The sequence below is a fragment of the Dama dama genome, chromosome X (genome assembly GCF_033118175.1).
Source record: "Dama dama isolate Ldn47 chromosome X, ASM3311817v1, whole genome shotgun sequence".
NCBI lineage: Eukaryota > Metazoa > Chordata > Mammalia > Artiodactyla > Cervidae > Dama > Dama dama.
In genome coordinates, this window is record NC_083714.1 from 130133367 (window position 1) to 130277545 (window position 144179).

Sequence of the window (144179 nt, forward strand, 5' to 3'; positions counted from 1 at the left end):
CCTGACCTGCCTCTTGAGAAACCTGTATGCAGGTCAGGAAGCAACAGTTAGAACTGGACATGGAACAACAGACTGTTTCCAAATTGGGAAAGGAGTACATCAAGGCTGTATATTGTCACCCTGCTTATTTAACTTCTATGCAGAGTACATCATGAGAAATGCTGGACTGGAGGAAGCACAAGCTGGAATCAAGATTGCTGGGAGAAATATCAATAACCTCAGATATGCAGATGACACCACCCTTGTGGCAGAAAGTGAAGAACTAAAGAGCTTCTTGATGAAAGTGAAAGAGGAGAGTGAAAAAGTTGGCTTGAAGCTCAACATTCAGAAAACTAAGATCATGGCATCCAGTCCCATCACTTCAAGGCAAATAGATGGGGAAACAGTGGAAACAGTGACAGACTTTATTTTTTTGGGCTCCAAAATCACTGCAGATGGTGACTGCTGCCATGAAATTAAAAGACTCCTTGGAAGGAAAGTTATGACCAACCTAGAGAGCATATTAAAAAGCAGAGACATTACTTTGCCAACAAAGGTCCATCTAGTCAAGGCTATGGTTTTTCCAGTGGTCATGTATGGAAGTGAGTTGGACTACAAAGAAAGCTGAGCTCCAAAGAATTGATGCTTTTGAACTGTGATGTTGGAGAAGACTCTTGAGAGTCCCTTGGACTGCAAGGAGATCCAACCAGTCCATCCTAAAGGAGATCAGTCCTGGGTGTTCATTGGAAGGACTGATGTTGAAGCTGAAACTCCAATACTTTGGCCACCTGATGCGAAGAGCTAACTTATTGGAAAAGACCCTGATGATGAGAAAGATCGAGGGCACGAGGAGAAAGGGATGACAGAGAATGAGATGGTTGGATAGCATCACCAACTCAATAGACATGGGTTTGGGTGGACTCCGGGAGTTGGTGATGGACAGGGAGGCCTGGCGTGCTGCGGTTTATGCGGTCGCAAAGAGTCGGACACGACTGAGCGACTGAACTGAACTGAATACTCCATTGTATATATGTACTGCATCTTCTTTATCCATTCCTCTGTTGATGGAAATTTAGATTGTTTCCATTTCTTGGGTATTGTTAATAGTCCTGCTATGAACATCGGGGTGCATGTATCTTTTTGAATTATAGTTTTGTCTGGGTATATTCCCAGCAGTGGGATTGCTCTGTCGAACAGTAATTCTATTTTTAGTTTTCAGAGTCACCTCCACACTGTTTTCCATAGTAGCTTCACCAACTTACATTCTCACCAACAGTGTAGGAGGGTTCCCTAAAAAGTGTTTTTTGATGTCCAGATTTTGTAGAGTGGAAACTCTCTGAGGGTTCACCTGGGGTGAAGGGTGCTAAACTAAGGGGGAATGGGATCAGGACTATGGATTTCATCTTCCTCAAGAAATTCCCTTCCTTCTCTGAGCAGCTGCCTTGCTTTCTAAGCAGTTTTGAGGACAGTGGTTCTCGCTCTTAACCACAGATTTGAATCACCTGGGGTGATTTTAAAAAGTCCAGTGTGCAGTCTGCTCTTAGACCGATGACATCAGGGTCTCTGGGGCGGGTGAGAAGGAAACCTGGTCATAAGGATTTTGTCAGTCACTCTAAGGCTGGGAACCACTGTTTTGAAGAGAAAAGGCAGATGGCTACTGTTTTCCCCTCAGCACCATGATTTGTAAATTTACCATTTTATTAAAACAGCACACATTCATTTCAAAGTTGAAGTACCATATAATCTGTGATGTTTATGATCTGAAATACATAAGGGCAAGTATCCTTGAAGGATTATTCTCTCTACGAGAAAGAAAAATGACTAGTGTGCACATACTGCAGATCAGTATATCTCCAAATTAATTTCCATTAAAAATCATTTTTCCATCTTAGGAAGATTTTCCGTAACTGACTTTTATTTCTCACATTTTGTATAAAACTTAATATTCTTTTCAAAGAGTTCCAAGTCTCTTCTTCCTTGGAGTATACACTTGCGGGTTCCCACACTGTTTACTTCTTATGGTTCTAGTGAGTACTGAATGCTTGTGACTCACTGGAATGTTTACCCTTTTAATTCTTTTTCACAGTTGGCCTCCTGGTCTCCTTCTACCTTTGATGTTAACTGGCTAACACTGCGGTTCATTTCCTGTTATTTATAATTTTGGAATTAAAAGTGTAAATGAAGTAAAAAAAATGAAAGGCCCAGGTCAGCTATCGTGTTAAGGGTCACAGCTGCAGTTCTGGAAGGTTCCAGGCGAAAAACTGGCTTGTCCTCTCTCCCTCCATTCCCCAAATGTAGGCTTCTCCTGTGGAGGCAGTTATTAGGGTTGGCCAAAGGCGCTCTCAGAAAAATGTGTTATCTTTGTGAGCAGTTAGTTTTTTCTATGCTATATTTTGTTATTTTGTTGCTTGGGAATGTATTTGATAACACTCAAGCAAATAATTTGTCCCAGTTTATTCAGCTTGTCCATCAACATCCTTTATCCCTGAGATACCAGGAATAACAAGGTGCTGTAAGTTGGCTTCTTAGTTGTGGGGGATGGGGTGAAGAGGAGGCGTTATGGGCAGTTTGTTTGCTTAGGCAGAATTTGGAGTCAGAGGTACTTGTGTTCATTGCAATTTATAACTCAGTTCAAAATTCCAAGGTCATAAACTTGAACATCCACCTCCCAGGTTGGGTGTGCACATGAAACAAGATCAATGTAAGTTCTGCTCTGTAAGTGCTGTTTTTTAAGCAGTCACCTAGTGTGCTCACTTATTAGAAAAACATTCTGGTTTTAGTATACCTTCTGTCACAAGAAAAGAATTGGACAGATCTCACATTTTACCCTACTACATGCCAGGCTTGTTTCTTGGAGGAAAAAAGAACAACATAACATGACCTGCTACCAAGCTATTTAGGACCTCGGTGGGGAGAAGACCTATCCCTGTGGGGTAGATTCAAAAATATGAGGTGTGGCTTCCCTGGTGGTCCAGTGGTTAAGACTCCGAGCTTCCACTGCAGGGGAACAGGTTCAATCCCTAATCGTGCATGCTGGAGCGGCAAAAAAAATAAAAGAGTATGAGGCAACCTATAAATGGGAGGGGACTGCACTTCATGGTGGACTGGGGTGGAGCATGAGCTGAGGGTTAAAGGGAAGGAGGAACATCTCAAACCCAGCGATGGTCTCTGGTTCCCACAGGCCTCGGCGCGTCTCATAACATCTTTTAGCAACTGCTCCCTCAAAGTGAGGAAGATGGCAGCCATCAGCTCCTGGCTTCTGCTAGGAGTTGGGGAGCCTGGGGATGCCAAGCTCCGAGCCAAGTCCTGGGGTGATGGGATCTTAGAAAGGAGCAGGGCAGGCACCCGGACTGATAATTTTGCCAGGACCCCGGGACCATGTGGGTGGAAGAGGAGTTCTGCCGATAAACAGAAGATTGGAGATGGGGAATGGGCTGAACAAAAATTAGAGCATTTGCAGGCCATGATATTTGCACATTTCTTTTTTTATTTTTTGCTTTCTAGACATAAGACTGAAAATCTGGACTGTTCCAGAAAAATACCAGAAGCCAAACGACCTTACATGTAGTCCCCCTATATTGTCTACAGGATGCTACATTAAGGTCACTGTCACACTGACACTATACAGACACTTCAAAAAATGTTCAAAATGGTACTCACCTCTCTGCCCTGCCACTCAGCACGATTTCTCTGATTTCTCACAACCCCTCATTTTTTTTTCTTCTTGCTTTTTTCCTGCTTGCAAATCATGTGATACTATTTTTAAATGCTGTCTCTTTCTCATCTTCCTTATCCTGTAGACTTTTTACCAGATCCTCTTTTGGACTTTTTGTAAAACAAAACAGTAATTGTGAAAAACTTTCTTAAAAGTTGTTAGGAGGTGGTATGCAATATATACTGAGAGAATTGGAGCTCTCACTGCTGAAGCCACCCCAGGGTTCATGCTGGGAGTCCAGATAGGAAAAGACTAGATTGTGATGATGATATGATTCTGTTTTACAAGAAGAAAGAAGTTAGGTATGAATCTAACAGCATCAGCCACAAAAGTTTCAGAAATTATCTTCCATAAAAATACATTAAAAGAAAAAATTTTTCAATCAGAATAATCCCTTCCTGAACCTTTAAATAATCATGAAGACTTACTTGAGATACTATCCCCCAAATAAGTATAAATGTGTTTCATATTTTTCTTGGTTTGTTCTCACTACTCAGATAGTAAAGGCAAAGGCTTATCTGAGTTTTGAAGACTGTTTCCTGAACAGGAAATGAAACTGCCAATGTTCCACAAAGTAGACAAAGTGCCTGATTCGGTGAAGAAATTATGCTGATTCACTAGAAGAGAATCTTCTGGTCTTAGTTATAATCAACTGAACATTTGTGTGTGAGAGTTTTTTTAAATTGCCGTAAAAAATCGAATTGCTTTACAGGCAAAGTCATGTCCTAGTGTGATTCACAATTTAAAATGTATTTTAAGGATTTCTGACTTACATGCTGATTAGGAACTGTGAATGTCACAACCATTTAACACATTGGAGTAGGATGGTTGGAGTTGGGAGTGGAAAGAGAAGTCACTGGAAAATGTCAGGAACAAAGCAATGTCAGGTCATATATACTAGTTTTCAATTTTTTGAGAGTCTACATTTTTGGGTGAACTGTTTATATTTTTGGTTTAACCCAGTTAGAAAGTTGCATAGCTTTACACATCATTAAAGGTTTGTTTTATTTTAATAACTGTTTTGTTAGCTGATTATTTAATTTACCTTGCAGTCTTCTAGATTACTTCTAAAACTACAGCTTGTCATTTTTCTAATATGTGATCTATCACTTTGCTCACCTTATACCCATCACTTCCTCTACAAGACCAAGGAGAGAAGAGACTTGCCTGGTGGTACAGTGGCTAAGACTCTGTGCTGCCAGTGCAGGGGGCCCAGGTTTGATCCCCAGTCAGGGACCTAGATCCCACATGCTGCAGCCAAAGAAATAAAATTAAAAAAAGAGTAATCGGAAAGCGGCATACTAGAATTGCCAGCTTCCTTTACCTCTAAGAGTTCCCTGTGACACATCCCAGCCAATGAAGTATAAATGGACATGATTTGAGATGGCTTTCTTATGAATTTTTTTAAAAAGCCAAGCTGTTTAAGGACAGGCTGTGTGTTTTACCATCTGCCTTCCCCCATTCCCTGTGTAGAAAGTGGACACATGGCTTGGAGGTGCCAGAAATGACATTTAAGTTGATTGCTGACAAAGAGTAGGAGCTAATTAGGGGAAGGGAAATGGAGATCTTCAAAGAAGGATGGTGCCCTGACAAGAAATAATGTAATACAGATTTTATAAAAGATTGGCTATCGGATATGATTATCTTGGAATCATTAAAAGCATGCTCAATGGATAAGGGACTATTCCAGCTCCAGTGGCAGAGTTAAGGCCTCAGCTGGGTGAATAGAAACAATAAAGAGTCAGATTTTGACTCCAGGCTAACTGAACTTTTTACAAATGGAACTTTCCAACAGTGCTTTATGCTAGCATATAGGGTAGTAATTTCCCCACCACCGGATGTGTTCAAGCAAATGCTTATCTGATGCCCACCCCGGAAGAGTAGAACTGGGGGTCCTGTGTTCACGCAGTGATCGTACTATTTCAGTTTCGTTCGAGCATTTCTGTTCTCATAAGCCTTAAAAGAATTTGGAACAACTGTTATGTACCCCTCCACATATTTTGTCTTTTAAAAATTTAACTTTCACATTTTCTCTTGCGCATTTTGAGTTGACATTTTCTATTTGTAAAATCACCAGTTAAATAGTTGCAAAGAACATAATTTTTGATGTACTGTGCATTCTGCACATACTTTAAATCTATTTTTATTGCTTTAAAATCTCGGCACAGCTCATTTAGCTCATTCAGTTAATGGAAAGTGCCTGTTGTACTCATAATGGTTCAGCTAGTCCTCATCGGCAAACCAATCAGCCACATCAAACTAACTTGTAAAGAACTGTGCAAATTATTAACCCTGTCCCTGCTCACCAATCAACGATGGGCCTGAAACGGGCATGATTCTTGGCCTTGTGAGCTTCTCTCTAATGAGAGAGCCAGATCTGAAAGAATGTCACAGATAAACAGCAAGAGTTCAGTGAGGGAGGTGTGAGTGGAATGAATACTACAAGGTGGTCTGGGAGGGCTTCCCTGAGGAAGTGACGTTTAGGCAGAAACAGCCCCAAGTCAACTGACCGCTGACACTCTAACCAGTAGTCCCTTAATTGTACACTTAGATCGCTCCCGAGAGAGACTCTTTGATTTGGCTTGCTCAGAAGCCTCCTTCTCTGTGGAGTTAGAAATAAAACCTTAGTTTATGCTCCTAAGTAAGCTGAGAAGCTGGTGAAGGGGGGCAGAATATCCCTCCCTTCCAACATGCCTCTTTGGCATGAGATTATTTTAGGTTAGTTATTTTTAAAAACGAGCAGACCCAGGAGAAACTCTGAATACCAAATAGAAATTATCCTTTTGTAAGAGACATTTACACTTAGAAATCTCCATTTGTAAGGGTGTTTCTGTCTCTGTACCAGGAAGAAGAAAATGTCTAAATCTCTAGAACCTCTATCAATAGAGAAGGCAACAACTTCAATCTGCCTTACCCTTGTTTACTGTGCTTTTCCTGGTCACCATCTGTAACCAGCTCTCCTCTCCCCCAACATCTTTCTGTGTTTATATATAATTTTATTTATTTATTTTTGGTTGTGCTGGGTCTTTGCTGCTGTGCGGACCTTTCTCTAGTTGCGGCGAGTGGAGGCCACTCTCTAGTAGAGGTGCATGGGCTTCTAGTGGCGGTGGCTTCTCTCATTGTGGAGTGCGGGCTCTAGGGCACAGGCTCAGTAGTTGTGGCACACAGGTTTAGTTGCTCTGCAGCATGTGAGATCTTTCTAGATCAGGGATTGAACCCATGCCTCCTGCATTGACAGGTGGATTCTTGACCACTGAGCTTCCCGGGAAACCCCGCCCCACCCCAACATCTTTCTTTTGGGTTTAGCTAGAGATGGTATTGAAGGTTGTGGTTTGGGCCATTTTGGAGAGTTACTTAGTTTTCCTAGGTATACAGTAGTGTACATGTATTAAACTTCTGTTTATTTATCTCTTGGTAATCTTTTATTACAGGGGAATCTCAGCCAAGAACCTAGAAAGGTAGAGAAAAAATTTCTTTTTCCTCCCTGACCCAGGCTTAATTCTCAGGAAACTCTTCCCTCTGGAACACTATACATTGCTGAATTCTTTGGTTTGGAGCCCAGAGGTTTTTACACTTTGAGGTAACACACTCTGCTAAGATTCAGTGTAGATGAGGGATACACCTTTTTGTATTCAAGTGCAAGAAAAGTGAAAGTGTTAGTCGCTTGGTCATATCCAACTCTGCGACCCTATGGACTGTAGCCCACCAGACTCCTCTGTCCGTGGGGATTCTCCAGGCAAGAATACTGGAGTGGGTTGCTATGCCCACCCCCAGAGGAATCTTCCCAACCCAGGGATCGAACCCAGGTCTCCGGCGTTGCAGGTGGATTCTTTACTGTCTGAGCTACCAGGGAAGCCAAGAAGTACAAGAAGGCTATTATAAAAGAGGAGATGCGAAAGAACCACACGAGCATGACCTTGTTACTCCAGGGGCATTGTCAAGCAGATTCTTTCCAGAAAGAGTACATATGGATTTGAGGTTTGGAAAGCAAGTTCCTAAAACTCAAGTCACCTGAAAGTTCTCATATACCTCAGTTCGGTTCAGTTGCTCAGTTGTGTCTGACTCTTTGTGACCCCATGGACTGCAGCTCACCAGCTTTCCTTGTCCTTCACCAACTCCTGGAGGTTGCTCAAACTCATGTCCATCAAGTCGGTGATGCCATCCAACCATCTCATCCCCTTTTCCTCCTGTCTTCAGTCTTTCCCAGCATCAGGGTGTTTTCCAGTCAATCAGCTCTTCACATCAGGTGGCCAAGGTATTGAAGCTTCAGCCTCAGCATCAATCCTTCCAATGAATATTCAGTATTGATTTCCTTCAGGATTGACTGGTTTGATTTCCTCGCAGTCCAAGGGACTCTCAAGAGTCTTCTCCAACACCGCAGTTCAATAGCATTAATTCTTTGATGTTCAGCCTTCTTTATGGTCCAACTCTCATGTCCATACTCGACTACTGGGAAAACCATAGTTTTGACTATATGGACCTTTGTTGGAAAAATAATGTCTCTGCTTTTTAATATCAATACCTGGCAAGTATTTCCCAGTTTGAAGGCCTTGAACTAGAAAACTCCTCTGTCCTTGGGGCAAAGTGAAAGTGAAGCCGCTCAGTCGTGTCCGACTCTTTGTGACCCCATGGACTGTAGTCTATCAGGCTTCTCTGTCCATGGGATTTTCCAGGCAGTAGTACTGGAGTGGGTTTCCATTTCCTTTTCCAGGGTATCTTCCCACCCCAGGGACTGAACCCGTGTCTCCCTCATTGTAGACAGACGCTTTACCGTCTGAACCACCAGGTAACTCCTTTTCCTAGTTTACTAATTTTTCCTAGTTTACTAGTTTTTTCAGAAACTAAAGCACAATGCGATCTTTCTGCAATAACCACTGAATAATAATCACTCTGTCCCAAAGGAACCACTGAGAAGAATGAGTTTTGAGGACACTTGGACAGATGCAGGCTGCTGCCTCAGGTGCCTCTGTTCCAGAACCCAAAGTATAATCTCTTGATATGATCTCTGATAAATCACTCTCTACAATCATTTATATAAGCCTTTGCCCCAAGAGTGGTTTACAATCATTTATATAAGCCTTTGCCCCAAGAGTGGTTTATCAGAGATCATATCAAGAGATTATACTTCAGGTTCTGGAACAGAAGCACCTGAGGCAGCAGCCTGCATCTGTCCAAGTGTCCTCAAAACTCATTCTTCTCAGTGGTTCCTTTGGGACAGAGTGATTATTATTCAGTGGTTATTGCAGAAAGATCGCATTGTGCTTTAGTTTCTGAAAAAACTAGTAAACTAGGAAAAACCAGAAACTATTCTGTTTCTCCCCTAGATGTTGGAGCCTATGAAACTTAAAGGTTTGTTTTCAAAACGAAGTCTCAAATAATTATCATTGGACCCAAAAGATTGTGTATTTTTCATTGGAAGAAAGGCATGTTCTTAAAAAACAGTGCTTTCAGTTTTGTCTTATCACTTGTTAAATTTTCACTTCTTTTCTCAATCCAAATCTCATTCTTTCCTACAAGCCATTACCAGGAAATACCTAGATTTGAAAACATACAGCTTGCTTTTTTTTTCATTGAGTTTTAGGTATAAAGAATAATAAACTTCATGAAATTCAAACGCAGGACAATGCACCCAGAAAAATACTAACACAACAACCTGGGTTGCAAAACTTGTTTAGCAAGTTTCAGGTGGAGGTTAATTAAAACCTGCTTGGAAACCTCTTAAAACACAGACAGGAATGCAAACTACACACACCACCACCTAGATTCTTCCCTCGGGAACTTCCTCTTCTCTACTTCCCTGGATTTCGGTGGGAACATTTCCTGAGAGTTCCATCTGGTCAGGTCTAGTGTCCATGACCAATAGAAATCTATTTCTCTCATCCCAGGGGAGGAGCTGCAGGACTGTGGGTAGGCAGCCCACTCCTTAGCAGTGATAACAAACAGCCACTCCTTAAGATTTTAGCTCCTCTGGGAGGTGGCGTGGTGGTAGGGTAGGGACTGAGGGATTGTAAGAATTTCCTCCAGTGTTTCATGTTTAAGTCTCCATGTTTCAAGATAGAGAGGAGTTAGTGATGTTGTTCTGGACAAGACAAGAGAGCACAGAGAGAGGTCAAACACAGTACAGGAAAAGGTAGAAATGCTGCCTGATGTATGACCTGTCTGTAAGGGAATATTGAGCTGGCCGAACATTCTAGAATATTAGTTATATATTCTTTCAGAAGTTCCTCAGGGTGACCGCTATTATTTCTTCTGTCCAGGCTTGTTTAGAGTGATTGTCAGCTAACACCCCGTTGGTGGATAAGCATCTGCGAGATGTGCAGGAAACAAGGCCGGGGTGTAATTATAACATAATGCTGTAACAACATTGCACAAGACTGCCTCAGTACTATCTGCCAGAGTACATAGCCACCCTCTCACTGACAGTCATTTGGATGGTGATTAGTGTTGGATCACGTCCTGGAATCAGGCTTGAAGCCAGAGAAACTGGAAAATGATTTTTGTTTTTCAACTCCTTGGAGGCCCGTGTGGAAAATTTAGGAGAGCAAATGTTTGTTTCTAGTAGCAGAACTTGTATATACTTTGAGGAAGAGAAAGTGAAGTGGGATGGTTCCTGAACCACTTGCCTTGCCCTGAAGCTGGTCCTCCGCAGAAAAGTCTTATTTTCTCACGGAACTGGCCAGGAAGTGTTGAGGCAGGGAGCAGTTGATGGCAATCCCACTCTCCCCCGACTCCTCCACAACTAATCTAAGCACAGGCAAGACCCTTTCCAGCTGACAAAGAAACAGTCTCCGTCCCAAAGCACCACCAGTATTAATGACTCAAGGCCACCGTGCATGGTTAAACTAGACAATGAGTTGTGGTTTGTGAGGTGTGTCTGGGGCCCGGCTGTCCAGTTCAAATCTCAACCCCATTGCCTTCTGGTTGTATAAACAGAACAAGTTGTTTCACCCCTATACCTTGCCTTCCTCATACACAAAAGGCTGGCTTTGTTTTAAGGACTAAATGACATAATCCATGTATATCATGTGGAACGTAGAAAGTGCCCTATAATTATCAGCTTGCTTTTTCCCCCCATTAAATTCTAACTCTCAACATGGATACCTGTTACAGGGAAAGCGTGACATTAGAATCGATTCTGTCTCTCAGTTTCCCCCCAGACTGGGGCTGGTTGATTCCATTTTTTTCATGAATGTTTGTTAAATGCCTATTGCATGCCATGCGTGGAATGAGAGACTCTGAAGATATAAAAATCGTGGGACATGGTCCCTGTTCCTGGGATGTTGACGGTCAAGGAGGTAGACATTTTTGGTCACACTGCTATGCCAAAAGCATAGATAAATACGTAAATCCAAGGTCAAAGAGTGTAGATCAGCTGCTTCGAGAAGGGCCAGGGATGTGAAAACACATGTTTGTGGAGGCACAGACTGGGTTAACAGCCCAGACCTGCACCCCCTGCAGTGAATGCAAATTGCTTAACCTCTCTAAACTTCCCTTTTCTCATCTTTGAAATGGGCCTGATTCATTGGTGTGCTGAAGCCTGCTCCTACTGGCTTGGGAGGGCCTCCTGTTAAACATTCAAAAATTTTGCAAGCCAGTGGTTAAAGCCCTTGGTAGCTTGAAATCAGCCTTGGTGGAAATATTTACACCCTGTTAATCAGCAAAGTCTATAGTTCAAGGCTTCTCCCTAACCCCAGCTGGCTCACTGGCGCACCACAGGAACCTATGGAGGGAAGGCAAACATGACCTTTACCCTCTTGTTGTTTTTGGCTGGGCCTGAGAATTTAATTAACATAAAACAGATCGACAGGGAAAAAAGCACACATATTGACTGAATATGTTTTACAGTGACAGGGCAGGGGAGAGCCCTCATAAGGAAATGAACACCAAAGAGGTAGCAGAACCTGAATGCTTTTCCAACAGATTGGACAAAGAGGGGTAATTGTGGAGAAGTAACTGAAATATATAGAAAGAAGGCTAACAGTGGGCCTTAACTCCCAGGTGAAGAATGTTTCTTTTCTCCTGGGACAGGAAGGCATCTTTCACTTGGGAGTGTTATCTCCTGTTTTCAGAACGAAAAAAAAAAAAGAGAGACTGGAATGCCCTTCATGCATCTGTTGTTTTTCAAGTGCCTTTAGCTCAAAATAATCCTTATGCCAAAGCAGCATGTTTTGAGGTGGCATATTCTGCCACTGTTATGAAGATGAATGAAATAACAAAACTGTGGTATCTGACACATAGTAGAGGCTCAACATGGGGTGACTCTTAAGTATTTCATGTAGAATATATTAATCATGTACATCCTGCACTTCCACAGTCATAGTCTTATTTAGTCCTCATAGCAGCTAGGAGGTAGTTTATTTTTAGTTCTGTAAATGAAATTTTTTTTATACCTACAAATGAAGAAGAGCCAGGATCAAATTTAGTTTCCTTTGCCTCCAAGTGGAGTGTTCTTTCCACCAGAACCAAACTGCCTCTGGATGGATGGTGTTGCTCTGCAAACAAGTATCATTGTTGTTGTGGATTTAGCTGTTTTGTAACCACTTTTGTTGTTTTTTGTTATTGATTCACTGGATGAAAGAAAGCAGGATAAATACCCAGGTGGAAGAAGACAGCCCTGGGCCACACAGCTGGTGGGAGGCTCCCTGAGCCAAGCTGGAGGTGAATGCCACCAGTCTGCTGTGTCCACGGCATTGTCAAGACAGAACTGTGACCACTACTCTCAGTAAATGTTGCTTCCTGGAAACCTCAGAAGCTCAGGATTACCTCACCATTGATGTCAGGAGCCTCTTGATGAAAATGAGAGAGTGAAAAAGTTGACTTAAAACTCAACATTTAGAAAACTAAGATCATGGCATCTGGTCCCATCACTTCATGGCAAATAGATGGGGAAACAATGGAAACAGTGACAGACTTTATTTTTTTGGGCTCCCAAATCACTGCAGATGGTGACTGCAGCCATGAAATTAAAAGACGCTTGCTCCCTGAAAGAAATGCTATGACCAACCTAGACAGTATATTAAAAAGCAGAGACATTACTTTGCCAACAAAGGTCCATCTAGTCAAAGCTATGGTTTTTCCAGTAGTCATGTATGGATGCAGGAGTTGGACTATAAAGAAAGTTGAGTGCCAAAGAATTGATGCTTTTGAACTGTGGTGTTGGAGAAGACTCTTGAGAGTCCCTTAGACTGCAAGAAGATCCAACCAGTCAATCCTAAAGGAAATCAGTCCTGAATATTCATTGGAAGGACTGATGCTGAAGCTGAAACTCCAATACTTTGGCTGCCTGATGTGAAGAGCCAACTCATTGGAAAAGACCCCACTCATTGGAAAAGACCCCGATGCTGAGCAAGATTGAAGGCGGGAGGAGAAGAGGATGACAGAGGATGAGATGGTTGGATGGCATCACCAATGCGATGGACATGAGTTTGAGTAGGATCCAGGACTTGATGATGGACAGGGAGGCCTGGCGTGCTACAGTCCATGGGGTTGCAGAGTCAGACACGAATGAGCAACTGAACTGAACTCAACTGAACTAATGTCAGGTCTGGGCTGAGAAATATACAAGATAAACCTGGGATATCTTAAAAGCCAGGAAGCTAACAAAGGCTTCTGGGGTCATGGGCAATGGATTCTGAGGCCAAGTTGAAGAAGCTCTCACTGGACAATTAAAGCAGTCTGAGCTTAAGTTAGAAAAATAATGTCAATGATTTAAGACACAGGAAATATTTCAAGTCCATGAGTTAATAAAGGTACTTGGGGGAAGAAAACCTAATTGGAAGATACCAGAAAGCCAATCCATTCTTTTCCAATCTAGTAAATAACAAGGATCAAACATGTATCATGCTTTCTCTGGGTGAATTGTACTTCATGGCAACAAAATACAAGAGAGGAGAAAGTTCTTTTTATAGAAGTATTTTAGCTAAGGAATGAAGAAGGAATGATAAGAATACCACATTTTGAAATTCCCAGTGAATTTTGGTATTGACATCATTGACTGCTAGCATCACAAAAAGAGATAATCAAATGTTATATGCCTCTTGATGGAAAAAAAAGCATATCATCTATGAAATATTTTTGCTGTAAATCAAGCCTAAATTTGATCACATTGGAGCTCGGTGGGTAAAGTCTTCCCTCTGATGCCATTGGCGTTTTATTTTTTAACCAATCAGAAGTAGGCAGTATTACATTATGGTCACAGCAGTGTTTCTCCAACTTGGGTAACTTGGATCCCTTTTAAAGGAAAGGATTCTTACAGAGCCCCAGTGGTGATTGAAATTATTCTTTCTTAAATATGTGTATTTTAAATTACTTTTATTGGAGTATAAATGCTTTACAATGTTGTGTTAATTTCTGCTGTACAGCAAAGTGTATCGGCTATATTATGTATGCATATATCCCATCCCTCTTGAGCCTCCCTCCTTCCAAAATTATTATATTACTTACTGTAGACCTACAGCTAGACATGGACTTTTTATGTTCTTGGCTCCTATACAGCTGTGAAACCATATACATTTTCAAGTCAAATACAAACAAAACTACCAAACAAAACTCAAGTGAGCAACACTGATTTAATATGAGGGAAGATGTTTTGCTGAAATGAAGTGACTGCTTGCAAAGGAGCATGGTATTGCTGGCAGTTTTCAGTTTCAGCACTGTATGCAGTTGGCTGACACAATTCTCTCGCCATTTTTATCTAAAAATTCTCCAGGGTCGTGAGGTGTGATGTGACTTTACTTGGTCTTTGCTTGGCAAGAGTTCACTGTTAATGATGGGGTATCAAGGCAAGCAGCATAAACACAGACAGAAGTGGTTGTCCTCACAATTGTGGCTGGATTGGTTACAAGGTGATTACCTAGCTCAGTGGCCATCAGCCCTGGCTTTACTTTGGAATGCACATTAAGAAATAATTAAATTAAGATTCTCTCAGGGTGGGGCATTAGTATTGCTTAAAAGCTTTCTAGGTGATTGTCCTGTGCACCCAGTACTGAGCACTACTGATTTCAAGGATCCAGAAAATGCTTATACACTTGGCTCTCCCTTATCTGTGAGTTCTGCATTATTGGATTCAAGTAACAGTGAATGGAAAATATTTGGAAAAAAAATTCCAGAATCCCCCTCGGATACTGAGGGCCAACTGTACTGATTATTCTTTATAATCCAAAAGAAACACCAAATTCAATCATTCTGAGAGAGAATGTGCCAGTGAACCCCCAGGGGTTTGAGAAATTTGGTTTGGAGTTTGATTCCCAGGCCTAGCTGTGTGGCCTTAGGCAACTTAACCTCTCTGAGGGTTAGTTTCTCATTATAAAAAGAAACTAATAATAGTATCTACCTCACAGGATGTTCGTATTAGATGACATCATGACTGTACAAAGCGTCAAATAGAATGCCTGGTTCCTGGTGAGTACTTACTAACGTTAGCTTTTATGAACTATTATGTTGATAACCATGTGGAAGCTACTAAAAACATTTGCTGGGTCGATGTGAGCCCCAAGAAAGAGAAGTGACAGGGTCAAGAGGGTGCTGGGAGAACCTTGCAAGGAAGTGCAGTTAGTGGCCTTTGATAGAAGAGGCAACAAAGACAATGATGGCAAGGATTGGGGTGGGGGTGGAGTGGGCTCCATAAGGGTGTGGGCCTGTCAGCCTGGGTTGTGGGTGATGGCTGACTAGGTTGAAACCTGGACCAGCAGCACAAAGAAAAGGGATGAGAATAAAACAGAGTCACCCTGACATGACCATCCTCAGAAAGACATGATGAAACAGGGAGACAAAGATGAGGCCAGTTAAGTAAACAGAATCTTGGGAGCAGACATGGCCACCTGCAGATTCTGAACAGGAGGCTGGGCCTCCCAGGGCCTGACCAGCTCCCTCAGTTGCTGCTGAGCAGCCCCTTGCCTCAAGGAGCAGAGATGTGTCATCATTCTAGGCCCTGCTGGGCACTCACAGTACTTTGTAGAGTGGGTATGAGACCTTAGGTTTCTTCCAAATTGTTGGTTGTGCATTTCTGTGAAGAAGACTCCACTTTCTTTCCCTAGAAAGGCTGCCTGGTGACATCTACACAGCTGATGATTTTGGGCTCTGGTTTGGACCATGACAGACCGTCCCTCTACTATTGACCCTATAATCAATCAGGTTGGTGGCTGGATGTCTCCTGAGCCTATGTGTGGATAAACCTAGCCACTTCCTGTTTTAGTTGTATCAAGAATTATTATTTTATTCTTTTAAGGGAGATAATAAACTTAGCAAATAAGAGTTATTTTCTTAAACTACTCAGTGAAAACCAGAAAATATTCTTATGTAAGAACTGGCAAGTTCTTAGGCCTGAAATACTATTCTCCCCAAATGATGTTAGGCATAACATATTAGCAAAACAGTAATTTTAAAGTTATCTTTACAGAAGTCTTGCTTACCTGGAGTCTCTCCCTGAACCCTGCCACTTTTTCAGATTTATCATTGTTTTTTATTCCCTTTGATTTCCCTGGAACATGCTTTCTTACTTGCCTGGTGATTTCAAGCTTTGCAGATTTGTTTTCAGTTGTTTTTAAACAGGTGTCTTTGTAACAAGAGTTGAACATTCAGTGGGCTGATGCTGTGGTATGTCAGTTTCTAAGTTTTAAACTTAAGGGACTTCTTTAAAGTGGACACGAAAACTTCATAAAAGCTTTCATGGTGACAACACTGGGCCTTTAGGGCTAAGCTCTAAGCAGGATGAGAAAACAAAGAGTTATATTGTAACTCCCTTGGTTAATCTAATTTATTCACATATTTAACAACAGTCAGCATGTAGTTGTTTTCCTCAAAGAGGCCCATTTTCCAAAACACAATTTTCAAAATGTCTTCTTTCCCCACAAAGCTCCTTGTGTTTCATTAACCCTTTTTATGCTTGCCAGCATTTATCTCCTATAGTTACTTGCCAGCCTAGCAGGACCCTGGTTGAAAATTGACTCTAATCCTGTTTTCATGACATACTCTCTAAGCTACCAATAAATCCCAAGGCTCTCCTGTTAAATACAGTACAGGACCCTACTTGTATATATGGCTGCCTTCTAATTTAGGAAGCCACAAAAGACTGAAACCAAGGGATGCAGGCCAAAATCCTTCTTTGAGTGAGAAGCCCAGTATTTATTTCCTGGAGAACACAGAAAGAAGATACTGAGTACTGCTTTTCAGTTATCTGATGAATTCTTTTGGAAAAGATTCATCTTGGAAATCAGTACAGTGATTATTAACTAACATGTTCATTATTGTGGGAATTAGTGGCTTTAGGAATTTAGGTCAGTGTCATGAGTAATAAAAAGTTCACCTATCTGTCTCCTCCTCAGCCCTCTTTGGAAGTTTAATTTTCAGTCCTGGAGAAAGGTCTTAGCTACTTCTCACCCCATCCCCAGCAGCTTTAACCACTCCTGTGGTTTCTCTGCATAGATGTCCATGGTGTTAAGATAGTTCCAGAAACTTGTCCTCCAAATAGGATGGTGATTTCCCTGACTGGTACCTGTGTCCAACTCCAGCCTGTTACTCCAGCCTTTTAGTTTACCATGTTCCTATAAAAATGTGGAATTTTCCTTCCTAACAAAATGATCTACTTTCCCTTCAGCCTAGTGTTTTGTGTGGAATGAGGTTGTTGTGAGCAAGATGTTTTTTCCTCTCAATTTCCAGTGTTTCAGAATCCCATTCCCACCTCTTTTACTGGTGTAACAAATGGGCTTTTTAACTGTAGGGCCTCAGTTTCTAAGCTTTTGAAAATTCTGTTGGGTTAAGTGTACAGTGTCATCAGTAGAAAGTCTTATTTTATATGTTGCTACATATAAAACCTTGGGATTCAACTGGCTTCTTTCTAGACATTGGGAATACAGGCACAACACAGCTCCTGACCATCAGACACTTTAGACTGGATTAAAAACTCGTTTTTAAAAATTGTAAAGTTATCCTGTTTCTTGGGCATTTTTATTTTGCACTCAACAGCAAGAAAAATGACTAAGAAATAAAGAATCAGTAGAAATGCTTAAACCAGATAATTAAATCAAAGGGTACTTTATTAAAAAAAAGAATCAAAACAGAAACTCTAAGTACCAGTGTGTACATTGTACACATTTAAATGACTCACAAGAATGAAGTTTTTTTCATAGACATTATCATACCACCTGTTGTTTATCAAAAGATGTTAAAAAAGAAATCTGACTCCAACCTGTATACAAGATTGCCATCTTAAACAGACCTTATTTCAAACATGCAACAACGCCACTGGTAATAAAGCTTTGGAATGGGTGCTCATTCTATTATTTCACTACAAAGAGGAGAGAAAGCAAGATAAGTTGAGAAGTTATTCTAAAATAGAATGGAAGCTGTCATTTTCTACACCAGCACTCCTCACTCCTCTGCTGCCATTTTTAGCAAGTACTCCTTGTCGATCTTGAAGAGTCTCCATCCCTCTTCGCTGGACAGATCAGAGGCACCTCTTCTTTTGTAGAAGTTGATGGATGGTTCATTCCACTCTGCCACCAAGAAGTGCATGCTGCTGCAGCGACACTTCATTGCAACCTGTTACATGCAAGAGGAAAATGAACTCAGTGACAGTGCACCTGCTTTCCAAGACCCAATTTCAATTCAGTCCTTCAAATAATCCAGTAACCCTTGCAAATTTGGAAACCAAACACCAAGACATACCTGGCTTAGCTTCTTCAGAATTTCTGATCCTATGCCAAAGCCTAAAAGAACGAGAAGTACCATTTTAAAAGTCATTTTGAGGACTTCAAGCCCCGATTTCTCTTTAGAGTGCCCCCACTGAACTCAACCATACCTCTATAATCGCTCATCACAAAGAAGTCCTCAAGATACAACAGTTTGCCGATCCATGGATCATAGGTAAAATAGTACATGGCAAAACCAACAATGCTGTGTCCTGTAATAGAGTATCACATGAGTTATGGATGAAAAACAATCTGTCAAAGTTGTAGGTGCAAAATCAGAAGCCTATCATAAGTTTAAAAAAAATAAACATGCATGTATTATAAAAATAAGTAGCCATTGGACCGGACTATCTTCTGACTTTTAGGCTAGTGCAATCCAGGTCACTGTTGGATGATCTCACTGTTCTTAGAACATGTTTTCACAAAAAGCACACATTAGAGCTAGCTGAAGCCCGGCTAAAACCATGGACTGGCCACTTGGCGATCTGTTGGATCTCATACTCAGGAAGTGAGAATGCTTTCATTACTTGCCAGAGTGAAAGTGCTATGGTCTTAAACACACACATTATTCACATCCTATTGATATACTGGTATGTTGACTTGGGAATAAGTTAGGTTTACACGGCAGTTCAGAATAGTTAAGTATTTGTAGTTTAGAAACTCTGCTTCCTTAAGGTCAGGACATAAGGCCAAAACAGTAAGGTTTAATTTCAGAACTTGCCTTCCAATTCACACATTTTCAATTTGCTTTCCCCAATGTTTAAGTCGGAAGAAGTAGAGGCACTCAGGTATTATGTAACATCCATACACCTCTGGAAAGTACCTCATCCCTTACGTATTTTGTTCATTTTTTTTTCTAGCAGGAGGAAATGACCTCAGAACAAAAAAAAAAACCTTAATCACCCCCCAACCCGGCCCAACAACTTCCCCCTTTGGCTTTGTCTTTGGCCATTCAACAATGACCAGGAAGAAAAACAACAACGACAACAACAAAGAAAAAAAACAAAGGAAAAAAAAGGAAAAAAGCATCCGACTTCCTCTTAATAGGTGTCTGTAATTCCAATTGGAGGCAAAAGTTTCAAATTAAACTTTCTAGCCATCTTATAGTCCTTCCCAAATAGGAAGCGAGTACATTGGAGCTTCTGATCTACCGTGTTTTAAGTGTGTGATAATAGGGCCTTACCTCATTTATCATGATCATCTACTTTATTGTGTAAAGGATCTTTTAGTTACCTCCCCGCCCATCCATGTACACGGAAGGGCCATGTACATGGCGAAGCTAGAGACTGTAACCTGAAGATTGGGACAAATTAAAGAAAAAAATGTAATTTAACACAGATACAAAAAAGGTTACGTTAGGGTCAAACAAGAACCATTTATGAAACTGAATTTACAACAAATGACTTTATACCTAACTTTTCCGGGTCTCCACCGCATTCTGATACTTACATAAACAGCTCAAACTCTTCCGGGTCTCCACAGCACTGATACTTAAAGAGCTCTTTTAACCCGCCCTATTATTAAGTGCAGCACATCTATTTTTTTTTTTTCAGTACTTTGAACACTGGCTGGCTATTATTTCTGGCCAATTTCTCAGTTAAGTAACTTCAGCCTGTGTTGTCAGTGCTTCTACAGAGCGGACTCTACGTCTTACACAACACTCGGTCTCTTCGGCTTCTAGAAGGGCAGGGCGATTACCTTCCGGAGTCAGGTGCTCCTTAGGCACTTCTGCAACTAAGCAGTGATAGAAGGGGTGCTCTCCGAAACCGTCTTCTAGCAGATCTGCAAGAAGGGGAAGCAGAGACAGTGTTGGAGTCGGTGAAAGTCGTCCCCCAGACGCTCGTCCCCCGCCCTGCCACTGATGCGTTACCTTTTTCAGTTAACATTACTTGCTCTTCCATGTATTCATATTTAGCCAATTCCTGGGTTGAGGCAGATAAGAAAAAGGAGGAGAAGCAGAAAATTAAGTGAGGCCCCGGCACGGACAGCTCGGGGGAAGGGGGTGAGCGGGGCGGGGATTCGTTCCCAGAGTTTCGTCGGGAGCGGCGCCGCCTCGCCGGGGCTGTGGGTAGACAGGCGGAGAAAAGGGGACCTGCGGGGTACAAGGACCCCAACTCCGCCTCGGGAGGAGCCCGCGCTTCCCGCTACCTTGATCAGCCGCAGGATGTCACTGCAGTCGCCAGCGGTGGCCGGGCGGATCACGAATTTAGCCATTTTCGTCTTTTGCTTTTCTTCCCTTTGCGGACCAGGCCCCTGTACTTGAACAGTAGGAGGAGGTGGTTCCTCATTCGTCTCCCGGGAGCGTCCTCTTCCCAGTCAGGATGGCACCATGACCCGGCGAACCTCGGCGAACAACGTAAGACAAGCAGCTCACTGCAACTGGAGCCGCGCGCGTTCCTGCCGCCGGGCGCTCTGCTTTTTAGCCTGATGAAGCCCCGCCCCGGGACGTGAGGCGGAGGCGCCTCGTCCAATGAGGTCGCGACCGCCCCCTCTTCCGGGCACCTCCTCCTTTTCCGGGCGCCTGTGTGAACCTGGCCCGCGCGGGCGGGGTGCTGGCGGCGAGGCGCTAGGCTGAGCTCTCTAGCGGCGCCCTCTCGTGGCACATGGTGGAGGCTTCCCGAAAGTCCGACCTCCCAGCCTAGGCGTCCCCTAAGTGACCTTTGCAAAAGGAAGAGAGAGCTTCTCCTTTGGGCCCTGGACCAACGACTTGACAGTTTCTTCTTTGGAGACACCTGGCTTTGAGCGGTGAGGGGATGAGAGGTTTAGAGTAGCGGCTCGCACAGGGTGGTCTGGGGGGCCCTGTGGGTCCCAAGATCATTTCAGAACTAGCTAGCTTCATAGTAATAATAGGGTTTCATTTGCCTTTCTTAGTTTCGCTGGAATTTTCCAGATTACTGATGTATGATGACGTCATTGCTCTCATGACTAAAGGAATGTGTGCTTGCATGTTCTTGTGTTTTCTAAAATTTCCCAAGGTAAGCTATTTGGTTTCCTCAATAATTCTTTCCCCCTCTGCTGGTAATTTTTAGAGTTAACAGAATATTTTCTTTCTTTTTTCGTTTTTATTTTTTTCTTAAAATCTCTGGCTTTCCTTTGGAAACACTTTCCTTCTGCCTGAGGTACACTCCTTCTGACTTGCATTTAGTGAGGGTCCGATCTTATAACATTTTCTGTTTTGCTTGTCTAAATATGTCTTTCAGTTATCCTAAAGTTCTTGGAGGATTTATTTCACTTTGAATGAATTTGAGGTTGGAAGTTCTTTTCTCTTAGCATATTGATGACATCTATCTTCTGGCTTCCGTTGCTGTTTAAAGTTGTTATATTCCCTCCTTGCTCATTCCCTGCGCTTCTTCTCCCCTCCTTTAAAACTTTTTATTTTGAAGTAATTACAATTTTTTTCCATTTATTTCTATTAGTTGGAGGCTAATTACTTTACAATATTGTAGTGGTTTTTGTCATACATTGACATGAATCAGCCATGGATTTACATGTATTCCCCATCCTGATCCCCCCTCCCACCTCCCTCTCTATCCCATCCCTCTGGGTCTTCGCAGTGCACCAGGCCCGAGCACTTGTCTCATGCATCCAACCTGGGCTGCTGATCTGTTTCACCATAGATAATATACATGTTTCGATGCTGTTCTCTCAAAACAACCCTCTCCTTCTCCCACAGAGTCCAAAAGTCTGTTCTGTAATTACAAATTTACAGGATGTGTGATGACATCCTTGCTTTGGTGACTAAAGGAAGGTGTGTTTGTGTATTCTCATGTTTTCTAGAATTTTCAAAGGTTAGCTTTTAGAGTTTTTCAATAATTTTTAAATGTCCTGAGAGGAAATGTTTGAGAACTGTTGGATTAGATTATAGCTCTTCCTGAATTATACCCACTGGAGCAAGTACTCCATCCTTTTGCAGATACAGGTTTTTATTTACAAACCACCTTCCCAGACAGGCCTTCTGAGGGCCCTGCTTTGACTGCCCAGCCTGGGTTCCTGACTGAGTCAGAGTGAAAGTGTAAAGGGGGCCTGCAATGTTTTCAGTCTGTAGGTTGGATTGTCACCAAGTGACCCCTCCCCCAACATTCAACATAACTGCCTCTGCTCACAATATCCTGTCGGTAGAAAAGAAAGCAAAAGTAGCTCCCCTTCCCACCCTCTGGGGATATTATGCCTAGTGAGTCATTGTGAGAGTTTATAAAATGTGTTTCTCAAACATATTTAAAAATAGCATTGATTCTCATCTGCCTAAGCCACTTTAGGTAGTGTTTCCTGACACCATTGCACTTGGGATGACCATACATAGGCCCTTCCTTCCTCTGCTTTGTTTTGTGTTGTGGGAAGACCCAGGAGAGCTTGTTACAGAATCAGTACTAACAGTAAGTTAGAATTCTGTGACTAAGCATTAATAATAACTGCCTCCTTGAAGCAAAAACAAGGCCGTTTTCAATGTGGTCTGCTTAGTCTTTTAGAATAATGGTTTTCATTAAAACACATAATATATGTTTTTCTATTTATTCTGCTTTTCTGGTTTCAGTTTCATGTTCTTATGCTTCACTTTGCCATTATGACAAGAAGAGCCCCTTCAGAAAAACAGGTGACTAGAAAAAGCTCATTGATTGTGTTTTTTACACAAGCTTAGAACCCTAAGAAATGTGAATTTTCTTTATGAATCAAGTTAGTTTCTTCATTGTCAGGAATAGACAGATGCCATGAGTGACCAACATTACCTGCTCCTGATAGTGGAATTTAAATTTAAATCTGCATAGAAAGAGGTTAACTGCCTAGCGTTTGGAAAACTTTTGTTTGGTTAATGAGTCAACAAATCAACAACTATTTATTGACTCTTATGCTAGGTACTTGGGGGTTTATAATAAAGTAGGTCTAAGTTTTGAAAGAAGCCCTCAGGGCATGCAGTTTACTTTAGAGATATATTTGTAGTTTACTATAACCGGATTTAATCTTTATCAGAAAGATAATTCCTATAACTGAAGAGGTCTGAGTAGGAGAAGAGTAGCAGGAAAGGAAATGGCCGGGGACATCATGGATGTTTTACAGTCATTGTCTCATTTGATATCAGCTGTCTTGTGAAATAGCTAATGTTAGCTCCATCTCTGCAACAGAGGAAACCAGAGGCTCAGAGGGCTACAAAACTGCCACAGCTAGGAAATGGTAGAACTAGGAAAGAAGGAATACTGTTGATTTCCATGCCAAAGTGAAGCTGTCCAATTTGCTCTATTAAACTATTATGGAAGGTGTCATAGTTTTTTTTTCTGTTTATAAAAATAATGCATATTGATTAGGAAAATTGGATAAGTGCAGAAACAGAAAAAGTTAATAATAATTCCAATTAGTAGGCTGATTTCTTTCTAGTCTTTTCTATGTACATACACGGGTAGGGCTGATAGTAAGTTGGTATGTACAATATAGTGAATTAAAATGGCCACAAATTCATTGAAGCTCCTCCCATCAAGAGGTGGAGTCTGTTTCCCCACTCCTTGAATTTGGACTGGCTTTGTGACTTGCCTTGACCAATAAAATACAGTAAAAGTGGTGGTGTACAACTTCTAAGCAAGACCTCAAGAGATCATAAAGCTTCTGCTCATGCTGTCTTGGATTGTTGCTGCTGCCATATGAGGAAACTTGAGCTAGCCTCCTTGAGGATGAAAGATCTCATGCATATGTGAGGCCAGATGCATAAGTGACACCATCTTGGACCATTTAGTCCCAGTCGAGCTGTCAAATGATTGTACTACACAAGTGATCCTAGGTAAAAGACCAGTAGAAAAACCTCCTCACTGTTCCCAGCCCATGTTATCAACTCACAAAATCATCAGTCAATAGAATGCTTGTTTTAAGCCACTACACTTCAGGATTTTTCGTTACACAGCAAAGGCTTACTGAACTCAGATGGCCATTTGGGTTGTTTACTCCTGGTTTCCATTCTGATTGGTTGCAGCAGCCATTCTGACTGGTCTGTGCTTGCTTGTATTCACTTAAAAATATTTTAAAAATAACCTGTGTGGGTTATGCCTATGTAATAAAAAGTTGGAATCATGTATCTATAATGCCTCTCCTGCTGAATAGTGTAGTAGCTTCTTATCTACTGGGCTTCTCTGGTGGCTCAGACAGTAAAAGTGTCTGCCTGCAATGCTGGAGACCTGGGTTCAATTCCTGGGTCAGAAAAATCCGCTGGAGAAGGAAATGGCAACCTACTCCAGTATTCTTGCCTGGAAAATTCCATGGACTGAGGAGCCTGGTTGGCTACAGTCCATGGGATCACAAAGAGCTGGACATGACTGAGTGACTTCACTTTCACTTTCTTATCTACTGCAGCTTTGTCCTTACACACTCCCCAACTGTGTGATTATGTCACTACATCTGTAATGAGAAAATATTAATAGTATCCTTCATATGGTAATTGTTGTGAGGATTAAGCAAGTAATACATATAAAGTACCCAGTGGGAATTCCCTGGTGGTCCAGTGGTTAGGACTCTGCACTCTCACTGCCAAGGGCCTGGCCTTCAGTCTTTGGTTGGGGGACTAAGATTCCACAAATAGTGTGGGGTGTGCCCCCCCCAATGAAAAGAAATACTCAGTATTGCACCTGGTATAATTGTTAGCATTATTACTATTAATAGTATAGAGTATTTTTCCATGTCAGTAAGTGTATTTAAATTAAATATATATAATGACTCCTTAGAGTTGCATTGTGTGCAATTTATTGTACCATTCTATTATTGAAGACTCAGGTGTTTTTCCAGTGATAAATAATACTTTGATAAACATCTTTTAATCCAACTTTTAGCCCAGCTTTCTGATTGTTTTCTTATGTAGTTTCCTAAAAGTGAAATTACTAGGTAAGCAGAGATGTAATTTTGTTGGTCTGGAGCCAGAGAAACACTCTAAAACTTCAGGTTCTCAGTACTTGAAAGTATAATTCGAGATGACTCTCTAGATATGCTCATTCTAGCTTGAATTATCTAAATTTTGGTAACATGTCTGTGTTCCACAGGTTGTAATAGATCTTTCTCAGAGGGTGTTTTTCTTGCTAACACAGGTGGGTGATAACCTGTGAGAATGATCAATGAATAAATACAACTACCTCCAAGAAAGCATCTTATTTGGGGCCAGAATTTTCTTTTTTTTCAAATTTATTTTTTATTGATGTGTAGTTGAATTACTGGCCAAGATACTTTGCTTTCTTTTCTTTACTTTTCTTTCATTTTGAGAAATTACAATTTAGGACATGGAAAGCTCTTCCATCTTTGGGAGTAAACCATGAAAAGTGTAAGACTTCTCTTTGTAAATGTAAAGTATTATATGACTTTAGGCTGCAGTTGAAAGAACCTGGTCAGTAATAAGCGAGGTATTAACCAGGCCTCTTGTTTGCAAGTGAAGTTACCCCATTCTAACTGGCTTAGGCAGAAGGAGAATTCACTGCTCATTGCAAGAAGCACAGGTATGACAGGAACCAGGACCTTGTCGTACCACCTGAAATGTATATTGAGTGAGAGAGAAGATCACAGCTTGTGATGGGCAGATATTTGTTTCCCAGAACAGCATTTCCTGCTTTTGAAAAGTTATTTCCCCCTACTCCCAGGTGGCATTAGTGGTAAACAACCATCCTCCTAGTGCAGGAGATGTAAGAGACACAGGTTCGATCCCTGGGTCCAGAAGATCCCCTGGAGAAGGAAATGGCAACCATTCTCCAGTATTCTTGCCTGGAGAATTCCATGGGCAGAGGAGCCTGGTGGGCTACAGTCCATGGTGTCTCAAAGAGTTGGACACAACTGAAGCGACTTAGTGCACACACACACACACAGCTAGATGCTTTTTCTTGGTCATGCGTGTGTGCTAACTCTTTGTGACCCTATGGACTGTAGTCTCCAGGCTCCTCCATCCATGGGATTCTCCAGGCAAGAATACTGGAGTAGGGTAGCTATTTCCTTCCCCAGGGGATCTTCCCAACCCAGGGATTGAACCCCGTCTCTTCTGTCTCCTGCAGGCAGATTCTTTACCACAAGCGTCACCTGGGAAGCCCTTTTCTTGGTCAGGGAGCTGCTAATCAGAACATGCCACTCCCTTGGTCAATATTGTGATCCAAGCCATACCAATCAGAGTCTTTTCTCATTGGCACCAAGAAAGTGCTTTCCTTTCTGTTGGCACACCTGGGAAGGTATGGAGGTATGAGACAATGACTTTGACTTGCGGGAAAGACTGACCACCTTAGGGTTTCTGGCTCTCCATAGCCACAGCTCAGATGGCCTATATCCTCTCAATCACTGCTGTTGCCTACCTCTGATGATGTCACCTCCCCCTCTCCTCAAAACCACCACTACTACACACACATGGAAGGAAGCAAGAGCCAGATGGTCAGAAAGTGTCCATTGCTTTCACCATAGAAAGAAGTGGGGCTAGGATGTTCCTTGGCCAGAGACAGAGATTGGAGGTGGTAAATGCTGTTTGGAAATATGTAGAAATAGGGGTGATTATATTTTAATTCCCAGGAATATGCCAAGCTGTGCTCATTTCTGACCTTCACCACAGGGAATATCTGTAGCAAGGCTGGGAATGAAAAGCTGTATCAGAAGACTGGAGCAGAGACATTGTCCTGCTGCAAGAAGCCATCCCAAGCTGCCCCTATCTGTTTATAAGATGGAATGTGTTTGCCATCCTAGCCTAAATCCATCCCAGGCTGTCACTCTTGCCCTCCATGGGGCTCTTGCTGAGGATCATAAAAAATTGTGCTGGAGAGAGACCACTGAGACCCTTTGGTTGAAGTTCAAGAGAGATGATCATGCCTCCTTTCTTCCTTTCTGGTGCTCCTTGTCAGGAGGCTGGAACATTGGCAATTGTGGTAAATCCACAGGGATTGCCCTCTGGAAACCAGGCATAGAGGCTGAGTGACCTTTAGGCAAAGACGTGGACATATTCCAAAGCTAAGACTGGTCTTGCTGTCCCCATGGCCTTTGCTTCCTATCTTGGACACTTTGTTTCATGGTTCCACAACAGAAAGGTAGTTATTTGAAAGCAAGTTGTGTTATACCATCGCTTTTGTGGTAGTTAGCTATTGCCACATAACACATTACCGCAAACTTGGTGGCTTAAACTACATGCATTTATCATCACGGTTTCTGTCTTTTGGAAGTTGAGGCATGGTTTAGCTGGGTCCTTTGCTCAGGGTGTCAGCCAGACTGTATTTTCATGTGGCAGCTTGGCCGAGGAAGAGTCCACTTGCAAGCTCAAAGTCATTGGCATTGGCAGAATTCATTCATTTCCTTGACCGAGGGTCTTAGCTTCTTAATGCCTGTCAATTGATGCCACTCATGATTTCTGAAAGTTGCCTGCAGTTCCTTGTAATGAGAGCTTACCCAATATGGCCATTTACTTCATCAGGCCAGCTTTTGGAGAGTGTCTAGAGCAGTCTGCTAGCAAAAGAGAGTCATTTTTTTATTGTGAAAAAAACCACAAAACGAAATTTACTGCCTTAGCCATTTTTGCGTGTATGATGCAGTAGTGTTAACTACTGATGCATAGTGTTGTGTAATAGATCCCTAGGACCTTTTTGTCTTGCAAAACTGAAACTCTGTACCTGTTGAACAACTCCCTTTCCCCTTCCTCTGTGCTGTGTGCTGTGCTTAGTCTCTCAGTCGTGTCCGATTCTTTGCAACCCCATGGACTGTAGCCCACCTGGCTCCTCTGTCCATAGGGATTCTCCAGGCAAGAATACTGGAGTGGGTTGCCATGCCCTCCTCCAGGGGATCTATCCAGCCCAGGTCTCCTGCGTTGTAGGTAGATTCTTTACTGAGTCCCCAGGGAAGCCCCCCTTCCTCTAGCCCACTGGTAACCACCATTCTACTTACTGTCTCTGAGTTTGACTACTCTAGGTTCCTCTTATAAGTGGAGTCATACCGTATCATTTTGTGACTTATCTCATTTAATATAATGTCCTCAAGGTTTATCCATGTTGTAGCCTATGACAAAATGTCCTTCTTTTCAAAGACTGAACAATATTCCATTTTATGTATATACCACATTTCTTTATCCATTCATCCATCACTGGACATTTAGGTTGCTTCCACCTTTTTGCTATTATGAGTAACGGTGTAATGAACACAGGTGTGCAAATATCTCTTCAAGATACTCTTTTCAATTATTTTGGATATGTGCCCTGAAGTAGGATTGCTGGGTTGTATGGTAGTTCTGTGTCTAATTTTTTGATTCCCATCAACGGTGCACAAGGATTACCTTTCCTCCACATCTGTACCAGCATTTGTTATTTTCTGTTTTTTTTTAAATTTATAGTGGTCATCCTAACAGGCATGAGGTGATACTTCAATGGGATTTTGATTTTCGATTCTCCTATTATTAGTTATGTTGAGTGTCTTTTCATATGCTTATTGGCCATTTGTATATCTTCTTTGGAAAAATGTCTATTCAAGTCCTTTGCCTATTTAAAAATCAGGTTATTTGTTGTTATTATTGTTGAGCTCTGGGAATTCTTTCTATATTCTGGGTGTTAACCTCTTAACAGATACGTGGTTTACAAATGTTTTCTCCCTTTTAGTAGGTTGCTTTTTTTTACTCTGTTGTTTCGTTTGATATGCAGAAGTTTTTAAACATTTTTGTTGTTGTTTTTAAGTTTGATATAGTCCCATTTGTTATTTTTTGCTTTTGTTGCCTGGCAAGAGAGAGGTTTTTGTTTGACTGATTGTTTGTTTAGTTTTGGCTGCACCAGGTCTTAGTTGTGGCATGTGGGATCTTCAGTTGCAGCAAAGACCCTGATGCTGGGAAAGATTGAGGGCAGGAGGAGAAGGGGATGACAGAGGGTGAGATGGTTGGATGGTATCACCGACTCGATGGACATGGGTTTGAGTGAACTCCGGGAGTTGGTGATGGACAGGGAGGCCTGGCGTGCTGTGGTTCATGGGGTCACAAAGAGTCGGACATGACTGAGCGACTGAACTGAACTGAACTGTGGGATCTAGTTCCCTGAGCAGGGATGGAACTCTGCATGGAGTCTTAGTCATTGAACTACTAGGGAAGGACCAAGAGAGTTTTACATAATGTAGCATAATCCTAGGAGTGACACCCTATCACCCTTACCATTTTCTGTTGGTTAAAAGCAAGTAACAGATCCTGAATGCACTCAAGCAGAGGATCACAAGAGGTGTAAATACCAGGAGGTAGATTACTGAGGGTCACCCTGGAGTCTGTCTGCATTTAAAGGGCAGTAATAGCCTGCTTCTTGTTCAGCATTTACCAAGCATTTATTAAGGTCTGTTTCCTGCCAAAAATTGTGCTTGGGAAATGCTGAAACCAATATGGTGTGGTCCTTGCCCTCCAGGGACTTACAGTTCAACCTCCCAGGCCCTTACAGTTCTAGTTATGGTTGGAAGGGATCCCGCCTTCTGGAGAAAAAGAACAGGAACAGTCAGAACCTGTGTGACCTACCTCCTCCAGGCAGGCCTGCCTCTCTCCCCTTGTGAAGTCAAATCCAAAGGGAAGACTATTGCCCATCATTCAGCTCAGGGATCAAGGCTCTAACTCTTCATAAATGACTAGGAAATCTGAAAGTGTGATTAGTCATTCCTAGGCCTCCTAAAGTATCAGCTCAGCTCTTTGAATCTGGGCATGGCGGTTTCTTAGTAAGAAGATCATAGGAAATAATTGCCTGTTAGGGCACAAAGTATAAGACACCCTCTCTTTTCCCTATGCCCCCTGGGTACACTCAATAGATTTTAAAGGTCAGAATGTAGTTTACCAATTTCTGTATCATTCATAAACTGGCAATTAAATGTTGACAGCGAATTCAGGAAAACAGAGGATACTTTAAAGAAGGAAACGCAAGGGAGTGAACTCCAGGCAAGCAGCATGTGTCCTGTGTAACAAGGGACAGACCCACGTTCTGGCCCTGCTGTGAGTGGATGTTGGGCATATTCTGCTGGAGACCACAGAAATTATTACCTGAGAATCATCGAGGAAGTGGAGGATATGGAGATGAGTCATGTCTTTTAGGGGGATGATGGAGGTAGGAGAAGGGTGCAAGAAGATCAAAAGAGGACCCTAGACCATAGAATTGGGAAAACTGTGATACATTTTAAGTTCTCCTTAAAAGATGAATTATAAGAGGGTACTATAGGAGAGGAAGAACCAAGATAGATATGCAATTAGCATTTCCTAGCACCTACTGTGAGTGATATGCCTTGTTTGGCATTTTATAGATGTGATTTCATTTAGTCTTAATTACCTTGTATTATTACTGTTTTTACATATGTTCTACTTTGTCATCTAAATTCTGATGAATTAAGAAGATATTTGGTGCCAGGACCTATTGTACAACACATGGAACTCTGCTCAGTTTTATGTGGCAACCTGGATGGGACGGGAGTTTTGGAGAATGAATGTACATGTATGGCTGAGTCCATTTGCTGTTCATCTAAAACTATCACAACATTGTTAACCGGCTATACCCCAATATAAAAGAAAGAGTTTAAAAAAATAAAGTACTTGAATAAAATAATTAAAAAAAAACTAAAATAAAAATTTCAGAACCCACCCACCCAAAATGGGCAAAGGATTTGAATAGACATTTCTCCAAAGGTGGGAAAAAAGATATTTGTTGCTCTCTTTTTTTAAGGTGATTTATACATTTCCATTCCAGAGCTTCAGGGAAAACAGGGAATAAAACCAAAAAATTTTTAAAAATAATTTAATTAATTTCTTTATTTTTGGCTGTGCTGGGTCTTTATTGCTGCATGCGGGCTTTGTTTAGTTGCAATAAGTGGGGGCTACTCTTAGTTGCTGGTGCGGCCTTCTCCTTGCAGTGGCTTCTCTTGTTGCAGGGCACAGGCTCTAGGGCATGTGGGCTTCAGTAGGTGTGGCGCACGGGCTTAGCTGCTCCGAGACATGTGGGATCTTCCTGGACCAGGGATCAAACCTGTGTCCCATACATTGGAAGGCAGCCTCTTAACCATTGGACTACCAGGGAAGTCCCTAAAATAATTTAAATAAAGCTGGCCGGAATGAATATAATCTGGGAGAATAGGTTTTTTTTTCCTTTGAAGCCCTCCTCCAACCTGTGTTGTTGAGATTTCTGTTATCATAGAAGCATAGAATGTTAGTGATTCTCTAGTCCAAATTCCTTACCTAATAGCTAAGAAACTGAAGTCCAGAGAGGGTTAAGTGCTTATCCAAGGTACTTTCCACACAGCTAAAAAGTGGCAAAGTCAGAAATAGAACAGGAGTCTCCTAACCCTTAGTCAGGAGATCTTTTACCACACCACTGTGGAATTATAGTCCTCATAGATCTTCTGGAAAAAATGGAAAATTTAAAAACAAACATTGTCTTAAGGCTGGAGCTCAGGTGAGAAATTGTAAACATTCAACACATTTTGTCCACTTCTTACAAGTTAAGTTTTACTAGCACATGCCTTGTTTTAATTATTTATTTTTTCCCAAACTTTAAACTTTTTATTTTGTATTGGTGTATAGCCAATTAGCAATGTTGTGGTATTTTCAGGTGAACAGTGAAGGGACTCAGCCATACATATACATGTATCCATTCTCCCCCCAAACTCCCCTCCCATCCAGGCTGGCACATATACAATAGGTCCGTGTTGGGTATCCATTTTGAATATAGCAGTGTGTATATGATACGACCTTCCCAATCTCCCTTACTATCCCTTCTCCCTGGCAACCATAAGCTCATTTTCTGAGTTTGTGAGTCTCTTTCTGTTTTGTAGGTAAGTTCATTTGTATCATTTCTTTTTAGATTACACATATAAGTGATGTCATACGATATTTCTCCTTCTCTGTCTGACTTACTTCACTCAGTATGACAAAGTCTAGGTCCATCCATGTTGCTGCAGATGGCACATGTCTTGTTTTAATTACAAAAAGGAATGCACACTCTTGACAGTTCCAGTCTCCCCAGTGTCTTCCTCTTTGTAAACCTTTCTCTGCCTTGTACCCATGTCCCCATCCCAAGAATGGGACTGATAAGTAAGACTCTGCAGTATGGATCAGGAGCCCCTACTGAGACAACTAGAAACAGTTAATTTGCTGGGGAGATCCCTGCCATCCTAAGAGGCTGTAGAAAGCTGCCTCCAGCCAGGCTCATTCACAGAAGAATTCCAGAGACCATAGGACTTTCTCTCATGGAAGACTCCTCTGTGAACATCTAGTCATTGAATCTGGGGCATCACAATAGCATTCTTCTTTCTGAGATGAGTGCTGACCCAGTACTTTGAAAATGGTCCACAGCTCTTCATTTATGTTCTTCTTTCATAGGTAGAATACATGCTCAATCACCTGACAGGAAGAGCAGTTTTTCTCATCCAAGCAAGTGACTTTGAGAACGCCAACCTGTTGGCGTGAAGCCAAAAGGTAGTTGACTCTGTAAGTGCTTATTGGAAGGTGGAGCTGAGTGCACTTGTGTGGCAGAAAAAGCAGGGATCTTTGAGGCCCAGCAGACATGGATGCAAATCCCAGCACTGCTGGTTACCAGCTGTGTGATTTTGGACAAGATTCTTATATCTCAGTGTACTTGTATGTCAAATGGAGTTAATAATAATTGTTTCCTCCTCCTAAGGTTGTGAATATTAAATGCTGCTGTAAAGCCCTTTGTGAAGTACTTAGAATACTGTGAAAAGAGTAGCTTTGCTGCATGTGTGGTGTGTGTAGGGTAGGGAGGGATCAGAAGAAGTGACTTCTAAATGTTTATTCCTTTCTGTCTATTTGGTAAAATAAAGACTGTTAACAATTTTTGGATGAGGAAAAATGATTGTGAATGGTCCAATGGGGAGAGAGAAAGATTTGTCCCAAGCCAATTTTTATCCTGCCTTACACAGAGATTATTCTCTTATTCCTTGACCTTTGTCATGAAGCTTCACCTTCCTCATGCATAATAAATGTGCAATGACTCTGTTAATGTTTGCCAACCTGTGAGGTCTGCTCCAATGGAATCATCACAGAAGCTGGGTAATCAGTATTGTAATGCCTATTGTATTCTGCCTGGAGTTTTTTTTTTATCTGCCTAGCCAGACATCATGTGGACAAGGTCCAATCCAGAACACAGCATCCAGGATAAATAATTTACAATCCTGTCTCTAGAAGTGGACCTCTCTCTGACCTAATTAATATTCCAACTGTAAACCACATGCAGAGATTTTTTTAAAGAGACAAACTTAGTGGAAATAGGAGAAAAGGTTGAAAAGGCATTATGCAGAACATGTTAATTCACACAACTTTTTTTCCTTCTCCTTTTTACAGGTATTTTAATGTTATACCAAATAGAAGGAAGTTATGCAGTTATAGTGCTAAGAATATGGGCAGGACAGCAGATAGAACATGTCCCATTCTTTTTTTCAGTACCTAGTCTGTGAATCCATGGTTAAAAACAAAAAGCTGTTAAAGAGCTGTGGAATGGTAGTTAAGTATTCTTCATTTATCTTCAGCAATCTATAACAATGAAGCACAATTTACACTGGATATAAAATTCTGGGTTGATGGTATTTTTCTTCCAATGCTTTAAGGATGATTGTTCCACTGTCTTTTGGTTTGCATGGTTTTTGATGAAAAACCAGAGATTAGTGTTATGATTTTCTCTGTATCACTAGTTTTGAGAAATTTGATTCTGTAGTGCCATGATTTGGTTTTCTTTGTGTTTATGCTGCTTGGTATTCACTGGAATTCTTGGATATGTTTGTTTGTAGTTTCCAACAAATTTGGAACAGTCTGGAGATTGAGTAAGTCAATAGAGGGGATAAAATAGATTCATACAAAATAATACAAGAGAAGACAGAAAAAGAGGGAAAAAAAAGAATAAAGAACAGATAGGACAAACAGAAGTGTAGAACGACTCTTGTTTCTGATATCTTATACCTGTCAGGTAACAGATCAATAAAACAAATACCCAAAGCATCTTTTATTTACCTCCATATCCAGACTTCCACAAATGGAATTCAGAAGCTTTTCTTGATGATAACATCAGCTACATTCTGATTCATTCAGTGTTGAAATCAGTTCTGTTTATCATGATGAAAGAGATTATTTTGGTTCAGAAGTGCCAGTGACCTGGCACAACTTGGAAGGATTTGAAGGAAAGAGCATGTCAGGCAGAAGAGTGTGGGAAAGGAGACGTGAGGTGCTTAGTGCTGTCACAGTTGGTGGTTGCATGATTTGTGTAGTGGTATTAAAATCAGTGAAAATAGCATAGCTTCTGAAAGTGAAATTAAAAATCAAGCGGAGATATTCAAACTGTATCCCAGGTCAGTTAATATTTGACTATAAACTGACTGAATGTATTAACATACCCAAAGTGAAAAAGGACATCTTTTAACAAACTTGATCACTGTATCAGTTAGGAACGCTTTTGACTACAGCTAACTGGCAACCCACTCCAGTATTCTTGCCTGGAGAAACCCATGGACGGAGGAGCCTGATAGGCTACAGTCCATGGGGTCGCAAGGAGTTGGACATGACTGAGTGATTTCACTTCACTTTCAACAGTTAATTAGAGTAACTTAACTTATATGCAGAGTACATCATGAGAAACGCTGGTCTGGAAGAAGCACAAGCTGGAATCAAGATTGCCGGGAGAAATATCAATAACCTCAGCTATGCAGATGACCCCACCCTTATGGCAGAAAGTGAAGAGGAACGAAAAGCCTCTTGATGAAAGTGAAAGAGGAGAGTGAAAAAGTTGGCTTAAAACTCAACATTCAGAAAACTAAGATCATGGCATCTGGTCCCATTACCTCATGGGAAATAGATGGAGAAACAGTGTCAGACTTTATTTTTGGGGGCTCCAAAATCACTGCAGATAGTGACTGCAGCCATGAAATTAAAAGACACTTACTCCTTGGAAGGAAAGTTATGAGCAACCTAGATAGCATATTAAAAAGCAGAGACATTACTTTGCCAACAAAGGTTCATCTAGTCAAGGCTATGGTTTTTCCAGTAGTCATGTATGGATGTGAGAGTTGGACTATGAAGAAAGCTGAGCACTGAAGAATTGATGCTTTTGAACTGTGGTGTTTGTGAAGACTCTTGAGAGACCCTTGGACTGCAAGGAGATCCAACCAGTCCATCCTAAAGGAGATCAGTCCTGGGTGTTCATTGGAAGGACTGATGCTGAAGCTGAAACTCCAATACTTTGACCACCTCATGCTCAGAGTTGACTCATTGGAAAAGACCGTGATGCTGGGAGGGATTGGGGGCAGGAGGAGAAGGGGATGACAGGGGATGGCATCACCGACTTGATGGACATGAGTTTGGGTTAACTCTTGGAGTTGGTGATGGACAAGGAGGCCTGGCGTGCTGCAATTCATGGGGTTGCAAAGAGTCAGACACAACTGAGTGACTGAACTGAAGTCATAAAAACTTAAAGAACAATTCAGAAGACTGGAGGTAGCCAGTCCCAGGGCTAGTTCAGCAATTAACCATGTTATAGATAACCTAGGCTTTTAAAACCCTTCCAGTCTGCCAGTTATCCTCAATTTATCTCATGAACATAAAAGGGCTGCAATAGCTCCAAGCATCATGTCCTCACATCAGCATCCTAAGCAGGGAGGATAGGTCAGGAGCAAAAATTTTTCTCCAACTGAGGCTCTGTTTTATCTAGAAAGCAGCATCTTTCCTAGAATACTCCAGAAGTCTTCCTTTAATGTCTTATTGGACAGTTGTTTTGCCCCAATTTTTTTTCATTTATTTTTATTAGTTGGAGGCTAATTACTTTACAATATTGTAGTGGTTTTTGTCATACATTGACATGAATCAGCCATGGATTTACATCCCATTTTTTTTTTCTTGCCAAAAGTTTTAAATTTGCCAAAAAGAAACCACTCATTACACAGAAAAATTTCAGTTTTTTATAGAGGATTATTTGACTTAATCTCAATATTCAATCATTAAAAGAAAAGAAACAATGGAGAGAAATAACAGCATATATATCATGAAATTGGGCCAACAACCTATACCCAAACTTGAACAGTGCAGAGAAATTCCTTGTTAACAGCAATCTGGAGTCCCATTTGGGAAAGAGTCCTGGGTGGTACATCCACCCGATGGGTGAGACTTCAAATTGCAGTTTCGGAGACTCTCACTTATAATCCCAGGCCACAAACTGATATCATCATCAGTTTGTGTGCAGACATGCAGCTCTGGTTTTCCTTTAAGGTATACAATGTTGTTTGTTTCACCTTGTGAGTTACAGGATTTCATTAGACCCTGGGGGGCTGGCCAGGCTCTCAGGGGCTTAAAAGATTCCAAGACCCACTCCTGTCTTATCTAACTTGCTGGTAACAATTGGTGTGCTTGCAGGCAGGCATGTAGTCCATGCAAGGTCAGAAGTTGGTCAGAGGCTGGCTCCCCTGCCTCTGAAGCCTGAACAAGACTACCTCCATTTAATTTCGCTATTAACAGTACTGAGTAATGGCTAACCATGGCTACAAGGGAGGCTGGGACAGTGATTATTTGGCAAAGGAAACAGATGATATGTTTGGGCAAGATGAATGGTGATCTGTTCTTTGAGGTTGGGCACATTGCTGCCGAGAACAGAATTGGAATGTTCCTAGCAAGAAATTAGAAGGAAATGGCTGTAGTGTAGGTAACTAAAGGTGTCTACCGGGATCAGTCCTAGAAGCACAGGTAAAGAATCTCAGATGCCAGAATTGAAATCTCCTGCTCTGTGCTAGAACAGGAATACCTTGATGTGGGAACTCCAGTAGCTGAATCTTGAGATTGGTTTTTGCATATTGTGGAGATGGATACTTAAGTTTCTCCTTATTCATTCATTTATTTATTTATTTTTTTAATTAATTTATTTTTTCAGTGGGTTTTGTCATACATTGATATGAATCAGCCATAGATTTACACGTATTCCCCATCCCGATCCCCCCTCCCACCTCCCTCTCCACCCGATCCCTCCGGGTCTTCCCAGTGCACCAGGCTCGAGCACTTGTCTCATGCATCCCACCTGGGCTGGTGACCTGTTTCACCATAGATAATATACATGCTGTTCTTTCGAAACATCCCACCCTCACCTTCTCCCACAGAGTTCAAAAGTCTGTTCTGTACATCTGTGTCTCTTTTTCTGTTTTGCATATAGGGTTGTCGTTACCATCTTTCTAAATTCCATATATATATGTTAGTATGCTGTAATGTTCTTTATCTTTCTGGCTTACTTCACTCTGTATAATGGGCTCCAGTTTCATCCATCTCATTAGAACTGGTTCAAATGAATTCTTTTTAATGACTGAGTAATATTCCATGGTGTATATGTACCACAGCTTCCTTATCCATTCATCTGCTGATGGGCATCTAGGTTGCTTCCATGTCCTGGCTATTATAAACAGTGCTGCGATGAACATTGGGGTGCACGTGTCTCTTTCAGATCTGGTTTCCTAAGTGTGTATGCCCAGAAGTGGGATTGCTGGGTCATATGGCAGTTCTATTTCCAGTTTTTTAAGAAATCTCCACACTGTTCTCCATAGCGGCTGTACTAGTTTGCATTCCCACCAACAGTGTAAGAGGGTTCCCTTTTCTCCACACCCTCTCCAGCATTTATTGCTTGTAGACTTTTGGATAGCAGCCATCCTGACTGGCGTGTAATGGTACCTCATTGTGGTTTTGATTTGCATTTCTCTGATAATGAGTGATGTTGAGCATCTTTTCATGTGTTTGTTAGCCATCTGTATGTCTTCTTTGGAGAAATGTGTGTTTAGTTCTTTGGCCCATTTTTTGATTGGGTCATTTATTTTTCTGGAATTGAGCTTCGAGAGTTGCTTGTATATTTTTGAGATTAATCCTTTGTCTGTTTCTTCATTTGCTATTATTTTCTCCCAATCTGAGGGCTGTCTTTTCACCTTACTTATAGTTTCCTTTGTAGTGCAAAAGCTTTTAAGTTTCATTAGGTGCCATTTGTTTAGTTTTGCTTTTATTTCCAATATTCTGGGAGGTGGGTCATAGAGGATCTTGCTGTGGTTTTCATTCATTTATTTTTTATTTATTTATTTTTTACCAGTTTTTAAATATCTTTACAAATTGGTATATAATTGGTCAGTTTGAATGCCATATGTGTGATAAAATAGATTATGAGAAATATCATATTTACAATGAAATCATTATTTTATATAACTGAATCACCTAGTAGGCTACCTCCTGCAAAAAATATGGAACACTTCACGAATTTGAGTGTCATCCTTGTGCAGGGGCCATGCTAATCTTCTCTGTATCATTCCAATTTTAGTATATGTGCTGCCGAAGCGAGCACTCATTCATTTATTTAACACATTTTTTTGTTGAATCAGGTGTTGTTATTGTCTCTGGAATTTTAGCATTGGAAAGATCAGGCAAAAATGTTTGCCTTCATGGTGCTTGAAGTGACTATTTTAGCTTAGTGCAACTGATTCCATACTCATCAGTAAATTTTCTGTTTATAACTGGGTTTCTCATGTGCCCCAGGCAGTCTTACATCTCATTATGAATTAGAAAGTTGGTATTGTTATTTCATGGTTATTTCTTGGTTAATATGAGTCCACATAAGGACATGGATTTACCTTTAGTGAAGTGACAAATCAGGTTTCTGACTTGCACATCTGAGGGCCAGTACCTAAACCATGGTAAAATCAAGAAGGCATTTCAACCTTCTTGTGAGCCATTGTGGGAGACAGCCACAGAGTTTTCTCCAGTTAATACCCCAGCAGTGCATGTTTTCCCCATTTTAATGTTTAGACTTATTCATATGTATGAAAGGGATACTTGTTGGGGTCGTTTAATGGACCGGAACCTGGTGGTCCAGAGTCGATGATAAGAAAGTGAAAGAGAGAGCCGGAGGGAGGGAGAGAGAGAGAGAGAGAGAAAGAAAGAAAGAAAGAAAAACACGGGGACCCAAGCTCTGATGGAGCGAAGGTATTTTATTAGTGGAAATGCAGGCTTATATATCTTTAGTAAGATGATTACTCAGCTATTACACAGGATGAAATTTTATCAATAGCCACAATATGGATAGTTTAATACATACAAGGTCACTGACACTGAAAAGAGTCACTGAAGGGAGTTACTGAAAGTAATCCAAGCAGATACTGTTTCTCATGACCTCAGTCCTGAGATCTGTGTGCAGCTCTACTCGTTCCCGGAATAGGAACTGATAAGGAACAGAGAATCCTTGAGAAATGGCACACAAAGGAAGAAAAATGCAACATATTGGATTCCTTAAAGTTAAACGTTCCCTGCCAGATACAGGAAGGAAATATTAAATTATAAACATTGAAATCTATCAAAAAAAGAAGTCCTAACCTTGAAACTGTGATTCATGCCATAAATTATGAACTAACTGGATTCCAATTCATCCTCAGAGGATTCAAGGTTAAAAAAATTTCCTGTTGATGAACATTTAGATTGTGTCCTCCCCCGCTCCACTGCCCTTTCCACCGATGCTCTTATGAACATTCTTGTATATGTCCTTGAGTATAGGAGCAGTAATTTATAGGGTATTTGCCTAGGACTGGAATGCTGAGTCAAAGGGTAAAATACTTGGGTTCAACTTTATGAAACAGAGCCAAATTATTCTCCAAAGTGATTTGGCCAGTTTACAACTTCTCCTAGCACTGAGTGAGAATTCCTGGCAGTCTCTGTCCTTGCCAACAGTTGGTAATTTCACTTCATGGTTTTTGCTTGTATAATGGGTATGAAATGGAATCTTATTGTGGTTTGAATTAGATTAATATGATATTGATCTTTTCATATGTTTATTGGTCATATTTTTTTCTTCTATTGCCAACCCATGATCTTTATCCATTTAAAAATTTTATTTATTTTTGGCTGTGCTGAGTCTTCATTGCTGTGCATGGGTGGGCTTGCTCTAGTTGCATTGTGTGGGGGCCACTCTTTGTTGCAGTGCATGGGCTTCTTATTGCAGTGAGTGGCTTCTCTTGTGGATCACAGGCTCTAGGTGAGTGGGCCTCAGTCATTGTGGCACGTGGGCTCAGTAGTTGTGGTGCACAGGCTTAGTTGCTCTATGGGATGTGGGATCTTCCCGGACCAGGGATTGAACCTGTGTCCCCTGCATTGGCAGGCAGATTATTTACCACTGAGCCACCAGGGAAGCCCCCATTTTTGATTGGCTTCTTTTTTTCTTATTCATTTGTAGTAACCCTTTTATATAATTTATTATTCTCTCCACTCTTCTTTCTGGTTTCTTTTTCTTGCAGACATGCATCAGGGTTTTTGTTGTTGTTGTTAATAGTGTCTCTGGTCATATGGGAGTTTTTCAATTTAAAGCAGTCAAATTTAGCAATCCATTTTGAACTAAGACTATTATTAGGTGCAAGCAAGTTTGGAATTTTTATATTTTCATGGTGATTTTTCCTGTTCACATGTTTGTGCCTCTTTATTTTTATACTGTTTTTTTAAATTTAAGTACATTTTAATGAAATAAATACAGCTAATACAGGAGGAGAAGGGGACAACAGAAGATGAGATAGTTGGATGGCATCACCGACTCAATGGGCATGAGTTTGAGCAAGCTCTGGGAGTTGGTGATGGACAGGGAACCCTGGCATGCTGCAGTCCATGGGGTCACAAAGAGTCAGACATGACTGAGTGACTGAACAACAGCAATACAACTTTGTTTTCATACATATTTACCTGATATGTTCTTTCTCCCAATTTTGACTTTTTTTAGAAATTTATTTATCTTTGGCTGTGCTGGGTCTTCACTGCTGCTTGAGCCCTCTCCAATTGCAGAGAGCAGGAGCTACTCTCCAGCTGCAGTGTGTGGGCCCCTTGCTGTGGTGGCTTCTCTTGTTGCAGAGCATGGGCTCTAGGCATGTGGGCTTCAGTAATTGTGGCTCCCAGGGTTCGAGGACAGGCTCAATAGTTGTGACTCATGGACTTAGTTGCTCTGTGGCGTGTGGGATCTTCCCAGATCAGGGATTGAACTCATATCTCCTGCATTGGCAGGCAGACTCTTTACCATTGAGCCACCAGGGAAGCCTCCAATCTTGACTTTTGACCTTATTGTATCATACCAAGAACAGGCTAGTAGGAATGGTCCATGTAAGTTATAGAAAATAAGGACCTTGCAGCCTCAGAACTGGGCTTCCCTGGTGGCTCAGTGGTAAAGAATCCGCCTGCAATGCAAGAGATGCAGGTTTGATCCCTAGGTCGGGAAGATCCCCTGGAGAAGGAAATGGCAGCCCACTCAAGTATTCTTGCCGGGAGAATCCCATGGACAGAGGAACCTGGTGGGCTGAACTCCCCTGGGGTTGAAAAAGAGTTGGACATGACTTAGCTACTAAATAGCAACAACAAAGCCCTAGTACCAGCTTGCATCTGGTTTTGAATTTCATGCTTGTTTTTGTCCCCTTATCACTTGCTGCTTCCATGGTGGATAGGACCAAGTGATAGATAAGGGTGATATGTATGTAAGGATCTAGCCAATAAATGAGACAGACTCAGATCCACCTGAAAGGATCAAATTAAATAGTAATAAGTTCTGAATCTATTTTTGCCAAAACATAGTGGAAAGAAGTAGAAATAGAGTTCCCTTATTTACTAGCCTAAGATAGAAAAAGAGTTCTAGATTAGGAAAGTTAACATTCAGATATAGAATTCTGAAAGGTCAAATTTCAAAACGTTTTGTTTACAGTATGTTGGGGAGCCATTTGACGATAACACATCAAGTTAGAACCATGTGTCATTACTTTATAATTTATGAAAGTAAAAATTAAATGTAGAATACATTTGTCCACATGCGGAAACAATGTGGACATCTCCCAGAAAGGGAGAGATAATTGGCTGAAGGCTTAGAAAGTGCTGAATATGAACATGAGAGGGGAAACTTGAGGAATATGATTTGAGGCCTTATGGTCATCTAGTTTTTTTAGGTGCCTTCTCATTTCCTGATTTGGTTCCTCTGTGCAGGATCCCCCAATTCTAGCAGCGATTGCTATTATATGTGACTGAGATCATGAGTCTACTTACCCAGATCTACTCACACCATCAGTTTTTCAGGGCAAGTCTGGGGTATAAAACTGTGCCCTCTGGTGGAGAAGGACACTACTCACTGTGCATCTAAACCCTGATTTTCCTTATCTGTAAAATGGGAATAATGGGAATACCAATTTCCTATGGTTGTTGTGAGGGCTTTTCTGGTAGCTCAGTGGTAAAGAACCTGCCTGCCAATGCAGGAGACAGAAGAGACACGGGTTCGGATTCTTGGGTTGGGAGGATCCCCTGGAGAAGGAAATGGCAACCCACTCCAGTATTCTTGCCTGGGAAATCCCATGGACAGAGGAGCCTGGCGGGCTACAGTCTATGGGGTCACAAAGAGTCAGACACGACTCAGCAACTAAACAACAACAACATGGTTTTTGTGAGGATTAAATAAGATAATCGACCAATTAGTTCTCAATAAATAACACTATATTCCCTCTTCATTCAACAAATATTTTTTATACATTTTCAACATGTTAGGCACTGAGATAAGTACTCAACACATGGTGGCTATCACTGTTGTTTTGTCATTTCATCAATCCATATTATTATATAATTACAGGGTATCCGGCACTGTGCCAGATTTAGGAGCCAGTAAATAAGACTAAACCTTCAAGACTCTAGATAAGCTTTTCTGGTTCTACTAATGAGAATCCACTTCTCTTTTGTGAGTTCTTTGGAATTCTTCAATGATATCTTCTCTTCAGTGAAAGAGATCACTGTCAGATGCTTTCCTACAATGTGCCAGGTTCTAGCTGATTATAGGACAAGAGAGGGGTATGAAGGTTGTGCAGACTTTTGCCCCACATAGGCTAATGACAGACCTTTTTCTCCTCCTTTCCTTTCATCTCCCTTTCCCTTTCCCAGAACCTAGTTTACTAGGGGAAATGTTCTGCTGAAGTACCAGGGGGAAAACAGTACTGTAACAAGAGAATAATATGGACATGAAGCAACCCAGACCCAATGTCCAATCCAGCCTTGCCACAAGAGATCAGAAGAAAGTACTCAGTTGAGTTCAGTTGCTCGGTCGTGTCCGACTCATTGCGACCCCCTGAATCGCAGCACGCCAGGCCTCCCTGTCCATCACCAACTGCTGGAGTTTACTCAAACTCATGCCCATTGAGTCGGTGATGCCATCCAGGCATCTCATCCTCTGTCTTCCCCTTCTCCTCCTGCCCCCAATCCCTCCCAGCATCACGGTCTTTTCCAATGAGTCAACTCTGAGCATGAGGTGGTCAGAGTATTGGAGTTTCAGCTTCAGCATCAGTCCTTCCAATGAACACCCAGGACTGATCTCCTTTAGGATGGACTGGTTGGATCTCCTTGCAGTCCAAGGGTCTCTCAAGAGTCTTCACAAACACCACAGTTCAAAAGCATCAATTCTTCAGTGCTCAGCTTTCTTCATAGTCCAACTCTCACATCCGTACATGACCACTGGAAAACCACAGCCTTGACTAGATGGACCTTTGTTGGCAAAGTAATGTCTCTGCTTTTTAATATGCTATCTAGGTTGGTCATAACTTTCCTTCCAAGGAGTAAGCATCTTTTAATTTCATGGCTGCAGTCACTATCTGCAGTGATTTTGGAGCCCCCAAAAATAAAGTCTGACACTGTTTCTCCATCTATTTGCCATGAAGTGATGGGACCAGATGCCATGATCTTAGTTTTCTGAATGTTGAGTTTTAAGCCAACTTTTTCACTCTCCTCTTTCACTTTCATCAAGAGGCTTTTTAGTTCCTCTTCACTTTCTGCCATAAGGGTGGTGTCATCTGCATAGCTGAGGTTATTGATATTTCTCCCGGCAATCTTGATTCCAGCTTGTGCTTCTTCCAGACCAGCGTTTCTCATGATGTACTCTGCATAGAAGTTAAATAAGCAGGGTGACAATATACAGCCTTGATGTACTCCTTTTCCCATTTGGAACCAGTCTGTTGTTCCATGTCCAGTTCTAACTGTTGCTTCCTGACCTGCATATAGGTTTCTCAAGAGGCAGGTCAGGTGGTCTGGTATTTCCATCTCTTTCAGAATTTTCCACAGTTTATTGTGATCCACACAGTCAAAGGCTTTGGCATAGTCAATAAAGCAGAAATAGATGTTTTTCTGGAACTCTCTTGCTTTTTCGATGATCCAGTGGATGTTGGCAATTTGATCTCTGGTTCCTCTGCCTTTTCTAAAACCAGCTTGAACATCTGGAAGTTCATGGTTCACGTATTGCTGAAGCCTGGCTTGGAGAATTTTGAGCATTACTTTACTAGCGTGTGAGATGAGTGCAATTGTGCAGTAGTTTGAGCATTCTTTGGCATTGCCTTTCTTTGGGATAGGAATGAAAACTGACCTTTTCCAGTCCTCTGGCCACTGCCACAGTTTTCCAAATTTGCTGGCATATTGAGTGCAGCACTGTCATAGCATCATCTTTCAGGATTTGAAATAGCTCAACTGGAATTCCATCACCTCCACTAGCTTTGTTTGTAGTGATGCTTTCTAAGGCCCACTTGACTTCATATTCCAGGATGTCTGTCTCTAGGTGAGTGATCACACCATCGTGATTATCTGGGTCATGAAGATCTTTTTTGTACAGTTCTTCTGTGTATTCTTGCCATCTCTTCTTAATATCTTCTGCTTCTGTTAGGTCCATACCATTTCTGTCCTTTATCAAACCCATCTTTGCATGAAATGTTCCCTTGGTATCTCTAATTTTCTTGAAGAGATCTCTAGTCTTTCCCATTCTGTTGTTTTCCCCTATTTCTTTGCATTGATCCCTGAGGAAGGCTTTCGTATCTCTCCTTGCTGTTCTCTGGAACTCTGCATTCATGTGGGAATATCTTTCTTTTTCTCCTTTGCTTTTCACTTCTCTTCTTTTCACAGCTATTTGTAAGGCCTCCTCAGACAGCCATTTTGCTTTTTTGCATTTCTTTTCCATGGGGATGGTCTTGATCCCTGTCTCCTGTACAATGTCACGAACCTCTGTCCATAGTTCATCAGGCACTCTGTCTATCAGATCTAGTCCCTTAAATCTATTTCTCACTTCCACTGTATAGTCATAAGGGATTTGATTTAGGTCATACCTGAATGGTCTAGTGGTTTTCCCTACTTTCTTCAATTTAAGTGTGAACTTGGCAATAAGGAGTTCATGATCTGAGCCACAGTCAGCTCCTGGTCTTGTTTTTGCTGACTGTATAGAGCTTCTCCATCTTTGGCTGCAAAGAATATAATCAATCTGATTTCAGTGTTGACCATCTGGTGATGTCCACAGGTAGTCTTCTCTTGTGTTGTTGGAAGAGGGTGTTTGCTATGACCAGTGTGTTCACTTGGCAGAACTCTATTAACCTTTGCCCTGCTTCATTCTGTACTCCAAGGCTAAATTTGCCTGTTCCTCCAGGTGTTTCTTGACTTCCTACTTTTGCATTCCAGTCCCCTATAATGAAAAGGACATCTTTTTTAGGTGTTAGTTCTAAAAGATCTTGTAGGTCTTCATAGAACCCTTCAATTTCAGCTTCTTTAGTGTTACTGGTCGGGGCATAGGCTTGCATTACCATGATATTTAATGGTTTGCCTTGGAAACGAACAGAGATCATTCTGTCATTTTTGAGATTGCATCCAAGTACTGCATTTCGGACTCTTTTCTTGACCATGATGGCTACTCCATTTCTTCTAAGGGATTCCTGCCCACAGTAGTGGATATAATGGTCATCTGAGTTAATTTCACCCATTCCAGTCCACTTTAGTTTGCTGATTCCTAGAATGTCGATGGTCACTCTTGCCATCTCCTGTTTGACCACTTCCAATTTGCCTTGATTCATGGACCTAACATTCCAGGTTCCTATGCAATATTGCTCTTTACAGCATTGGACCTTGCTTCTATCACCAGTCACATCCACAACTGGGTATTGTTTTTGCTTTGGCTCCATCCCTTCATTCTTTCTGGAGTTATTTCTCCACTCATCTCCAGTAGCATATTGGGCACCTACTGACCTGTGGAGTTCCTCTTTCAGTATCCTATCATTTTGCCTTTTCATACTAACTCAGTGAAACTAAGCCATGCTGTGTGGGGCCACCCAAGACGGACGGGTCATGGTGGAGAGGTCTGACAGAATGTGGTCCATTGGAAAAGGGAATGGCAAACCACTTCAGAAGAAAGTACCGGACTTGCCTTTTTTCCAGCCTGTGGGGAAAACCCAGCCCTTCATTCATCTTCCACTCCATAGCCATCAGCAAGGTGTTCGTCATCCAGTTCCTGGATGAGACAGGCCAGGGGTCAGAAAAGGATTAAATTTCCTTGGGCTTGAATCCTACAAGTAGGTAGAAAAGGAAAGAAAATAAAGAGTCCATTAACCATGGTTATGAAAAGTCAGACCTTTCCCACTGCCAACCTTCATGTCCTTTCAGGCATTGTAATGCTGCAAAGAGTTGCTGTCTCTTTCCCTACTAAATACCTATTTCTGTTAATTGGGCTTTCCTAGGAGGTGCCAGACCCTAGGAATAGGGCTGGGAGAGGGAGGAAAAAACAGTCCTTTATGCCAATAAGAAAAAAGTTATTTTTAATTTAAAAGTGTCTCAAAGTGGGGAATTCCCTGGTGGTCCAATGGTTAGGATCCTCTCTCTCATTGAGGAGGGCCCAATTGAGTCCCTGGTTGGGGAACTGAAATCCTACAAGGCTGTTGGCCAAAAAAAAGTCTCAAAAGGTTTAGGTTAATGCATGGATAATAAATTGGTTAAATTAAATTTAGGATTCTGGGGAGGCTAACTTTTGAGGTTGACATTTACATTGTTGGCTTCCCTGATAGCTCAGTTGGTAAAGAATCCGCCTGCACTGCAGGAGACCCTGGTTCAATTCCTGAGTCGGGAAGATCTTCTGGAGAAGGAATAGGCTACCCAATCCAGCATTCTTGGACTTCCCTTGTGGCTCAGCTGGTAAAGAATACACCTGCAATGAGGGAGACCTGGGTTCAATCCCTAGGTTGGGAAGATACCTTGGAGAGGGGAAAGGCTACCCACTCTAGTATTCTGGCCTAGAGAATTCCATGGACTGTTTAGTCCATGGGGTCGCAAAGAGCCGGACACGACTGAGTCACTTTCACTTTCCCAGGTGGCCCTAGTGGGAAGGAACCTGCCTGCCAATGCAGGAGACAGAAGAGACACAGGTTTGATCCCTGGGTTGGGAAGATCCCCTAGAGTAGAACATGGCAACCCATTCCAGTATCCTTGCCTGGAGAATCCCATGTACAGAGGAGCCTGGTGGGCTACAGTCCATGGGGTCGCACAGAGTTGTACACAACTAAAGTGACTTAGCATGCGTGCACATGGCTGTAATAAATCATCTTTTTTTTTTTTTCTACTGCAGTGGACCCAATCTCTAATTGGAGAAATTGTGAATATGGCCTGTAATGTGGACCCCTTCATTTTTATGTTATGCTCTTGTGGAAGGTTCTTTAAGCCCAGTGCAGCTGGTTTTTTAAGGCTGTATTAGGACCAAACCAGCCTTTAAAAGGTGGGAACATTGCTTACCATTCCTCTTCTCCTATTACTGCTCGAGAGCTGGTTTCCATCATTCAATCAGTTAAATCTTGACTAGATGTTGAGAGTTAACTATGTGCCCAGGTTTGAAATTTAAAAGATGACTCCTGCCTTCTAGAAGCTTGCAGTATCATTGGAGTACCACGATGGACACTTTACATAATTAAAGAAATAATACAGAGAAAAGTATAATAAGTTGCCAGATACAGACTTAGTGAAATAGAAATGTAGAGAAAGTAAATGATTACAGAGTCAGGAAATCCTCTTAGAAGAAGTAGAACTTCAGTTGGGCTCTGTGAATACAGGAAGGGAGTAAGGTACTCAGTAAAGGGAATACAGCATGAGCAGACCAGAGAAAGAAACCAGAAAGTTCAGTTTCAGTTTCCTCATCTGTGGGATGAGTCAGGAAGCCAGATATGAGCTCCTCTGCAGCACGGACTGTTGTCTTCAGTCTTGTGGCTCTATCATCAGGCCGGATTTCTCTCATAGAGTAGGCACTTGATAGATGCATCTTGACTTGAGCAAACATGACACATGGAGGAGATGGCTTGGAGATTTGTCCACCCAGGGACAAAGTCCATGTTAGCAAGCCGTGAATCTCCCTCAGCAATCTGGGGCTCAGCTCAGAACCATCCTGACTGAGACAGGCACATTACTTCTCCCTGGGTGTGGGACTAAGTCCTCTGAGAATGCAGCGAAAGGGTTATCTTGCTTGTGCAACTCACTTCCACAGAGCCCTGGTTGCCTCCAACATATGGTCGGTCGTGATGGTGACACTGCTAGGTCACTCAGGGAACTCATTGTTGGGAAATGAGCAGCTGGGCTGTGGGTACACTGATAACATTGATACCTGGCCACCCTCCGTGGGTACCTTTAATTCAAATGACGTATTTTAATTAGCCAGGTATGTGTGATAATGTGAGACAGAAAAACAACAAACATTCCCATTTAACTCCTTGGAAAACATTCTTAACCTCTTTATCAAGTTTATTTATGAAACTGGAAAATTCAATTTGGATAGTTTAGTCTCTTTTTGCCTAAGGGAAGAACTCTCAAATGTCACCTCTTCTTGTGATTCTACAGGCCACTAGCCTATGTCCTCACCAAGACTCCTCCAACTCTCCCTCCCAGCAGAATGCATTATTTATAGTGCTTCCTCTGAGATCTTATGGCACAGTATTCATTGGAGCACTTGTCACAGTGTATTTGATAACATTTCTACTTTTTGTCTTTGGGTGGTGGATTCCTGGAGGTCAGGAACTCTCTCTGTTTGATTGTCATAGCCTCAGCACCCAGCAAAACACCTGGCATATAGTAGGTGCTTAATAAATTGATTAAATTAATATTGGCTCTATTGATTACTTTTAAGGAACTTAAGATAGAATATGCTTCCTTGGTGGTTCATCAGTAAAGAACCCACCTGCAATGCAGGAAATGTGGGTTCGATTCCTGGGTTGGGAAGATCCCCTGGAGGAGGGCATGGTGACCCACTCCAGTATTCTTGCCTGGAGAATCCCATAGACAGAGGAGCCTGGTGGGCTACAGTCCATGGGGTTGCAAAGAGTTGGACATGACTGAAGTGACTTAGCAGCAGCAGCAGCAAGATAGAATTCATCAGAAAAATTCCTCCTTTTCATTATCTTTACTTTCTCTGACTGAGACTATAAGAGCCTCTTGGCCAACTAAAAACCATCTGCAGAATTGGACTGCAGGGGATTCTGAAATGAATTCTCTCCTAGAATCTCCAGGAAGGAAAACAACCCTGCCAACAGCTTGTCCACTGAGTCCTGTGTCAGACATCTGACATCCAGAACTGTAAGATAATCAATTTGTGTTATTTTAACTCACATAGTTTGTGGTAATTTGTTACAGCAGCAATACGGAACAAATATAGTGGGTGAAGAAAATACTGCCTACATCACATTGCCCAGGAACAATTCACTCTTGCTGTACCAGGAGTATTTTGCATATTCCTCCATTAGAGTTAATGTCATATTATATTGATTTGTTTCCGGTTCTCTCTCTTTTAGGCTGTATGCATTTTCTTGTGCAGGACTGTGCTTTTTTCATCTCTGTATTCTTAGTCCTTCAAATGTCATTGACTCTCTATGTGTGTCTCTGGTGACGAAGGAGGAAGAAGGGAGGCACATGGGGAGGAGACGTGATCATGGTGGCGTCAGCACGAGGGAGGGGGAAGCTCAGGAACTGGTGAAGACTGGATCTGGCTGACGTTAGTTCTCTGTGGTGTGGGCTGGCGGTGCTGGAATGCAGAGCATCTGCAGGTTCACTGCAGGCAGGAGGAGGCAGCGCCAAAAGCAGCTTGGTTTCTGTGGGTTTCTTGGTCCAGGAATGATTGATGAGCATGTCTCTTCAACAGTGAACTCCTCTCTGATTCCCTGTCACCCAATCCCTCACTCAGAGTGTTTCTCAACCCTTGTAGTCCCAGGCTGGAAACCACAGACTTCAGTTAGACTTGGAGCAACTCCAATCTCTGAAGTATTCAATTTGGGCTTCCAGAGAGTGACACTGTTTCTCTAGTTTCCCAACACTAGACTGCAGTACCTCCAGGGGCCATGAATGTGCCCTTTATGAGCAAACCCATATTCTGGCAGACTTGGTCCAAGACATTTATTTCAGTCTATTAATGCCGATTGCTCTTAGTATGTGTGTGTGTGCATGTGCATGTGCGTGTGGTTAAAATTATATACAAAATGGAGGCTGGATTTGAGAATTCCCTGAGCAGACAAAACCATTTAAGCCAGTAAGCTCAACTTAAATCTAGCTTATTTCATGAAAACAAGTGAAACTTAACCTAGATCATTTCTTGTAAATGCCTGTGACAATCATAAAAGAAACTTGAGTTATTGTCTTTAAAATGGTATGAGGTAATCACTTTTAACCAATCCCCTGCCACCTTGACCCCCCCATTGTAATAACCAGTCATTTAAGCGTTAATAACTTTCTCATTTTCACTTTATAAGCCCTGCTGTAATTTAATGCCCCCAAGCTTTGTATCCATCTTTGAATTTAGAAGCCCCCAGTCCCAAACTTTTTATTTTATTTTTAAAAATTATTGATTTATTTTTGGCCGTGCTGGGCCTTTGTTGCTGTGCAGGCTTTTCTCTAGTTGCGGGAAGTGGGGGCTACTCTCTAGTTGCGGTGTGTGGGCTTCTCATTGTGGTGGTTTCTGTTGTTGTAGAGCACGGGCTCTAGGGCACACACGCTTCAGTATTTGCAGCAAGTGGGCTCTAGGGCACAGGCTCCACAGTTGTCGAGCATGGGCTTAGTTGCTCCACAGCATGTGGAATCTGTCTGGATCAGGGATTGAACCTGTGTCCCCTGTATTGGCAAGCGGATTTTTTTTTCTTTTTTTTACAACTGAGCCACCAGGGAAGCCCCCGAACTGTTTTTATGTGCACAACAAACTCTTATTAAATACTATTTGTTGATTTGGTGGTTTTAATTATGTTACATGTGTACATGTGTGCTCAGTCATGTCTGACTCTTTGTCACCCCGTGACTGTAGCCCTCCAGGCTCCTCTGTCCATGGAATTTTCCAGGCAAGAATAGGAGTGGGTAGCTATTTTCTCCTCCAGGGAATCTTCCTGACCCAGGGATCAAACCCACATCTCCTGCATTGGCAGGTGGATTCTTTACCACAGAGCCACCAGGGAATCTTAATTGTGTTATTTCTGGATTTTTGACAGTTTCCTGGCATCAGAAGTGGGATCCAAATAAGACTTTCAACAACTCTGAAGCCAGTGAGCAACCACCTGCTGGTCCCCACAGGACCCAAGGAGTCAGTGCGTTCTCACCGACCTTGCTGCTTTCTTTGTGTGTTGAACTCGCCAACTTTATCATGCATACCTGTGTTCTGTTTGTTCTAGCTTCTTGGTAAGTCCCCCTCCTGTCTGTAAGGGGAGAAAACCTGTGATTCCCTGGAATTTAGGCAGCAGTAGGATTACTAGCACCTCATGGATTGTTTCAGGTTGTCTAAAGGCAGAGATAGATTCTATCTCGTCTAAATCTCATTCTCCTCTTTATCTTAAAGACTCCTGCTTCTTGTATGTATAACCACCATGGGCCATAATCTTGTGCCTTTCTGGCAAAATGAGTGAACTTTACAAAGAATAATTTGGAATTATCGTGGCCACTTTGGGGAAACTCTAACTTAGATAATATAGTCTACTTTAAGGGGTGCCCTTGAAAAGAGGATTACAAACTTCTCAGAGACAATGGAAAATACTCTTTGATTGGTATGCAGAAGTTTCTAAGAGACCAGCTGACTCCAAAAATAGCTTTTCTTAAAGAATTTTTATAATGTGCATGCACACACACACACACACACACACACACACACACACACACACAGTCTATAGTTAAAAAAAACTTTGGCCATCTGAACAGGTAACCTTAATTATTTAGTCTGTTGGCAAGAAATACAATTTGGATTCAGATTCTTTTGCATTTTGTATTATTATACTTGAGACATAGCTAAAATTTAAAAATGAAAACTGTAATATCTCTGTATCTGCCTACTTGTTTAGGTATATCCATATATGTATGTGTATTATGTATTTATGATTTTTTTTGGTGGTACCACTTGACTAATGGGATCTTAGTTCCCTGACCAGGGATTGAACCTGGGCCCTAAGCAGTGAAAGTGCCAAGTTCTAATCACTGAACCACCAGGGAATTCCCATGTATATATGATATTTTTAAAAGAATTCTATTTAGTTGGCATAAAGAGAAATAAGTGCTTATATAAATTAAGTATTCCTAAAACTTTTCAGAAATAGAAACTCTAACCCAATTGTTTTCAAGTTCACATGATCAGAAAAATCCTCGATGAAAAAAAGCTAGTTTAAGTTTGTTGGTTTAATAAAAACAAGCATATTTTTGGAATTGTTATTATTAAATGTTTGCTTGTCAAATAAGCTCATGCTATCTTTTTTTTTATTTTATTATTTTTATTTATTTATTTATTTATTATTATTATTTTTTTTCCAGTGGGTTTTGTCATACATTGATATGAATCAGCCATAGATTTACATGTATTCCCAATCCCGATCCCCCCTCCCACCTCCCTCTCCACCCGATTCCTCTGGGTCTTCCCAGTGCACTAGGCCGGAGCACTTGTCTCGTGCATCCCACCTGGGCTGGTGATCTGTTTCACCATAGATAGTATACATGCTGTTCTTTTGAAATATCCCACCCTCACATTCTCCCACAAAGTTCAAAAGTCTGTTCTGTATTTCTGTGTCTCTTTTTCTGTTCTGCATATAGGGTTATCGTTATCACCTTTCTAAATTCCATATACATGTGTCAGTATGCTGTAATGTTCTTTATCTTTCTGGCTTACTTCACTCTGTATAAGGGGCTCCAGCTTCATCCATCTCATTAGGACTGGTTCAAATGAATTCTTTTTAATGGCTGAGTAATATTCCATGGTGTATATGTACCACAGCTTCCTTATCCATTCATCTGCTGATGGGCATCTAGGTTGCTTCCATGTCCTGGCTATTCATGCTATCTTTATGTTACAAAATAACTTAACATGATGGCTAGCTGTTTGATGTCTAATCTAAGCATAATTGTTAAAAACAAGTAATTTAAATAAATGTAAATAAGATAAAAGTTTACACTAAGCTAAACTAAATAATTAATATTTATATCTAGTTCATTTCCAAATAAGATAGTATACTAAGACATTGATCACTGAACATAAATTTAAATTTATTTCCTTTTCTTAATTTTTACAGAGACAAAGGATATTTGAGTCTATTAATAAATATGTCTTTTGTCACATTAAAACCACATTAAAATTGTACTATGAAAAGCATATTTCTAAAAATACAAATTTACATAATTATGTTTTTATAAATTTGCTATTTTACTATGAGATGCTAAATATGTGATAAATAGCTCACTACTGCCTGCTTCCTAATTTTCCCTGGGAAGTTAAAGATTACTCATAGTTAAAATTTATAAACAATATGTAAAATTAGAGCTACAACAAACAATGAAGAATGAAGGAAAACAACTTTGTATACAAAGTAAGGGAAGAGTGCTCCTCGGCGCCTGCTTGGAGACAGCTGTCCTTTCCTCTTGGCCGTCAATCTGGGATTTAGTTTTCTCTTGGTGGTTTGCGGATGTCCGAGGAGCAGGCCAGTAGCCTTTCAGCGAAAATGGGAGACGAGGAGAAGCCGGTAGGTGCTGGTGAAGAGAAACAAAAGGAAGGAAGCAAGAAGAAGAATAAAGAAGGATCGGGGGATGGAGGTCGAGCAGAGTTGAATCCTTGGCCTGAATATATTAACACACGTCTTGAGATGTACAATAAACTAAAAGCAGAACACGATTCCATTCTGGCAGAAAAGGCAGAAAAAGATAGTAAGCCCATTAAAGTCACCCTGCCTGATGGTAAACAGGTGGATGCAGAATCCTGGAAAACTACACCATATCAAATTGCTTGTGGAATTAGTCAAGGCCTGGCCGACAACACTGTCATTGCTAAGGTGAATAAAGCCGTCTGGGACCTAGACCGTCCTCTGGAGGAAGATTGCACCTTGGAGCTGCTCAAGTTTGAGGATGAGGAAGCTCAAGCAGTGTATTGGCACTCAAGTGCTCACATAATGGGTGAAGCCATGGAAAGAGTCTATGGTGGATGTTTGTGTTATGGACCACCAATAGAAAATGGATTCTATTATGACATGTACCTTGAAGAAGGGGGTGTGTCCAGCAATGATTTCTCTTCTTTGGAGACTTTATGTAAGAAAATCATTAAAGAAAAGCAAGCTTTTGAAAGATTAGAAGTTAAGAAGGAAACTTTACTGGAAATGTTTAAGTACAACAAGTTCAAATGCAGGATTTTGAATGAAAAAGTGAATACTCCAACTACCACAGTCTATAGGTGTGGTCCCTTGATAGATCTTTGCCGGGGTCCTCATGTCAGACACACTGGCAAAATCAAGACTTTGAAAATACACAAAAATTCCTCCACCTACTGGGAAGGCAAGTCAGATATGGAGACTCTACAGAGAATTTATGGCATTTCATTTCCAGATCCTAAGATGCTGAAAGAATGGGAGAAGTTCCAAGAGGAGGCTAAAAACCGAGATCATAGGAAAATTGGAAGGGACCAAGAACTCTACTTCTTCCATGAACTCAGCCCTGGGAGTTGCTTTTTCCTGCCCAAGGGAGCCTACATTTATAACACACTTATTGAATTCATCAGGAGTGAATACAGGAAACGAGGATTCCAGGAGGTGGTCACCCCGAACATCTATAACAGCCGGCTCTGGGTGACCTCGGGCCACTGGCAGCACTACAGCGAGAACATGTTCTCCTTTGAAGTGGAAAAGGAGCTGTTTGCTCTGAAACCCATGAACTGCCCAGGACACTGCCTCATGTTTGATCATCGGCCAAGATCCTGGCGAGAGTTGCCTCTGCGAGTTGCTGATTTTGGGGTGCTTCATAGGAATGAGCTGTCAGGAGCACTCACAGGACTCACTCGGGTCCGAAGGTTCCAGCAAGATGATGCCCATATATTCTGTGCCATTGAGCAGATTGAGGATGAAATAAAAGGTTGTTTGGATTTTCTGCGCACAGTATATAGCATATTTGGATTTTCTTTTAAACTGAACCTGTCTACTCGCCCAGAAAAATTCCTTGGAGATATTGAAGTATGGAATCAAGCTGAGAAACAACTTGAGAACAGTCTGAATGAGTTTGGTGAAAAATGGGAATTAAATCCCGGAGATGGAGCTTTCTATGGTCCAAAGATTGACATTCAGATTAAAGACGCTATTGGGCGGTACCACCAGTGTGCAACAGTACAGCTGGATTTTCAGTTGCCCATTAGATTTAATCTTACTTTTGTAAGCCATGATGGGGATGATAAGAAAAGGCCAGTCATTATCCATAGAGCCATCTTGGGGTCAGTGGAAAGAATGATTGCTATCCTCACTGAAAACTATGGGGGCAAATGGCCCTTTTGGCTGTCCCCTCGTCAGGTAATGGTAGTTCCAGTGGGACCAACGTGTGATGAATATGCCCAAAAGGTACGGCAACAATTCCACGATGCTAAATTCATGGTGGACATTGATCTGGATCCAGGCTGTACATTAAACAAGAAGATCAGAAATGCACAGTTAGCACAATATAACTTCATCCTAGTTGTTGGTGAAAAAGAGAAAACCAGCGGTACTGTCAATATCCGCACCAGAGACAATAAGGTGCACGGAGAACGTACAACCTCTGAAACCATCGAGCGGCTCCAGCAGCTCAAGCATTCCCGCAGCAAACAGGCAGAAGAAGAGTTTTAAGGAAGAACTCTGCCCAGCTTGGCTCAGTAGAACAGGGTGAGCAGGTTTGCCTACCATGAACTTTGTATGATGGAAAATATCAGCTTATACTGACCTTGGAATAATTTGGCGGAGCCTTCGGAGATTACTGCAGATCAATATTTTTTAATTTAGCCTTTAGACTATTTAGACTTTAGACGTATTTGAAGAAGGTAATTAAAAGTGACCCAGTAACATGATTTTATTCATTAAATTTCTGAACACTGGAATAAAAGCATGAGGAATGTGCTAATGTAATGTGGAAGAATGTTTTTGTAAATGTAATACAGCTAAAATGTAAGTTTTTTCAGATTTGATCAATGGAAAAGATCAGAATTGGATTATGATATAAAAATAAAAACTTCTGTTCACATAAAAAAAAAAAAAAAAACAAAGTAAGGGAAGAAAATCAGATTTAAAAAATCAGTACAGGTTTATTCCATTTCCTCATAAAAACAATTCCATAAAATATTTGAATAAAAAAAAAAGAGCAAACAGTTTTCAGTAAGTGTTTGCATATTTTTTCTATATACTTTTCTTCTCCCTTCAAATTCCAAAACACAGTAGAATTGAGATATTCTGAATTTTGTCACAGTCACATAGCCTTTAATTCTGTCAACACAGCTTCTATCCATTGCCCATAAAACCCCTGAATATCTGGCATAAGGAAATTAAACTCATTATCTAAACTCGAGTATATAAGTCCCTTCCAAGTGCAAAATTGCTCATTCATTATGAGACTGGCTCTTCCATTTCCTTGCTAAGGATGTAGAGGTGTGTCCTACATCCTGAAAATAATAGACCGCGTTTGCATGGCATGGATACAAGCAATGGTTACTGCACAAGTGAATAGGACACAAAACTACCTGAGCTGGTGGCTTAGTGTGTTGCAGGGAAGAGGAGCTGGTGGCTGGTTTTTTCTTTCCCTCTAACTCTTTGACAGCCAACAGCACATGAACATTATTTGTTAAACTATTCTGCCCATGCATTTTTTTACTTTGATTCAAAGAAAGGAAAACTGACATTGCTCTCTCTCACATTGATTGGAAGAAATCAATATGATAGTGAAGATTTTGTTGATTCTAGGAGTATGAAGCATCAAAGTAACCTTTATTATGAGGCCTGAACCTGAAATTTAAAAAACTGAAGTATAGTTGATCTATAGTGGGATGTATTTTCATTTGAGGAGTATGTGAGGAATATAGGATATAGTTTTGTTAAGGAGAAAGAGTAATGTCTAAAATAAACTATTTTTTCAGAATAAAAAAGGAAAAAGAAGAAGATAAAACCTAAATGGATATAGAAAGATGCAAAAGGTTTGTGGAAAAGAAATTTTATGTTGTGAGGTTACAGCTGGCTAAATTGAATAGATTTATACAGAGATTTTTAAAATAAAAAACTAGAGTTTAATTTTCTTTCTGTTAAAATCACAAAATTTCTTAGATTATTGGTCTGTTTTAAATAAAATATTATAAAAGGTTTTTCTTTACCTTTAATGTAACCTGCCTAGGAAACAAGGGTTCTCTGTCATGGGAAATATTTCCTGTATTCCAAATTGTCTTTGTCAGATCTTTGATTAATTAGGAAAACAGAGTCTTTTCAGTTTTAAAAGCTAAGGTTTTTTTTTGTTTGTTTTGTTTTTGTTTTTTACAGCTACTTAACTTTGTATATTTGCCTTTGAAATCTTTCAGTTGTCACTTTGGTGAATGGATAACTAAGTATTATTTCATAGTGACTTATGCTTCTATTTGATAAACTATTTCTAATCTTTTGACATTTTTAACAAACTTCCCCAAATCAAAATCTGAGTGAAATCTTTTTGACTGCAAACTAACTTTGGGATTTTCCGGAGGGCCCTTAGAAGATTGCAAAAGATTTGCTCTTTCTTTTTATGAAAGAGAAATCTCAGTTTATTTAGGCTTACTTGATATAACTTCCATAGGAAACATTGTCAAATAAAAAGTAATGTTTGTCCTTCTTAGATTATATTTACATAGTATATATTATTAATATGTGTTCTAGAAATTATATAAAATTCCAAAAAATCTGATATGTCCTGGTATAATGTGATCAGTCAAAATTCTAGTTATTATTTTATAATAATGTATGCATAAAATAATAGTTTGCTTCTCAATTGCATCACTTTTTGGTGGCCTCTCACCAGATTGTAAACCATGCTTGTTTTTAAGTCTTCTGTCAGTCATAGTTATTGTTTTTCTCTTGATTCCTCTCTGAAAGTATTTATAATCAGCTACCAGCAAAAATGCTTCATCTTCAAAGAGATTCTTGGAAAAGACATTAACCAAGTACTCTAGAATACAGGTTTCTGATAACTTTAGGATAATAACACTGCACTGGATAGGAATTTCTAAGACTCTACTGGAAAACTGATTGATTCATTAAGCTACTAACCTAAGATGAAGCAAAACAAAAATTAAAAATAGGAGACTGAATGAACTGATTAAGATGATTATAATTTTTATGACTTCATTTGAAATATTGCTGGTTGTTTAATGTTTTGTTTTCTAGATTTAAGACCCTTTTTGCTCCTCTCTTTTAAGCTATTCATAACATGACAGCAATTTGATAAAGTATGCTTTTGTAAACAAAAATTGAAACACTTTTGTCTTTTTCTTTTTACCTAATCCCTCAACAATTCAGAAACTCTTATTAAAATACTCCTATTTTGGGGACTTCCCTGGTGGTCTAGTGGTTAAAGAATCTGCCTTGCAATGCAAGGGATGTGGGTTCAATCTCTGGTCAGGGAACTAAGATCCCACATGCTGCAGAGCTACTCCGGGCACTCTGGAGCCTGTGTACCACAACGAGAGAGCAAATCTGGCCCAGTGAAGATCCCACATGCTGCAACTAAGACTCGATACAGCCAATAAATAAATATTTAAAAAAAACCTCTGATTTTTCTGATTGTCTTTATATAAAGCCAATAAGAATTTGTTCTTGTAGCAGGATGTAATTAGACAAGTCCTTATCTTGGCTTCTTAGCCTAAAGAGACTTTAAAGGCCTAATCTGAAATTCCTTATTACCAGACAATTTTAAAGAACCAAAGGTGGCTCAGTAGTAAAGAATCTGCCTGCCACAAAGGAGACACAGGTTCAATCCCTGGGTCAGGAAGGTCCCTGGAGAAGGAAATGGCAACCCACTCTAGTATTTTTGCCTGGGAAATTCCAGGGACAGAGGAGCCTGGCAGGCTGAAGTCCATGGGGTTACAAAAGAGTTGGACACAACTTAGCAACTAAACAACAACAAAGTTGAGTTTGGAGCCAGTAAAGCCCCTTGGATATTACCAAGGCTTTGACTGAAATGTCATATTTGAGAATCTGCATAGAATTACATTTATGTAAATAATCAATCCAAGTTTAATGAGATGACTCTATTTAAAGTTTCCCCCCCAACCATGCAGCATGTGGGATCTTAGTTCCCCAACCAGGGATCAAACCTGTTCCCCCTGGAAGCACAGAAGTATGGAATCTTAATCACTGGACAGCCAGAGAAGTCCCAAGATGACTTATTTTATAAAGAAATTAGTTTCACTATAAATATCTTTGAAAAAAATGGAATGACTATGGAAAAAATTATTTCAGTAGAAAACTATGGTTATCATAGTATCTCTCCTATCAGGTAAGTATAGAAAAGTATGTTGTGTTCATGATCAGATTCTAGTCCTGTTAATTGTCTTTGAGGTTTTGTTATTTACTTGTAAGCTTCAGGGAAATCATTACTATAGATCACGTAAGGACAGCCTTCATGCTTGTTGCTGTATGGACCACTCAAGAAAATTCAATGGAATACCTGATGACATCAAACACAGTCTGCAAACCAGGAAAGCCGACCAACTGAAACTGCCATCCTTATTTCACCCCCTAATGATGCTTCAGATTCAAATCTAGAAATGTTCTCAACTGACTGATCCCCAAACAAACTGAATTTATAATTTGCTTGAACTAGTAACCCTTCCTTTTCATTTATTTCCATAGAAATGCCTCGTATTAAATTGCCTTATTGCTCACATCATATAGAGGCCTAACTTAGGTGGAAGTGTACCTACAGCACCACCTCCTGAGCTAAAATACAAAATACCCTCATGTTCATCCTGTCCTAAGTAATCATGAGGATATATGATTGCTAATATATCATGTTGTGCCTATGTAAAAAAAATTTAGATAGATAGATTGACTCAGAAAGCTAAAGGTTGAAGTTGGTTACAACCCATTTGAATTTAGTTGGTTAAATCTTAGCTCCTGGGAATCTCTGCCCTGGAGAATTTGAAAAATTCTTGGCTGTTATGGGTTTTAAATGCCTTTGGCAGCCTCTCATACACTAAATGATATCCATCAGGATTAGACAACTTGAAGAACTCAGTGATCTGACTTCCCAGGTCTGTGACGATGCAGCTGTTGGTAATAGCAACTACATGACTCTCTGTCCTGATGACTCAACTATTGCAAACAATGAATGTGTGATGCCTCAGCCTGGCTGCATCAACAGTGGTCACTAAGAGCAGTGCTAAACTAGTTGGTCACACTCTTAACTTGCTGAGATAAGGACCAAAAAGGGGGAACTGCTAAACATAAATACAAAATGGAGACTAGACTTGAGGATTCCCTGAGCAGACAAAACCATAGAAGCCATGGAAACAAAACTGAGTCTAGCTTTTTTCCATGAACATAAGCACAACTTAACTTAGGTTATTTCTTATAAATGCCTCTGGTCATTGTAACAAAACTGAAGTCATCTTCCTGAAAGTGGTATGAAATAATCACTTCTAAGCAGTCACTACCATCTATAACCCCAGTGTAATAACCAGTGATTGTAAATGTTAATGACTTTCTCTTTTTCACTTTCCCATGAGCTTCATATCAGTCTTTGAATTTGGAAGCTCCCAGTTTAAGAACTGTTTTTATATGCACTGCAAAGTCTTACTAAATACTGTTTTATCGATTTGGTGGTTTTAGTTGTGTTATTTTTTTTTTTAACATTTATTTATTTGGCTGCACCAGGTCTTAGTTGCAGCATGCAGGATCTTCAATCTTCCTTGTGGCATGTGAACTCTTAATTGTGGCTTGCAGGATCTAGTTCCCTGACTGGGGTTGGAACCTGGTCCCCCTGCATCGCGAGCATGCAGTCTTAGCCACAGGACCACCAGGGAAGTCCCTACATGTGCTATATTTGACAGTATCTATGTATTTATATCTATGTCTTGATCTATACCTATATCTCCTCAGAAATATATATGTATTTCCTTAGGGAATTTCTGTGGGACTTCTAGGGACAGGGTGAGGGAGATGGAGGAGCCTGAACAATACACAGGGAGTGAGTAATTGTGGGTTATAGTAGGAACTGGAGTCAAGGAAGAAATGGCCCCATTGAAGAGCCTTTGTAGGAGTAAAATAGGGATCTCTCCTCTCTCCAGGCATGGTTTTTGCATCTCCACAGATGAGGCCAAACGCAAGCCACATGTGGTGACCTGTGCAATGTGCTAATGAGTTACTTATATAAACAGACCAAAGCAGGCTAACAATCCCATAAAGATCACACATAAAGATAAACTGCTAGAATAACATCACTGTTTCTGAAGATAAAGTCAGCTAATACTAATGGCACCATCCTGTGTTTGTGTGGCCCCATCTCCAAATAGCACAAGATACACATTTATACTGGAAAAAATGTTGTGTAAATTCAAACAGCATGATTTTTAGTATCTCTAAAATATACAAATCCTCATTGTAAAGGCAGTTTTGAAAGCTTGCCAGCACTCTGAAGCATGAACTTTTGCAGAGATAGTGCAGTATGTTTACAGCTTTGTTCCCTCTATATTATGCCTCTGGTGCAGCTGTAATTGTATCGGAGGTACTTGTTGATTTTCCTTGGGCTGAGGAATGGCAGGGTTGGTGCCTCCACTGGCCTAGTTGAATGGACTGCCTTGGGGTCTGAAGGGAGTCTCTATTTCCCAGCTGGAATGGTAGCAGTTGAGGTGATGTGAAAAAATGATGCAAAGTTGGCATGCAAGAGAATGGAGATAAATAGGATGCAGAGGGAGAAATGAATGGAAGAGAACTGACTTTGTTGGAGAAAGTGGGTGAAATGGGTGGGAGGATGGGCATGACAAGGTGAAAAATGATAGAAGATTAGGTATGGGTAGGAGAGATGCCCATTGTAATTTTACCTTTTAAGTTCTATTTTATTGAAAGACATCTTTATTGAAGATGACACTCTGAAATGAAGATTTCCTAGCCTAAAGAGACCCTCTGATCCCATGTCACTAATAGTATGTCATGTTTTACATGTTTGCCATTTTTAAGCAAGAGGATACTGTTAGAGGGAAAAGAGCATTACTGAAGACATAAACCTTTCAACACTTGGATTTGATGAACAGTAGTAAAAGTGGAGCTCAGGAAAGGTAAGAAAAGTGATAAAAACTACCACTGTTTTGAAATTGCCTAGCCTGGCTTTTACTTCTGTTGGAGCTGCTGCTGCTGTCCAGTTGCTCCGTTGTGTGTGACTCGTTGTGACCCCACGGACTGTAGCCCGCCAGACTCCTCTGTCCATGGGATTTCCCAGGCAAGAATACTGCAGTGGGTGGTCATTTCCTCCTTCAAGGGATCTTCCCAACCCAGGGATTGAACCCGCATCTCCTGCTTGGCAGATGGGTTCTTTACTACTGCGCTACTTGGGAAGCCCAGGTGGAGAATAACAGGAAACAAAAATGTGGGGCAGAACATCTGTTACTTCAGTGATTCTCACCACTATACAACTGTTGCCCATTTCCTGGCCTGGTTTTGTGACCACTTTGCCTTCTATCCTTGCTACCCAAAATCTGGTATGGCATATACCAAATGTACAACCCCCCCCCCCCCCCCCGCCGCCACACACACACACACAGATGTCAGGGTTGCTGAGCTGTTTTAAGAATTTTACACAGGCTGCCAATTGAGAGAATTGTAGACATGTGGATGAATGCTGGACTGGCTGGGTTTTAACAGGGGTTCTCTGAAGTTAAAACTAAGGTAAGTGGGCTAAGCAATGATGAGATGATATTTTTGTTCTTTAAATAACATCTGCAGTGAGACATCTATGGGGTTGATTGCTCTGTACTCCTTTTCTAAGGAGAGTTTCATATCCCCATTTGAATGGCTACTTATGAAGATGGCCATATGAGAAGACTGTGATGTGTCCACGGGCCTGGGTGAGCAGATTCCTGGTGAGTCAGATGGGCCAGTCATGTGACCTTGCCCTGCTCCCACCTGGGTCCACCTCTTTCAGGACTTTTTGTACTTGGGCTACAGATTTTTGGGGTCAGTCTGCAAGCATGTGGATGTGGCTGTGATTATAAAATGTAAAATTCAGGAGCTGCTTTGACCATGTGGAGGACGCCATTATATAGGGAAAAAAGAACAAAGCCTGTGCAAAGAGTAAGGCAAAGATAAGTGATGGAGAAAAAGCATCTTCATGGCATCAAGTCACTGGGTCTAGCTGTTCCAGCCCAAAATGACACTATTTATACACTGAATCACCGATGGCTCAATGGTTAAAAAATCCATTTGCTAATGTAGGAGACTTGGGTTTGATCCCTGGGTCAGGAAGATCCCCTAGAGAAGGAAATGGCAACCCACTCCATTATTCTTGCCTGGGAAATCTCAAGAACAGAGAAGTCTGGTGGGCTGCAGTCCATGGGGTTGCAAAGAGTCAGACACAACTGAACGACTAAACAACAATACACTGATTACAGGCTGATGAGAATGTGTCTGGCTGGAAAGTGACTTGATTGCACAAAATTATAAACTATGCCTACCTATCATTATACCATCTATGTAACCTAAAAAATTCTCTTGCACTTAATTTTTCTCCTTGAACCTACTATTGCCTCAACCAAAAGTTCAAGTAAAAACCAACAAGAAAGTGTAATTCAATAAAATATTTATCGCACCATGTTAGGTATGGTAGAGTACAAAGAAGTATTGTTACCAAACCAAACCTGAGTCTGCTCACCTGACTCCTGGTAAAGCCAATCTACTGATATTGGGTTGTGGTGAAGGAAAGTATAGTGTTTATTGCAAGGTGCCCAAAGTGGTCTTTAAAGGCCATATTGTAGGTGACATTGTAGGTGCCTTATCAGTGTGTGGACATTCTTCTGATTGGTTGGCAGTGAGGTAACGGTGGTATTTTGGGAGTTAACCATCATCAGCCTTCTGGTTCCAACTGATCTGGGGTCTAAGTGCTTGTAATCAACATTCAGGTGGGGGTTTTAGTATCTGCAAAAAACAAATCAATGATATGGCTCAGGATTTTATCTATCACTCTTGTGCTATATGCTAAGTTGTTTCAGTTGTGTCTGACTCTCTGTGACCCCATGGACAGTAGCCCGGCAGGCTCCTCTGTCCATGGGATTCTCTAGGCAAGAGTACTGGAGTGGGTTGCCATGCCCTCCTCCAGGGGATCTTCCCAACCAAGGGATCGAACCCGCATCTCTTACGTCTCCTGCATTGGCAGGCGGGCTCTTTATCACTAGTACCACCTGGGAAGCCCCAATAGCTCTTGAGGAGTAACTAAAAGTCCTTGACTTTGCTTTATGGCTAAATTATCTTGTCTTGCTTGACTGTTTTCCTTTGCTTCTGTATTTTCTCACTTCTCCAATTAAATTAGCTCCATGGAACTTGGGGCAGAGCTATGAGGCTAAAGCTTTTCTACAAATGAGAGGCAGGGGACATGGTCGGGGTGGGGGTAATTGGTCCCTGGTAAGGCCCTATAGGGTCCTGCTCTGTTTCAGTAGAACTGCCACAAAGCAAAACAAAATCATCACTGGAAAGGTATGGACAATATGAACAAAAAGAAAGGCGAGATCCCCGCAGGCCCAAAGGAGAGTGGTATTTCAGGAGTTGACCATCATCTGGATGTGGGACTGATAAAAGCAGGGAAAGTTAGGTGGACAGGAAAGAGGAAGCCGAAGACCATGGTCCATCTGTAATTCATAAATTGATTTTTTTAAAGCCAGCTTAATTAAAACTAACAAATTTTTAGTAAGCATGGGGTATCAGAAAAAGCATACAATACCGACCCTGCCTTATAGGAAATTACCATCTTCAAGGACAATGCAAGACGTGCATATATTTTGGAAAGATTCCTCTCATTTCCTTCTTTTCTTTCGTCCTTTGACCGCTTTATCACGTTTGAAACGATGCAATTTGTTAACTTGCTTGATGATTATAAGGTAAGCCTCCTAAGGGCAGGGAGTATTGTCTCTTTTGCTGCATCTTCAGAATCTACAGCGTCCTGCACACTGCAAACAGCTGTATAAGATTTTGTTGAATGAACTGGAGAATCACAGCCTAGGGTAACATCGTCTTAACTTTCTGGCCTTGAATCTCTCTGGGCGGGCCAAGATCTCCCACTGTCAAACGCTAGGGGGCAGACCGAGATTAGAAAAGGAACAATTTTTTACTCCGGAGGGCAGCGTTCTCAACCTTTGCTAACGTTAGCATCACCTGGGTCGCCTTTAGACATACTGCACCAGGATGATGATGATGTTGTTCAGTCGCCAAGTCGTGTCTAACTCTACCTCTGACTAAATCAGCATCTCCAGAGGGTGGGGCCCTGAGTGGGATAACGGAGACACGCTCCAAGGACGCGGCTGAACCTAGCCTCTGCGTCATACTCCGGTGCCGCCGGGTGCATTTTATCCACAGTAGATGTGATAGGCCAGTGTCGGAGTTAGCAACACTCCCGGCGCTGCTGATTGAGCGGGAACCTGGGGGGGGGGGGATTCCAGCTTCTCGCCAATGAGTGGGGCTGCAGGCGCAGCGTGGCCCCGCCCCCGGGCAACGAGGCCCCGCCCTTGGACAGCGAGACTCCGCTCCCGGACTGCGTAGCCCCGCCCCCAGCCCCATTCCGCGGCCGTGGTACAAGGGTGTGGTCCGGGTGAGGGCCGGTCCGACGCCGGAGCGCTCTCTTCCTCTTCGCGCTTTCCATTGCTTCAACTTCTCTCCACCGACCGGTGTGTGGGGCCCGGCTCTGTGGTCACGCGTACAGCGGCGGCCAAGCGTGATGAGGCGAGCGGCGCTGCGGTAGGTAGCCGGGCGCCTGACGGGGCGCGGACCCAGGGGCGCCCCCTCCCTCTCTCGGCGGTGCTAGCGGGCCCGGGCGGAAGGAGCGGGCCGCAGCAGGCGGAACTAATGCCGGGGGCTTTTGGGCAGACAATAGGGTTGGGTAGGGAAGGGCACTAACGTACCGTGACCCCGCCGGCCTCGGGCGGGGCACCGCACCCCCCACCTGCGCGTCTCCTGGCCGGAGTTTGATGATAAAAGTGAAGCGACACTTGAAGGGAGGAAGTTGGGCGTTCCCTGACATTCCTTTCTCTTAGCTCTTCTGGGGTGTAGTGTGGAGTTAGCCTCTTGTCGGAAGGCTCGAATTTAGAAGTGCACATTACTTTTACCGCCCTCTACGCTTCTTTGCCGAGCATGTTTTAAGGTTAAGTGCTTGACAGACTTGGACTCTGACTTGAGTGTGTTGTAATGTGGGTAGAGATTGCAGGGTACCTTCCGGCCTCTCAGGACCTCAGAACTGAGTGACTAGGTCTCCTGGTGCTGATTGAACTTAACCTTTACAGAGCAGCAAGACCCATAAGGCCAGGTGGGGGAGTGGCTTTGATTGGGCCACTTGGACAAGGAGGATGCCTTTTTGTGTAAGTCATCATCCCAGCTTGTCCAGTGACGGTTTAAGACTCTAGACTCTTTTCTCTTTTGGGAACCCTCTTACACTGTTGGTGGGAATGCAAACTAGTACAGCCGCTATGGAAAACAGTGTGGAGATTTCTTAAAAAACTGGAAATAGAACTGCCATATGACCCAGCAATCCCACTTCTGGGCATACACACTGAGGAAACCAGATCTGAAAGAGACACGTGCACCCCAATGTTCATCGCAGCACTGTTTATAATAGCCAGGACATGGAAGCAACCTAGATGCCCATCAGCAGATGAATGGATACGGAAGCTGTGGTACATATACACCATGGAATATTACTCAGCCATTAAAAAGAATTCATTTGAACCAGTCCTAATGAGATGGATGAAGCTGGAGCCCCTTATACAGAGTGAAGTAAGCCAGAAAGATAAAGAACATTACAGCATACTAACACATATATATGGAATTTAGAAAGATGGTAACGATAACCCTATATGCAAAACAGAAAAAGAGACACAGAAATACAGAACAGACTTTTGAACTCTCTGGGAGAAGGCGAGGGTGGGATGTTTCGAGAGGAATCGGGTGGAGAGGGAGGTGGGAGCGGGGATTGGGATGGGGAAGACATGTAAATCCATGGCTGATTCATATCAATGTATGACAAAACCCACTGAAATGTTGTGAAGTAATTAGCCTCCAACTAATAAAAGAATTAAAAAAAAAACAACACACACACACACACACACACACACAAAAAAAAGACTCTAGACTCCAGGGCATGTCTGGCTCTGTCCCAAGCCGCCACACCGGAGCACTCCAGCTATTTCCAAGATCTTTCTGCTTGGTTGCATCCCAGGGGGCCGACCCTTGTTGGAGCTTCTGAATTCATCCTGCTACAGGTGTACCAGCCCTCCCTGGTGTGGCCCACAGTGGTTCCGAGTGACGGAGATCCCCAGCCGTTCTCTTGGGGGCCCTGAATCTCTCTCATTGTCCCTGTGGACCCTGCTGTCAGTTGAAAAAGGTTCTCTGCGTCTCTCTGTCTCTCATTTTCTCATTAACCTTGTTTTACTGCTTGAAGACAGGTTGAAAGTCATTAGGAGAAGAACCACAGTTGCCTTTAGCTTGTATTGACATGATGTGACAGGCCTTGTACAATCGCCAGGGTTTTGTCCATGTGCCTTCTCCCAGAAAGCCTGCCTTGATCTCTCCTCTCCTCCATTTCAGAAGTCCTCCTTTTTTGCTGTGAGCTCCTTGTATAGCTACCATTCCTTTCTTCTGATTCTTGTAGAACCTCAAGCAGGTACTCTGTTACTGTCTAGTGAGAGTACATAAATGAGTACAGACTGTCTGGCATGTTTAGGTTATTTGACTGGTGGGCGGTTTTTGTAGTTTCTTTTTTTCCCCTTACTGGTGGAAGAGTCACCTATATTTGTTTAGTCTCTAAACTGAGGCATTTTTCCTAAATGGAGGGCCTGTGAGTGTCATTGCCTGGTTGTGTACTGGAAACTCTTCCCAGACACCCATCCTAAGCTTGGAAGCCAGAACAGTTAAGACCTCTGTTCACACCTGCATGCGACTTTGGTGATTCCCTTCGGTAGCCATGGAGAGGTTGGGTTCCTTAGTTTACTTTCATTGGGAAGGTTCAATAACGGAGTCCTAGGGCCTGACTCTCCTAGAGGCCTCTTGACAGTTTCTGCTGTAGGCCTAGAGGTTTTGCTGTAGTTAAGACTCCAGAGGGCTTACTGGGGAGTAAACCAGTAACTGAGGTACTGAGATGTTAGGCAGTGGTTGAAGCATTCCACTACCCCCACCCCCCATCCCCGCCTTCTCAGTGTCTGGTAGATAGAGAAGTAGCCTAGGGTTATGAAAAGAGCAGCTTCCCTACATGTGTGGTGTGTGTTGGGGGTGAGGAGGGATCAGAAGAACTTGGCTCTATTCAGTGTGCTAGTTGACTGGCAGGGGAAAAGTCATCTAATTCCTTTGGGCCTTAGTTTTTCCAGGAGGTTGATCTGAATCACAATATTTTAAGTCTAGGGACCCATGGGGGTGTCAAAAGGGAGTGGTCTGTGAACCATCTGAAATAATATATACCATTGTGTGTGTCAATAAAATATATCCCCCCACCCCAGCTACTAGGCATGAGGGGCCACAGGTTTCATCAGATTATCAGTAGGGACAACATGAAATTGTAGTGAAAAGTTACAATACACTGAATATTCACAGAATAGAAATTTGTTATATGGTTACGTGATTAGTATAATCAATGAGTTTTTAAAAGAGCATTGATATTAGGCTTTCATTGTGCTACAGGGATGTATTTCCACATTTTTTATGGCAGTGTGCAAAGAGCAGGGCTGCAGAACCACAGTTTTCCAAATAATTTGACCCAAGTGTTTCTCTGTATTTATCAACTCCTTTCTTTACTATCTCCATTTGATACTCTATTCAGAGATGGTCCATTATAGTGCCTGGCTTATTCCCAAACTTCTGGTCATTTTTGACTTTTAGGGGAGACTTTGAAGAAGCATGCCTTTCTGGAATAGCTCATATTTTTTGAGGACTTGTCAGTGTACTAGGCATGTCCCTCACAGGTTAATGTGTGTTAACTTCTCTGTTTTACATATGAGGAGACTGAAGCTCAGAGAGGTTAGGTAACTTGCTCAAGGTCACTCAGCTAACAAGCAGCATGGTCAGGCTCTTAACCTCTGTGTACTACACCGCTCTTCACTCAGGCAGAATTAGATGGTTTTCCTCAGTCTGCAGAAAATGCTGCTTTTTAAGGAACAAAAAAGAATGCTTGTATAAATGTGCATTCACCCAAATATGTGAGATGAGTTGTATAGCTCCTGTTAGTTTGTGATTAGTATTTTGAAGTATTTACCCACTCAGAGTCAGATCTCATTTCTTATCTTGTGATCATCTACTGCATCTATTATTATTCCCAGTTAATGTATTGAGGGCGTGATTTTTTGCTCTTCCAGCTAATAGTGGCAATGGAAGATTTTTAGCTTTTTCCAGTGTGCTTTTTAAAACCCAATATATTCAGTTGCAGAATAGTAGTTTCTGAGATGGCAGAACGAAGGACCACATGCTCTATTTCCTTCAGTGAGGGGTTTGAACCTACAGAGAATACAGAAAGTGAAATAGTGAAAAAGTTCAGCTCATGTTCTGAGAAAATGCAAATTAGAAGGTCAAGAATAAGAAGATTGTGATATTAATCCACATATAAAAATACAGAAATGGAAAATTTATTGGGAAAAGATAAACCAAAACTGTGTAAGATAGAGTCTTGTTAGCTGTGTGATTGGAGAATAAACACAAAACCAAAAGCTGAACCCTTTAGGAAGCATTCTGGTCTTAGTGGATGAGCGGGGAGCATATCAGAGACAGTGTGATGTCTGGCTGGCTAAGGAGTTAATTTAGCCACTGAGCATGTGCTCCTTTCTGTATTCTTTGCAGTTAGAGTAGTTGACTTGGTGAAAGGACCAGGATTTGTTCTAGTAGCACATGGCTGAAAACTACATGGAGATTTTACCAGATATTTTTAGTTAGAGACCCTTTGTGAATGCTGTAATTCAGAAGAGAAATCTATAGTAGATTTGGACTCTAAAGAAAATAAGTTAGTTATTACTGAACCTGGCGTTAGTCACTTGAGCTGGAATGAATAACAATATCTGGGGTTTTGACATTTTCAATGCCTTGCCTTAGTCCACTGGGCTCTCAACAGATCAGTCTGTCAGTCCCTGATACTATATGTGTGTTATCCCTGATAGCAGAGTGTGTGGTTAGGAGTCAAAACTTATGTACTAGCCAAAATCAAGTTAAACAGCTTGTTTTGGGGGAACAGGTTAACCATATTTGGGTGAATACCTTGGATTTTAGGAAATTTCTGCCTAAGTACAATAAATACTCTCTTTGAGTAACCCTGGAAAGGGTTAATTCTGTTTTCAAAGTTGATTGACTTTTAATTGGGTTTAGTTTATTTATTGAGGAAGTATGGTATGACAATAACCAAATAAATATTCTTTGTTTACTCAGCTGTTTACCAAATAGATTCTGGGCTCCTGAAGCTAATAAGTTAGAACCCTGAAACCTGGTCGATATCTTTTATTTATTTATTTTGTAGATTGTTAACCTAATTTACTCTTACTGGAGAGATGGTTTATGGTGTAGCCTCATAAGCAAATATACATACACTTGAGAAACAAGTGCAGACACTGTAAAGACAGTATTTACTAAGAGTGTGCAATGGCAAAGTGCTCCAGAGGAGGCACAGATCTTTGGGATTGTGAGTAAAGAAGCCATGGAACCTTCTCTAAGTGTGTTTCTTCTTGTTTTTTAGGCTTTGTACCCTGAGCAAGGGGCTGCTTGCTCCCAGCAGAGGACTGACTCAAGAACCTCAGAACCTGGAGAATGTCTTCCACATCAGTGAAGGCAAGCATGTGTACTTACCCTTTAGGCCCATATAGGGAAAAAAAAAATACCCTGTTTTATTTGAGAGGCATGTAGATAGACAGTTAGGGCAAATGAGGCATAGTAAAGGTTGCTTTTTCATAAGCTTATCATTTATAAAATGACCAAGATAGCTTTGGATAGAAATCACATTCAGAACTTGACCTTTGGTTCCTGCAAGCCTTAGGGACTGAGCTTTTAGTTAAATGATTTTTATGTCCTCTGTGTAGGTACTGAAGGGAAAGGCATGGAAAAAAAGATGTAATTCATGAGCAGGAGACAGGCCCTTCAGTTGTACCAACTAAAAACTCCTAGCCTGTAGTTTTGTTAGAGATATCCTATTAATCTATGGTTAATCGAAGTTATTTTCAGTTACTAATACGATGTGGAAACTATGGATGTCTGTGTCAGTGTAGGAATAGTCATTATAATGAAAATTATGGCTTCTTTAAAGGATCCAAATATATATATGTGTATTTTATGTATATTTAAAATTTTGTGTGTATATATGTATATATATACACACACATATATATATTTAAAATTTACTTTGTTTTCTTGGCCCTCAGCACCTGCCTCTCTTTTTAAACTCATTATAAACTAATAATAATAGTTTTTATCACTGAGCATCAGTAATCTGTGTACTATTTGGGATACTTTCTGTCCATTCTTTTATTTAAAGGACTTGAGAGGAAAAAAAAGTCAGAAATAAGACTAATTTACTGATGGATATTTTTGGCACAGTACTCTATGGTTTTATTGTAATTAGAGTTTGGACCTAATTTACGGTATATAACAGTTGGGTTTTTTTGGCCATACTGTGTGGCTTGCAGGATCTTAGTCCCTGATCAGAAATTGAACTCAGGCCCCAGCAATGAAAGTACAAAGTTCTAACCACTGGGTCACCAAGGAATTTGCTATGACAGTTGTTTGATAGAAAAATCAACCACTTTTTCATGAAAAGTAAAATGCATGTTCATCTAAGCATATTTGGTTTTGATCACTTAGTTTTTGAAGGAACAAGGATTACTGTATGTAATTTTCTATAACCAGAATGTATATTTTAAAATGCTAGATAACAATGCATTAACTCAAAACATTATTTAAAATCCTATAGATTTATTTTTTAATGTTGACTAACTACTGTTTAATCTATTTCCCCTTTATCCGTATAGCATGTTCACCTATACATGTGAATCACGGTGTGTGTGTGGTAATTGGTATCAGCTCTTTTCTTAAGTGCTTAAATTTTTTTTGCACTAATTTATTCTTGCAGTTTGGGGCAATGGGCATCAACTAAACTTAAATTGCTTTCTTTGCCTTTCCTTTTTTGCTTCATTTTCCTTGCCTCAAATTTTCTAACATTTAGGGTAATGTAAATAAATGTATGAGAAATCAATTAGAGTGAGACTCAAATTTTGATATTAGTTCCACTGCCTATAAGAAGATAGGCTGGGATTCTGTTCATAATGTCTTCATCATAAAGGGACTCCTACTGATGCTGATACATGGCCTCATCTCATGAATAATCAGAGTTACCCTTTTCTGCTTATTTATAAGGAAAAAAAGTTTGGGTTTTTCCGTTCCATCTTATGGAAAACCTGATCTTTTTGGCCAGCCCAATAAGTCCCAGTGATTGACATAGAATATTCTTTTCTGCACTAAGGAAGGAGAAGGAAATGGCAACCCACTCCAGTATTCTTGCCTAGAGAATCCTGTGGACAGAGGAGCCTGGTGGGCTGCTGTCCATAGGGTTGCACAGAGTCGGACACGACTGAAGTGACTTAGCAGCAGCAGCAGCACTAAGGAAACAGTAATTGTTTCAAGTTTTGGGGACTCAGAGGCCTGATCCCTTCCCTGAGCTGTTTGTTTATGGCATTAAATGGAAATTCATGGCTCTTTGAAGATTTTGAATGCATGACTCACTTTTTGAAGTTCTGGAGCTCATTGCTGTAATCCAGTTCTCACATTCTTAGTTTCATGGAATGACCTCTTTATTTTTATTTCAGTTCGAGATAAGTTGCGGGAGATAGTAGGAGCATCCAGAAACTGGAGGTATGCACTCTGTGTTCATTCTTTCTTCTATCTATGGAGTGGTATGCCAGGCTTATTTAGGCTCAGTTGATGCTCCCATTGTAGGAATGGGGGAAACCCATTGTTAAGAAATGGATTGAGAGGTTTTTTCACTTGGGGGAGAAGATCAACATTCCAGCAATACTCATCAGTTGATGCTTTGTTGTCATAAAATCATGTAATTTACATGTACTCTACATTTTTCAAAGTGCATTCAGGTATATTACCTCACTGATTGTCAGTGAAACTTAGAACATGCTTATGACATATGTTTCTGTTCCTTTTTTGCATATGATGAGACTGAAACTCAGACATTGAACGATTGAGTACTGGGGTTTGGAACTTGACCCCAAGTTTGCTGGTTCATCTGTTTAATGAAGCATGACTCCTTTATTGCTTCTTATGAGTTCACAATTAACCAGATCTTCCATACAATCTTTATCTGTCAGTATTTCCTTGTTGTAAAATAGGGTAGTATCCCTCTTGGTGCACAGAATTTTGAGGCTAAAATGAGATAAAGAGAAAGCACAGTAATAATAATCTATTGTTGGTGTAAAAATTACCTAATGACTTCTTTTTATCTCACTGTATGAAGAATTTCAATTTACTGAAAAGTGAAAAAAATGAATACCTTTTGTTCCCACCATCTGAATTGGGAACCTAGGAACATTTTTCCAAATTTGCCAGTTTACATATACTGGATATGTAGGTTCACGACACTTCATGTTCCAGTACATCTCTAATAAATAAATATGCTTTCCTGTGTAACAAAATAAGCAGTTGTAAATCTCCAGTAAGTAAGATGTTCTCTCATGTGGTGAAATTGACAGTAATTCCCTAATAGTATATTATTCATCCATATTCAGCATTCCTCCATTGTTCCCCACATATTTTTTATAACTTTTAATAAAAATCAAGATCCATTAAACGATTGCATGCTTATGACGCTCTTGTCTCCCCTAATGTAGAATAATAATTACCCTTGCCCCCTTGCCTCCTTTTTTATCCCTATGAGTTTATTTAACTTTAAAGAGGCCAAGCCATTTGTCTTGTTGAATGTTCCATATTCTGGACTTACCTGGTTCCATTTGTAGGCTCCACCTTTCTGGCAGTTATACTTCATAAGTAAGCTTAGAAAGACAGCTTAATGAATGATACTGTGAACATTTTAGTTCCCTATTCCCTTGTGTGTCTCTTCTCTTCCACCTTAATCGTCTCTTCTTTTTCTTCCCTTTCTGTCTTCCTTTCATATTATCTTCCTCTTTACCTTTTGGTCTGCCTTCCAAACTTCTTTTGGATATACTCCATTTTTCCTCCTCTGTCTCTCTTTCCTGAAATTGAAGGCAGAGAGAGAGAGAGAGCTGGGGCACAGAAAAAACGAGACTTGTCCAGGTGAGAAATGGGAATATGGAGTTCAGTGGCCATGTTGTTCTTTAGTGCATTTACATATATATTTATATATATATTTTTTATTATGTCCATTTCTGTATTTTTAGTTTGATTTCCAAGATTCTGTTCTTTGAATACACTTTTTGATGAGGGTGAATGTATCGTTCATTTGGATATATCTGTATCACTTACAAGTGTATTTTTCTTATCTACTAGGCTGAGAAATTATAAAGACATTTTTAATTTCACTAAGTGGCAGGTGGGAAGGGAGGGAAGGAAAAGGAGATGAGGTAGGTCCAGACCTGCCCTTTCCTCCTTTCATGGTGTTTGACTGGCCTGTATAGCACTGAAGTTGTGGGAGAGCAGGTTCCTGTGTTTCATGAAGCTTGTATCCTTTCTTCTCAGAGACCATGTGCAAGCAATGGAGGAAAGAAAACTACTTCATAGTTTCCTGGCTAAGTCACAAAAAGGACTGCCTCCTAGGACCATGAAAGACAGTTACATTGAAGTTCTCTTGCCTTTGGGCAGTCAGCCTGAATTACGAGAGAAATATTTGACTGTTCAAAACACCGTAAGGTAACACAGCACTATTTTTGCTTGTGCCATTTGTTTTTATTTTATTTCCTTTCTTTGTTATAATTTTGAGATCTGTTCACTTATTTAAAATGTGTTATTATCTGTTTTTTAATATATTCAGAGAATTGTACAACCATCACCATAATACATTTTAGTAGATAATTATCACCCCATGATGTGTTATTTTTTTTAAAGGGTGATCATCATGATTTTCATTTCATCACAGTTTTCTTTATTTCACAGGTTTGGCAGGATTCTTGAGGATCTTGATAGCCTAGGAGGTACTGATATTTTAATATTTTTGAATAGGGATTTACATCAATACATTGATGCCTCTGGCTGGAAAAGGTCTTTTTATTCTTTAACTTGCACAGATGAAGATATTCTAAAAGAGCAGAAAAAGAATGGCATCTGCTAATTCTGAATTGTCATAATTATTTAGTTAAATTTTCTGAGAAGTGACAGAGTACAAGGAGTTGTTCTTCCCTGAATCATGTTGAGAGTATGTTGATAACACGATGCACATCACCCCCAAATATTTTCACATGTGTTTCCTACAAACAAGGACATTCTCCTTCATCACTACAAGATAACCCTCAAAATCAAGAAATTAACACTGACATTTAGACAGTCTAATCCTCAGACCCCATTCAACTTTGGCCAGAGTTCCTTTATAGCAGGAGGATCCACTTCTGAATCACATGTTGCATTTAGTTGTTGTGTCACAGATAGTTCGTCAGTCTTTCCCTGAATTTCATGACCTTGATACTCTTGAAGGTTATACGCCAGTTCTTTTGTGGTATTTCTTTTAATTTGGTTTTGTTTGATGCTTCCCCAAGATTAGATTTGGGACATGCATCTTTGACTGGAGTGACACAGAAGGGATGCTGTGTTTCTGTTGCATCTTAGCAGATAGTGCATAATTCTAATTTGTCCTATTCCTGAGATGTTATCTTTGATTCCTTGGTGAAGGTGGTGTCTGCCAGGTTTCTTTGCTGTAAAGTTACTCTTTTCCCCTTTTTAATTAATAAGTACCCTGTTGGGACTTGTGAAAATCCCATTCCTCATCAGACTTTTATCAATTATTTTAAACTCAGTAGGGACTCAGGGATTCCTATGTTGCTGAATGGATTAGAATGTATTTCTGTCGTCTGTTTTGATGTTCAGATTGTCCCAGGACTGTTTCTGTCCCTTCATGCTGACTTCTGTGGGTTTTTTTGTGTTTGTTTTTTCTTTCTTGGATGTGTCCCCATCATTCTCTGAGCACTTCATCACTTTTTGGCACAAGATCTTCTAGGCTCATTTCTACTTTTTGTGCTCCAGTCCTGGAATCAGCCAAATCTCTGAGGAGCCCTGGATCTTTTCAGTGGAGAAATCAAGATCTGAGTGCTAGCGTGGTCATTGTTGCTGGGGTGTCACTATTCCAATGCTCTTTTAGTATCTGAGCTGGGGAATATATGCACATACATGTTCATTTACATTTATACCTGCCTGCCAATCTATCTCTTTCCTTCTTTCCATCTGCCTATATCTCTGTTTGTCTGTCTGTTGGAACCCTGGATTCATACCGATAGTCCCAATTCTAATCTAGCCACAGGTTCATTCTTTATTCCTCCCTTTTCACATTTGTAATTCCCTTCTCCAGCTGGCTCCATTATCCAGAATATAGTTACTTATTTGATCAGTTCCCCTGTATGTAGCCAGTTTCATATGACTGCTGCCTCAAAATCCTCATGGACGCTCCCCTCACCTCGCCGGGGTGCTGCTCTGTACCAGGTCACCCCCTGCAGGTCACCCTCCTCCCTGTGCTCGGGCTGTAGCATGGTGCGCCATGGCTCTCGTTTCCTCACTGCATGTCCTCCTGACCCCACTTGGGCTTCAGCACTCGATTTGGGGCCTTTGGACTGAACTGTTGGGAAAGCATTTAAAGAAAGACTCTGTTAATCTTTAAAAGAGAGACGTCAATCCATTGTTGGGCTTACACCTAGCTACGTTTTCTTGAAATTAATAAACTTGCTTAAAAAATTCATGAGTTAGTTAATGTTAGCCGCTCAGTTGTGTCCGACTCTATGCGACACTGTGGACAGTAGCCCACCAGGCTCCTCTGTCCAGGGAATTCTCTAGGCAAGAATACTGGAGTGGGTTGCCATTTCCTTCTCCAGGGGATCTTCTGGACCCAGGAATCAAACCCGTGTCTCCTCTGTCTCCTGCATTGTAGGCGAGTTCTTTACCACTAGTACCACCTGGGAAGCCCTAAAATTTCTTACTGGCTCTTAAAAAAAGATCTCACACTCACACTCTCTCTCTCTCTCTCTCTCTCTCTCTCTCTCTCTCTCTCACACACACACTCACACACTCACACACTCACTTGACTTTGGTTTACTTCAGTTCAGTCGCTCAGTCACGTCCAGCTCTGTCGTCCTCTTCTCCTTCCGCCTTCAATCTTTCCCAGCATCGGGGTGTCTTTGTATCAGGTGGCCAAAGTATTGGAGCTTCAGTATCAGTCCTCCCAATGAATATTCAGGGTTTATTTCCTTTAGGATTGACTGGTTTGATCTTCTTGCTGTCCAAGGGACTCTCAAGAGTCTTCTCCAACACCATGGTTCAAAAGCATCAATTCTAGTGTGGGAGCTACATAAGGAACATTTCCTGGCCTGCCCTTGTGAGTTGCAGACCAGTTTGTCCTCCTGCCTTTTGGCTGTCTTCATTTGGATCTGCCATGGACTTCCTGAATTCAGTGTGTTGAAAATAGTCCACTCTGCTCTTCCTGTGTATATCCTTTTTCTCAGTGAATGGTACATCATCTTCACTCATGCAAGTTAGATACCTGAGTTAATTCAAGTCTTGTCAAACCTGCCTTCTTCTTAGCTCTTGGATCTTTTCTCTTGTCTTCATTTCTACTAATGTGCCGTAGGCCAGACACTTACAGTTTCCTTTCTGGGTACCATAAAGGTTTGTAAATGGAGTTTCTTGCCTTTCGCTCCTCATCCCCCTCCTAGTACATCCTTTAGCAGGTGCATGGATGGAAGAGTTTATTGTTACTCAACAGATACTGAGCACAGACCTGGTCCCAAGGGTTGATGATACAAATTTGAATGAATCATAGGGTAGGCAGGGATGCTATTGAAGAAGTACACTACAATTTTAAATGAGTTGATATTTGTAAGGTATACTGAGTCATGCTTGGCACCTGTACATACTTGTTAAAATATGGGAAGTACACAGATCACCACGGGGTAGTGTAGGAGCCAAGGGTATTATGGGGAAGGAGGGAGAGCTCTAAGCCAAATAATAGCTTCATGATTCTGGAAGAGTCAAGAGGAAAACAGGTAGGTGAGTCCTTGTCTTTTATTTCTCTTTTTTGAAGAAGTTTGGTGTTTTCAGACTTGTGTGTTGGGGGTCTTTTTCTGACTTAGGCACCATACCTTGGTTGAGTGATGATAAGCCACCTGGTAGACCTGGGCTTTGGGCTTCAGTTTCCTCATCAGAGCTAAAATTCAACAGACAGATTAGAGGATTTCTAGATGTCATTAATGTATCAAAATCTTTGGTTCTAGGATATGACCAGTAGTGGGATATGGGGATTTGGGTCTTCAAAACCAGATAAGACTGTTTATGAATTTCAAGGAGTGAATTGTGAACATTAAAAAATAATTTTGCTTTTTCCTTTATTTGTTTCTCTTCTCTTTTCCTACAGTTCTTATTTGCTACATGCACAACAAAATTCATTCAGCTAAGATGTCTCCTTTATCAATAGTTACAGCCCTGGTGGACAAGATTGGTAAATGATAGTATTTTCTTGACATACTTAGAATTTTTAGTAATTATGAAATATTGATATTAGAGGAAATGTTTTCCTTTTATGGAGGAATTTTTTATGTATATATGTATATGCATATGAAAATGTCAGCTATGTACCAACATGTTTTTTATAATTATCTTCGAGTGGAAGGGTTTTTCATGATTATGGTTTCACTTTTTATATTCTTTGCATTGCCTTATTTTTCAGAAAGACATACACATGTCTTCAGTATGTCAAAAAGGAATCATATTTTTAGTTTTCAAGACAAAAAAGAAATATAATGGAATTTACAAAAATTTCAAATGAAATATGTCCATTTGCAGTACAGAAAAGTTGGAGTATGGTTTGTGCTCAGGTTGATTTTCTGTTTTGTAGATATGTGTAAGAAGAGTTTGAGCCCAGAACAGGACATCAAGTTCAGTGGTCATGTTAGTTGGGTTGGGAAGACATCCATGGAAGTGAAGATGCATATGTTCCAGGTGTGTCTGTGCCCAAAGTCTGCCCCCTTTTTTCTAATACAGCCAGCTAGCCTCAGTGAAAGAAAAGCTTACTTACCTGTCTATCCATAGACAGGTATATAGTTGTATAAGTTTTCCACTTATAGAAGAGCAATTCAAGTTCACTTTAAACAGATGGTGTATTAGTATCCTCCTGAACAGAACAAAGACTGACAGATTATTTGGTGTTTATGCTTAGTGTTTATTATTTTCAAATCATATATGGCTCCACGTTAAGGTACTTGTTTCTGGTTTTACCCCAGAGAATTTCACAACAGTCTGAGTTCTGTTAAACAAATGGAATTGATTACTGTTAGTTTCTTAGGGCTGCTGTAGCAAAGTACCATGAACCAGATGGCTTAAAACAACAGAAATTAATTATTGTACAATTGCAAGGCTAGAAATCCAAAATTAAGGTCTCAGCAGGACCATGCTCCATCTAAAACCTGTATAGGAGAAGGCTTCTTTGCTTCTTTCTAGCTTCTAGTGGTTTGCTGGCTTTTTGGCATTCCTTGGCTTGTAACACTCATTGTCTTCCTTCTTCATTACATATCACTTTCCTCTTGTGTTTCTATGTCTCTTCTATTCTTATAAGGGCATCAATAATACTGGATTAAGGGCCCATCTACTCCAGTGTGACTTCATCTTACCTGATTATATCTGCAACAACCCTATGTCTAAATATAGTCACCTTCACCTGTACTGAGGGTTAGGACATCAACATATCTTATTGGGGGACACAGTTCAACCCATAACAGTCACTTAGATTACTGTAGCATCTAGGAACAGCCTCTCTGATGAGCACAAGTCAGAACAGCTATTATAAGGTAATGAAGAAGGACTTCACTGGTGGCCTAGTGGCTGAGACTCTGTGCTCCTCATGCAGGGGGCCCAGGTTTAGTCCCTTGTCAGGGGACTAGATCCTACATGCTGTAACTAAGAGTTTGAATGCTGCTAAGACTCGGCACAGCCAAATAAATTAATAAATGTTTTTTTAAAAAAGAGATGAAGGAATTTGTCAAGAAAAAGTACCTCGAAGATAATAGTACAGAAATCAAATAATTCAGAATATGTTCAAGATTTCATTGTGAAAACTTATCTAAGAACAACTTAGTTATATCAGGGTATTAGATGGATCTATCATTCATGTACATTTTTCTTCTCTGTTATGAAATTATGAAGCATTTCACCTTTTGGAAAAAGTCTGAAGGTTGCTCTGCAGTAATTAAAATTATTTTGTCAAAATCAGTTCAGTCGCTCAGTTGTGTCCGACTGTGACCCCATGGATTGCAGCACTGCAGGCCTCCCTGTCCATCACCAACTCCCAAAGCTTACTCAAACTCATGTCCATCTAGTCGGTGATGCCATCCAGCCATCTCATCCTCTGTCGTCCCCTTCTCCCACCTTCAATCTTTCCCAGCATCAGGGTTTTTTTCTAGTCTCAGTTCTTTGCATCAGATGGCCAAAGTATTGGAGTTTCAGCTTCAGCATCAGTCCTTCCAATGAATATTCAGGACTGATTTCTTTTAGAATTGACTGGTTGGATCTCCTTGCATTCCAAGAGACTCTCAAGAGTCTTCTCCAACACCACAGTTCAAAAGCATCAATTCTTCAGTGCTCAGCTTTCTCTGTAGTCCAACTCTCACATCCGTAAATGACTATAGGTAAAACCATAGCTTTGACTAGACGGACCTTTGTTGGCAAAGTAATGTCTCTACTTTTTAATATGCTGTCTAGATTGGTCATAGCTTTTCTTCCAAGGAGCAAGAGTCTTTGAATATCATGGCTGCAGTCACCATCTGCGGTGATTTTGGAGCCCAAGAAAGTAAAGTCTGTTAGTGTTTTCATTGTTTCCCCATCTATTTGCCGTGAAGTGATGGGACCAGATGCCATGATCTTAGTTTTCTGAATGTTGAGCTTTAAGCCAGCTTTTTCACTCTGCTCTTTCACTATCATCAAGAGGCTCTTTAGTTCTTTAAGGGTGGTGTCATGTGCATATCTGAGGTTATTGATATTTCTCCCAGCAATCTTGATTCCAGCTTGTGCTTCTTCCAGCCCAGCATTTCACATGATGTACTCTGCATTTAAGTTAAATAAACAAAATAGATACTTTTTAAATTTGATACTGTATGTAAACAGTTGAATTTTTTAAACTCCCTTGTTGCTGCTTTTAAATAATAATAATAATACTGCTTTTAAAACCAAACATGAAGTTGTTGGGGATAGTGCTATGATTTGTTCACTTCCTTTCTTAGTCCTAATGGTAGATTCACAGTGGATTCCTGGCATAAGACCTGCTTTCTAAGAAATCTTGGACAAATAGATTGAAAAAGAGATAACGGAATTATTAGGAAGAAAGCCAGTGAAAAATCAGTGTCAGAAATACACTTTTGTTTTAAATTTGCATTTCTCATTGGCCATTTTGATGAATAACTCATGGCTTAAGTGATCTTTTATTCCAGAGAGAGAGCTTGGCAGTAGATACCCTGCCTTTGGTTTGGCTAAAATGTAGGTTCAGATCCCAGCTCTGGAAATTCCCTGGCAGTTCAGTGGCTAAGACTCCACACTTCAACTGCAAGGGGCATGGATTCGATCCCTGTTCGGGGGACTAGGATCCCACATGCCACATGGTGTGGGTAAAAAAAAAAAATCCTAACTCTGCTGTTTGTTAGCCATGTGACTGTGGGCCGATTTCTCGCCCTCTCTGAGATGCTGTTTTGTTAACCACAGTAGCCACTAATCAAATGTTGCCAATTATGTTAATTTATCATCATTGCCATGAAGATGGTTCCAGATCTCTTCTAGGCTTGACCTTCAGACCTTCCTTTTGGGGTTCCCATAGATCTCTCTCCCATGTGTACTCTTGCTGTCTCCCAAGTCCAGTGTGTTCCAGACTGTGTCAGCTTCCTTTCCAATCCTGATTCTCCTTCGCTTTCCCCTTTCCCACCCTCCTGTTTCTCCCAGCTCCAAACCTTTATGAAAGCTTTAATTTTTCCCTGTCCCATGCAGCCTTTTGCCAAGTCTTGCAGATTCATCACCCACTGTTTCTCACCAGAGTCCTTGCTTCCCCTTCCCCCTGACCTCTGAGTTTCATTCAAGCCCTCACTGCCTCTTGTGTGAGCATCTTAGCTGTCTTTTAATTATTCTGCCTGCCTTTAGTCTCTTCTGTCTTATTTTTACACATATCTACCAGATAGATCTTCCACAGCTGATCTTCAGTCATATCACTTCCCTTCTCAGAACCCTTCAATGGCCATTATCTGTAGTTCAAAGTCTAAATTACTTTGACTAGTTAGGATCTAAAGTGTTAGTCGCTCAGTTGTGTCCAACTCTTTGTGACCCCCACAGACTGCAGCCCACCAGGCTCCTCTGTCCATGGAATTCTCCAGGCAAGAATACTGGAGTGGGCTGCCATTTCCTTCTCCAGGGGATCTTCCTGACCCAGGGATCAAACCTGGTGGGTCTCCTGCAGGCTGATTCTTTACCATCTGAGACACCAGTTAGGATGTAAGATGCTCCATAAATAGCACCAACCTACCTGGTGGCTGGTTCACACGCCTTCTTAGAGCACACCACTGGAGACCTTGAGCGTCCTAAGAGTAGAGTTGTTTGTTTTGCATCCACGATGCTTAGCACTAGTGCACATTAATTATAATAAACTGGAACATTACATAGTAGGTGAGTGGATGAGTATCCTGGTGTACATTTTCCTTTTGCTGGAATTTCTTGGGCAGTGGCTCCCCATATCCCCATTCTACCTGTGCTTCCAGGTCACTTCATGCTCCAATCTGTCCCTGATCCTTTCAGCTCATAGTACCTGTTCCTTCCCCACGTCCCTCTCTTCTGGCTCTTGCTATCTGCTCTACAGAGCTCTGTATGCACATGTTTTTTCTGTTTGACTGTGCGCATCCCCAAGGAGATCTGGGAGTGAGTCATCTAGCCCACTTCCTGATGGCCAGCATTTAACATTGACTTTGCAGTGATTTATGGGGTGTGCCATCTGTGCTTGGTATACAGCAGTGAGCAAAACAGAAAGTTCCAGTCTTTTGGAGTTCACACTAGTAGTGCTCAACAGTTAGCTGCCTCAGTTCATTCATTGACAATCACTGATCGGGTATCTGCTGTCTGCCAGTCTTTGTGCCAGTTGCTGGGATACAAATGTGAATAAAAATGGTCTTTGTCCTCAAGAAGCTTTCGGTGCAGTAGGAAGACAGACACATAAGTAAATCTTTATGGTATATTCAATTAAATGGGCTTCCCTGATAGCTCAGTGGTAAAGAATCCACCTGCAATGCAGGAGACACGGGAGATGTGGGTTCGATCCCTGGGCCGGGAAGATCCCCTGGAGGAGGAAACGGCAAATCCATTCCAGTGTTCTTGCCTGAGAAATCCCACAGATAGAGGAGCCTGGTGAGGTATAGTTCAAAGGGTCACAAAGATTGGACACGACTGAGCGACTAAGCACAAATTAAGTACTGTGCACTATTTCTCAACAGGGACACTATTAGCATTGTACGTGGGAGAATTCTTTGTTCTGCAGGACCTTCCCCTGCATTGTGAAGTGTTACCTGCGCTGCGCTGGTAATGTCCCTCAGCTCATATGGCAACCATCACCAGCCCTGCACATTTCCAGATGCCCCTAGGGGGTGATATCTTCCTAGCTTATGTTGAGAGCCACTGTCAGAAGAGGCCTTTGTTTCCACTTACGTGGCAAAAAAAGGGAGGGAATGATCAACTCTGACTGGGGAGTAGGGCTGGAACTGGGAATGGGGAGGAGTATCTTGAGGAATGCCGCCCTGGGGAAGGCATCAGGCAAAGATGTGGAGGGGAGGTGCTCAGGTGACAAAATGGGACATTCCAGGACCTCCAAGTTGTTAGCTGTGGCTAGAGAAAAAGGTGCAGGCACGAGGGGAACGTTTGATGAACAACTGGAGAGAAATCTGGGCTCTGTGGCAGAGGCTTTCCAGCAGGCTTAGAACAGATGCTGGGAGAAAGGAGGAACCCTTTGGTTTGAACAGGACAGGGACTTAGTGAGATGGGGGAGACTCTTCCCAAAATTGCAGGGGAGGGCTCATAAGGGGTTGAATGGATATTGGTCATGAGGACTAGTGATGAGGTTTGTTGAGGATGGAACCAACTGTACCCAAGGTTACGATAGGACTTGAGGATATAACTTTCCTGGAAGTACAGACTCCTAGGGGATAAAAAAATACCTTAAAATCTCGATGGACTCTGCATTGTACATATTTAACTTAATCCACAGAATTGTCACTCATCTTATCCCTTCTTGGAAGCCCCTGTGCTGGGCTAAGGAAATAGGCACATCCTAGTAGTTGGCACACTCAAGTTTCCAGAAAATTTAAATGTTTGGGTGAGCGATGGGAGGTCTGCCTGGCTGTGTGTGCCTTTGGGAGGACAGGTAGGCCTGAAGAAAGCCAGTCTTCTGCAAGATGGTTACACCTAAGTGATGGTGATGGATAAGGTCCCTCTGCGACCCTTGCCCTGGGTCCCGGTCATGCAGCTCCAAGGCCCACATAGTTCGTGCCCGTCCCAGCCCTTCTCACGCTCTGCACTGTCTGGGTTTTGGAGGTGTCTCCATTCTCTGCTAGACCACAGATTCCGTGATCTTGCTGCCACTCCCTGCCACCTGCCAGAGCCTAGTCATGTTTCTGGCATCTCAGCAGATGGCGATTAATGAATGCACTCGTCCTCTTTTGCTAATTTCAGCCTTTCTTGGAGGCTCCAGTATCTGGTAAGATTGTACTAGGTCTTCCCACTAAACGCATTTGTTACATCTGCATTTTCTTTTCTTTATTCTCTAGTTACATGACAATGAATTTTCTCCTGTTTTGGATGCGACATTTGTAATGGTGGCTCGTGATTCTGAAAATAAAGGGTAATTGCTGTTTTTTTTCCTATTTCTTTCTTCTTTTTTCCTGTCCTTTGAAAAATATAAAATATATATTTTTTCAAATATCTGGAGATATCTGAAAACTGGAGAGAAAACTTTAATAAATTTCCAGATTTATTAGATTTAATTAATAAAATTTCTAGATTTATTCTAGATCTAGTAAATTTCACTCAGTTTTGTCTGACTCTTTGCAACCCCATGGACTGTAGCCTGCTAGGCTACTCTGTCCATGTGATTCTCCAGGCAAGAATACTGGAGTGGATTGCCATTCCCTTCTCCAGAGGATCTTCTGGACCCAGGGATTGAACACGGGGCCCCTGCATTGCAGGAAGTGTCTTTACCGTCTGAGCTACAGGGAAGTCTTTAAATATATTTTTCAAATATCTGGAGATATGTGAAAACTGGAGAGAAGACTTTAATAAATTTCTAGATACCATCACCTAGACTTAAGAGTTTTGACATTTTGCCATATTTGCTTCTTTTTTAAAGGTATATTATTTTCTTTTTTTTTTTTTATTTTTTCAGTGGGTTTTGTCATACATTGACATGAATCAGCAATAGATTTACACGTATTCCCCATCCCGATCCCCCCTCCCACTTCCCTCTCCATCCGATTCCTCTGGGTCTTCCCAGTGCACCAGGCCCGAGCACTTCTCTCATGCATCCCACCTGGGCTGGTGACCTGTTTCACCATAGATATATACATATATTATTTTCTTTATCATATTTTAAAGCAATTCCAGATATAATGACATTTCACCTCTGAATACCTTAGTGTAGGCATTGCTTTAAAAATGAGGATATTTTCTTAAATAACTACATTACCACTAGCACACCTAACAAATAATAGTAAGTGCTTAATGTATTCTAATAGTTCATATTCACTTTTCCCCAATTACCTTTTTAATGATTTATATAAATCAGGATCCAAACAAGGTCCACTTACTGCATTTGATATTTATGTCTCTTAAGTCTGCTTCATTTGTTCACAGCTTTATTGAGATATAATTCACATATCATACAGTTCACTGATTAAAAGTGTACAGTTTAATGACTTTTAGTATATTCATAAAATTATGGAATCTCTTCAGCCTGTGTTAATCTGGAATGGTTGTGTGCACCCACCTGTCCTTTACCCCTTCTCATGAAGTGGGCGAAAGCCCAGATTCATTGTTCTGTACAGTGTCTCACTTTCTGGATTTGTCTCATTGCTTCTTCATGGTATTTTTTTTAACTTGTTTCACTATCCCTTGTATTTTCTGTAAATTGAAGTTAGATCTAAAAGCTTAGTTAGATTTGAATTCAGTGTATTTGGTGAGAGCACTTCCTAGGTGATGCTGTCTCTGTACTGTATTGTCAGATTTTCCCACTCATTGTAAAGGTAAGATTAGTGTGTGGGTTCAAGTAGCAACAGACTGATCTTTCCATTATGCACTTCAGTTTATCCTTTTATGATCAACAATGATCTGCAGGTGTAGTACAGTAAAAGGTGTCTCCCATGAATATCTTACAAATAGCTAGTTTCCCATCAGTCTTCCATCAGTGCTTTTAATCTCCTTTGGAGTTTAATCATTTTCATTAGAGGATATAAAATGATTCTCAAATTCTGACATTCTTTCTGTATTTGTTAGCCAGAGATCTGTAAAGAAGACTTTTCCTTTACCAGCTAGGGCAGTTTGGTTTGTCAAGGAAAGTCAGGATCAATGTTTCATTCTTTCCTTTATTTACACATTTACTAGCTAATGATGACAGTTTTTCTGCTTTTTTGCTTTTTAAGAAAGTATCACTGTGAGTTCATGGATTTTAATATAGTAAATATGTTTCAGTAAATTGCAGCCATTGTTCTTCCTGTTCCTTGGAATGAACATCTTTGGTCAGTGGGAACTCCTTTAAGCTGCCTCCTGTGATGAGCTATTTTTACATTTCCTAGTCTTTGATACAGAGAAGGCAATGGCACCCCACTCCAGTACTCTTGCCTGGAAAATCCCATGGATGGAGGAGCCTGGTAGGCTGCAGTCCATGGGGTCACGAAGAGTCGGACACGACTGAGTGACTTCACTTTCACTTTTCACTTTTATGCATTGGAGAAGGAAATGGCAACCCACTCCAGTGTTCTTGCCTGGAGAATCCCAGGGATGGGGTCGCACAGAGTCGGAAATGACTGAAGTGACTTAGCAGCAGCAGCAGCAGTCTTTGATAACTTTCTGCTCTCTGATACAATGAGAAACCTTGAACTTATCCTATACATTTCCTGCCCCAGGCCTGGTATCAGCTATTTCTCCAAGGAGTCCTCAGGTTCCTTTTAATGGGAAACTGGTAGTTAGACACCAAAATCTGGGCACTAGAACTGTATGTTTTTATTAGTTTGTCATTGTTTCTTGGCTTTTTCAGTGGACAGAGCTTGAATGTATGTTAAAAAGAAAACAAAAAAACCTCATAAATTTATACTGTCATTTCCAAGTCAAGTTTAGCTATACATACTTTAAAGCTTTATGCCTTATCTTTTCTTTCTTACATTGAATTCCTGGTTCCTAATGCCAGTTACACCCAAGGCATTCAAACTGGGAAAAACTATTATGTGTGTGGGAGTGGGGTAGGAGGGAATGTTATAGGATTGCTGTTGTACAGGATGGAGTCTGGAGGCCTATGAGAAGTCTGATTTGTTTCAGAAATTTGAGTTAGGAGTCTTCAGTGAGAAATCTCTTTTGCTGCCTGGAAAACTGACTTGGAGACCCAAGTTAAGAGCAAAAAAATCCCTTGGTGACTCTTATCTGAGTGAAGTATCCACCTGTCTTCTCTGTCTCCTCCAGCCACTTCCAGCTGACATGCTGCTCCTAGTGGCTGACCTGGGGCTTCTTTTCCAGCACTGAAGGCATTACTTAAAGTTTCTCACCCAGCTGATGCATTCTAATTTTCCAAGCTGCTATCTCAGTACTTTTGTTTCCATTTTTGTTTCATCCAACTTTTGGATTCTACCATAGTGAAGGGTTATCCTTTTTCTCTGTGTTTTAATTTGAAAAACTTGACACCTACAGGAATGTAGAAAGAATAATGTAATGAGCACCCATATACCCTTCACCTAAATTCTCAAATTAACATTTTACCACTTTTACCTTACTCTTGCCCTTTCTCAGTAAATACAAATATACACACTTTTCCTCATGTAATTGTTTCAGAGTAAAGTTGAGACTGCTTTACCCATAAATAATTCAACATGTATCGCCTAAGAATAAGGCGATTCTCCTATATAACGTCAGCAACTTTATTATATCCAGGAAATTTAACAGTTATACAATTATTGTTTCTAATATTTGATCCATATTCAAACCATGCCAGTTGTCCCTAAAATATTCTTTATAACCTTTTCTCTTGAGTCAGGGTCTGATTAAGGGCCATGTATTATATGCTGTTGGGGCTTCCCTGATGGTTCAGATGGTAAAGAATCTATCTGCAATGTGGGAGACCTGGGTTTGATCCCTGGGTTGGAAAGAGCCCCTGGAGTAGGGTATGGCAACCCAAGCTGGTATTCATGCCTGGAGAATCCCCATGGACAGAGGGACCTGGTGGGCTACAGTCCATGGGGTCACAAAGAGTCAGACACAACTGAGTGACTAAGCATACATTATATGTTATTATCATGTTTCTTTAAATAATTCCCCTTAAAACAATCCCCCTGGCACTTTCTGTCTTTTAAGACATGGACTTTTAAAAATTTTTTACTTAAGTATAGTTGATGTACAATACTGTGTTAGTTTCAGGTATACAGCAAAGCGATTCAGTTATGTATCTCTCTCTATAGATACACTTTTCCAGATTCTTTTCCCATAGAATTATAAAATATTGACTATAATTTCTTGAATTGTATACTAAGTCCTTGCTGTTTATCTATTTTACATATAGTGACGTGTGTATGTAAATCCAAAACTCCTAATTTATCTCCCCCCTTTCCCCTTTGGTAACCATAAGTTTGTGTTCTGTTTGTGAGTCTATTTCTATTTTGTAAATGAGTTTATTTGTGTCATTTTCTTAGATTCCACATACAAGGGATATAATATACTTGTCTTTGGCTTATTTCACTTAGTATGATAATCTCTAGGTCTCTCCATGTTGCTTCAGATGGCATTATTTCATTCTTTTTTATGGCTAAATAATATTTCATCCTATTGTTTTGCTCTATTTCTTTGCACATTGTCTTTATCCATTCCTCTGTTGATGGATACTTAGGTTGCTTCCATGTCTTGGTTATTGTAAATAGTGCTGCAGTGAACATTGGGGTGAATGTATCTTTTTGAATTATGGTTTTCTTTAGGTATATGCCCAGGAGTGGGATCACTGGATCATATGGTAGCTCTGTTTTTAGTTTTTTAAGGAACCTCCATACTGTTTTCCATAGTAGTTGCACCAATTTACATTCCTGCCAACAGTGTAGGAGGGTTCCCTTTTCTCCACACCCTTTCCAGCATTTACTATTTGTATACTTTTTGACGATGCCCATTCTGACCCGGGTGAGGTGATGACCTCATTGTAGTTTTGATTTGCATTTCTTTAATAATTAGCAGTGTTGAGCATCTTTTCTTGTGCCTTTTGGCCATCTGTGTGTCTTCTTTGGAGAAATGTTTATTTATATCTTCTGCCCGTGTTTTGTTAGATTGTTTGTTTTGATATTGAGCTGTATGAGCTGTTTGTATATTTTGGAGATTAATCCTTTGTCAGTTGTATCATTTGCAAATATTTTCTCCCAGTATGTAGGTTGTCTTTTCATTTTGTTTATGGTTTCCTTTGCTGTGTGAAAGCTTTTAAATTTGATTCCATTTAGTTCAGTTCAGTCACTCAGTCGTGTCCGACTCTTTGTGACCCCATGAACCACAGCATGCCAGACCTCCCTGTCCATCACCAACTCCTGGAGTTTACCCAGACTCATGTCCATTGAGTCGGTGATGCCATCTAACCGTGTCATCCTCTGTCGTCCCCTTCTCCTCCTGCCTTCAATCTTTCCCAACATCAGGGTCTTTTCAAATGAGTCAGCTTTTCGCATCAGCTGGCCAAAGTATTGGAGTTTCACCTTCAACATCAGTCCTTCCAAATGAACACCCAGGACTGATTTCCTTTAAGATGGACTGGTTGGATCTCCTTGCAGTCCAAGGGATTCTCAAGAGTCTTCTCTAACACCACCATTCAAAAGCATCAATTCTTTTGCGCTCAGCTTTCTTTATAGTCCAACTCTCACATCTGTACATGGCTACTGGAAAAACCATAGCCTTGACTAGATGGACCTTTGTTGACAAAGTAATGTCTCTGCTTTTTAATATGCTGTCTAGGTTGGTCTTAACTTCCCAAGGAGTAAGCGTCTTTTAATTTCATGGCTGCAATCACCATCTGCAGTGATTTTGGAGCCCCCAAAAATAAAGTCAGCCACTGTTTCCACTCTTTTCCCATCTATTTGCCATGAAGTGATGGGACCAGATGCCATGATCTTAGTTTTCTGAATGTTGAGCTTTAAGCCAACGTTTTCACTCTCCTCCTTCACTTTCATCAAGAGACTCTTTAGTTCTTCTTCACTTTCTGCCATAAGGGTGGTTAGGTCCCATTTGTTTCTTTTTTGTTTGTTTTTATTTCCACTACTCTAGGAGACAGATCCAAAAAGATATTGCTGCTATTTTTGTCAAAGAATATCTTGCCTATATTTTCCTCTAGGAATTCTTTAGTACTTTGCCTTACATTTAGGTCTTCAATCCATTTTGAGTTTATTTTTATGTATGATATTAGAGAATGTTCTAATTTCATTTTTTAACATGTAGCTGTCCAGTTTTCCCAGTACTACTTATTGAAGAGACTGTCTTTTCTCCATGAATGATATATTCTTGCCTCCTTTGTGGTAGATTAATTAACCATAAGTGTGTGGGTTTATTTCTGGGCTTTGTATACTGATCCATTGATCTATATGTCTGTTTTTATGCCTGTACCATATGGTTTTGATTACTGCAGCTTTGTAGTATGGTCTGAAGTTGAGGAGCCTGATTCTTCCAGCTCTGTTTTTCTTTCTCAGAATTGTTATAGTTAGTCAGAGTCTTTTGTGTTTGCATACAAGTTTAAAATATTTTTGTTCTGATTCTGTGAAAAATGTCATGGTAATTTGATAGGGATTGAATTGAATATGTTGATTGCCTTGGAAAAAACATTAACATTTTTGAAGAGTCCAGGCCAGTTGTCTTACAGAATTTTTGCAACCTGTTTTTGGCTATTTCCTCATAATTAGAGTCAGGTGAAACATTTTGACAAGTGGCCATATCCTTTTTTACAATGTGAACTGTCTACTGTGCAGATAAGTCTGTCCAGAACGCTCCCCTAACTGTTCCAGGGCTCTTATGTGAAGCTGTTAGTAGCATTATGTAAAATGAAAATCTTCAGTTTTTTTTTGGTAATGACATGTCTTAAAATTTTTTTCTTTTTTCTCTTTAGGCCAGCCTTTGTAAATCCACTCACTGTTGAAAGCCCAGAGGAAGAAGAGCTCTTTCGACAGGGAGAATGTATATTAATTTGTTCATAATAAGATATAATTTTAAAAACATATTAACTCTGTTGCAGAGGAAATTATTTAAGAGTATGTATGGACTCCTCATACCAGTCAAGTGTCCAAAGAGTCCATTCTTGGGACAATTTTATTGATCATACAATATTAAGTAATTTGTTTTCTCACCTTTGATGAAATGCGAGTTGTCTCTTAATGAAATAACTGCTGGTTGGGGCTGTAGGTCAAGGTGATTATAAGTGATCTCACACTGAGTTGATATGATTTCCATCTGAAAGCAAAAAATCACTGGAAGTTTTATGTAGCCTCAGCAGCCTTCTCTGGGATAAATGTATAATTTCCAGTCGGCCTTTCCACATCTGGAAATCCTGTGTTTATAGGGTTCTAGGCAGCCCTGGACAGGAGGCTTGTGCTGTAATGTGGCCCTTCTGATCATAGCTCCCCTGTTGCAGTGAACAAGGGGAGAAGGGTCGCCTTCAGCTCCACGTCATTACTGAAAATGGCCCCCACTGCCGAGGAGAGGACAACCATACATGAGATGTTTCTTAGCACGCTGGATCCAAAGTAAGTTAGGATGGTGAGATTCTGGGTTGGGAAAGTAGGCCTTCTCCAGAGCCACACTTGCTCGAACATATTGGGTGGTGTTTGTAAATATTTTACTTTTCTGCAGCAGAGCCATGGCATTGACAGGGTTTCCTCAATCTCCATTTGTACAGGACTATAAGTTTTCGAAGTCGAGTTTTGCCTCCTAATGCAGTGTGGATGGAGAATTCAAAACTCAAGAGCTTGGATATTTGCCACCCTCAGGTATTGGAACTTGGTGAAGAATCTTCTAAACAGGATAACTAGGACTCATGACACTCATCTAAGATTTGACCTGCTTTTCAACTGTCCTCTGTTCTATGGCATTGTTAATTCCTTATTCTGTAGATTTGTATAGTCACAAGCTTGTATTTATTAATATTTATCTTATGTCCTATAGGAGCGGAACATTTTCAATCGAATCTTTGGTGGTTTCCTTATGAGGAAAGCATATGAACTTGGATGGGCTACTGCTTGTAACTTTGGGTGAGTTAGATTTAAGGTAGTCTTGCGCTTCTCTGGTGGCTCACACGTTAAAGCGTCTGCCTGCAATGAGGGAGACCTGGGTTTGATCCCTGGGTTGGGAAGATACCCTGGAGAAGGAAATGGCAACCCACTCCAGTATTCTTGCCTGGAGAATCCCATGGACGGAGGAGCCTGGTGGGCTACAGTCCACGGGGTCGCAAAGAGTTGGACACGACTAAGCGACTTCACATTCACTTTCACTTTAACTCCTGAGAAGTCGTTTATACTACCACACTCAGGGAAACGTTTTGGACCAGTCTGAATGTGTTTGGTAGTATATGGTGTTTTTAAATAAATGCTACACTGGTTCCAGATGGGTTTGTTTTTTATTTAAATTTTTTTATTGGAATGTAATTGCTTTACAATATTGCATTGGTTTCTGCTGTACAATGACATGAATTAGCTATAAATATACATATATCCCCTCCCTCTTAAGCCTCCCACTCCACTCCCCTTCTCCCCCTCTAGGTCATCGCAGAGCACCTAGCTGAGATCCTTGTGTCATAAGCAGTTTCTTACTAGCTGTTATTTTACATGTGGTAGTGTATATATGTCAGTGCTACTCTTCCAATTCGTCCCACCCTCTCCTTCCCCCTGATCTTCATTTTAGAAGGTTCTTGCTCTGATGCTGTCAGTTAGTACATTAAAGACCTGCTGAGAAAAAGGGGTGATGACATGAAGCAGGGAAAAGATAATTTTGGCACTGATCTGGTCATAGTGTCATCTCTTACCATTCCTTACTGGTGTGATTATTTCCTTCTCCTCTAGGTTTATTCTTTGATCTTTTAAAGTTTGCTTTGGAGGATTATTAGGGAAAAACTAGAGATCATCTGAATTTTGCAGTTGACCCCAAGTATTATCTTTCCCTGATAGTGGTTCCCGACCATTTATAGTTGCCGTGGATGATATCATGTTTCAGAAACCTGTCGAGGTGGGATCGTTGCTGTTTCTTTCCGCGCAGGTAGGTGTGTGATGAGACAGGGAAATATAATCTTTTATTATTTGGGCCTAAAAGAGAGGCTTTTATATTCTAAAGCCACCATTTGTCTTATGACTGCTTTCTTCCCTCTTCCTGATGCAACTAACTATCATGTCCCTAATCACTTAGGTCTGCTTTACTCAGGGGAATTACATTCAAGTCAGAGTTCACAGTGAGGTGGCCTCTCTTCAGGATAAAGAGCACATGACCACCAATGTCTTTCATTTCACGTTCATGTCGGAAAAGGAAGTGCCCTTGGTTTTCCCTAGAACATATGGAGGTAAGTGATAATGACTGCTTGTCCCTAACAAGGGGAACTTTCAAAGATATTTTTCTCCTTTTAGATTGTTTTAAGAAGTACTCTGATGCCCATCTGCCCGAGTGCATGTCTTTAAGGGATTGTGCCTTTGAGATTCTGCAGCCCTGAAAGTCAGGGTGCCTCATGGCCCTTAGGTGGTCTTTGCTGTTCTGCCTGCCTGGCCATTGTCTGAAGGGCTGGTGCCAGTGCAAGCAGCCGCTGGTGGTTAGGACTGGTCCTGCCAAAGGGCTGGAGTTGAGGCCCACTCCCTGGGGTATGTGGCCCGTTCTCTGGCCCAGCATTGCACGCCTCATGTCAACTTTGCATTCCCATTGCTGTCCCAGGGTTCCCAGGTGGTCTTGTGTTTGTACAATAATTTTCTTAGGTTTCTCCAGGGCTCTCTCACTCTCTTGTGTTCCAGAGTCCATGTTGTATTTAGATGGGCAGCGGCATTTCAAATCTATGAGTGCACCAGTGACCTTGAAAAGGGACTACGTGGTCGAGCCCTAGGAAGACTGCGCTTGTTGAAGGCCAGCACCCCGCAGTGACACAGTGCTGGATGAAGGCCTGAGCGAGTGTATCGATTTTAGTGTTTATTCTCATCTTCCATGGAGATGAAGGATGTATTCAGCTTTTACGATGGTCAGAAAAGAGGAACGAGAAATGGCTGGGTGGGGCAGAGGGAGAAAGAATTATTGAATAATAAATACTTTTAAGAATTTAAATTGTGAAGCTACCATGTTGCCTCCTGTCTGCTTAGGAAATGAGGGCAGAATGCCTTTTTATGTGGCTGGACACATTCTTTTTTTACACATATTGCAACTGTCAAATCTACATGGTTTCCTGCCCAGGCATTTGGAGGGCATTTGTTAAACCTGACCTATACTGCAGTTCCCCTTTGTTGTTTAAATCCTGTCTACCCTATGTGATTCCTTTGTAATTTTACCTCTTTCTAGTTCCCAGCTTTTGTTGTTAGCAGAGGACAGATGTAAAGTTGAAGTGAAAGGATTCAACAAAAGACACAGCATTTGTAAGAACCTGTGGGACACTTTAGATCGGAAACCATACCAAGAGGAGGAGTTCACAGATGGTCTAGGTCAGGAGATGCAGGACCAAATGTTCCTTCTTCCACTCACCTGACAGCGCTTCAGTACACTCTGCTAGGGGCTGGGAATCTTATATCTGATGAAAAAAGAGGAACAGTAATGGTAATAACAGCTGCTTATGCTTATGGAGCACTTGCCCTGTGCTAGATCACCGACACTATGAGGTAGGCTGTGTAACTCACTCACTGGGTTCGGGCACTCAGGAATCTGAGGCCCAGAGAGGTTCATAACCTGATCAGGCTCCTTCATCTGGTCGATGGTGCTGCTGGGATTCATAACCAGGTAGTGTGGGGCTTGGTACTGCTTTCTGGGATTGTAGCAAGGGACGCTATGCCCAGTATCACAGAGCCACCTGGGAACCCAAAGGGACATATTCCCATGAATATGCAGCCAAGATCCAGTTTCTTCTTTGATGTGAAGTTGATCAAGTACAGAAGAGAGAAAAACCAGGCTGCACAGAGGGGTAAAAAGTCACTTCTGAAAAGATGTTCCCACGAAAGAAACAGTGTGGGTTCTAGAGTGGCTGTCACAAACTTGGCTATCTACCTCTGAATCGGCTGTAGTACTTAAAAAAAAATTCTATGAATGTAATGTTTATTGAAACTACAGTTACATGAATGAGTACTTCTAGCATAAATAGTCGTGGGAACAAACAGCTGCTCTGGAGGTGGGCAGTTGGACTCATGGCCCCCAGTGTGTGCCCATTGTAAGCTTGCATCTATCTTCCTTCCCCTGCCCATGGCCCCCTGAGCTGTATTATCTGTACTACCATTCTGAGTTTCACCTGGCCCTTCAGTACTGCATTTTGCAGGTCTGCCTATAACCTGGTGGGGTCCCTGAGCTGCCTGGCGGGAAGAAGGGACAGCCCTGCGGAGTTGTCTGAATGTGTTAATAAGCAGAGTTCAGTTGAGAGACCCACTGCATGCTGATATATAGATTGTACATTATGCACTTAAGCTCTTATTGCTGAAGCTTTTGCAAGAAGTTTTCTTCCTGTTGTGAGAAATGTTGCAGTTAATATCCTAAAGCTAAAACATTTAATTCTTAAGTTGTTTTCTTTGGAAAACTGTTGATAAGTGATCTGTATGTCAAAATAGTATGCACAAATACACACTGAGGAAACCAGATCTGAAAGAGACACGTGCACCCCAATGTTCATCGCAGCACTGTTTATAATAGCCAGGACATGGAAGCAAGCTAGATGCCCATCAGCAGATGAATGGATAAGGAAGCTGTGGTACATATACACCATGGAATATTACTCAGCCATTAAAAAGAACTCATTTGAACCAGTCCTAATGAGATGGATGAAGCTGGAGCCCCTTACACAGAGTGAAGTAAGCCAGAAAGATAAAGAACATTACAGCATACTAACACATATATATGGAATTTAGAAAGATGGTAACGATAACCCTATATGCAAAATGGAAAAAGAGACACAGAAATACAGAACAGACTTTTGAACTCTGTGGGAGAAGGTGAGGGTGGGATGTTTCGAAAGAACAGCATGTATATTATCTAGGGTGAAACAGATCACCAGCCCAGGTGGGATGCATGAGACAAGTGCTCGGGCCTGGTGCACTGGGAAGACCCAGAGGAATCGGGTGGAGAGGGAGGTGGGAGGGGGGATCGGGATGGGGAATACGTGTAAATCTATGGCTGATTCATATCAATGTATGACAAAACCCACTGAAATGTGAAGTAATTAGCGTCCAACTAATAAAAAAAATACAAGCCAGAAGAGTAAAAAAAAAAAAAAAAGTATGCACAAGACTTTGAATATGTATTTCAAGTAACTCTTGAGCAGTTGTATACATTCATTTAACTTATTAGCAATTTTCCTGGATTTGGCTGAATTTTAACCTTTACTTTTATTTCTCTTAAAGTTTTTTTTGATGGGGACCATTTTTAAAGTCTTTATTCAATTTGTTACAATATTGCTTCTGTTGTTTTTTATGTTTTGTTTTTTTGGCCACTTGGCATGTGGGAATCTTTGCTCCCCAACTAGGGATCAGACCTGCACCCCTGCTTTGGAAGGTGAAGTTTCAACCACTAGGCCACCAGGGAAGTCCCTATCCTTTAGTTTTAAAGACATCTTTGCCATTTCAATAGGTGAAAAATGACATTTGTTAATTGCTTTCTTTGAATTTTACTGAGATTGAACTTTTAAGTATCGCTTTTTTTTTCAGTTAAATAACTTGAGTAACTTTGGATATCAGATTTTAAGTCAAATTATGTTGTCTACAAATAACAGTTTTAATATTACAAGAGCTAGAGATTTTTATTTTTAATACAGGACTTTAAGAAGATGAGATGAAGCAAACTCTGAAGGGTGCATAGTATGTTCTCGGTGTTCAGTGTTTTGTCCCTCTTCTGTAAGGAATAGCGGACTTTCAGCCAGTACCAGCCCTGCTGCTGGTCTAGTGCAGAACTTCCTAAAATGGGTGGGACATAGTTTTATGTTGACTAGTCCATGTGGAGATATCCCCATTTTACATCAGGCATGTATTACTGTGTTCTTACTTTTTGCTCATATAGTTCTTCACTGGGAAGTCGTCAAGGATGATGTCTTTATTGTTAGTTTTCTTGAAAGAGTTCACTTCACATTAGTGTGCTCTGCACTGTGTTGTGTGTGTCCACATGAGGCTGTGGCTCCATTTCTCGTGGTAACCAGAGTGTTCTACATGGCTATGTGTTCCCTTTGCAAGGTATCTTCTGCTCTTTCTCCTCTCTGTTAATAGTCAGTAACTTGATTCCTGAAGAACTGAAGGTTGCCCTCCACCCCCACCCCAGGAAATTCACCATTTTATTTTTCATTTCTATGAGTTTGGGCAGAGTAAAAGACTTGTCATCTTTCAGTAGACACATTTGATTCTGTGGTGTGGCTGGGCTCATCTGGGAGTTTTTTCTGCTCTTTGCGGTGTTGGCTGGCATCACTCATGCAGCTATGTTCAATCAGGAGCTCATCTGGGGCTAGAACAGCTGGCCCATCAGCTGGGGCTGCTGGAATGGGTGGGGGCTAGCCAGGCCTCTCTGAGCAGGCTAGTTGAATTTCTTATATGGTGTCTTATGGGCTCCATGAGCAACCAGCCAGATTCCTAGCTCCTAACTGTGTCATCATCCTGCCTCTCAAAGTCATTTCTGTGAAGAGTGATCATGGTGTCATGGAAGTTCCCAAAGGTGAGCACTGGAAAGAAGCTACCAGTTAAATGATTGAGAGGTCGCTGGTAAGAAAAAAAATGGTTTCAAAAAGCAATGGTGTCTGGGTGGAATGAGGCTGAGTAATTCCAAGCATCCAGCTCTCTTTCCTGGGTGAAGTCCTTGAACTCTGGTGAGATGCTCTTTGATAAACATTTTATATGTTTATATTATAAACAGTACAATTTATGAGATTTTATAAAATTTCCTATTAATATTTTATTTACAAGAAACATCGGGAGGCACTGCATCAGATACCCCTTCTCTGGTAGTTTATAATACGTATTAACTTACAAAAGACTTTGAAAAGTAGGGCCATTAGAACGACTCTTTTAACTTTTTAAATCAGCTTTTGTGAAACTTATTTGATTAAGGACTTTGTTGTCGTTGTTAATACCTATGAATAAATGGAACATATTAGGTGTTTTAATAGCTTTTACAAAGCCGTGATTATACTCTCTATTTTGTAACCTGAAAAGGTGTATGTATATTGTCCAAGGGGGAAAATATTATGCCCTTTTCTGCTATGGAGAATCAATTATTAGTATTATGTTTCTTAACAAATTTATTTATTTTTATAATTTTTGTTTTTTTTAACACCAAAAACATTTTGTATTGAAAGTGAAAGTGAAGTTGCTCAGTTGTGTCTGACTCTTTGCGACCCCATAGACTGTAGTCTATCAGGCTCCTCCGTCCATGGGATTTTCCAGGCAATAGTACTGGAGTGGGTTGCCATTTCCTTCTCCAGGGTATCTTCCCGACTCAGGGATCGAACCGGGGTCTCCCTCATTTTGTATTGGGATATAGCCAATTAACAGTGTTTTGGTACTTTCGGGTGAACAGCAAAGGGACTTAGCCATACATGTACATGTATCTTAGAAACAAATTTAGAGCAGCATTTCAGATCTGACTATCACTTTCCAGTGTTGGCAGTCTTGCTTTTTTTTTTTTTATGTTTACTTATTTAATTATTTTGATCTTTGGCCTCGCCACATGACTAGCAGGATCTTAGTTCTCTAACCAGGGGTCGAATTCATGCCGTCAGCAATGAAAATGGGGAGTCCTAACCACTGGACCCCCAGGGAATCCCCAGTCTTGGTTATAAGTTTTTTATCTAGAAAGTGAAAGTCACTCAGTCATGTTTGACTCTTTGTGACCCCATGGACTATACAGTCCATGGAATTCTCTGGGCCAGAATACTGGAGTGGGTAGCCTTTCCCTTTACCAGGGGATTTTCCCAACCCAGGGGTTGAACCGAGGTCTCCCTCATTGCAGGCGGATTCTTTACCTGCTGAGCAGGAGTGTAATTTCTTGCTGTCACTGCTGATATTTTATAAAACATTAACACGTAACAGTGCATTTAACTTAAAAAATTCTGAGTAGCTCAGCTGGTAAAGAACCCTGGTTCGATTCCTGGGTTGGCAAGATCTTCTGAAGAAGGGATAGGCTACCCGCTCCAGTATTCTTGGACTTCCCAGGTGGCTCAGACAGTAAAGAATCCATCTGCAATGTGGGAAACATGGGTTTGATCCCTGGGTTGGGAAGATCCCGTGGAGGAGGGCATGACCACCCACTCCAGTATTCTTGCCTGAAGAATCCCCATGGACAGAGGAGCCTGGGAGGCTGCTGTCCATGGGGTTGCAAAGAGTCAGACACAACTGAGTGACTAAGCATACATACACACAATCTTCTAGCATTATGCCCCATTTACAGATGTGAAGAGGAAGGGAGAAGGAAATACATTAGGAAGCTGGTAAAGGTTAGTTTATAAGGTATTTGCATCCATTCTGATACAGAGAATACAAGTTTGTGTTTTTCAGTTTCTGTACAAGAGCCTCAGGTTCAGTGATGTATGCTTTAATGTGAAAACATTTGGAAATAATTACCAATTCTTTAGGGGCCTCCCCAGTGGCTGAGTGGTGAAAAAGCTGCCTGCTAAACTGGAGACATGGGTTTGATCCCTGGGTCAGGAACATCCCCTGGAGGAGGAACTAACAACCCACTCCAGTATTCTTGCCTGGGAAATCCCATGGACAGAGGAGCCTGGTGGGCTACAGTCCATGGGGTCACAAAGAGTAGGACACGACTGAGCATGCATGCACGTATTCTTTATTTGGTTATACAGAACCCCATGGCAACTTGTATTAGCATATTAATACTAATGTGCAGCGTGGCAAAATACCAGTCACAAGATGTAATCATCATAAAATAAAATTTTTATATACGGCTAATACATACTGGATTCTTAGCACTGTGCTAATGACATCAAAATGTATTTTCTCACTTAATCCTTACAATCAGCTTTTGAGGTCAACACCATTATTACCCACTTTTTCAGATGAGGAAAGCGAGACATAGAGAGGAAAGTAACTTGCCACAGCATATCTTGTAACTATATAGAGGTAGGAGTAGGTGCTATAGACCCACACTATGTCTAGAAGCTTTACCACATAACATTTTCTCAGCTAGTGTGATAAGAGTTAACTTGTGATTTATATATATGTAAATATGCATTGGAATATAATTGGGCCTCAACGATAAGAGATGAGGATGGTTGACTTATTTGGGACATTTAAAAGAAGTATTTATTTTTGGCTGTGCTAAGCAGGCTTTTCTCTAGTTGCAGCGAGCCGAGGCTACTTTCTAGTTGGAGAGCATGGGCTTCTCATTGCGGTAACTTCTCTTGCTCAGAATGGGCTCTAGGGTGTGTGGGCTTCAGTACTGGTGGTTCCTGATACTCTAGAGTACAGGCTGAGTAGCTGTGGTACACGGGCTTAGTTGCTTTGTGGCATGTGAGATCTTCCCGGATCAGCGATCGGACCCATGTCTTCTGCCTTGGAGGGTGGATTCTTTATAACTGAGCCCCTGGGCATTTAACTTGCTCTTAGAGACAAACTTTTGGTACAGTTGTGATTGACTCTCTAAAGTGACTTGTGAATGTTTTCTCTCCCTCCCTTGGCAACAAATAATGAACTATTTTAAAATAGGTAATAGTAAAGAGAGATTAAAAATAGGGATTTGGCAAGTTCAAAAACGGATTTAAGGACCCTTGAAGAGTCACTGCTTCTAGATAAAACTGTTGTATCATGGGATTGTTTTGGTCTAAGGGGATCAATCTGAGGTGGATTTGGCGTCCTTTGGTCCAGTGGGTATTTCAGGCAGGCAGTGTGTCCATACCTATGCATTCTTGCCTGTGTCTGCAACCAGCCTGTTCAGAGGATAGGGTGGATGGGTGGGGGGGTTCATCTTTCTGGGTTCTGTTTCCTTCTTCATAAAAGGGGAGGCAGTTTTCTCATCCACAGTTTCCTGATTTAGGCCTATTTTCCTCCACTTGATTTGGCTGTTGGGTTAGTGAAAAATTTGAATGCCTGTACTGCACATAATGTAAAAAATCAGGTTCCATTTAAGATGTGTAAGCTAAAAAACATGGAGCTTCAGAATAAACCAAGACCGTCTCAAAACCATTCAGTAAGCCAGAGGCATTGATAAAGTAATACCTCAGAGAAAGGATTATAGTAAATGAAAGAAAGGGTAGGATATTTTTATTTCTGTGTCATGGAAATTATGTACCTTTGATAGAGGGAATAGTATGACTAAAACAAATGAACAAAACCATAATGGAAGGAAAATCACATATGACAAAGTATTGATATGCCAGGCTTTATTGTATCCTGATTTTATTTGTATATACACACACATTTCAGTTCAGTTCAGTCATTCAGTTGTGTCCAACTCTTTGGGACCCCATGGACTGCAGCACACCAGGCTTCCCTGTCCATCACCAAGTCCTGGAACTTGCTCAAACTCATGTCCGTTGAGTCGGTGATGCCATCCAACCATCTCATCCTCTGTCGTCCCCTTCTCCTCCTGCCTTCAGTCTTTCCCAGCATCAGGGTCTTTTCCAATGAGTCAGTTCTTCACATCAGGTGACCAAAGTATTGGAGTTTCAGCTTCAGCATCAGTCTGTCCAATGAATATTCAGGACTGATTTCCTTTAGGATTGACTAGTTTGATCTACATTATATATATATGCATTTGTTAAAAAAAAAGTGACCCATTAATAGGTCATGTAATTTAGTGGGTTGTAGCCAACATTACAAAAATAAAAGAATGCGTCACACATAGTTCATGTGAAACTTGCTATATATGTGCATGGTGCACACACACACATGGTTGTGCTAGGTCACAGTATAAAATGTACTTCTACCTAGGTCATGGTCATTGATGGGAGGGGTACTCAGTACGGATTAAGATGCTTCCTTGAGTTGTACTCAGTTTTGAATTGGTCTGAATTTTAAGGTTTTTTTCCCCCATCTTTTTTCTTGTGTGTGCTAGTCACTTAGTCATGTCAGACCGTTTGCGACTCCATGGACTGTAGCCCGCCAGGCTCCTCTGTCCATAGAATTCTCCAGGCAAGAATACTGGAGTGGTTTGCCATTCCGTTTTTCCAGGGGATCTTCCTGACCCAGGGATCAAACCTTGGTCTCCTGCATTGGAGGCGGATTCTTTACCATCTGAGCCACAGGGATACTCTTTTTTTCTTAGATTGGTTAAAAAACAAAAAACAAAAATAGAGGACTTCCCTGGTGGTCCAGTGGTTCAGACTTCACACTTCCAGTGCAGGGGGTGCTTTGATCCCTGTTAGAAAACTAAGATCCCACATGCTGTGCTGCCTGGCCACGTACAAGAAAAGCGTTCCAAAAATCGTTTGGGTTAGTTGTTGCTCTGAATAGTTTATCCTGAAAGGGGGTGGGGTGGGGGTCACGGGCGGAAACCTCAGGACAGGGGACTTTTGGTGTGCTGGGCGCCATCTCGTGGCCTTTAGGTTACAGTGCAACGTAACTCCCTTTGATAGAGAACTTGCGAATCGTTTTCCTGATGTCCTGGCTGAGCTGTACAAATGGCCAGCGCTTGAAGTTAAACCCGTCTGAAGATTCAGTTCTTACCTTCGTTTATCCTTGGCCTCACACTCGACCCGTAACTCTAGCCAGTCATGAGAGAGGATGATCATGAGACCAGTCAGCGCTTAGTCTCTCGAGGTTGGGTCACATGCACTGCCTTTTTAAATAAGGACAGTATACTGGCAGTGGATTCCGCTTTCAGTGGAGGAAGAGGAAATGGGCTTATACTTTCCCTCCTCTGTGATGCCTTCTCTCATCCCTATCTTCCCTGTTGTTCATGCTGGCCTTGGAGCCAACACAAGTGTCAGCATTTTTAGTATTTATTCTGCTTTTTCACTGATTCACTGATTTATTCACTGATTGATTTTTTACATGCTTATTTGGGAAACTGGGCTTCTTGATGGAAGGGATTGTGCCGTATCTTTTTATTCGTATTACGTAGCAAAGTACCTTGCATGTATGCAGGTCATAATTTCCTTGTGAATGAATATGCATGATTTCGGTGAATTTGGATATTTGACTTGGCTTTTTAATTTGTTAATTTAAAAAATTATAAGCTTAAGCCTAATTTATAATTAAAATTTATAATTAAATTTAAAAATTATAAGCTTAAATTGTGGTGAATCTTTAAAAAGGTTTTTTAAGGAATTTACCTAAGTGTACAATATTATGCACAAATTGTGTTATTAACAGTGGAACTCTTAAAAGTTGCTTTGCAGCATTTTAAAGACAATATTCAAAAGCAAAGTTAGAAAATGTCTCATCTTTCTATAGAAAGTTGGGTACAGTATGTAACTGCAGGAAACCCACTGCCCCTTTGTAAGTTGTGGAACCTAAAATGTATGGAAATATTTGATGTTTTCAGCAAAAGAAAATATGGTCCAAATTAAAATTTCCAGAGATACGTAAAAAAAAAAAAAAGGTTGCTTTGCTATCTTGGACTAAATACATAGTAGTATACTATACTGCTATGAAAATATTTTATTTCCTTTTAAAGGCTAAGTAAAAAATTTAATGATTTTATAGAAGTGTGTATGTATATATATGCACATGTGTATGTATATGCATGTATACACACAAACATATTTATACACCCCCACCACCACTGGCATGGAGACCTTTATGGAGCTATTTGCCTGCAGTATATGTTTCTTCACGTTCATGTTAATACCTCTATTCAGATATATTTTAGTGACATAATTCATAGGTAACAAAATACAAGAATGTATTCCATAACATCACATGGGGAGGGTAAGGTACAAAAATATCATTAATAAAATAGTGGTTAATATATTTAAGAACAAAATATAGAACCTGGAAGTCTCCTGACAGATGCAAAGTTTTACTATGTTGGATTAGATGTATCCTTGGATATGGAAGAAATGATGGGAATGAGGAATGATTCCTTGCATGAGCTTCTGGGTACTAAGAAATTCCTGAAAGGGCAGGCCACCATGAGCACTTCAGAGGTCAGAACACTGGCTAGGCTCAACTGGGGAACAGCCAACAGAAGATCAGAGATTTGAGGGAGAAGCAGGGAATTACAGTTGTTATTCATAAATATATATATATATATATATATGTATATGTTGTTCATATATGTGGTATATGAAAACAGTGCAAGTGTTAATTGCTCAGTCGTGTCTGACTCGTTTGAGACCTCCACGGACTGTAGCCTGCCAGGTTCCTCTGTCCATGGGATCCTCCAGGCAAGAAGACTGGAGTGGGTAGCCATTCCCTTCTTCAGGGGATCTTCCCAAGCCAGGGATCAAACCTGGGTCTCCCGCACTGCAGGTGGAGTCTTGACCACCGCGCCACCTGGGAAGCCCTATATGACGTCTGTGCCTGCCTGTGTGCTAAGTTACTTCAGTCGTGTCTCTTTGTGACTCCATGGACTGGGGCCCACCAGGTTCCTTGGTCTGTGGGATCCTACAGGCAAGAATGCTGGAGTGGGTTGCCATGCCCTTTTCCAGGGGATCTTTCTGACTCAGGGATTGAACCTGCATCTCCTGCATTGGCAGGTGGGTTCTTTACCACTAGTGCAATCTGGGAAGCCCACATGGTGTACGTATGTATGTGTGTGTATATGTGCGTATACACATACATACACAGAAAAGACTTTGCCTAGTGTTTCATAGAAACTTTGGGCTACCTCTTGACCTATTATTTTGGATAATCTTCTACTATCGTGGCATGGTCTATCCTCCTGCCGCATAGGTAGCTAAACTATTACTGGTCTCCTTTCCTTAATCTGTTGGCAACTGTCCCTAGAGAATGGTTTCTCAGCCTTGCTACTGTTGACACCTTGGACCAGATAGTGTCCTGTGCGCTGTAGGATGCGTAGCAGCATCCTTGAGTCTACCCACTAGATGCCAGTAGCACTCTGACAGTTGACAACCAAATACATCCCCAGACATCAGTCTGCTCTGGGAGACTGTGCCCAGTTGAGAACCACTGGCTGTAGACTGTGAAGTTGCATGTTTGGGAATAGGTCTCCTGTGCTTCCCTTATTATAATAGTAAATCGTCCACCCAAGAGAAATGATGGATTGCCCTGCCTTTTCCATCTCTACACAAACTGCAGGCCCACTGACACATCTGGGCTTTGTGAACGGTGTTTAACATGTATTAGGGGTTATGTTTTCTAAAAAGTTGTGACACTTGTAAATCAACCATAGTTCAAATCACATACTTAACATATAGATCAACTCCTTATGCTAGGCAAAATATAGAAAATAATTTCCAGTTTCTATTATAGAAATTTCCATTTTCTATTAAAAAAAACAAATACAAGCAGAGAGTCAGTGTACACATATATCCTTTAGGTATAGAAACAGCTTCATTCATGTATAATTTTAATTTGAAGACCCAGATACAATATTCTTTAAATAACAATGGCCCCTAAAACTTACTCAAACTTACTATAAAAAAGTAAACAAGTGAAGAAATATAATTTTAAACTCTGCCCCTTGCTTGAGAGCTTGGAGGAACCCAAAAAAAAGCTAAAAAAAAAAAAAAGCCATTGCCATATTCAGGTGATGAAGTAGCACTGGAGTTCAGCTTTATATGTGGTCATTTGTGAATAGCTGGTTACATTATATTTAGAGATTCAACTTTTGTTAAACTATATGTCTTTTTTTGTTTTTGGCCATGCTGTGCAGCTTGCAGGATGTCAGTTTCCCAACCAGGGATAGAATTCGGGCCATTGCAGGGAAAGGCTGGAATTCTAAGCACCAGGGAACTCTCATGGTAAACTAAATACAAATATTTCTTACTTATAATTTTGGTACAAGCTGAAAATGTAAATTTAGATAAAAGAGAGAACCAAAGGGCTTTATGCTGGGTACAGAGCAGAGTCTGGGGTTCACTGTCTCTACCAGATGCAGTGGAAGCTGACTGTGCTCACAACCTGTTCTTTCCTGCTGCCCTCAGAGGTGAGCCACAGAGGAATGTAAAGAGCCCAGAAACTAGAATTAGCCTATCTGGGTTCAAAGACTGATTCTACCTTTGCAAGCTGTTTCCTCATCTATGAAATAAAGAACTCAAAAGAGTTACTGTGAGAGTTAAGTGAAAAAAAAAATGCACCTAAACTCCTAACAATGCCTGGCACATGGCATGTACTCCATAAATGTCAGTTAGTACTCTTGTTACTAGTTTGAGTCAATCTGACATTTCCTGTTTTGGAAAGATAGAGAATAATTGCCTATCTTTTGGCATCAGTGTCTAATGACACTAAGTATCTTTGGCTCCTGACATGGATTTTTGTATTATTCGAGAAACTACTACTGTAACACAGTGTGGTAATACACAGTGAGTTTTATTGAGAAGTTTCAAGCACTGTGACCTGAGGAAGTATTTTCAGTTCATTTTATCGAAATACTTCAGTTTTCCGGCTGGATCTGGGATTATCTGTTGAAGAAAAGAAGACAACGTACATCATCAGTAGTCTGATAATAGTTGCCCATCTCTTGGGTCAAGATTATTTTCCTGTACCAAATTATATACATTTAGGGAAAACTGGATTTGTCCTACCTGCTAATTTTAATCTCAGCTATTTTAGAAGGCAGGTGATCTGCTAGTGAATTAACATCTGTACTTAAACACTCCCAAACTTACTTATAACTCTTCTCTTGGCCACCAGGCTTGCATGGCATCTTCAGGTTTGATCTAATTAAATCAAACACATTAAGGGAGCATGGCTACAGATGTTAATGCATTTGTAAAATAATCTGCTAATGAAGTGATGGTATGCTACAACCTGAAAAGGGGGCAGAGAGCTCAAATGGATTTTTTGGCAGTCTAGGGTATAACCTTTTCATCTCAAACTGCAAAGTAAAAGAAACACTCTATATAGCCTCCCTAAATGAAAGAATGTGTTTCAGTCTCATTTTCCTTCATATGACAAGGAGAGAATCATTAGCTTCATTGTCAGTTAAGCCAGATTTTCTCTAAAGCTTTTAATATATACACTGAAAAATTTTTCTTGTGACCGTTCTCTTTGTCCTGAATTTATTTGAACAAGTCTCCACCGCTTCCCTCCTCCTGCTTTTTAAATGATATAATTCTCTGAATACTTGGCTTTAAAATCCAGAGCATCAAGTCCCATATTCTACTTTCCCAGTTTCAGCTACTCTCCCTACAGTCCAAAGAATGCCTGTACTTCTTTTAGGAGTTCTGCCTAGCAATGTTTACTTCATTTACAAAATCAAGGCAGGTCTGTTACAAACAGAGATTATCCTAGGGTTGGCTGCTGCTTTTTGGCCCCAGCCATCCCCTTAACAGAAAAATGAACTTGACTTACTGTTTCACTACCAGGTTTCCAACCAGCAGGGCAGACTGAAAGGAACAAAAATTGGCAAAAGACAATTTAGAAACTGTTCAATTCTCTCTAGCAACTCTCAGCTTTTCTTTTTCCAAATGATACTGAAAATAGAACCTATATTAATGAGAACATTTCTAGGCCACCTAACACTTGACTTCTGTTAGCTTACTGGCTTGCAACAAGAAATTTTAGTCCTGGAGCTTATCAGCAGATAGCTGTTTTCCAGTTTTCTCAGTCATGTTTAGTTACATTTATAACAGAAGAAATCAAACTGAGTGTTCCTTTAGTAAAGTTGGAAAGTTTGGGAATCTGGTGAATTGAAAGATCTGGGTACAGCAAAATTCCTCAAATGTACATTCCCTTAAGCTTATCTTCTGTGCCCTGCAGTATTTGGTCCTGATGCCATGGTTCACTGTTTGTTTTAGCACCCTGACCCAGGCACTAAGTTATACTTTTGAAAGGAATATATAACATATGTTCTATTTTAAGAAGAATCTGATGTTTACCATTTGGCTACTGCAAAAACTTGGAGTGAAAGGGTGAACTAATAGATTACTAGTGTGTTACTGAATAACCTCAAAGATTTCTGAATTACCTTGAAGAAAAAAACTAAATTAAATAATGTAAAACATGCAAATAAAACCTACATTACTAGATATGGCCAGATTGGTTGGCACATTTTAAGTTAATAGAAACATAATGGGAAAAATTACAGTAGCAGAAACTTTTCTCTGAGATATCCAAAAGGGCTATGAAAATAATATTTTTTCTATCCTATTCAGTAGGTAGAATATATTAGTGACATTTTGTTAAAAGCACTTTCATATTAATAATTAAAATTTGATTTGCTTAAAAGATCTAATAATTTGAAAATAATTGGAAGACTCTGGAACCATGAAAATTACTTTTAAGGTAAGAAACCATATTATGCTACTATCTCTCAAACTAAAAAATCCAAAGGCTATAACAGAAGGAAAGGGCACCTTCTCCGTGTCTGTCAGTGTACTGGAATGCCTGAACCAAACGTAGTGTCTCATCCACGGATCTACCCACGGGAAGGTCATTCAGAGTAATCTGTCTTAGGATTCCCTTGTCATCAATAATGAAGAGACCTCTGTAAAACAGAAGAATGGGAAAGATGAGGACATTTGTTCTCAGTTAAGACAAATATTAGTTACTTTGAATCCCTGTACCGCTCAAACAGAAAGATGTTATGCAGAACCAAAAACATAACTACCTACCTACTTGACTGGTATGTGCATGCACACACCCCTATACCCACTCCTATCTACTGTGTATTTTGGGATTATCACTGTTAAATAGTAGCATTAAAATTTTGTTTTTGTCTTTGAAATGTACTGTAGTATTATCAGTTGAATCTTCATGTGTACTAGATTTGGGACTGTACTATAAATGGTGAAACTGCATAGCAAAGCCTTATTCTACAATACTTAAAATTTTTTTTTTGAATGAGTAACTCAACCTCTGAACCTACTAGGGCTGTCTCCTTATACCAGATCAACTTGGTCAAACTTAGGTAAAATTGTTAATTACTATTCATATTTGTGTTCTTTCACATACTACTTTCACAATTGAAAATCCTCGTAAAAGGTGATCAAGTCTGTTTTGAAGCGAGCGAGCCTGACTGGAAATTTTGACCTTACCTCTGTAACACTCATCATAGCCATATACTCCACATAAAAACAAAAGCTGCCTGTTTTTTGGTAGCAAACTGTAGCTTTTGTTTTCTCTTTTGATTTTGTGAACTGCTTCTTTGGTAGACTATGAGACTAAGACATTTGCTGTGCTTGCTAATATTAGATAATTTACTTGGTTAATGTTCAAATAATTCTCAATTTGAAAAGTGCCTCAGTCTTTAGTGGCATATTTATTCTTTGGGAGTTAATAATAATCGCTAGGCAGAAACCATTATAGACTTGACAAGTACAAAACAAAAAGAAAATTGGCAGGGATACATTGATTCAATATGGATGAACCTTGAAAATATTACGGTAAGTGAAAAGAGGCTAGTCATAAAAGAGCAGATACTGTAGGATTCCATCTATATGAAATGTCCAGAATAGGCAACTATTAAGACATAAAGTAGATTAGTGGTTGTGTAGGGCTAGGGGAGGGGGACTGGGTGAAATGGGGAGTAACTGCTAATGGGTATGGGATTTCTTTTTGGAGCAATGAAAATGTTCTAACATGGATTGTGGTGATGGTTGTACAACTGTGAAATACTAAAAATTACTAAATTGTATGCTTTAAATGGGTGAGTTGTATGGTATGTGAATTTTATCTCAATAAAGCTGTTCTAAAAAACTGCAAGATTATAAAATACTGACACCTTTACATAAAACATTAAAAGAACTATTAGCACTAGAAAGCAAATCAATATGATTATAAGAAAATTACAAGTATTTCAAGCTGAAGCTGCCCCTGTTTCTAAGAATTCTATCAGCAGTTATTAGCTCAAGTAACTCAATGAGAGCTGTTAATAAAATATATCCTTAATTTTTCCTACTCCAGAGGCACAGGTTTGCTAAATACTATGATACTTGTATTTAGAAAAACTATTACTCGAGTCAGTTTGGAAAAGAGAAAGAAATGGACAGAAAGTTTGGGGACCTGAGTTCATGTATGGGTTCTGCAATTAACCATAAGTCACTTTGGCTAAGTTCTTGGAATGCTGAATCCGTTTTTATGTAAAATGACAGGGTTGAAGGCCTCTAGAATTTTCCAGTTCTAACAGTCTTTGACACTCACATAGTTTCAGTCAGGACTCACCAATTATTTTTAATGGTATCTACAACATTTTTGCAAGTAGAACAAATATTTCTTGATCAAACCTTGTATCTTCTAATTCCATTTCAAGTAGGATTACAAATATATTTGTATTTGTCATCATGTACAACTACTGAAAGGTACCTAAGAGTGTGGCCTGAGTCTTCCAGATATACGCCATAGTCCTTTGAGATCTGATGGTTCAAATCTGCAAGAAGTGGAATCCTTATTGACCCAAGTCCTCCTTGTCTTCGAGGAGTATTAATCCTGTTAACAGAAAATGTACCTTTCAGGGTTAAGTAAACAGCATATATTAAAATAGTCCACACTCCTTGCATATGCACACAAACATGTGCATGGCATCTCTTGTCATTGTAAATTTTGTGCAATTAGGTGGAACATCTTTTCATGATTAATGAACTAAAAATTATTTAATCATTGCTAAGAAAATAAATATAAAAAAATTTTATTTCTCCAGATTAAGGTTATCCACTTTATCATAATAATCATAGAATTCAGTGGTTTTTGCTGTGGATATTACATCTTTTAAAAAAATAATTATTTGGTACAGACCATTTTTTAAGTCTTTATTGAATTTGTTACAATATTGTTTCTGTTGTTTATGTTTTGGGTTTTTGGCTGTGAGGCATGTGGAGTCTTAGCTCCCTGATCAGCGAATGAACTGGTACCTGCTGCACTGGAAGGTGAATTCTTCACCACTGGACTGCCAGGGAAGTCCCTATATCTTTTGAATTTAACTTTTCCCAAAATTTGAAATGTTCTATAAAATCTTTAAACATTTTTACTTTACTTTCATTGAACTAGCAGCTCTCAGATAAATTTATTCCTCAACTGTCTGATAAATAACTATATTCCTGTCATGTTAAGAGTTGTCTGCCCATAATTTAAGAGTATGTTTGAAAAAAAAAAAATAAGAGTATGTCTGTTCGTTCCCTATAAATGTTAAGTTTAAGATACTGACCAGGCCAAATGGGTGAACTGTGAATCAACAGAGCAGGCTACCACTTCAGTGTTGATTGATCTGAATTCGTCAATTCTATCACCAAAGGCGATGATTTCAGTTGGACACACAAAAGTGCTGGAAAAAAAAGTCATTATTCTCAAAAAACACACATCCTTAGTTTCAAATGATTTTGTTTTTATAAACACTTTAGTATATAAAAATGTACATTAAGAACAATTTTATATATGAACCTTCTCAAGATGGAGTAGTCTAAAAAATGGTCACTGGATCAAATATCATTTAATTTAAAAATATAGAGTCCTCAATTATGTCTTGATAAACTTTATATTGGTGCATACAAACTGAATGTTACCTTGTATGTATGTGTAAGTGTACAGGGCAGCAATGAAAAATGGACTTCCTGCTGTGTGTCATGGTCAAGAAGGTTTAAAAAACATAGACTTAGGGGACAGGTTCCTACCACAGTCCAATATAGGCTTTTCGAATGTTTCAGTTGTTCGAGTGGAGGACTGCCACATGCAAGAAGATAGTTCTAATCCAGATTATGTCCTTGGAAATCTGGCCTATAAAATGAACTTTTAATATTTTCCAAAAGGTAAGAATGATTGGCCCTTGTCCTCCTTTCTGTTATCCCAAGAAATGTTACCTAGAGATATACTGTGTGTTAGTTGCTCAGTCATGTCCGACTCTTTGTGACCCCATGGATTGTAGCCCACCAGGCTCTTCTGTGTGTGGGATTCTCTAGGCAAGAATACTGGAGTGGGTTGCCACTTCCTTCTCTTACTGGACCAACATAAAAGTTTTGGCAGAAACCTGAAGGGTTACAATTCTGATTTTCTTCCTTGTAGACTGTGGCAAATGTCCCAGGATTCTTCTTTCTCTAACCAGGTCCAGTTTGGCTGGCTTTACATGCAAACAGCAGAAACTCTCTTAGCTCCTTGCTCCAGAAGACCATTGCTAACATCATGCTTTAATAAGATAGGTCTTATTCACTGGGGAGTTTTAAATAATACTGGAGGAATAGCTTATTTGTGTGCTATGTTAGGCTAATTTCAAAATTCAGGTTTAGCACCTATATATTTAATATGTGTGCTGCCTTTTGGTTTTACAGCAACATGAATTTAGAAGGCCTATCATTTTATATATATTAAAATGTCTACTTCAGGTTTCTATTAGAAGTTGAGTTATAGTACACATTTTAGTTAGTCAAGCCATAGTATAAACTGATTAGAAAGAAGGAAGTTCTTACTAATTTAAAAGATTACATATTATGCAGATTCATGGTTTGTTTCAGTCTCAATGTACACATTTTTATGAGAATTCTATTTGGATTAGAGTAGGAGTCAGCAAACTTCAGCCCACAGGCCAAAATCTAGTGTATCTTGTTTTTTTTAAATAAACTTTCAATGGCGTACAAGACCCCTTTATTATTGTCTGTGGCTATTTTATGCTATAATGGCAAAGTTGAGTAGTTGCAATGAAGATCACTTCAAGACTAAAATTTTTACTATCTGGCCCTGTACATTTGCTGCCCCCGGTCTATAGACATAAAGATATGAGCTTAAGTATATCCTCCCTACAAATTTAAAATATATTTACATAGTTCTAGATTACTCCTAATGGAGAAAGGAACTTAGTATACAGTGGCACAGACAGAATAATCTATTTACTTTTTGTAACCAAAAAACATATTCAAACAGAAAAGATCAAAGTTGGGATAACTCTCTTTGGTATCTTTTCATTTTCATGGAATTTGAAAAATTCAAAATTAAATCCTCAGTGTGACTAAAACTCCAAGAATCTTTACTTTGAGTCAACTTTCTACCTATAAAAGTGCTGTCGGAATTAAAGAGAACCCCCTCCATAATCATACTTTATGTTAACAGGCGTTATTCCTTAAACATATCCAATATTTTCAGGAAAATGTTCAAATCACAGGAAAGTAACATGCAGCAAAGAACAAAAATAATAAAACCAAAGTTAAGTGCTATCACCAGAGAAAAAGCCTTATAAATATTCACGTTAACAGAGAAACAGATTTGTGGTCTAAGTCTTGCTATTTAAATGCTTTCTAAAATATCCTCAGTTCATTTTCTTGCCTTAGTAAGTAGAGTTTAATGAATATAACTGTGGTTTTTGTCTAATGATTATGTTAACACAATCACATATATATAAGTATACAACATTGGGGTCAATGGGTTATGATTCTGAAATATATTCAAGATGTTACTTTCTTGAAAAAAAACTCATCTCAGGTTGCCCTTTATGAACAAGTGCTAAGAAATTTCTAACTATGTGATGCTCCTGAGCAAAGATGAATAATGACTGAGGTATTACTAGCTGCTATGATATGGATTACTTACAAATCAAGTGGGTAGAAGAAAAAAACCAGGTACTTCCCACGATAATCAGTTAACTTGAGCTCCTTAAATTCTCCATTTATCACAGCTGTTCCTTCCCAATAAGGTGCTGGCTTGGAAACTAAAAAAGAAAAATATATGATGTTCTTAAACGATGAGAAGGTTGGTGGGATGACAGAAGGACATCTTTAGGACATCACTAAAAACCAAGGCTTCGGAGGGAATCTTTGGACCTCTTTTAGCAGTCTGGTGATGCAGATGGACTTCTGCAGTGTTACTGAATGCGTAAAATATTTAGAATATTTAGAATTTCAAAGGACATATATTACATTGAAGTGCAATCATCAAAACTATAAAAAAAACTGGTGATATATTAATATTTGTGTTCTTTTTCTTAACACGTTAAAACTCTGAGGCTTGGCAGTGATCTAGTAACTACTCAAGATTGTGATGAGTGTAAATGATGTTTCAGGATACCTGCAGCATCCATAATAATGGTATGAAATATATGTGATTCTACTTTGGCGACAACGAGTACTGCTGAGGCTAAGGTGGTTTGCTGCTGATGTTCATAATGGAAAGAACTGCTATATTTCAGCTGGAGATTAGTGAAAATAAAGATTCTTTTTCCTATTCATGCTCACAGACCCCCTACATTCTATCCCTGCACTAAACCCTACAGGATACTTCACTATAGTTCCTCCAAGTTAATCAGCTTCCCACATCAAACAGTTAGATTTTCCATTCTCTAATGGCAGTCTTCCAGATGTATTAATTTAAGTGTTTGTCCAGTTTCTTGAATATACACGGAGGACCTGCTGCTACATTCAAGGAATAGGAAATCTGCAAATATGTCAGGACAGAAGTGTAAAATCCTAGACCATAGGATTATTTTCCAGGCTTTGAAAGAGGAGACCCTCTTGAACAAGTGACCTAATGGAAACTGAATAGTTCATGCTGCTCTCTTGTCAGTGTATGCTTGGAAGTCTAGCCAACATGCTCTGATAATAATGTACCTTGATATTCTGTTAACACATTTAGATAGCACTTAAATTTTCAGAACCATTACATACATTAATGTCAATACTTGCTTCCAAGTTTGACTAAGGTTCCTAGGAAGTAAGGGTTATAATAGAATTTATTATATTTTGTATACTAGCCAGCATTTTTGATAACTCTGAAAACAGAGAAACACTTAAGATTAATTTCTCTGTGGAGTTAATGTATAACAGGTGATTACTTATCTTGAGCCAGCAGCCTATCTCACAAAAGCATCCTGATCTGATTAGGTAAAGGCCAGGAGGGAGAATTAGATAGCAGAAGGATATGGAACTATATATGCTTTATATATATTACTTAAAAATATTACTCAAGTGTGAGGTTATAGTTGTAATAATGTGTTACAATGATAGTCCATAGTGATTTTAGCATATTGGGAAAACCAATAAAACTGAAAAATTTTGCTCTGAAAATTTTGATTTTTGGGATCTTTCTTTTTTATAGACACTGATGGAATGCTTTATTATCTTAACAAATTGGTAAAGGTTTGTTAAATGCTAACAGTGTTGGCAAGGTGGTGGAAAGGCATGCCTTCATATCCTTGACTGTACCTAGATATGGCTTTTCTTTTTCTTTTTTGGGAGGGAAATTTTGGGTTCTTGATTTACGAACTGCAGTGTTAGTTAAAAAAAAACTGTCATCAGTTTATAGAGCAAAGAGAATTCAGTTTGCTAAGATCTATAAATGGAATTCCCAAAGGAACCATTCGCATGTCAGGATGGGGAACACATGTAAACCCATGGCTGATTCATGTGAATGTATGGCAAAACCACCACAATATTGTAATTAGCCTCCAATAAAAATAAAAATAAAAAATAATGTTCTTACAAACAAAACCCCAAAATTGTCCCAAATACAAATCATATAATTAACAAAGCAAAAGGAAAGCAGTATAAAGTACATTTAAATTCCCTTTCCCCATAACCCATCTGTTTAACTACTGTTAACATTTTGATGTCCTTCCTCCTAGTCTTTTTAAACACAAATTTGGATCTTGTTGCATCCCACTTGTGAAAAAAGTAAGCATTAGATCATGAATAATTATTCATGTTACTAAAAATATCTGAAAGTATGAACTTGATAGCTCCATAATACTCTGTTTTGAGTGAAGGTCCTTGTACCTGTAATTCTAGATGAGCCTACACGTTAGAGAAATGTAGCAAATACCTAAAATTTGAAAAGGTCTGCTGGTAGAGGGAAATCTTATTACTATCATTAGGTTCCATGAGCAGACTTGGATGGCATGTTATGGGAAATATATGTAATGCCAGTAAATGCCACTTTAACTGGCTGCCATATTTCAAAATATCTTCCGAGGCAAGTAAAAGCAATGAGACTTGGAAATATGATTTTGAAAGTGTAACACACACACACAAAAAAGAAAGTGTAACACTAGCTTTTTAAAAAACAAAAACCTAAAGATAACTTGCAGTAGGAAAGAATTGCAGATGTTTAAGGAGGCAACAGTTTTTCTCATTTATCACTCCCACTCCATCCTAAGGCATATCAACATTCCATTTAACACTGGGGATTCATAACTGCGAAGCATTGCTTTTTTTCACTGAACATGGCCAAGGAACATGCTGTAACTGGACCACAAAAGCCAAATACACATCTTCAGAATGCCAGATGGTCAGTAGGAAAAGCAGGTTATTTAAAAGCAAGCAAGGGACACTCTTTATCCTTTAGTCCCTACCCACTTCTTTTTGGCTGATCTTAACATCCAGATGCAGCAGGCCACAATTTTCTCAGTATCCACTTAGTCTGACGTGTCTTTTCTGAAAGTGGCCATTAGTTGTGTACACTGGACAGAAATGCAAATAATCAAAAGCCAAACTGGCAGGACACAAATTTGCCACGAGGTTTATCATCAACCCAAATGCATTACTTCTAACCTCCTTTTCCGCATTTCCCTACAAAGAGCCTCCAAGATACACCCTGTAACAAGCTCTTCATTTCTGAGAAACACCAAGGATGCCCATTAACTCTATAGGTCTCTGGGAAGGTGGCTTTTAACAGTTTTCTTTGTAAGATGCAACAACAAAATGAAACGTTTCCTCTCCTGAGCCAAACGTTGTTTAGCTACTTTTCTGTTTATCCAAACTTTCTGTGAATCGTTATTCAACTTATCAGCGCATTATTCTCCGAAATCGTACTTGAAAACAGACGCGATGCGCTGCAGGCACTTCGCGATGTTTGAGGAAGTGTTCTAGTTTACACAACATCCTCGTCGCCTGCAAGCCCAGGACCAGGGCCACCCTCTCCCTCATCTGCGGCTTTTGGGGTAACCACTAATTCCTCCAAAATCTGATCAGTGGAACCCACCCCTTTCTTCACACCTCTGGAACCCCCTCCATCCCTCCACCCCCCAGGAGAACCAAGCTCCCCCTTCGGGACCGGAGGTAGCCCAGGAGGTGCCGCCCAAGCCAGGCCCCCGGGTAGCCACCGTAACCAGGGTACATGTGTCCCCTGGCCCTCCCCACCTCCGGGTGCCACCGGTCATCCCGCCGTGGTGGGGCACCACCTACTTTTGGCTTTGCTGAGGTGCAGGGAGTGGTCGGCGACCGAAACCCGGGACACCTCTCCCGGGTACACTTGGCCACCCGCATAGAAGTGGCACTCCTCTTCGCGGGTTCGGGGCCTCTCCTCCGCCTCCAAGCCCCGCACAGCTTCGGCCCGCAGCAAGAACAGCAGCAGAGGCAGCAGCAGGAGCTTTCGGCTCCGGCCAGGGACCAGAGTCATCGCGGGTAGCGGCGGGGGCGGCGCCTCCATGACCACGCGAGTGTAGTCGCACGTCCCTTGGCTCGAACGCTACTTCTCCCGCCGCCAGGCAGCTACAACCGCGCGCTCAACGCCCGTTCGAGCCCAAGCGCGGCCTCGCGAGACCAGCCCCGCCTCCTCACTCCCCCGCCCCTCCGCTCCCCGAGTCGCCCGCTTCCCGGGCTCTCCAGGAGCCGGCCCAGCCACGTGGTCGCTAGCCCCGCCCACTCACCCCCCTGAGTGTGTTTGCGCATGCGCCCTGGGGCGGGCCCAGGCAGGGCGCTTTGCCTAACTGAGAAGCGACAGCTGCCGTGACTGGTCTCACGCGCTCCCGCCCTCACACGTCTTCAGACATCCTTTTACGCTCGTCTCTTCCACAAAGCCTCACCACTGCACACCATTCCCCCCCGCCCCTCAAAAAGTGAAATTAACTTATCTCTGAATGGGTTGCACTTTATATTTCTAACAGGTACTGTTTTTTTCCTTGAAGTGATCTGCCAACAACGCCACGACTCCCCCCACCCCCGCCCCTAGTTGAAGCCCTTGTAAGTTTGTAAATCCTGGGAAAACTTGGAGAAGAAAGGCCTAACCATTTACTCTTCTCCAGCAGGCAAGGCAAACAGGCAGTTTGGTGACTTAAGCCTGCCTCAAACGTGTCTTATTTTTTAACTTGAAAAGTTCCCGGAAAACCAGACTTTTTTCCAGCGCAGTATAGTTCCATCGTCTGACAATTAACCCATCATTTTACAGGAGTCTTCCGCACTCTTTATGCTCCCCCCCGCCCCCCGGGGTCCCTTCTAGCCTCCTGCGAGCTCTTGTCTTCTTTCTGAATCCCACGGAAGCCATCCTACAGTTTCTCTTTCCTCTGTTAGACTGTCAGCTCCCTGGGGGTCAAAATCGATGTGGAATTCAGCTTTGTTTCCCAAGGCACCTGGCACAAGGTGAGCATTTGCCACTGTAAGCTTTTGATTTTGCGAATAACACCTAATGTTTCCAACTGCCAGTCAGTTTTAAGTTGCTTTCACATGTTATATCCTTACTCCCTGTGACAACCCTTTCCAAACTAGTTCTGTCCAGAAAGAGCAATGGGCTAGGTGCTGAAGGCCCTTGGCCCCTACAGTCTGTCAGCCCCTCGTCGCGACTCTCCACCCTCACCTGGAGGCATTTGCGCCTGCGCCCTGCGGGCAAGCCCAGTGTGCTCAGCGAACCGCACCGCGAAGCCCAACGTAGTTTATGATTTTGTGACGGCCGCGGCGGGTCTCCTGCCCTCCTAGACCACCTTCCCCTCTCCCAGCCATCCCTGTTCGCCCTCAGCAGTGTTTTAGGTGCTCCTCATCTTTCCAGGCCCATCTCTTCCACAAAGCTTTGAGGGAGACTGCGCTCCCGCCATTGCAGGTGACTGATCAGCACTGTTTTAGACCCTGTTATTCTTCCGCGCGCATCTCTCCTACGGGAGCCTCACTACCATCCGTCACCCCCTCCCCAAAGTAACCTTTCTGCCTCTGAAATTTTATGCCTTTGTGTGTGTGTGTGTGTGTGTGTGTGTGTGTGTGTGTGTGTGCGCGCGCGTGCGTGTGTGTGCGCGCGGGCGCGATGCGCTCAGTTGCACGGTCCTGTCAGACTCTTTGTGACTCTATGGACTGTCGCCTGCTAGGCTCCTCTGTCCATGGACAGAATTCTTGTCCCAGGCAAGAATATTGGAATGGGCTGCCATTTCCTCCTCTAGGGACTATTCCCGATCTAGGGATAGGACCCAGGTCTCCTGCATTGGCAGGCTGATTCTTTATCACTGAGCCAACTGGGAAGCTGATTTTATACCTCTAACAGATACTTAGGGCTTCCCTGGTGGCTCAGCTGGTATAGAATCCGCCTGCAATGTGGCAGACCTGATTTCGATCCCTGGGTTGGGAAGATCCCCTGGAGAAGGGACAGGTTACCCACTCCAGTATTCTGACCTGGAGAATTCCATGGACTGTATAGTCCATGGGGTCACAAAGAGTTGGACACTACTGAGCAACTTTCACTTCACAACAGATACTTATTCTCCTTTTCCTGCAGTGAGCTGGGTGAATTGGCACCATGACTCCAGTTGTAAGCCCTCTTAAGTCCTGAGAGAATTTGGATAAGAAAGGTCTAATCTGAAAAGCAGTATCTTGAGGTCAATTATTGTCTTTCAGTGGGAAAGAATCTCAAGCAGAAAAGTCACAGTTTGGTGATTTGAGACTGTCTCAAGGTGTGTATTACTCTTTTAAAATCAAGACTTGCTACATTCCCACAAAACCCTTTCTCCCAGGCATGGTATTGTTCCATCTTCTGACAAGTAACCCCATCACTCACCTATTAGCTAAGATGGCAGATGAGAACTGAGGGGAGACCCACAATGTGCACACCAGGAAGAGGTAAGCCACCGGTAACTTTTATGTCTCCCTTCTATTTTCCTGTGAGCTCTTGTCATCTTTCTGAATCCCACAAAAGCCATCCAGCAGTTTCTGTTTCCTCAGACTGTCAGCTCCCTGGGGTAAAAATCTACGTGGATTCCCAAGGCGCCTGGTGCAGCTGAGCATTTGCTATTGTATACACTTGATTTTGTAAATAGCTTCAAATGTTCCCGATAGCCTGCCATAGTTTAAGGTTGCTTTCACATATTGTACCCCTCCAGACAACCTTTTGATGCAAATAGGAAACAAACTCATCCCTCTCCCCAGTCCCACCCATTATATGCTCTGCTTTTTGTTTCCTGACCTGTTTCCTGTGGGCAAAGGAGGAAGTCACCTCTCTTTTGCTGAGGGTGGTAGAGGGGGTTAGTGGGGAGCATCTCCTTACCCATAATAACGTTGTCTGTCATTTCTTCACTTTGAGGTGATCTGTAGACAGGAGTAGGTGTTCTCGGACGAGGTAGCTCTCGAACCTCCAATTCATCTTCTCCTCTGGCCTCCTGTTCCACATGGAAGGGGATTGGGGCCCGGGGAGTTCGGGGCTGAGTTCCAGGGACTCGGCTCAGACCAATGCCCCGAGGTCGGCTTCGGTGTTCCATGCTGACCGTTGGACAAACAGCCACAAAGCCTTAGTGAATTCTAGGCCTTGAGCTGGCTCTCTTAAATTAGAAACTGGGAGAGAAAGCCTGGGGATAGTGTTATTTCCTGACACCTCTGTTATGGCCTGAGCCGAGGTCCCCAAGTTGGCAACAAGGGCTACCCACCAAAGGGGGCCCCAGTGAACCTCCTGCCCACTGGTGAGAGTGGCCAGGTAGGCCAGCTCCCAGCCACAAACTGTGCTCCCTCACCGGAACCCCCTGGTAGCTAACATTCTGGGTGGCGGTTGCTCTGAATCCTTCTGTCCAATGATGACCTGCCACCTGCGGGTAGACATTGTGCTGTCACAGTGGCAGTCACAGGGAGGCTTGGGGTGGGGCCCTGCCCCATGGCACTCACCATCCAACTGGCATCAGCTTCCCATGTTAACAATACAAAACTGTAAGACAGTGAGGTGGTTCTGTGTATAGAGAAACACATGGGGAGCTTAAAGACATTTGAGTGTATGGACCAAGCCCCAGAAATGATGATTTAAATCAGGGGTCCCCAACCTTGGGAATCTAATGCCTGATAATCTGAGGTGGAGCTGATGTAATAGTAATAGAAATAAAGTGAACAATAAATGTAATGTGCTTGAATCATTTTGAAACCATCTGCCAACACCTGGTTTATGGAAAAATTATCTTCCACAAAACTGGCCCCTGGTTCCAAAAAGGTTGGGGACTGCTGCTTTAAGTGATGTTGAGGGGGCTGGTTCTGAACTGTGTATGGTTTCACAAATGATGTGTCTGGTTAAGAACCACCACTGATGGCAGTTAAGAGCACACGTTGTGGACTTAGCTGTATTTAGGTTCCAATCTGAACTTTGCCACCTATTGGTCTTGTGGCCTGGGGAAGTGAACTTAACCTTGGGGAGCCTGAGTTTCATCTGTAGATGGGAGTTGTTATTACCTTCCCAGTGTTGTGATACTGAAATGATAGGAGTTTCATGATATAAGTGTAAAACCTGACTTGGAACATCAGTCAGACTTAGGGGCTCATTTCTTTCTTTCTTTTTTTGTCTCAGAAACATTTATTTATTTTTAATTGGAGGATAATTGCTTTACAATGTTGTGTTGGTTTCTGCTATACAACAGTGTGAATCAGCCATGAGTATACCTATGTCCCCTCCCTCTTGAGCGTCCCACCCCATCCCCTCATTCCACCCTTCTAGGTCATCACAGAGCACAGAGCTGAGCTCCCCATGTCACACAGCAGCTTCCTGCTATCTAGCTATCTGTTTTACACATGGTAGTGTATATATGTCAATATTACACTCTCAATTCATCCCACCCTCTCCTCCCCGCCCCCCGCCTATGTCCACAAGTTCGTTCTCTCTGTGTCTATTCCTGCACTGCAGATAGGTTCAGATAGATTCATCAATACCATTTTTCTAGATTCCATATATATGCATTACTATATGATATTTTTTTAGTGACTCACTTTTTTTTTTAGGGAAGGACTTCTAATACATACAACAGGAGGAATGCTTTATGACTTCTGAGTCAAGGTCATAAAAAGGTTAGTTTCTGCCCGTGTCTTGGGGACCTCCCCTCTCCCTCTGGGGCACCACCAGATTTGGGGGTTCACAGCCAGTCACCAGTAGCTGTGCCAGTTAGCACCGGCCCGTGAGGCTGGAGCCCCAAGGAAGTCGAGGCCTGCAGCTTTCAGAAATGAAATAAACAGGACTCTTTTCTGGAAAAAAAAAAAAAGGATAGTTTCTGTCTTGGATTTACATTCCTCAGTCTGGGGGAAAACTTACTGTCCAAAAATTTTTTTGAGATAAAATTCACTAAATACATAATTTATCCTTTAAAAATGCATAATAAATTCAGTGGTTGTTAGTTTTGTCACAGTGTTGTACGTTGTGCTCACTACTATCTAATTTGAAAACATTTCCATCACCCTTAAAAAGAAGCCTTATTCCTGTTAGTGGTTAATTTCTCGCTTCCCTCCAGGTCCTGGCTAATCTATTTTCTCTCTGTATAGGTTTGCCTATTCTGGACATTTCATATAAATGGAATCTTGCATGTGTCCTTTTGTGTCTGGCTTCTTTCATTTAAGTATGAGGGTTCATCTCTGTTGTAGCATGTATTGGTACTTCATTCCTTTTTTCTTGTGATGAAATATACATAGCATAATACTTTTTTAACCTTTTTAAGTGTATATGTAGTTCAGTTGTTGTAGCCACGCGTTCTGGGAAACAAACCCACTCAGAAGGACAATGTAGGTAGTGGAGTGCAGTTTATTATTATACCTGTGGGTCCAAGGCAGAGTCTCCTCTTAGCCAAGGACCCCGACCAGTTTTTGTGAAAACCTTATATACCCTAAGTGTATAAGGTTCCCTGAAACTAGTCTGAACAAAGGAAAAAGAAGGATACAATCAAAGTTAACCCGTAATTCATATGCCTTAAACCTAGGAAGTTAACAGTAGACAATTATCAATAGGCCTGTGGTCATACCCTAATAAGCATAATAGAATGTATGATTCTATTCAGTTACACAGATAGTTAGGATATTCTTTTAGGCTGCAGAGAGTCTAGATGCTAGTCCTGGGCCTCTTCCTTCTGGGGGCCTAGTTTTCCAGTTGGTATGTCGTTTCCATAGATACTGGGCACATAGCTCAAAGTCCACAGTCTGGCCCAAGATGGAGTCCTGCTTTCAAGACAGAGCCTGTTCTGTTTCCTCCTTCACAGTGACATTAAGTACATTTATATTGTTGTGTACTCATCACCACCACCTTCTCCAGGATTTTTCATCTTCCTGCAGTGAAACTGTACCCATTAAGCAGTAACTCCTCATTCTACCCTCCCCTCAGCTCCTGAAAACCACCATTCTCTTTTCTGTCTCTGAATGGGACTACTCTGGATACCTCATATAAGTAGAATGATACAATATTTGTCCTTTTGTATCTGGCTTCTTTCACTTCAGCTTAATAGTTTCAAGGTTCATGTGTGTTTTAACATGTATTATACTCTGTTCCTTTTTATGGCTGAATAATATTACATTGTATGGTTATACCTATTTTGTTTGCCCACTCACAAATTGATATTCAGATTGTTGATACTTTTAGACTAAAATGAATAATGATGCTATGAACATTCAGGTACAAGTTTTTATGTGAACTTATGTTTTCAGTTCTCTTGGGTATCTATCTAAGACTGGAGTTGCTGGGCTATATAACTTTATGTTTAACATTTTGAGGACCTGCCAAAGTGTTTTCCACAGCAACCATCCTATTTTACATTTACGCCTGCAGTGTATGAGGGGTCCAATTTCCCCACATCTTCTTCAACACTCTGGTTCTTTTTTGGTCATAGTCATCTTAGTCAATGTGAAGTGGTATTGTACCATGGTTTTGATTAATGATGTTGAACATCTTTTCATGTGTATCACCTTTGGAGAAATGTCTATTTAAATCTCTTGTTCATTTTATAATTGGGTTTTATTTTCTTTCTGTTGTTGAGTTGTAATGATTCTTTATATAGCCTGGATACTGAACCCTTATCAGATGTATGATTTACAAATATTTTCTCCCATTCTCTGGATTTTCTTCTCACTTACTTTATAGTGTCTTTTGATGCAAAAGCTTTTAATTTTGATGAAATCTACTTTATATTTTTTCCTTGCTTTTGTTTTGGCATCATATTTAATAAGCTGTTGCCTAATTTAAGGTCATAAAGATATAAACCCATGTTTTTTTCCTGTTTTATTATAGTTACAGCTTTTACATTTATGTATTTGATCCTCTTTGAGTTAATTTTTGTATATGGTATGAAGTAGGGATCAGGAATTCTTTTTGAGCACCCACTCTGTGCCAGACACTGTCGTTAGGAGAAAGCAGTAACAAAGGAGACATGTCCTGCTATTCAGTTTAGTTCAGTTGCTCAGTCGTGTCTGACTCTTTGCGACCTCATGGACTGCAGCATGCCAGGCTTCCCTGTCCATCACCAACTCCCAGAGCTTGTTCAAATTCACGTCCATTGAATTGGTGATGCTCCCAACCATCTCATCCTCTGTTGTCCCCTTCTCCTCCCGCCTTCAGTCTTTCCCATCATCAGGGTCTTTTCAAATGAGTCAGTTCTTTGCATCAGGTGGCCAAAGTATTGAAGTTTCAGTTTCTGCATCAGTCCTTCCAATGAATATTCAGGACTGATTTCCTTTAGGAGGGACTGGTTTGATCTCCTTGCTGGGGATACTCTCAAGAATCTTCTTCAACACCACAGTTCAAAAGCATCAATTCTTTGGCACTCAGCTTTCTTTATAGTCCAACTCTCACATCCATACATGACTACTGGAAAAACCACAGCTTTGACTAGATGGACCTTTGTTGTCAAAGTAATGTCTCTGCTTTATAAAATGCTGTCTAGGTTGGTCATAACTTTTCTTCCAAGAAGCAAGCGTCTTTTAATTTCATGGCTGCAGTCACCATCTCCAGTGATTTTGGAGTCCAAGAAAATAAAGTCCTGCTATTATCAAGCTGAAATTCCAAGGGCACTCAGATACTAGTCCTTGGTAACATAAGTGTCTACATGTAAATTTGACCACACACTGTTTTGGATCTATAATGGGGCTTAGTGTGAGGATTGTGGGGGAAGGGTGGAGCCTCTCATGGTTGACAAATTTACAGCCTGACCTGGGGCTCTGTGATATGGAGGAAATCCCTGTGTGACTGTCCCAGGGACATTGGCAAGTTCCTTAAGGGACCTCAGAGTGCAGTCTCTGCCACATCCAGTGTTTTCCCTTTGAATAGCCACTTAGACTCTCAGTCAGTCCTTTGGCTTTTGTGACCTGCCCCTGTGTTGGGATCCTTCTTTTCCCCTGGGTGCCCCCTCCCCCACTGCTTTTCCTTTTATGATAGTTTTAGGCCACTGTCTTTTGTGCGATCCACGTATGTTCCCTGGAAACACAAATTTCTCTGCATTTGTGGGCAGTATAGTTTCATCTCAGGTTGCCATTTTATTGTTCCTTCTGCCAGGGACAGTTTAGTCCCAGCCTCTAGAATTTACTTGTGTGAGGCAGACGCTAGTTCCTGTGATCCTCAGCCTATAGGAGACACAACTTTTCTGCAACTCTTTGTCATTTGCCTGAGGTAGCAACATTGGCCCTCTCTCATTCTAGGAAAGTAATTAACAGTCATGAGGACATTCCAGTGACCTCTGAAGAGGCTCATGTGGGAAGAAACTGAGGCCTCCCAGGACCTCCCAGCACCACCTTGCCAGCCTGTGACAGCACCAGCTTGGAAGCAAATCTTCCAGCTCCAGTCACTTCTGATGACTGCTGCTCTGGTGACATCTCAGCTGCAGCCTCATGGGATGTCCTGGGCTAGAAGAACCTAGCTTAGCAGTTCCTGGATTCATGACCCACACAAACAGTGAGTCTGATAAATTTTCTTTATCATTATTTTTGCAGATTTTGTTGGAAATAAATTTCACATATGTAAGCATCAGCATTTTAAAGTATACTGTTTAGTGGTTTTTAGTACATTTATTGTTACACAACCATTGCCACTCTCTCATTCCAGAATATTTCCATGACCTCCAAATGATACCCCACACCTCTTGGCAGTCACTCTTTGTTCCCCCTACTCCCCATCACCTGACAACCACTAATCTACTGTTTGACTCTAAGGATTTGCTTGTTATGGACATTCGCTATAAAAGGAATCATATGATATTTGGTCTTTTGTGAATGACTTCTTTCATGTATCATAATGTTTTCAAGGTTTATCTATATTGGAGCACAGGTTAGTTATTTATTCCTTTAGAGCATTTAGGTTTACAAAAAAATTGGGAGTAAAGTACAGAGATTTCCCATATACTCCCTTTCCCCCATGTCCATATTATCAACATCACTCACCAGAGTGGTACTTAAAAACATTTTTTTTTTTTAACCAAAGATGAACCTACATTGACACATCATAGTCTCTCAAGGTCCATAATTTATCTTAGGGTTCACTCTTGGTGTCATACATTCTATGGCTTTTGAGACATGTATAATGACATATATTCATTGTTAAGATACCATTCAGAGTATTTTTACTACTCTAAAAATTCTCCGTTTTCTGCCTTTACTCTTTTTTATGGGTGAATAATATTTCACTGCAAATATATGCTGTGTTTTGTTTATCTATTCATCAGTTGATGCATATTAGGGATATTTCCACTTTTTGGCTATTATGAATAATGCTACATGGAACATTTGAGGATAAATTTTTGTGTGAACATCTGTTTTCAATTCTCTTGGATATGTACCTATACTAGACTTTCTGGTTATACATGGCAACTGTATGTTTGACTGACGACCGGTCATAATGTGTTTCCACAGTGGCTGAACCACTGCATGCCAGTACCTTCAACAGCCTCTTGTCTCCATGTTGATTTTAACCTGAGCTCTCATGTGGACTAAGTGATTAGGACCCCAGATGCTTTTGCCATTTAACTTTTTGAAATTTTTGACTCCCTTTCCTGGGAGCATGATAATGTCACAGTGTTATATCGGGAAAATATGGATGAGATCCTGTAGGTCAAGGTGGGACAAGTTGATTCTGAGGAGGGAGAAAATTCTGGTACTCAATGTTCACTGGTGGACAGATCTAACTTAGAAAACCATTCATATAGAATAAGCGTGTGGAAATGGATTCTGTTGTAATTCTCCTTGCCCAACTACCCCTAGGAAGATCTCCTTGAATTATTAGGGGCTTCTCTTCAGTTAGAGAATTGCTGCATTCTTTGTAGCTGTTACTCGGCATAATGAATGGGGACATGGGAGACTTGGGGAGAAGTAGAGAAAGCAGATAAAGGGGAAAGAAGTGAGAAAAGAGGGATAACTTGGGAGTAATTAAGGAGTATAACATGGGGTATAACATGGATGTAATCCAGTATCCTTTCATCCTTCTCTGGATGGTCAGGGTGCATACAGATTCTGCCACTAATGTGATGGCTTTCAGCTATGTCTTCTTTAGTAACCTTCTTGTTATTCTTGCAGAATCATCTCCTCTGTGAATTTCTTTACCACCCTTTAAGCAGGGTTCTTTGCATTAGTAGATTTTCTCAGGGGGCCTCTTTTTCTCTCATATTTTCAAATCACTTCTGCCTTTTTATCTTCCATCTATTCCCCAGTTGACCAACTGCTCATTGTTACCATCCCTGGCCACCACCAGTGCAGTCCCCAGATAGAGAATAGCTTAGGGAGAAGAACAAGTCAAAGATCTTTCTTCTGTAAATGGAAATGCCGCTCACTCCCAGGGGCATGCTTACTGTCTTTTCTCCCAGGGATATCCAGACCTGCCCACTTGGTTTTACTTGTGTGAGTCAGATGCGAGTTCCTTCCTGTGTTTCTCAACCCCCATGGGCATCAGTTAGCTTTTCTATAGCTTTTGTCACCAGTTTGCAGCTAGGGGAAAATAGTATTTGTCCTCCCCTCAGAAGTGTGGCAGTGTGTTGCAGTCCATGGGGTCACAGAGAGTCGGACACAGCTTAGCAACTGAACAACAACAGAAGTGTCAACACAAACATTTGCTCTATTGACAACTCTGCAACGTTTCTCCCTCTTCTACCTCAACTCTTTTATATCTCTGTGTTGGGTAGTGGGCTAGTGGTGACAGAACCCACTGGAGTCCATTATTTGGCAAGCTGGCCAGTACCTCACTTTAGAATATGGAAGTGTTTGTTGTTTATTGTCTTGGTCTTTGGGGTCTGTGAGCTTCTGTTGTGGCTCAGCTGGTAAAGAATTCACCTGCAATGAGGGAGACCTGGGTTCGATCCCTGGGTTGGGAAGATCCCCTGGAGAAGGGAAAGGCTACCCACTCCAGTGTTCTGGCCTGGAGAATTCCATGGACTGTACAGTCCATGGGATTGCAAAGAGTTGGACATGACTGAGTGACTTTCATTTTCATTTTGGAGTCTGTAATTGTTTGTAGGGCCACCATAATAAAGTGCTACAACTGAGTGGCTTAAACAACAGCAATGTACTGTATCATTTGAAGGCTAGAAGTCAAGTCCAAGGTTTTGGCAAAATTCATTCCTTCTGAGAGATGTGAGGGGAAGGGGTTTTCCAGGACTGAGCCCTTAGCTTGCAGATGGCTGTCTTCATGTTCCTGTGGTGTTCTCCCTGGACTTGTGCCTGTGTCTACATTTCTTCTTAGGACATATTGGATTAGAACCAGTCTACTGACCTCATTTTCACTGGGTTATCTCACTAATGACCCTATCTCCAAATCAGGCCTTATGTTGAGGTACTTGGGGGCTTAGACCTTTAACATGTGAGTTTTGAGAACACAGTTTAATGCATAAGTGAGCCTCTGTCAAATGTCTTATCTGAGAGGGCATGTGTTCAACACCCTGTTCAGTATAGGCCTTCAGGAATGTACCTGTCCTCTGACTGGGCACTAGACTCGTGCCTGACCCATGAATTTTGTGACTTACCACTTGTGCTCCCTTTATTCCCCCCAAAGGCTCCTCTTTGGTGCTTTCATTTTAATGCATGCTCAAGTCACTCACTGCTCTAGAACCTACATGTGGACAGGAAAAAGCATGGACCTTTCTTGTGCAAGTGGTGGAAGTGCAGGGCACGCCCAGGCCAGCTCTACATGCACAGCTGATCAACACGCACACACACACACACACACACACACACACACACACACACACACACGTTATTGTAACCAGTACTGCTTGGATGGAGGAGAGTTGTGTTAAGTATGTGTAATTCTTTTCTTCATTGTAGAGGTGTTCCCACTGGGGAAATGCCACAGTAGAACAGTAGTAATGGGACAGGTGGACAACTTGGGGCTCCCACAGGCTGCCCCAGCCTGGCCATGAGGATTCCGTAAAGCAAGTTAGGCTTCTGATTTGAGAGGTGTGTCAAAGGATGTCTCTACATTGGCCAAGGAACTAATGTAGATGTGTTTAAAGAGGCTGTACTACCTACAGTACTTAAAGAGGCTGTACTACCTACAGTATCCCTAAGTAGCCAGAGAAAACAGTGAAGGGTACTTGATGCCTCATTGTTTCAATAGGTGACCACAAGTTCTGTGGCAGCAGTCTCCTTGTCTCTGTAGTTCTGATATCATTACATTCTAGGACTCCATTGTGCATACTGAAGTCTCTTGTGTGCAGTGATGGATATGCTAATGATTTTTTCAAATACCACTGAACCTGTGTGATTGGAGTCTGCTTCATGGGTCAGACTATGTTATACATGAATGTGGTAATGTGATGAGACCTGAGGGTTTTCATTATTAGATAGGATGCAAAGAGCTGACTCATTTGAAAGGACCCTGATGCTGGGAAAGATTGAGGGCAGGAAGAGAAGGGGACGACAGAGGATGAGATGGTTGGATGGCATCACCGACTCAATGGACATGGGTTTGGGTGGATTCTGGGAGTTGGTGATGGAGAGGGAGGCCTGGTGTGCTATGGTTCATGGGATCGCAAAGAGTTGGACATGACTGAGTGACTGAACTGAACTGAAAAACACTGAAGGCTGAAACCTCATCACAGGTGTCCTGGTACCATTACATGGATGACATTATTTAGACAGAAGGGACAAGAGCGGCAGATGGTATGCCTTAGAGAGCTGGTCCAACTTCTTAGCAATTGGCACTAGATTAGCCATTACATATTAAGAAGCAGCCACTCAGGTAAGGAAATGATGCATTTGTCTTCCCTTCTTAGTATGTCACTGTTGACATTCATCCATCTGTGAAGTAATAGCTTATGGTCTATTAATGCCACCAGCAGCACTCAGAAGTGTTCCTGAAATTGTCATAAATATAAAATCTAATGTTGGCAGCTCAGTCTCTTTGAGGAGGTCAAGGTGATGTTGCCACTTGGGCTTTTGTTTTTGTGGCTAGTCTGACACTGCACTGGACATGCTCCATTTGAAAGACCAACTGGCTTGTTAGTGAGTAATGATGGACATCAAGAGAGCAACAAAGCAATAGCAGGGGTTTTTAAATGCTCATATCCCTGTCAAAGGATTGGTTAGATAAGAATCTCATAGAACCCAATGAGCCTTCATGTTTATGTGGAAGTGGCACATCAAGGAAAGAAGTTAACTGTGGGCTTTGGTGGCATCTCATAGCTGCAGGACAATGTATCCAGTCACCGTCCAGGTATGGCCCTCTTAGATGGATGGATTTAGGTCACCACTCAGGCTACTTGGTGGTATCAGCTTTGGGATACCAAGTTTCTTATGGATGCTTGGGTCTAGTTGATGGGTTTATCCACTAAATTAAAGTCTAGTGGGTATTGTGAGCCCTTGTAGCTGCACAGTACCAAAGAAAACCATTTACAGCTGTAACTGCAAGGAGAATTCTGCTCAATTAGTAGAGTTTGGAGGTGCAGTGCTTTTCCTGGACAATAAACCTCCAAATACATCTTGCTACATTTTTCCTGACTGCTGGTAGAAATTAATGTCCTGGTAATGTCCAGCCCACCACCTGGGCTGGTGGCTGGCAGCTGAAAGACTGGATAATCAATTTTTAGCCTTTGTTGGAATTAACATTATAAGCAGAATGCTAAAGATGCCTACCATCTGTTCATGTGTTATATACATACCTGTGGATAAGGACCCTTTGAAGGAAAGTCAGTGGAATCAACAAGCTCATCAGACATGTCCTGTGCAGGTTGGGACCAGTGCCCACTGCACGGTAATCCATGTACAATTTGGGACCTGGCCCCAAACAAGATTTTATTACATGAATCCATGGAATCCTAGAAATGTGCAGGGTGCCAACTGCACAGTTGAGTAAAAGGAATCTCTGGATCCCATAGCCAAAAATGCTAGAGCTGGTGTTCCTATTCTCCTTTCAAGTGTATCATTGGTCATGGGTCGTAGTAGGTACCTTTTCTGAGTATGGCATTGTCAAACCCATTTTCAGAGCAGACTGGGGAATTTCTGTAATAGGCTTCATTTTGGGATTCATTGGCTGCATACAGACAGACAAGGATGCCTTATTTAAAGGAAGAAATTCTCAGCATTTTGAGTTATCTTGGGATGTTTGCTGGATAGTCGATGCTCTGTTGAATAGCCAGGTAGTAGGTTCCACTGAAGGATGGCTTGGATTCTCATAGAAGAAACTGAAGAAGCAAAAGAGATGACCGTTGGTCAGTTTTCAGTGGAACACATGCTTAAGAAACTCAGTTTGAGTTCTAAATGTTGCAGTTCCCCAGGAGAGAACACTCCATTTACATAGAATGTTGAATTATGTCTTTTAGAAGCAGAGTAAGGAGGCCCAGAGTCATGATGGTGCAAAATAAGCCTACCACATTGACAACTCATTGAAAATTTTATAATTCTTCCAACTAAACTATTTTATATCTTTTCATTTGGTCATGGCATAATGCCAGCAGAACCAGTTTTGATCATTTTGGGGCACGATGCCCAGCATTTCACTTTAAAGATTATATTAGACATTAAATGTTTTGTCCTTTGGAGTCTCTTCTATATCTCTTACAGTAGAGGACGTGTTGCTTTCTTTTTTCTTTTGGCTGTGCTGGGTCATCATTTTGGTGTGCAGGCTCTTCTCTCTAGTTGTGGTAGGCAGGTTTCTCTTGCTGCAGAACACAGGCTCTAGAGCACGGGCTCAGTAGTTGTGGTGCGTGGGCTCAGTTTCTCTAAGATATGTGAGATCTTCCCAGATCAGGGATCGAACCTGTGTCCCCTGTATTGCAGGGTGGGTTCTTTACTGCTCAGGCACCAGGGAAGCCCTGAGGACATGTTGCTTTCTACATCTTGTTCAGTACACACTTAGGAACATGGCTGCCTCACACCTCCTTCCCTTGCTACGCCATTAATTGTAGGCACAATGAGTGCATTTCTTTTTGCACTTTACTTCTTTTAGGTAAAGTGGTAGTGCCTGTGTATTACTGTATTCTCAGAATAACTGGGAAAGGGGAGTTTTATCTGCTTAGGACATAGGTTGGCAACTCCATCTGATGTGAGACCTTCTTTTCCTCTTGCTTTTGGGGTCAGATGTTTTAGGTTCTGCTTGTTTTCCTGGTGGCCTTGGGAGAGACATTAAATCTCTCTGTGCCTCAGTTGCTTTACTTTTATATGGGAGGTATTTTAATAACTTCTCTGCGTGAAAGTGAAAGTGAACTCACTCAGTCGTGCCCGACTCTTTGCGACCCCATGGACTGTAGCCTGCCAGACTACTCTGTTTATGGGATTTTCCAGACAAGAGTACTGGAGTGGGTTGCCATTTCCTTGTCCAGGGGATCTTCCTAACCCAGGGATCGAACCCGGTCTCCCACATTGCAGGCAGATGCTTTACCGTCTGAGCCACCAGGGAAGCCCCTAACTTCTCTGCATACTGAAGGTGAAATAAATGGTAAATATAAAATCTTAATACAGTTCTGAGACTCTGTTAATTATAGAAATCAAATGTTAGATTCAGTAAAAATGTAGGAGTTCAAAAGAATGTGGGGTAAGGCTCATGAAGCTGGGATTCACAAGTGTTTGTCTTAAACTTGTGTGTTGTGGGGCCATTTGAATTTTGAAAGTAGTCTCTAGTTGAGTATGGGCAACTTCTGATGGTCTCTTGTTGGTATCTGTGGTCAAGATTGGGAGGGGTGGAACAAAGGGCGAAGGGCAGATTCCAAACAAAATTTTCATTTACATTTAAGGGAAAGAGCAAGAGTGAGAGCTCTCACTTGTGAGAATCTACTGTCTAGTGTTCCTTATTGGTCAGGCACATGTGTTTTTCTATGACATTCTTAAAAAATCAAAGTTAGAATATGATTTGTGGAGCAGACCTTAATCCCTATGAAGACAGACACTTAGGGAATATGATTCTGTGAACTCTGTATGTCTCCAAACCTTTCTCTATTACCTGGTCCACAGTGGCCTATTTTGTCAATTATCCATTTATTATTATTATTTTTTTTGGCTACGATCGCTTGCCTTGCAGGATCTTAGTTCCCCGACCAAGAATCGAATCTAGGCCCCAGCAGTGAGTGCACTGAGTTATAACCACTGGACCACCAGGAATTCCTGAACCATTTGTTCTTTATATTGTGTCTTTCTATTTTATTGTTCTGTCCTGGTCACAATCATACACATTAATCTACCAAGACTCAATCTTATATTCAGTATGTCATTTCCAGAATACTTTTTGGTACTTATTTTTACCAAGCACTATTATTAGGAGGCAGCACTAACAAAAGAGATATGTTTCTTTTAAAGAGCAAATTTTGGGGGTATTGTTAATAATTTATGGGAATATTATATAATTATAAAACTAAAATTCTTTTTATGAAAGAAAACTATGGACTACTGTGAGGGTCCATAGCAAGAATATAGGATTTATTCTCCAGTGGGTTCAGAGTGGGTGAGTAAGTCATCAGGGAACACTTGCCTAAGAGGGTAATTTTGAAGCCTTGAAGGCTGTGTTGGTGTCATGCCTTCCAATATAGGAGACACGCGTTTGATCCCTGGTCTAGGAAGACCCCATATGCCATGAGGCAACTGAGCCCTCTGGGTAGAGGGCAGAGTCAAAGGTCAGGAATGAGCATCCCAGAGGTCCAGAAGACAATGATGTGGAATGTCTCAATGCTGGAATGGCTGATGTGAACCCCAGGACCTGAGAGAGGACCCAGTAAGGGTGTAGTTTAACTTACCCACCTAGTTTAGAGATCAGGGGATTCAGCTTAGGGAAGAACACTGTGCTAGAAAGTGTCAGAGCCAGCTCCCCAGTGTGGGTCTTCTGGGTCTAGAGCCTTTGTTCTTATCCGCTTGCCCGTTAACCTACATGAATATTAGTCAGTCTCTCAGAAGCACTCTGTCAATGGCCTTGCGGCAAGCAGTAAATGTTGCTTGTTCTTCCTGCATGAGTGTGGAGGAAACTTCCAGCATGCTGACAATCTTTCTAAAATTTCTTTCCTCTTCACAACTAGACCATTTCATATACCTGACTTGAGTGATAGGTAATTCATGTGGCAGAAAGCGAAGAACTAAAGAGCCTCTTGATGAAAGTGAAAGAGGAGAGTGAAAAAGTTGGCTTAAAACTCAACATTCAGAAAACTAAGATCATGGTGTCTGCTCCCATCACTCCATGGCAAATAGATGGGAAAACAGTGGAAACAGTGACAGACTTTATTTTCTTGGGCTCCAAAATCACTGCAGATGGTGATTGCAGCCATGAAATTAAAAGATGCTTGCTCCTTGGAAGAAAAGTTATGACCAACCTAGACAGCATATTAAAAAGCAGAGACATTACTTTGCCAACAAAGCTCCATCTAGTCAAAGCTATAGTTTTTCCAGTAGTCACGTATGGATGTGAGAGTTGGGCTATAAAGAAAGCTGAGTGCTGAAGAATTGATGCGTTTGAACTGTGGTGTTGGAGAAGACTCTTGAGAGTCCCTTGGACTGCAAGGAGATCCAACCAGTCCATCCTAAAGGAAATCAGTCCTGAATATTCATTGGAAGGACTGATGTTGAAGCTGAAACTCCAATACTTTGGCCACCTGATGCAGAGAACTGACTCATTTGAAAAGACCCTGATGCTGGAAAAGATTGAAGGTGGGAGGAGAAGGGGACGACAGAGGATGAGATGGCTGGATGGCATCACCGACTCAATGGACATGAGTTTGAGTAAACTCCGGGAGTTGGTGATGGACAGGGAGGCCTGGTGTGCTGCAGTTCATGGGGTTGCAAAGGACACGACTGAGTGACTGAACTGAACCGAACTGAATTCATGTGAACTTATTTCCTTACAAGTTGGCCTAACACTCACTTTAGATTCTGGGACTGTTTGTCTTTTTTTTGTCTTGGCCTTTGGAGCCTTTTCTGAGGTCTTCCCTGAGAGGGTATACTTTCAGTGTCTTAGTCAATACAGGCTTTCAGGAATGTGGCTGACCCTAGCACCTTCACTCATTGTGGCCCCAATTTTTGCCCAGTGGGTACATATCCAGATGTTGTTTATGTATTTGAATCATTCGCCCTGGTCTTGTCAGATATCTGATGATCTCCCCTGGTGATGGAGCCTGTATACTGCTAGAAATCACAGATACCCTCACAGAAGAGGTTGGTCTGCCTAAGGGCTTGTGGGAGCACATGCGAGACCTTCTGCAGGGAGCCCCAGGAAACACATTCCTCCCCAAGGGTCTTCCTCTGTCTCATGTCCCACAGTCCAGAATTGTGGCACTATTGCATTTATTTTTTATATGTTTCTAGGTTTTTATGCTGTGTCTTATTCATGATCATAGAAATTAAGACATTGAAAATACATATTATGTTAACTACTTAATTTTGGGAACACTTTTGAATGCCTGTTATATCTCAGGTACTATTATTTGGAAGGCCACATTGATCAAAGAGACATATTTCTGCCTTTGAGTAGCTTAAAATTCTAGTTGTGTCATTCTAGACTTCAGAAATGCTTACTGAAGTAGGTAACTGTGTAGTGATATGGAGTCTGTATTTTCTGAAGGACACATGCAGACTGCTGTAAGGGTTTCTAGTACAGAACATAAGACTTGGCCCAGTGCAGTGTCAGTCAAGAAAGGCTTTCCTGAGGATGTGATGTGTGAGCTCCTGAAGAGGAGGTGAGTGTCATTTACTTCAGATGGTGCAAAAGCTCACCACACGCCTCTCTCCCTCAGAGCCCACATGTCCTCCATGGAGCACACACAGGAGGGAGAATTGCAGTTCACTGGCTAGTCAGCTTACCTCTAAACCTTCTCACAGGGGCACCTCCAGCCCTAACTTCTCTTCCTCGATGAGTCAGATCCTGCAGTCTAGTCCCTGTATTCCTCTCACTGTAGTGAAATGAACAAATGAATGCTTATTATGAAGCATTCATAAACAAGTGAAGCTTATTGAATGAAGCTCTTGCTTTTTTGTCAGTCATCCAACCCCTCATGTCCACTGTGGGTGTCTAGTTATATAAGTCAGAGTTCTATACAGAAACACGTTTTGGGTGACGGCTGGAACTAGCTTCCTTGCAGAATGGGGTGATCTTAGGACTTAGGGGTGTCCCAGGAGAATGAGCCCTGCAACATTATCCGTGTATAGGGCATCAGTTCTGAATTTGCCCTCGTGACCTTGCACATATCCATATGGGCCATGCGAGGGGAAACTTAAAGTATATCTCATCTGAGTACAACAAAATCCCTGGAGATAATCCTGGAATGCAAGAGGTTGTGAGAAATTCCTCTGAGGCGGTGTCCCACTTGCCTTCCTATCTCCCTTGAAAGGTTGTTAATGGGGCATTTTCTCTTCTGCTCTACAATCTTTTTAGATCTGGCCCTTTCTGCTGCCTTCCCCCTGCCATGTCCCTGATCATAGCTACAGAATAGAAAACACTGTACTGTCCACAATACAGGTTTGCTATTACGGACCATATTGTTCAGTCCTCTGGTGATAAGGAGGCGTGTGATCCTTGACTTTTGTCTCTGGGATCTCTGCTGTCTTGTGTAGATCCTTTAAAGGGAGGGAAGCCCAGGAGTCTAAGAAAAGCATTTCATAGTTGTTGCCCACATATCTGTGTCACCAGTAAATTGAGTCTGCTTCCCATCTGACGGGTGGCCATGACCACAGGTAAAATACTCCCTCCTGATCAGAGATGGCCAATTATGCAGAGATGAAGGGAGGTCTGTTCCTCCAGGACCAGGAAGGAAGGGTATTAAAGGATAGATTTGGGCACTGGCCAAATAAGACAGGAGCAGGCAGTGGCTGCTCCAGACCCAGGTTCTTGACTTTACTTGTGTAGTTCAGACACTATCCCTGAGTTTCAAAAACTCCACAGGATGTAAGAAAAGCTTTCTGGTGATTTGCATTATATTCCATCCCTCCCTTATGAGGGTAGAGAAAAATCCTATCATATTTCCTGTCTCAGGGTCCACATGTCCACCATGGAGAACAAAAACCTCTGTTCTGTAGGAGGTGGAGATAAACGAGTGTGCCAAAGTCAGCCATCTTATTGAGCCTCTTGGCAAGGGCAGCCCCAGCTCCAGCTTATTTCCTGTGTGAGTCACATGCTTGTCCCTTTGTCCCTCAAACCTCAAGATCATGAGTGAGGCCTCCTGAAGCTGCTCCACTAAGATCATCCATCTATTTGTCTTAATTGGCTTGGGCTGCTATAACGAAATACCATAGAATGGGTGGCTTCAACGACAAAATTTATTTCTCATGCTTACAGAGGCTGGGAAGTTCAAAATCAAGGTTCTGGCAGATTTGGTTCCTGGTGAGGCTCCTCTGCCTTCTCACTGTGTCCTCACATGGTGCAGAGTGAGCTGTGGCATCTCTTCCTCTTTTTCAGAGGGCACAAATTCCATGAGGCAGCTCCTTCCTGATCTCATCTAAACCTAATTTCTTTCTAACACCTCCATTTCCAAATACCATCACGTCAGAGGTTAGAGTTTCAACTTAAAGATTTGGGGAGAGGGTAGAGGTACACATACATTCATTCCATTGCATCATCCCTCACCTTATAACCCATTGTGGGTCTCCAGTCATACACGTCTGAGTATTACAGAGAAACGTGGTGGGTGAAGAATAGTCCAAGCTTCCTCCAAGAATTTAGTGATCTTATGATTCACAGGTGTGCCAGGTGGAGAAGCTCCTTGGTGTTATCCATGTGTAGGGCATTGGCTCTGCATTTTTGCCCTGGAGACTTTGTACACATTCCTGAGATCACACAGGGAAAAACCTGAAGCATAGCTCATCTGAATGTACAGATCACCTTGCTATGTCCCATTCGCCTTCCTGTCTCCCTTTCAAGGTTGTCGTGAGGCAAATTCTAATCCATTCCATAGTCTTTTAAGATGTGGGACTTTTTGGCCCACCCTCTACCCTTTCAAAATAGGTCAGCAGAATAACTAACATCACAGTGTCCACAGCATTGGTATGCAGTCAAAGATCGTTTTGCTAAATTCTTTAGTGACTGAGGGGTGTGTGATTCTTCACCTGTGTCCTGAGACCCCTGCTGTATCATGTAAGTGATTTGAGTTAGATGTAAAACATGGAGAACCCCATAAATCTAAGAAAAACATTCCTTAGTTATTGTCCACTCACTTGTGTTCCTGGGAAATTGAACCTGCTTCTGTATGGCAATGACTACAGATAAAATCCTCCCCATTGCTCAAGGGTGGTCAGTTATATGGTACTGAGCTCTCTCCTACACAGAGCAGGAAGGCAGGGACATGAAGGATTGGTTTGGGAAAATTCGCAGTGAGATGGTAGACTTCCTCCTCAGGTGGTAGATATGGGAGCCCCACCAGCTGTGCTGGAGGGAAAGGAATGGAAATCACCTGTTCACCTAACAACCAACTCCACATGCCAGGCCTGTCTAATCACGGGCCTCTGGGTATTGACAGAGCAGTTGAAAACTTTGCCTAGATTTGTCTTGTTCACATGGTTGTTTAACAAAATCAGCACCAACTTTCTACCTAGACCCTTCTTATTTCAAGAACAAACAGGTCTAGAGTAAGGACTGAAACTCCAGACCTTCTCTAACTGGAACCAGAGGCTTTATCCACAAGTCAGATTGTGTTGGAGACTTGACTGTACTCATGTTTTTCAGTTTGCTTTCAGTCATATGCACACAGGGGCGCAAATCACTGTGGTGCCTTGAAGCTCCCATGGACACTGTCAAAATTTACTTTGAGGAAATAACTCTCAGATTAGACATGGACTAATGTGCATTTAAGGGTGGGCCCTTACAGACCAGTGCACACACAAGTTATTATAGCTGTTACTGCTGAGTGTATTGTGGGAAGATGTATATTAAATATATGTAGTTATTCTCTTGATTGCAAGGGATATTCCCAATAGGGAAAATGCCATGATTAGGACAATGGTAGTGGGATGAATGTACAGTGTGGAGGCCACCAGGTTTTCCCAGTTTAGCCACAAGATATCAGTAAAGCCTTGGGGGGAAAGTGGTGAAAGGAGGTCTCTACACACTGATCAAGAAACTAATGGAGAGAGAGGTACTTAAAGAGAACATACCACATGATAATAACCCTGTGTGACCCATGAGAAAAGCCAGTGGTATCTCATGCCACAATGTGGATCACTACAAGTACAATTCCATAGCAATTCTTCTTGCTCCTGTAGTTCTAGTTATTATGATGGTCACAGAGTTCACTGTGCCAATCGTATATAGCACTGGCCATTTTAATGCTTTTTCCAAATTACATTGCAATTGGATGATCAGGGGCAACTTGCCTTTACAGAGCTCAGAATGTAATATATGTTTTCCAGTCTGTCACAAGGTACCCTGAGGCACTTCATGATTTCTTACCGTTGATTGGTTGAGACCTACAAAAAACTGAATTCTTACCAGAGCAGTCCTGGTATGATTAAATGATGATATTTATTCTGATAAAAGGGCTAAAGCCAATGTATTATCTTCATTATATGGACAATCTAGTATCTGGGTAACCAGTGTGAGAAGTTTAACTCTGAGAAGAATAAGTGGCTAGTCACCTAGATATAGTTCTGGTGAACCATGTACACTAGTACCCAGATAACATTCTCTCTGAGCTTATTCAAGAAAAACTGATGGCCTGAAAACCTCTAGAATACCAAGTTTGGTAGAGCATATGATAAACTGATCAGTATTAGATGAACGTCATGCCCCATATGGGTTTCTCTGGTGGCTCAAATGGTAAAGAATCTGCCTGCAATGCAGGAGACGTGTGTTCTATCCCTGGATTGGGAAGATCCCTTGGAGAAGGAAATGGCAACCCACCCCAGTATTCTTGCCTGGAGAATTCCATGTACAGAGGAGCCTGGCAGGCTATAGTCCGTGGGATTGCAAAGAATTGGACACAACTGAGTGACTAAACACACACGCATATCCCATATAGGGATCCTGTTCCTTCCATTATAAAAAATTACAAAAAAAAAAATTACTTGAAAGGAAGCCATTTTGAACCAGTTTGTTGTACAAACTCTTAAATGGTATGCAGACCAACATTTGTATCAGGGCAAATCACTTGTGCAGTGTGTTTTGAGAGAAGGTGTCAGAGACTGACATTTATGTGGACTGGAGCCTGTGGCAAAAGATGTGGCTACTAGGGAATGGCCCCCTCTGGGATTTGTTTGTGGTACTTCCCTGACACCATCACTAGATATACCCCATTTGAAAGACTTGTTAGTACATTCTGATGGACACTGAGAGAGTGACACTGCATGAGCAGGAGTTGATATGCCATAGCTCACCTCTCATGAAGAAATGAGTCCCAAATGAGAACTCCAACAGAGTGGGTATTGCTCAAGAAATACCTGTTTTTATGGGAAAGCGGTCTATCTGTAGAAAAAGTAAACCCACACATTCATGGTACCTTGGAGGGTTAGGAAAAAGTGTCCAGAAATCTCTTCAAATGTGAGTGACTGAGATGCAGAGCTGGTGCCAGCACCCCACTTTTCTGATGGCTTCTGTATACCCAGGCTCCTGAGGATGCCTGGTCTGATACATGGACATATCCACTAAACTAAAGGCAGGTAGACCACGGTGGACTGTGGAAACTGTACAACCCCAAAGAAAACCACTTGCTCCTGAGCCTGGAAAAGGGCAGTCTGCTCAACTGGTAGATCTTGCCTGCATGGCCTGCAGGCTGTGGGGCTCGCCCAGGAAAACAGCTCCCCAAACATATCTTGTTACATGTGACTGACTTCTGGGCAGGAATGCGTGGGCTGACAGTGTGGACATGTACCTGACAGCATGGTGACTAGATGATCAAATCTTTGTGTGGTAGCAGATATCATCAGCCATTTGCACAGGATGTTTATCTCCTATTTGTACCCTATGTGATGTGCGTGAATCACTTTGAGAATGAAATTGGTTGGAGTAACCAAGCTGATTGGATGCTTCCCATCCAGGTTGGCACCCTGGTCACCTGGATAGAGTATGCACTAGAAATGGTAATCCATCTGTAAATTGAGACCTGGCCCCAAAACATGACCCTACAATTCCAGCACATGAGGCCAAGTAAGTCTGGAAGTCTGCCGGAGTAGCAGCTGTACAGTCAAGTGGAAGGAGCATCTCCAGGTCCCATACACAGAGGTACTGGACCTGAATTTTTATATTCTCCTTTCAAGATTACCACTGGGCACAGACTGCAGTCAGCCCCTTTTCTGACAATGTTTCTGCCAACTTTTTGTACGTGCACAGCAGATGGAGGAATTTTATGCAGGGACTTATGATTGAATTGTGGTTTTATTTGGATTCATTGACCATATGCAGTCAGGCATTGGGGTCCCTTTTATAGTAAAACATGCTCAACAGCAGACTATATCATGTGACATTCGATGGAGTATTTATTTTCTGTGTCATCACCAGGCAGCAGATGCCATTGAAAGATGGCTTGAATTCTTAAGGAAAAAAAAAAGAATGGACAACAGATGCTCAGCTCCCAGTGGATCACACACTTAAGAAGTCAGTTTGAGATCTAAATGTGGCATTCCTCTAGGAGGTACCTCCCATTTAAATTAAATGTTTAATGGGATTGTGGATGTGGGGAGGAGGCCCAGATTCTGGTTGAGGAAGAAAAGGCCTACTACATGGATAACTCCATCAAAGTTTTTTCCCCCTCTTCTTCCACCTCAGCTTTTCATAATTCTTTTTTAAAAATGTTTTTTGGCTACACCATGAGGCATGTGGGATCTTAGTTCCCAGACCAGGGATTGAAACCATGTCCGTTGCATTGGAAGCACAGAGTCTTAACCAGTGGACTGCCAAAGGTGTCTCCTTTTCATAATTCTGGTAGGAAATGGACTAATGCCAGCTGGTATCAGGTGAGGAATCCCCATCCCAAGTTTGCAGGTGAGGGGGTGGTGGCACCTTAGACCACCAGACACAGTTCCTGTCTCAGTGCTGGCTCTGGGTCCAACCTCCCCTTGGACAGGACACTGTGGTCCCAGCTTCTTAGACAAATTGTTCCCATGATACTGTTGTCTCCGTCTTTTGAAGTCAGCTAAGTTAGAATGTCCTTTTGAAAAATACTTGTGAGACCTTGCCTTTCTTTCTTTTTTTTTTTTCCAATTATTTTTATTAGTTGGAGGCTAATTACGTTACAATATTGTCGTGGTTTTTGCCATACATTGACATGAATCAGCCATGGATTTACATGTGTTCCCCATCCCGATCCCGTGTCCCGCCTCCCTCCCCATCCCATCCCTCTGGGTCTTCCCAGTGCACCAGCCCTGAGCACTTGTCTAATGCATACAACCTGGGCTGGTGGTCTGTTTCACCCTTGATAGTGTACTTGTTTCAATGCTATTCTCTCAGAACATCCCACCCTCGCCTTCTCCCACAGAGTCCCAAAGTCTGTTCTGTACATCTGTGTCTCTTTTTCTGTTTTGCATATTGAGTTATCGTTACCATCTTTCTAAATTCCATATATATGCATTAGTATACTATATTGGTCTTTATCTTTCTGGCTTACTTCACTCTGTATAATGGGCTCCAGTTTCATCCATCTCATTATAACTCATTCAAATGAATTCTTTTTAATGGCTGAGTAATATTCCATTGTGTATATGTACCACAGCTTCCTTATCAATTCGTCTGCTGATGGGCATCTAGGTTGCTTCCATGTCCTGGCTGTTATAAACAGTGCTGTGATGAACA

The 144179-nt window shown here is 41.3% G+C and overlaps 4 protein-coding genes, 1 long non-coding RNA gene and 2 other non-coding genes across 8 annotated transcripts; 3 read left to right on the forward strand and 4 right to left on the reverse strand.

Moving 5' to 3' along the window:
* Positions 1-17709: 17709 nt before the first annotated feature.
* On the reverse strand, positions 17710-20786 carry SAT1 (spermidine/spermine N1-acetyltransferase 1). The gene is made up of 6 exons (XM_061135943.1): positions 20530-20786; positions 20252-20303; positions 20080-20163; positions 18492-18593; positions 18359-18399; positions 17710-18232 (listed from the first exon to the last, which is right to left on the reverse strand). The coding sequence occupies exons 1-6, from the start codon at positions 20593-20595 to the stop codon at positions 18062-18064; spliced, it is 516 nt and encodes a 171-aa protein (XP_060991926.1). The 5' UTR covers positions 20596-20786; the 3' UTR covers positions 17710-18061.
* A 185-nt stretch (positions 20787-20971) lies between these two features.
* LOC133052398 (uncharacterized) lies at positions 20972-62655 on the forward strand. The gene is made up of 3 exons (XR_009692043.1): positions 20972-21126; positions 51601-51787; positions 62557-62655. It is a non-coding gene; the product is annotated as an uncharacterized LOC133052398 (long non-coding RNA).
* Positions 38548-38654, reverse strand: LOC133053174 (U6 spliceosomal RNA). The gene has a single exon (XR_009692109.1). It is a non-coding gene; the product is annotated as a U6 spliceosomal RNA (small nuclear RNA).
* Positions 52516-52588, reverse strand: TRNAE-UUC (transfer RNA glutamic acid (anticodon UUC)). The gene has a single exon. It is a non-coding gene; the product is annotated as a tRNA-Glu (tRNA).
* LOC133051578 (threonine--tRNA ligase 1, cytoplasmic) lies at positions 53951-56630 on the forward strand. Its single transcript, XM_061136115.1, has one exon. It carries the CDS (start codon positions 54046-54048, stop codon positions 56215-56217), a length of 2172 nt encoding a protein of 723 aa, XP_060992098.1. The 5' UTR covers positions 53951-54045; the 3' UTR covers positions 56218-56630.
* Positions 62656-66121: 3466 nt separating the features above from the next.
* On the forward strand, positions 66122-95271 carry ACOT9 (acyl-CoA thioesterase 9). The gene is made up of 15 exons (XM_061137454.1): positions 66122-66315; positions 71276-71367; positions 73395-73440; positions 75253-75423; positions 75667-75704; positions 79121-79204; positions 79601-79704; positions 85545-85618; positions 92093-92160; positions 92615-92726; positions 92879-92969; positions 93145-93230; positions 94143-94230; positions 94378-94528; positions 94968-95271. The coding sequence occupies exons 1-15, from the start codon at positions 66296-66298 to the stop codon at positions 95054-95056; spliced, it is 1314 nt and encodes a 437-aa protein (XP_060993437.1). The 5' UTR covers positions 66122-66295; the 3' UTR covers positions 95057-95271.
* Positions 95272-107548: 12277 nt separating this feature from the next.
* On the reverse strand, positions 107549-118649 carry PRDX4 (peroxiredoxin 4). Of its 2 annotated transcripts, XM_061136391.1 has the most exons (8): positions 118292-118649; positions 114708-114825; positions 112342-112458; positions 111504-111626; positions 109556-109686; positions 108552-108586; positions 107867-107917; positions 107549-107659 (listed from the first exon to the last, which is right to left on the reverse strand). In XM_061136391.1, the coding sequence occupies exons 1-7, from the start codon at positions 118533-118535 to the stop codon at positions 107867-107869; spliced, it is 819 nt and encodes a 272-aa protein (XP_060992374.1). In that variant the 5' UTR covers positions 118536-118649; the 3' UTR covers positions 107549-107659. The 2 variants fall into 2 exon arrangements, with proteins under 2 accessions (XP_060992374.1, XP_060992373.1); XM_061136390.1 differs by lacking the exon at positions 107867-107917 and having other exon boundaries at positions 118292-118648.
* Positions 118650-144179: the final 25530 nt, after the last annotated feature.

Bases quoted from the DNA above. Each gene is read 5' to 3' on its own strand.
- PRDX4 (XM_061136391.1), bottom strand. From the start codon at position 118,535: ATGGAGGCGCCGCCCCCGCCGCTACCCGCGATGACTCTGGTCCCTGGC. The intron at 108,587-109,555 runs GTGCCCTTTCCT...TGTTCCTTTCAG, and splicing joins CACTGACAGACACGGAGAAG to TCTGCCCTGCTGGTTGGAAA. The intron at 107,918-108,551 runs GTAAGTCAAGTT...TGATTTAATTAG, and splicing joins GGAAACCTGGTAGTGAAACA to ATCAAACCTGAAGATGCCAT.
- LOC133051578 (XM_061136115.1), top strand. From the start codon at position 54,046: ATGTCCGAGGAGCAGGCCAGTAGCCTTTCAGCGAAAATGGGAGACGAG.
- ACOT9 (XM_061137454.1), top strand. From the start codon at position 66,296: ATGAGGCGAGCGGCGCTGCG. The intron at 75,424-75,666 runs GTAACACAGCAC...TTTATTTCACAG, and splicing joins ACTGTTCAAAACACCGTAAG to GTTTGGCAGGATTCTTGAGG. The intron at 92,161-92,614 runs GTATATTAATTT...CCCCTGTTGCAG, and splicing joins GCTCTTTCGACAGGGAGAAT to TGAACAAGGGGAGAAGGGTC.
- SAT1 (XM_061135943.1), bottom strand. From the start codon at position 20,595: ATGGCTAAATTCGTGATCCGCCCGGCCACCGCTGGCGACTGCAGTGAC. The intron at 20,304-20,529 runs GTAGCGGGAAGC...GCCTCAACCCAG, and splicing joins ACATCCTGCGGCTGATCAAG to GAATTGGCTAAATATGAATA. The intron at 18,233-18,358 runs GTATGTCTTGGT...TGCATGTAACAG, and splicing joins TTCTGAAGAAGCTAAGCCAG to GTTGCAATGAAGTGTCGCTG.